General features: G+C 43.3%; 3 protein-coding genes and 1 long non-coding RNA gene across 10 annotated transcripts in view; 2 read left to right on the forward strand and 2 right to left on the reverse strand.

Annotated features, from left to right (window-relative positions):
• Positions 1-1,720, reverse strand: part of MTIF3 (mitochondrial translational initiation factor 3) — a 5,219-nt gene extending 3,499 nt beyond the window's left edge. The window contains exon 1 of one of the 3 annotated variants that reach the window (XM_053385938.1): positions 1,451-1,720. The gene's annotated coding sequence lies outside the window, so the exon portion shown is untranslated. Of the gene's footprint in view, positions 1-525; positions 1,090-1,215; positions 1,354-1,450 lie in introns of those variants that run through there. The other 2 variants (XM_053385940.1, XM_053385939.1) reach the window with 2 other exon arrangements.
• A 12,245-nt stretch (positions 1,721-13,965) lies between these two features.
• On the forward strand, positions 13,966-42,452 carry LOC128412697 (uncharacterized). Of its 2 annotated transcripts, none has more exons than XR_008330139.1 (3): positions 13,966-14,457; positions 39,007-39,111; positions 42,366-42,452. It is a non-coding gene; the product is annotated as an uncharacterized LOC128412697 (long non-coding RNA). The 2 variants fall into 2 exon arrangements; XR_008330140.1 differs by lacking the exon at positions 13,966-14,457 and adding an exon at positions 28,892-28,981.
• LNX2 (ligand of numb-protein X 2) lies at positions 39,787-113,595 on the reverse strand. Of its 3 annotated transcripts, none has more exons than XM_053385941.1 (10): positions 113,362-113,595; positions 60,851-61,344; positions 56,665-56,912; positions 53,275-53,474; positions 52,075-52,443; positions 49,312-49,455; positions 47,812-47,989; positions 43,907-44,138; positions 42,400-42,558; positions 39,787-41,818 (listed from the first exon to the last, which is right to left on the reverse strand). In XM_053385941.1, exons 2-10 carry the CDS (start codon positions 61,243-61,245, stop codon positions 41,683-41,685), a joined length of 2,061 nt encoding a protein of 686 aa, XP_053241916.1. In that variant the 5' UTR covers positions 61,246-61,344; positions 113,362-113,595; the 3' UTR covers positions 39,787-41,682. The 3 variants fall into 3 exon arrangements, with proteins under 3 accessions (XP_053241916.1, XP_053241919.1, XP_053241917.1); XM_053385944.1 differs by lacking the exon at positions 113,362-113,595 and adding an exon at positions 84,531-84,628; XM_053385942.1 differs by lacking the exon at positions 113,362-113,595 and adding an exon at positions 76,122-76,232.
• Positions 113,596-117,991: 4,396 nt separating this feature from the next.
• Positions 117,992-127,824, forward strand: POLR1D (RNA polymerase I and III subunit D). Of its 2 annotated transcripts, XM_053385945.1 has the most exons (4): positions 117,992-118,166; positions 122,582-122,683; positions 124,786-124,860; positions 126,344-127,824. In XM_053385945.1, the coding sequence occupies exons 1-4, from the start codon at positions 118,141-118,143 to the stop codon at positions 126,627-126,629; spliced, it is 489 nt and encodes a 162-aa protein (XP_053241920.1). In that variant the 5' UTR covers positions 117,992-118,140; the 3' UTR covers positions 126,630-127,824. The 2 variants fall into 2 exon arrangements, with proteins under 2 accessions (XP_053241920.1, XP_053241921.1); XM_053385946.1 differs by lacking the exon at positions 122,582-122,683 and having other exon boundaries at positions 117,996-118,166.
• Positions 127,825-144,179: the final 16,355 nt, after the last annotated feature.

Consider the following 144,179-nt stretch of genomic DNA (forward strand, 5'->3'; position numbering starts at 1 on the left):
ACAGCCTAGGGGTGCAATCCTATTCCTACTCACCTCAGAGTAAGCCTTATTGAACTCAGTGAGGTTTCCTTCTGAGCAGACATGCCTAGGATTGCTCTGTAATTAGGTTGCATAAACATACTTGCTTAAGATTTTGGACAAATAATGTGGAATTTTTGTTTGCAAAAGCATGAACGGCGGATTTCATACATGTGTATGTGTGCATATGTATGCATGCGTGTGTAAGAATCTTGCACCCCTCATGACAATGCCAGAGCATAATGTGTTGGGAGGAAATTTTGCTCTGTAGAGACTGCAAGGGCTACAAATGCACACAACCCTTTCAGAATATCTATGTATGAAACATTTGCCTCGCAAACAAGTGGGCCCAAACCAGAGGCCTACTGAAACAAATGGACCCCAGTTAAGTCATGCCCATTCATTTTAATGAGTCTTCTCTAAGAAGGCCCTACATTGGATACAAACCAGTATTTTTATCATTTTCATTTTCTTTGCAAATTTGCACATTTCCAACTATCCACACACCTGCATTTTGTCAGATATTTTCCACTGAAGGCAGGATGGTTGCGGTCATAAATCAAAGTTTTTCATGCTGCCTATGTGTGGTGCTTTATTGACCAATATTATGCGTGCTTGTTTCTATCAAATCTGCCATGGTATTGCTTGGCAATGGAGAGTGGGAAAGAAAGAAAACAGGAGATTTATAAAGTGGAAAAATCAACTGGAGAGGATGAAAAGATGCAATTTACAGTTCCTGCTCTGGAGTCATCCAGTGAAGCAAGCTGTTTAGGGAAACACAAGAAAGGACTTCATGAAACAGTGCATCATACAATTCTTATAAAAATGCATTGCAATGTGATGTTTGCTCTGTAACTTTGCTTTAGTGGAGTGGTGGCGAACTTGCTGTGGGCCTCAGAACGTGGCTGGACTGCAAGTCCCATGGTTGGAATCCAACAACATCCATTGGGACATTAAAGAAAGACTCATTCAAATGAGCATAATATATCGCAGCAACTGGTGAATGTCAACACTCCTGCTTTCTATCAGCGCATTAGGTCCTCTGCAAATCCTCATGTATCAGGTGCTTGAAAAAGTGTGCATTTCACCCTGTGTGCACGCCAGATATTTGGGGTGGAATCTCATAAAACTGACTGGCAACTTAATGGGGTACAGCAAAAGGCTTTATATGCAGTATACACATACAACCCGCTGTACCACGCAAGGCTGCTGGAACTTGGGAGACCTGCACGTCATCCCAGATGTGGTTTCGACTTCTGGCACTGCGCTCTCTCCGAAGCGCCCTGTTCTCGCGCGTCCCCATTTGGAGCGAGGGCTCTATCCGAAGCCGCGCCTCGAGGCTCAGCCCTTCTCCGGAGCAGCAAGCGAGGGGTGATCGTTCACTCCGGCCGCGGGTTCAAAGGCCTCCTGCAGGGCGAGCCCCTCGGCTTACCTGTCAGTCCCCCGTGGGCCGTCGGCAGCTCCAGCGCCCAGGAACGGGGGACAGGAAGCCAAACAACCCGTCGGAGGGGAAGAGGAAGGGCTTGCGGAGGAAGCGGGGCGGGGAAAGGCCCAGCCGGTCTTCCGAGAGTGCCTGGCTGGCTGAGCAGGGGAAGGGAAGGGAAGGGAAGGATGAAGGGACTAGCCTCAGGCAGCAGGTGCCTCGATCCGGGCGCTGCGTCCTAGCGCGCGCCTGGGGCAGAGCGCGCCACTCGCGGGTGCTCCTTTTGCTCCCTGAAATAGCAGAGGAAATGCTACATTGGCGGCGAGGTTTCACAGCTAAGGACGGACAGGCGCTTTTCCAGTTTGCCTGGACTACAACTCCCATCACCCCAGATCATTGGCCCTGGTAGCTAGGGCTGATGGGAGTTGCAGTCCAGCAAAAGCACGTGGCAGGCCAAAGGTTCCCCCAATCCTGTTGTTATAGCATCGTGTGTACGCAGAGGGTGCCATCTAGCTATCTAACTGAACTACATCTGATCTTGGGAATCATGAGGTAGGTGCAGATGTTTTGCCCACAAGATGACTCATATAAACCTTTCTGTGCTGTGAACCGACCCGAGATCTATGGATGAAGGGCGGCACAGAAATTAAGTAAATTAATGACTAATGAATAAGGGTTTGCAGGGTTTGCATTCTTACATCATCAGTGACAGTACATTTATTGCTACGTTTGTTTCTCACCTTTCCTGCAAGGAGCTCAAAGTGGCATACATAGTTCTCTCTCCTTATTCTACACAACAACACGTTGTGTAGAATATTGTGTGCCCAAAGGTACACAATGAGCTTCACAGCTGAGGAGATTTTAACTCGTGTTAGTCCAGTTCCTAGTCCAGCATTCTAAGCGTTAAACCACACTAGCTCTCAAACAATTAAGTATATGTTTTAAGCAGGCACAGCCTGTTAGATTAGTGTAGATATCCGTGATGTACCGATTGATTTAATAAACATTCAGCTAACACTGGATTGATGAACACATGTTAGGTTTTAAACATCAGGTTACCAACCCTTTGCCCTTTAAACTTGGATTTGTCTGTTAGGTTTTTTCTTCTTCTAAAAAAAGCTTTTCCAAGCATCTTCAGGTTGAACTGGGAAAGGCTTCTGAGGTTCTGGAGAGACCCTGAGAGACTTCTAGGAGTTTTGGCAGTGTTGTGCACACACCCCAGTTACCGAATTATAAAAACCTTCTCTTGCTGCTTACTGCTTATGGGTAGGTCAAAATAACTGAAGAGTTACTTTGAAGTACACATCCAGAGTCTCTTCAAATTGGTGCATAAATCTACACCACAAATTAAAGGACAGTTCTCTTGTTATACCAACAAAAATTTTGCACATACACGCAGGAAGTCACAATGCCTACAGCTGTCTGTTTCAAGTTTTGCGCTTTTAAAAGTTAATGTGCAAATTAATCTGGACAATTGGGGCAAGGGGGGTGGGAGCTGAACAAATTAACTGTTTATTGTATCTGATCTGGTGGTTTATGCAAATAATGAAAACGTGTGCAGCAAGATGAATTAAAGCTGGGGGGGGGGCAGGGAATACATCTTTTTGGAACTGTTGAAAAACTATTCTGAAGAAGCACATTCCACCATAATGTTGCCCAAGATAGGCTTTTAAAGGAAGTTTCATTGAATGGTGATTCTAAAAACAAGCTTTGTGTGTTTTTTGGTAGCAAATGAATGAAAAATGAGAGAGAGAAAACACCACATCAAAAAAACAAAACATTGCCAATGTAACAAGTGTATTAAATGTCTAGTTAAACATGGCAACTGTATGGCGCGGGCCTTTCCGCTGTACATCTGAGACATTGTTCTGTAGCTTTTGCAAGCTGATGGGTTCAGCTGCAAAGATTCTGAAGGCTGCTTTGTTGCCAGCCTGGGACACATCCGTGACCTTATTAGAGTGGAAGTGAATGCTCTCCTTTTTTGCAACAGTAAATCTACTAATTTTACAGTCAGTTGAACAGCAATAGATTAATTTGTTTAAAGTCCGCATTCACAAAGGCAACGCGAACTTCACTGCCTTGAATACCCTAAACTACAGTGTGGATTTTCTTCTCTCTCTTTTTCTCGGAAGGGTAGACACTATTACAGCTTGCCCCTAGAATGGTCTGCGCAGTTCACTGTCACCTGCTTCTCAGCACAGGTGCTGACCTCTCCGTCTATTCTCTACCTCCTGACAGACTAACAACTAGACTGATCCTTTGTGTGGAGCAGCGAACGCTTTCCAAGCGACTGGACCAGTTTTCTTCAGCATTCCACAGGAAGCAGGAGAAAGGCAAGGTTAAGGGGGCATTCCGAGGGTCAGAACGGGTTAAATTTAGTTAACATCAGAGGTTATAGCTTTTAACAAGGAGTTTGAAGGAAACTTATTTGAAGATGCAATTTGTTTCTTCTTTGTCAATCATTTTCCTCCCCTGAATCTCTATTGATCGTGACAGCTTAACAAAGTTTTTATATGCTGGCTCCCCCCCAACTCCCCACCCGCCGACCAGCATCCTTTATGCAGGATAAAGGGGCTGGAATGCTCAGAAAGAGATGCAGGTGGAAAACGACTTTATAAAGCTTCCATGATTTTGAAATTGAGGGTTGAAAGTAGGTCCCCTGCTTGGCTAAGTCAAAATTAATTTGTAGATGTTAAGAAGACGGACACATTATTGGCAGAAGAGGGAGCTGCCGGCGGCAGGCTGTTCTATGGGCCGCATTTTAACAGCCTGGTCTTTGTGTAGGGGGGTCTCTCCACATGCATATCCCACTCTCCACGGAGAGGGAGCTCAGTGAAATCATCTATATTATGGTTACCAGATTTTTTTCAGTGAATCTGGGGAGACTTTTTTTTTTTGAAGCTGAGCAGCAATAGGGAGTTAGTAGTGGTGGGGATGGTGAGGCAAAAGACCCTGGGCCCAAGCACACATGCATATTGTATAAAGCCCTTCTTTCGCACCCTGTGAAACATAAATGCGCAGAGTTTTTAAAAAACTGGGCAACGGAGCGCCGCCTGTCCGTGACTCCCAAGCCTTCCCCGATCTCCTGCCCCCTTCGTTTTGACGGGTGGGGGAGGCTCAGGAGTCATGGGCGGGCGGGCGGCCGTTGCCCAGGAGGGGCGCAAGGAGCACAGTTTCTCTGCCAGGCAAGGTGCAAAGCCCTTCTTTTGCACCCTGTGAAACATAAATGCGCAGAGTTTTTTTTAAAAAAACTGGGCAACGCCTGAGACTCCTGAGACTCCCCCGATCTGTCAAAACAAAGAGGAGAATTTAATAAAAAATTGGGAAATGAATTTGTTTCATCGGATAAAAGCAAGAAGAGAGGGGTGGTTTTGTATATAAAAAGCAAATTAGAGGCACAGCAACTATTCAAAGACGAGGAAGGAAGGATCATAGCAGTACAAGTCAACTGGCTAGGCGAAAAATTAATAATTATTGGAGTTTACGCACCAAATGGATGCAAAGCAGATTTTTTCAAAGGATTGGAGGAAAAATTATTTGAATATTTGGATCAGAAAATAATAATAATGGGAGATCTCAACGGGGTGGTCTCAATGGAAATGGACAGACTTCGGGCCAAAGGTAAATCGAAAGAAGGGAAACTACCAAAAACCTTTTTTGATATGGCGGAAAACTGTAATTTGGTGGATATCTGGAGATTGAGACACCCGTTAGAAAAACAGTTTACTTTCTATTCAGAAGTTAATCAAGCAATGTCTCGAATTGATCAGATCTGGGTTTCTGGTGAGTTAACTACAAGAATATTAAAGATTGAGATTCAACCCAAAGTGCTATCAGACCATAATGCGGTGAAAGCCATCCTAAAAGGGAGTGAAGAAAAGTCCTTCAGGTGGAGGCTAAACGAAAACCTTCTAGATGACCAAAAAATTGTGGATAGGGCGAAGAAATGTTTGATGGACTATTTTGTAAACAATTCTAATAAAGGAACGAAAACGAGTGTGGTCTGGGACGCCAGCAAAGCCGTAATGAGAGGATTCTTCATTCAACAAAATTCAATTAAAAATAGAATGAGAGAAAAAGGGAAGAAGGAAATTTTAAAACAAATAATGGAAAACGAAAAGAAATTAACGACAAGGCCAGGTGATGAGAAAGTAAAACAGAGTATAAAAATGTTACAGACACAATTTGCAATGATAATTAATAAAGAAATGGAATGGAATATAAGAAGAATGAAGCAAAAGAATTTTGAATATGCAAACAAATCTGGAAAATGGCTTGCGTGGCAAATTAAAAAGAGGAAGGAACAAAGCATAATTAAGAAAATCAAAATAGAAGATCAAGAGATAGAGAACCCGAAGGGAATAAGGAAAGGCTTTGTGGATTTTTATAAAGACTTATATAAAAGAAAAGAGAAACTTAACATTAAAGCAATAGAAGAATATTTAAAGAAGAAAAGGGTGCAAAAAGTATCAGACAGTAATAAAATTAAATTGAATGAACCAATAGAATTGGAAGAGGTTTCAAGAGCAATAAAGGACTTAAAAAATGGGAAGGCGCCAGGGCCGGATGGATTCAGTGCAAGATACTATAAAGAAATGAAACACACTTTACTTGTACCACTGAAAGATGTAATGAACAAGATATTGGAAAAAGGAGAACTACCTGAAACTTGGAAGGAAGCATACATAACGTTAATTCCCAAACAAGACTCGGATTTAATGCAGGTTAAAAACTACAGGCCAATTTCGTTATTGAACAACGATTATAAAATGTTTGCAAACATTTTGGCAAATAGGATGAAAAAGGTTCTGAATGAAATGATACATAAGGATCAAGCGGGTTTCCTTCCCGGGAGACAAATGAAAGATAATATAAGAAATGTAATTAACATAATTGAATATTTGTCAAGCGGGAAGGATAAACAAGCGATGTTGATTTTTGTGGACGCTGAGAAGGCCTTTGATAACATTTATTGGGAATTTATGCTAAAGAATTTAGAATATATGGATGTGGGTCAATCTTTCTTAAGTGGTATAAAGGCAATATATTCAGAACAGAGAGCAAAATTAATTGTGAATAACGTTATAACAGAAGATATTGCCATAATGAAAGGTACAAGACAAGGGTGTCCGTTATCCCCGCTGTTATTCATCTCGGTCCTGGAGGTCTTCCTAAGAACTATAAGAAACAATGAAAATATAAAAGGAGTAACTGTGGGCGGCAATCAATATAAGGTAAAAGCCTTTGCCGATGACTTGGTTATAACTATTGAGGATCCTATACAGAGTGTTAAAGAAGTGATAGAAGAAATTGAATATTTTGGTCAGGTGTCAGGTTTTAAATTAAATAGGAAAAAAACCAAAATAATGGTTAAAAATTTGGATCAAGAAGTTATAGAAGAAATACAGCAGCAAACAGAAATGAATGTGGTAAAAAAAGTAAAGTATTTAGGAATCACGTTAACTCCTAGAAATATTGACTTGTTTCAAAATAATTATGTACCAGTTTGGAATAAGATTAAACGTGATTTAGACGTATGGGCAAGAATGAGATTATCGTTCTGGGGAAGAATTGCAACGATAAAAATGAGCGTGCTACCGAAAATGTTGTTTTTGTTTCAGACGATACCAATAATTAAAGGAGTGACTATATTTAAAGAATGGCAAAGAACAATGTCAAAATATATCTGGCAGGGCAAAAAGCCGAGAATTAAATTTAAGATATTAACAGATGCAAAAGAAAGAGGAGGCTTTGCCCTGCCAGACTTGAAGTTATACTATGAGGCTTCGTGTCTTTGCTGGTTGAAAGAATGGATAAAATTGGAGAATACGGAATTGTTGGATTTAGAGGGACATGACAACAGATTTGGGTGGCACGCTTATCTATGGTGTGATAAAAACAGAGTGCACAAAGGTTTTGAAAGTCATATTTTTAGAGGTACGTTAATTGAAGTATGGAATAGGTACAAAAACCTATTAGAGCCGAAAATACCAATGTGGTTATCCCCACTGGAGATAATGAGTACGAAAAAAGTCAATATGACAGGAGATTGGATTACATATGAAAATTTAATAATTAAAGAAGGTGACAAATGGAATCTGAAACCATATGAAGAGGTTAAAGAAAAGGTGTATGATTGGCTGCATTATTTTCAATTGAATGCAATGTTTAAAAAAGAGATGCGGGAGAAAGGTTATTCAGGAAAAAAATCAAGGTTTCAGCAAGAAATCTTGAATAGTGATGTAAAAGTATTGTCAAAAATGTATAAACTATTACTCGAATGGCATACAAAGGACGAGGAAGTTAAAACGGTAATGATTCAATGGGCTAAAGATTTTGGTTATAATATACAATTTGAGGACTGGATAAGGTTATGGAAAGAGGGAATGAAATTCACCGCATGTACTACGATAAAAGAAAATGTGATGAAAATGTTATATAGATGGTATATAACTCCAGTGAAACTAGGAAAGATGTTTAAAGTTAGTAATAAATGTTGGAAATGTCAAGAGAAAGAAGGAACATTTTATCACATGTGGTGGGAATGTAAGAAAGTGAAAAGCTTCTGGGAAATGATTTATAACGAGATGAAAAAAATGATGAGATATACGTTTGTAAAGAAACCAGAAGCACTGTTACTAGGCATACTAGGTAACGATGTTGAAAAGAAAGATGTGAAGCTATTTAGATATGCAGTTACAGCTGCTAGAATTTTGATGGCCCAAAAATGGAAACAGGAAGATATGCCAACGAGGGAGGAATGGAGAATGAAATTGATGGAATACGCAGAAATGGACAAATTAACATGTAAAATTCGAGACCAACGCGATCAGAGGTTCACCGAGGACTGGAACAAATTTACAGAGTATATCAAAACTGTATGTGATCAGGAAATAACGCTTGTTGGATTTCAGGAAGCTTTGTGAAGAGAATAGTAAGGAATGTTGTTTAAATGAAAAGATAAAATAAGGATTGTTAAAGTGCAACACAAATTTAAGGAATGTGAAAAGTTGTGAAAAATATGGAAATTGTCAGATAGGCTGAAGGAAGTCTATAAGATGTATAAGTTAAATTGGATGTTAAATTGTAATTGGATTGGTTATTGTAAATTTGAATAAAAATTAATTAAAAAAAAAAACAAAGGGGAGAAGGGGGCAGGAGATCTGTACCGCTGGACGTCCCCGGTTCCCCTTTGGCAGTGGGGGCGGCAGCGAGCAGCTCCTGAAGCTAGCCAGAGCCAACTGCACTACCAGGCTGGCTCCGGGCTGCTGAGGCTGCCGCTGCCACGTTTCCCAGGGACAGATTTGCAAATCGGGGGACATTCTGGGGACGGAATTTGCCCGGAGGCAGATTTGCAAATCCGGGGACTGTCCCCGGGAACCGGGGACGTCTGGTAACCCTAATCTATATGAGATTCCTGTTGGTGGTTTATTTTGTGGGGAGCTACTTAGCATAGAAGGGACGCAGGTGGCGCTGTGGGTTAAACCACAGAGCCTAGGGCTTGCCGATGAGAAGGTGGGCGGTTCAAATCCCTGGGACGGGGTGAGCTCCCGTTGCTCGGTCCCTGCTCCTGCCAACCTAGCAGTTCGAAAGCACGTCAAAGTGCAAGTAGATAAGTAGGTACCGCTCGGGCGGGAAGGTAAACGGCGTTTCCGTGTGCTGCTCTGGCTTGCCAGAAGCGGCTTAGTCATGCTGGCCACATGACCCGGAAGCTGTACTCCGGCTCCCTCAGCCAATAAAGCCAGATGAGCGCCGTAACCCCAGAGACGGTCATGACTGGACCTAATGGTCAGGGGTCCCTTTACCTTTACCTTACTTAGCATAGAAACAAAGCACATGTAGCTGAGAGGTTGTGGTGCTACAAAACATGCCACCCGAATATTCCTCGACTGGCTCCTTTTGTCTTTCCAAAATGTAAAAATTCTGGGTAGGCTTTTCTTGAAAGTACAGTTTAACACGTTGTTTTAAAAGGAGTTATTAAAGTAAAATCCTTTGATTTAGTTGCATTAGAGCCAGTGTTGTGTAGTGGTTAGAGGGCTGGACTAGGACCTGGGAAACAAGGGTTCAGGTCCCTACCCAACCATGAAGCTCACCAGGTGATTTTGGGCCTCTCACACACGCTCTCATTATAGCATGGTTTTCGTGAGGACAAAAGGAGGAGGAGGAAACCCTGGAGCTCCTTGGAGGAACGGTGGGATATAAATGTAATAGTAAATACCTAAAATAAAACATAAGAAAAAGCTTTTGCAGGTTAGAGTAACAATTCGTGGTGCTGACGTACCACCCCACTCCTCCTGCATTGGGCATCCCATTTTACCACCACCCCACTCCGCATCTTTATATGAAGAAATATTATTCAATCAAAGCCATGCCTAGAATGCCTTTCCCTTGCCACTTTAACAACAGCAGCCTCCACCTCAGACAGCCCGAGATGCGTAATTAGGGAGCGTGCCACGGAGGCCACAGTGCACCATGAGGTTTAACTCTTCCTTCCCTAGCTTGATCCCAATTAAAAGCATCCCCCCCCCCGCTGATGTTTGCCTAAGAACAGGAACCAGTGGGGAATTAGGACTGAATAAGAGCCTGCTGGCTCAAGCCAGTGACCCATCTAGTCCAGCATCCAAACCTGAGTGCAGCAGCATCCCATTCCTTACCTGTGGCTCCCTCCAGCTGGCATTCAGAGACACACTGCCTCCGACAATGGATGAAGAACATTGTAGCCATCGTGACTACTCACCATGGATAGCATTATCCCCTATAAATTTGTCTAATCCTCTTTTAAGCTCATCCAAATTGGTTGCCATCACTCCTTCCATTGTTTCCTCAGTGAATTCCATAGTTGAACTATACGCTGTGTGGAAAAGTTCAATTTTTGAACTTTGAAGGCGGTCCTGTTTAGAGAAGTTTTTAATGTTTGATGTTTTATCGTGTTTTTAATATTCTGTTGGGAGCCGCCCAGGGTGACTGAGAAAACCCAGCCAGATAGGTGGGGTATAAATAATAAACTATTATTATTAGTCATCTAAAACTCACAATACTGAGCTTCACTGGATGTCCACAAGTGTTAGGGTTTATGAGAGAGGGAGGGGAAAATGTCTGTGTCCACTTTCTCCACATATTACATAATTTTATACACCTCTACAAAGTCTCCTCTTGCTCACCCTTTTGCTGAACTGAAAAGTCCCAAATACTGCAACTTTTCCTCATGGGGAAGTTGCTGCATCCCATTTATCATTTTGGTATCCCCTTTCAGAACCTTTTCCAACCCCCCAATAACCTTTTTGAGACGAGGTGACCATAATCAAACCAAGTATTCCAAGTGTGGCTGCACCATAGGTGTGTATAATAGCATTCTGATATTGACATGTTTGTTTTCAACTCCTTTCCTCGTGATGCCTAGCGTGAAATTTGCCTTTCTCACATCACTCTGGGTCGTCATCTACTCTAAGGTTTTGTCTGTCACTGCCAGTTCAGACCCCATAAGCGCATATGTGAAATTAAGATTTTCTGCACCAATGTGTATCACAGGTTTACATTACATTTGCCATTTTACTGCCCATTCACTCAATTTGGAGAGGTCCTTTGGAGAGCTCTTCACTATCTCTTTTTGTTTTATTCACCCTGAACAATTTGGTATCATCAAACTTGACTACATTACTGCTCACTCTAAACCATTTAGGAACAATTTTAAAAGTGCATGTTCCAGTACTGAACCTTGGAGGATCAGTTAGAGCAGATCCTTGGAGCTACTTTCAACACCCCTGCATTGGGAGAACTTTCCATTTATTCCCACGAGTTACTGATCCATAAGGGGACCTCTCATCTTATTCCATGACTGAGAAGCTTACTCAGGAACCTTTAGTGAGGTACTTTGTCAAAAGCCTTTTGACAGCAAGTATACACTCTATAGGCAAATCACTTCTATCTACATGTTTGTTGACACTCTGAAAGAACTCTGACCGGTTAGGGAGAGAAGACTTACTCTTGCAGGGCATCTGTAAGGCATGCCTTAACTGGCGAAAGCCTAACAGCTCAGCCATTTTCACACTGCATGGGGCATCCAACAGGGTCAAAGTTGGTGCTGGGGAATGTGGTCTCCTCCTCCAGGCAAAGAGAACCGATGCACCCACCTGGAGCTAATTCTGCCTCTGTACATATCAACATGATGTTACGCCCTGGTGTAAACCTGTTGACTACAAAATACATGGGTTTGTGTCTCACATGCCCTCCAAGGGTTCAAGGTGATGTATAAGAGGGGGTAGTGATGTATGGAAGTGAGAGCTGGACCATAAAGAAGGCTGATCGCCGAAGAATTGATGCTTTTGAATTATGGTGTTGGAGGAGACTCTTGAGAGTCCCATGGACTGCAAGAAGATCAAACCTATCCATTCTGAAGGAAATCAGCCCTGAATGCTCACTGGAAGGACAGATCCTGAAGCTGAGGCTCCAGTACTTTGGCCACCTCATGAGAAGAGAAGACTCCCTGGGAAAGACCCTGATGTTGGGAAAGATGGAGGGCACAAGGAGAAGGGGACAACAGAGGGCGAGGTGTGCCTGGCGTGCTCTGGTCCATGGGGTCACGAAGAGTCGGACATGACTAAACAACAACAATTCCATTTTATCTTCACAACACCCCTATGAGGTAGGCTAGGCTGCGAGAGAGTTAACTGGCCCAGAGTCATCCAGTGAGCTTCATGGCTTGGTGTTGATTCAAGCCCAGATCTCCCTAGTCCATCCAACACTCTTATTACATTGGATCAGGATACACTTGGGTGTATTTGGCTCATTTATTTAGAAAGGGGAAGGGGGAATGCCTGTTACATTTTCTAACAAACTCCTCTCGCCCCCTCCCTCCTTGCTCTCACACATCTATTATGAGAAATGTCCAGGATCAGGTAATAGCTGCCTTAGGTACCAGATGATATTATGTTAATGAAGAGTGGGATAAATGCTGTGGCAAATTTGCATATAATGATCACGGCCATAGCCTTTCCTGAAGTGCATATCCCAGTGTGGCTGCCCCCAAACAACAGACCTTTTCCGTACCAGCCATAAAACTCGGGGAAGAGTCTGTTAGAGAGACAGAACGGCATTTTCTAATTTCTGTCCTACATTTAACGGTGCTACTGTTGCGGTTCCGAAGGCATCAAGTAATTACGAGCATGAGAGTGGTTACACAAATGAAATATGCGGTATAATGTGGCTGTGTCAGAAATGGGCAATGAGCGTGCCCAGTTATAATCAAGCTGTCGCATCTTGTCTATAGAGAAAGAAAGCAGGGGGAACACACAGAATTGGGCCTAGGTGTTGGGGCATCTCACACGGGACGCTTGTCTTTATGCCCCCTTCCTTTAAACATGTTACTCTGAAAGCTGTGCACATGACGCAGAGCTGAGACCTGGTCAGTAACGCAAAGAAACTTTAATCCCAGCCAGTGGGATTAAAACCCATCCAAACTGCACTTTTCATTGTAGAACTAACACATGAGGAGCAAATTGAGAACAGTGGTGGTAATAATAATAATAATAATAATAATAATAATAATAATAATAATAATAAATTTTATTTATACCCCGCCCTTCCCGGTTCAAAAACCAGGCTCAGGGCGGCTAACAAAAAATTTAAAACGCTTTAGAACACATTATAAATTATAAAAACACATAAAATACGGTATAAAAACATGAATAACAATAAAATGCAAGAATCAAAAATCAATCAGATAATCCCCAGGGCTAGCTGGCTGAATTGGTCCTACTTGGGCCAGCGAGGAGGCCAGGGGAGAATTAGCTGTGGGGTCTCAGAGCAGGTGATCTTCATAAAAGGGGATGGGGAGGGAAGAGAAGAGAAGGGAAATAAATGATCAGGCTGAATTCAAATTAAAGGCCAGGCGGAATAGCTCTGTCTTACAGTCCCGACGGAAGGAGGTTAAATCCTGAAGGGCCCTAGTCTCATGGGACAGAGCATTCCACAGGTCGGAGCCATCACTGAAAAGGCCCTGGCCCTGGTGGAGGAGAGTCTGACTTCCTTAGGGCCCGGGACCTCTAAACTATGGTTATGCATGGACCTTAAGGTCCTTTGTGGGGCCTACCAGGAGAGGCGGTCCTGTAAATATTCTCCCGTAGAGAACCAAATGCAGCCCTCTGAGCCTCTCTACCTGGTACTTGAGACTCTCTCCCTGTCCCACCCCTTCCCCACCCTCTCCCCAAGCCATACCTCTCACAAGCCCTGCTTTGCAGCCTGCTGTAGTGCTTTTTCCTGGCTGGAATGGGCCCTTGGCCCTTTTGCTTGCTTGGCTGGAGAATCGAGAAGTAAACATTTGACCACCTATTTTTGCTCCTGGCCCCACCTTCTGCTGGTTGGCAGCTCCCTGAAGGTGGCCCAGAAGGCAGTGTGGCCCTTGCCCCCCCATTCCGACCCAGAACATAGTCTTTCAAAGATATTTTCACTGGCGCGGTAGTAAACAGTGTCCCCAAATTTCAGGCACCTACAGTCTAGAGCGGGGTTTCCAAAATGAGGGTCTCCAGCTGTTTTTTGGACTACAACTAGCAAGACCAGCGGTCAGGGATGATGGTAATTGTAGTCTGAAAACAGCTGGAGACCCAAATTTGGGAAACACTGATCTAGAGGTCCCCCGCTACACAAAAAGCGCCCAAAATATTCCCTAAATGTCCAACAGACTCTCTATATATGGGGCATTTTTCACCCTAGCCAATGCAACATGCTGAGGTAAAAAAGTTTCCAGCTAAACTGATTGAGAAGAGCAGATTTAAAAGCCTGGGATAAAAAAAAAGTCCCAAGGAATATGAAGTGTTGTTAGTTTGCCTGCTGCCTTACTGCTTGTTCTGAGGTGAGATTTGAAGGAAGGCAGAGCAGTATCACCCAATAGGGAATCCAAGCATAAAGGGCTGCCAAGGAGAATAGGTGGAGTCATGAAAATGGACAAGAAATTTTGGGAGGATGAAGGCAGGGACTGACACAACCAGAGCCGGTACTGTTGTGCTGAAATCTTTTGAAAGGTAGGAGCCTGGGCACTGTGCTTCTGCAGCAGAGTTGGCACTTAGAAGAGAGAAGCATATACAGTTTTACGCAGTGCTATTTTTCTAGAAAAATAATTCACCATGACTGCCTCCCTTGTTCTCTTAAGAATGGCAATGGCGCCCACCTGAGAGGTGGTGGAACGTGAGTTCCAGCTGAAAAAAGCCCTGGTTTTTATGGGGGTATAGGAAAGAGGTAAGAAAGCCAGGTTCTGTCAGTGGACCTGGTGAGGACTAACTTCCATTTGGTCCCCCCCCCTTTCTGCAACCGTTTCTCATGGTTTCTCCACCGTTTCTCCACCGGGATATTCTGTAACTTTATCATTGAACTTTACGATACTCCAAAAGGGCTGTAGATTTGAAAAACCAACAGTAGCCTCTGGAGAGCTCCTCTGCTGCCTTGTAGGTTTACCTAGTCTCCTACTGAGGGCGGCCTTCTTTATTTCCCACAGTGCCCCAAAGAATACGACTACATTTTGGGGGCAGGGTAATGTGTTATATTAAAATCGAGGTTCTCTGACTCAACCACTATGATGGATGGCATGTGCTGATGTTGGGCCTGACAGTCTGAAAGTGTTTTATTTATATGTTTATTGCTCCATTCCATTCGTGAATCACTTCCTACGAGGCATCTTGAAGTGACAAACAACAAAACGATCAAAACTGGAAACGTATATTAAATAATTTCATATATAAAAGCAATTAAAGAATGTATGGGTTAGGGTATTTTTTTTGCATATGTTCATATAATGTCCCCCCTTTACACAGTTGTGTGTTTTGTTCTCCCCCCCTTTTTTGTATCATTTTACTTCTTTATATTTGAAAATTTTTCAATAAAATATATTTTAAAAGTTTAAAAAAAACAATTTCATACATAAAAGCAATTTCAAATCTGAGACAACTGCTGACTGGGGTAAAAACCTCCACTTAAAAGGCTTGTTGGGAAAGAAAGGCCTTCAACAGGTGCTGAAAAGATAATAGAAACCATGCCTGTCTGATTTGTAATGGGAGGCAGTTCCAAGGGGCAGGTTCTGCCACACTAAAAGCCCTATTCCTACATATATGGAAGAGACTTCCTGATGAGATTCTATCTTTAGGGGACCCCACTCCTGGCAAAGCACAGTGATCCATTGTTTATATATCGGGTGAGACAATCTTGAGTTGGTTTCCAAATATGTTTATTTTCCCCTCTTCCTTTTATTCCTTATCTATTAAACTGTAAGCCATTATTTTAAACTGTGAACTGCCTTGATCATATTTATATGAAAGCAGCCTCTAGTAAAAATAAAATAAAGGCACACATAATAGCTGGACCCAAAGGTCTACTTTAGACTTGCCGGAGGGCTCGGGAGCACACCCAATCAGATTTTTGAACTTTTCATGTTATTGAAGCAGCACACTGCTCTTCAGCTTTTTGTCACTTGAAGCAATTAAGTCTACATGATGGCTATAACTGATATGTTATTCTTTTTCTATTAAAAAAGGAGAAAGAAATATCAGTTATAACCATCATGTAGACTTAATTGTTTAAGTGACAAAGTCAAGTTCTGCCCTCCCACACGGCTGAAGTTTTATTCTTTTTCTAACTTCAGCAATGTGGGAGAGTAGAGCTTGACTCAGTTTTACCAATGGATTTTGGGTTTTCTCCGTTGGTTGGGTTACAATTGATAGGAAAGAAATTGTAACATTTATATTGAGTTCAGCTTTCTGAAAGCCCCCCCCCCCATACACACACTTTCCCAATTCCACACGCTTATGCCTCTGGTGGCAGTAATTAGCTCAATGTGCTAATGAGGACCCTTGGAGGAAAGACTGACAGGACTAATTAGTGGGTGAATTTCACTTTAATAAATGTATGGGCAATTTTCTAAATGCAGATGGCCCAGTCCATCCTGGTGGGAGTTCTGCCCAGAGCCACTTCATATGGTAAGTGTCTGAGAGAAGTGGTTAATTGGTAAAATGCTACATGATACTGATTAGAAGAGAGCTAATGGCTGCCTTTGCTTCCCAATGTATTATTCATTGCCAGACAATGTGAAAACCTCGTATCCTTCAAGAGGTCCATCACAGCCAGGTATTTTCAGCAAATTGGATGGGGGTTATGAGAAGCACCTACCTGTGCAGTGACAAGAGCTCAAGTCATGGATTTCTTGCCCCAAAAGAGACTTCCGTGTTGGAAGCAGCATGGAACATGCATGTGTTCGTGTTCCTGTGGGCATACACATGTCCTGGGAAGCCATGGCCAGCCAAAGCTTCCAAAACACACCTTCTGAGCCACTATAGAGCCACTTTATGCTGAGTCAAAGCATTGGTTCGTGTTCCCATTGTAGCCTTTCCTGATGGGTTGCATCTCACCAGTATCTCAAGCAAAAGCTCTTCCCAGAGATTGTTCTAACTAGAGAATCTGGGGGTTGTATCTGTCACCTTCCACAGGCAAAACAGGCATTCAGTGCTAAAGCAATGAGCCCTTTCCCTTCGTAGGTAGGTAGGTAGGTAGGTAGGTAGGTAGGTAGATTTAAAAATATTAATTTTTTTCATTTTCACAATAACCTTCAAATTAAATACATTGGTTTGTAAGTTGACTTCCCAACCTCATTTCTACAGTGTTTTTACATTTTCTACTGCATTATATTTTTATCTGTTAAACAAAGTTTCTCTATTACAATTACTTTGTCATTTTTCGTCCGCGGCTGTTATCTCGAATCCTGCCCACGATTTCATTTGACTGTAATATTCTTTTAAATAGTCCACGAAAGGCCTCCATTCTTCTATTAAAAGTTTGTCATTTTGATCTCTTAATTTCGCTGTCAGCTTTGCCATTTCTGCCATAGTCCATGACTTTCAAAAGCCACTCCTTCTCCTTTGTTGGAACCTTCTCTTCTTTCCATTTCTGTGCAAGTACTATTCTAGATGCTGTTGTCACATACATAAATAGTTTGGGCATCTTCTTTGGCACACCTGTCCCTAGTACCTATAAGAAAGGCTTCTGGTCTTTGGGGAATAGACAACTTTTATTCTAGCTTTTGTCTTTCATGACTTGGAGTTTGTTACTTAGCCAATATGTATTGGTAACTGTACTGATTCTCTATGTGCCCATGTTATGGTTTTCATAGAATCATAGAACTGAAGAGATGGAAGGGACCACACCAACACCCTGCAATTGCAGGAATATTTTTTCATCTTTAAATTTTAATCTGTTGTATTATATAATTGTCTTGTTTTATATACTTTATAAAATAACAAATCTTTTAATAAAAGTACATAGGCAGGGACACACAAGAGCATGCTCTGTTATAAATCTCAATCTGGATTTCAAGCCAGGATTTCTGGGAGCTGAATAATTTTTGAGTTTAGCAGCTTCTAAATATCAAATAACTTTTACTGTCGCTCCCATCAGTTTCAATGGACAGGCATTTCAGGAGAGTGCAGTTGGTTGACAGATTCAGACCAAGTTTGGGTGGCTGAATTAGTGTTAGGAAACATGTACTGCGTATTGTGCAAGGATTTATGACACCTATTTACACCCTCCTTGTTAACCCCTTACAGAGGGTCAGTCTTCAGCATCTGGTTGGTCACTGTGAGAACAAGGATGCAGGACTAGATGGTCCATTGGCAGGAGCAACCAGTGGGGCTGAACAGGTGGGGCTCCTACCTTCCAGAGGTGCTGGGCTCCTGCTGCTTCCTGAGAGGGGGCTCTCACTCTTCTCCATCTGGTCCTCTTTTTAATAAACAGAAACAAATACCCAGCAGAAACCACATCGTAAAATTATTGAAGTAAGGGTATTGTTGCCCTGTTTCAGCATTTCTTTGCTTTTTAGACAGCACAAGAGCTGTGCTTATACACCACAGAAAAGCATGCAGGCATTCGCCAGATTAATGAATAAATTAAAACCGTTGCCAACCTGTGGGGCTAAATTCAGGCCTGGTGTAAGAGGCTGCGGCCCCTGTGTCATAGGACTCACTTAGGCACCCAGAGCTCAGCTCGGACCACAGTCTCTTTATTTTATAATAAATTACCACATGGATCATCAAATTTGATATTCTCTCATAAAGGTTTAATTAAGAAAAAAAGCCAAATCCCCTGACACAGAAAGCCTATGACTAATAGTACTAATAAAATGCTCTGAAATGTTTGATAGAGCTTTCACATACTAATTGGCTTTCATTAACTTTAACACTGGCTGAACTGATCAGAGGAGCTCTGGCTGGGCTCACATACTCCAGTAACTGCTGCTGCAGATTATTATAGTAAGTAAAAAAGGGAAAGGCAGATGTCCCATTTTTCATATTTGGGTCTGTAAGCGGGTTTTTCTCCAACTCTAGTTGGCCAGTGAGCCCTGGATATTTTGTTTTCCACACTAATGTGTGTGTTTAGCTCACTTGCTAAATCAGGTAGGGGAAATTCTTGGCTCTCCAGATGTTGCTGAACTACAACTTCCACCATTCCTGGCCAGTGGAAATTGTAGTTCAGCAACATCTGGAGGGTCAAAAATTCCCCATACCTGATCTAAATAAGGAATTTCCAAATTCTTAAGTCTGGGAAGGGGCAAAGGGAATACACCAATCTTTTGGAATTTTGAGGAACTGCTGTGGGCACCAGTCACAGAATGATTGTTGTGACGGACAAGACATAAAACAAAATTTCTGCCATGGAGGATTACACAAAATGGCATTCCTTCTCTTAGCTGGGGCTAGCCAGAAGCTCGCAGAGCAGGGCACGACGACAATGGCCATCCATTGTTGGTTACTTATGGCATCTGGCGGTCAGAGGAACATAGAAAGCAGCGCTTATACAGTGGTACCTCGGGTTAAGTACTTAATTCGTTCCGGAGGTCCATTCTTAACCTGAAACTGTTCTTAACCTGAAGCACCATTTTAGCTAATGGGGCCTCCCGCTGCTGCCGCGCCGCTGGAGCACGATTTCTGTTCTCATCCTGAAGCAAAGTTCTTAACCTGAAGCACTATTTCTGGGTTAGCGGAGTCTAACCTGAAACGTATGTAACCCGAGGTACCACTGTACTCAGAAGTACACTGCTTCTGACCACACGCACAAACAAACATGCATTTTCTTTCTCCTCTTATACATGTATTTATCTGTCTATCTATCTGTCTATCTATCTATCTATATATATATACACAAAGGCACGGCAAGGCAAGAAATTTGTGAATAGACCTGTGCATCTTATGATTGGGCCTGACACAAAGAGGGAGAATATGCAGGCAGGTTCTAGCGCCCCAGAGCCCTGCCAGGACTATCACTGCTGGTGTTGCTACGTGGCAGCCCAGCAGTGGCACTCAGCAGGTCTCTTTTGACAGCAGCAGTAGTGTATCTTGACAGATTTACCCAGCAGTTTTCACACATACTTGTCTTAATCTTGGGATAAAGTCATCCTAGTGGTGCAGGATTAAAACTGCTAGCACGTTTGCAAAGCTAAGCAGGGCCTAGTCTGGTTTCAAATTGGATGGGGGACCTCATGTTAAGATTCCGGCATTACATTCTCATGTTCTCTGGGCTCACATTGCAGACTAAGCCTCAATTGTGTGCAACTGGCATAAACTTAGTGGAAAGCTAAATGGCCAAAAGACATACTGCAGTGTGAAAGGGATGTTAGAAATCAGAATAGAAGGGTTACAGTTCTAATGCAACAAACCTCATGTGTGAATACATCCTGAGTTTCTTTTATGGAGACCAGCTGTGTTAATCACTCCTTAGTTAATATGATCAGATTTAGGCTCTTGTGTGATGGGCCCAATCTCCGGAGGGGAATGCTTTTGCAATCTTGGCTTGATGATTTCATTGCATTGCCCTAGCTACGTCCCGCACACATGACTTGCACCATCAGTTTCCACTAGGCAGGCCTCCAGCGGCCTCGTTGCTTTTACTGCAAAGCACGCCATACTAAAGCCATTGTAAAATCATATAGTCAATACTGGAGTGGAGTGCCTACCAGGCTCTTGCGGACAGCAGCTTGCCAACAGCACTGGTATCTTAATTAGGCTGGCCCCTCTCCTGGCTTATTTGTGCCAGGGCTGGGGCTGGCATAATTAGCATGCTGGCACCAGTGAGCCCAGAGCTTTATGCTGGCATATGGACCCAGAGCTGAGGTGAGCACCAGTGCCAGGCAAGCAGTTTGCCTGCCAGCTAGAAAGCCACAGGGAATAGGAACCAAGAGGGGGAAACAGGTTCCAGTGGTGGAAAATCCATTACAGCAGATTGCACAGGGTCTTCCAAAATGGGCTTGCTCTTGAGGCAGTGACTGCAGCTTTGATTCAGAGATGCTCTAGGTTGTACTAGCCACTGTGTTCCAGACTAGTCTTCTGACCTGGTGCCCTCTAGGTGTTTGGGGCCAAAATTTTGGCTAAGGCTGATGGGAGTTATAGTGCAACACATCTGGAAGGTGCTAGGTTGACAATAGCAAATTTAGTCGGTAATGTGAATTATCCTGCTTCCAAATGTGGTAATGCAGTGCTTTTGCATTTGGGTTTCCTGATGCTTATTCTGCTAAATGGGGCCATGGACCTCTCTGCCCCTACATTCCACCCTGACAACCCCACAATCCTGGGCGAGAGGGAAGCTGGAGAAGGTGGAAAAAGACACTCCAGCTCTATCTAACAGGCACCAAAGCCAATTCTCATCCTGAGGAATTTAAAATTGCTTTGATGCCCCATTTGCATTGGAGATAGGACATTGAAAATATGCCAAACACCTGTAGAGATTCTGCACGTATAATCCTTGCAAAAGCCCAACGTGCATTCAGAGAAACAAAAGGGATATGTGGGAGATTGCAGTAAAATTCAACAATGCATATTCTTCCTAGTTAATAAGTTTAGGGGCTAATGACCATAGAGCTAATAGGCCTTAGAAATGTAATTGGTAGAGAGGGCTCTGTGTGATGTCATTTCCTCTCCTCTCTTGAGCAGGACTCAAAGACACATTTCCTGTTCCTTCCCCCTCTCTCTTCCTTCGACCAGCAATGAGTGCAGCTACACCTTCCACTTGTCTGGCTCAGGCACATGTCTGAGACTGGTTTTACTAGAAATACATGTATTTTACCTGCATTGTTTTTCCTGCTGCTGTAGCTAAGAACCAATGCAAGACTGTGAGTAAGCAAATCGTATTTTAAACTTCCCAGTCTGTTGTCTGAATCTTCGTTAAACAGGGTAAGAAAAAGGTCAGTCAGCTTGCTTCGTTTTCAGAATTTGGCCAGTGGTAAAAGTCATTTAGAGGCTGGTGTCAGCAACAATGTCTCTTGAGTCTTCAGAAACTGTCGACAAGCACCATTAAGACCCCAGTGTAAACATCAGCATTTCCATATATAATAAGATCCCCTTGATCAAGGCAACAATTTCATTTTAAAGTTCACCCTGCCTCTGGTTTTTCTGTCCAGTTCATGTCTAATCCTACTATACCAGCTACTAAGACGTTTTGAAAGCATTCTGAGTGAATGGGTGGCAACGTAAAATTAAACAAGTACAGAAGCCGAAAGAAAGTGAAGCTGTATCCCTGACAGAGAGGCAGCAGGAATAGATCACTTTCTAACAGAGCTAAGGCAAAAACTTCAAGATTGTGAATTTGAAGCTGTAGGAAACGTCATGTTAAGAAACGAGGATGCCCTGTTCTTAAGTTTAAAATCTAAAACAGCTTATCTTGTATTCCTTTCTTTGAATTTGTGCCATCTAGGTTTTTTAAACCTTTGTGTAAAGGCAATACTAGAACTTTCACAGCTGAGTCCTCTACTCTTATTACTGTGTTTGGCTTTCTTTAAGTTGGGCTGTGTCTAAAACTTACCATTTAGGTTTTCAAACCTTTTTTGTAAACTTAGTATTGGAAACTGTACCTTTGAGTCCTTAATCCTTTATTACTGCGCTTTGCTTCACCTAGGTTGAGCTAGGATTATAATACTTAAGAATTTTTGGGAGTTTTAACCCCCTTTTTTGAATTTTGGTCATTTAAGGTTTATGATTTTTCTATTTCCTTCTGAGGAAACTGAATAGTTCAGTGAAACAAGGTTTGTAGCCGGCATCCCGTTAAGGCTTTGTACAATTCTAGGATTTTCTAATTTTTTCCTTAAACTTTTTGATTTTTATTATTTAGTTTATTTCTATAAGATAATATTTCTAGTCAATTACTTCTCGTTTCAGGGATTTTCACGGTATTTCATTTGTTTTGTGTAAAGTCCCCCAAAAGATAGCAGCACAGCACAGAATAAACAGGGTGTGGACACATTCGCAAGTCTAGAGCAAGCCCAGCCTGAGATGCCATGTGCCACAAGGGCTCATTTCGCCTAGATGTGCACAGCAGAGAGAAAAAAAGCAACTCCAAAATTGGAGAAGGAAGGTACACTGTGGTATGCTACTATTGATGTTGTGGGGGTGCTTGAAGCTAGATAATGGATCTGAGGTGATGCCAGACAATTTTTGCAGTGAACCTGCAAGGTGTGCACGAAGAGATTGCACTAGTGGCTTTGGAAAGCATCAGAATTAACTAAAGGGTGCAATGATAGCACAGCTGGGCTGAACAAAGCAGGTCTTAGGACGGGTGAATCTGTGTGTTGTGTTGAGTTCCCTTTGGCTCAAGAACTTCTCTGTTAAAGGGCAGTGACCACAACTTCCCTGACTATTATGACAGTCTTCGCTTGCAGAGCACATGCGACACCGTGTGAACCTCGGCTTTCGATGCTGGATATCTTTGAAATACCTTGTGACCTAAGAAGAACCCGAAAGCTATTGTACTGGTATCTTAAGATAGGCTTGCTTTGGCAAAGATATTTGCTGCAGTGCCCTGTGTTTCTCTCTGTGTGTGATCAATTAGATTGTTGAATAAAGCACCTCATGTGTGTGTTGCTTTAGGTGAAGCATTTGATTTGCACTTTGTTCCTCGTTCTACTTTGTATTCTCTTAAACTTGGACAATCTTGGCCAGTGTGGTACTGTTATTGTTGCCTGGAGAATGTCTACTCCCCACTCTCTTTAGGACTTAAAAGGATAGGAACTGCCTCCTAATTGCCCAATTAGTCCTAATGCCACGTAGTGTTGACTATTTAGTTACCACGTATTGTGTACAGAACTAATTGTGGTGAAAGCCAAATGAATAGGAAGGAAACAAACAAGCTACTAGAAAATAATTACATGGAGTGTTTCTTTTTAGTACCTCTAGAGCAGATTTCATTATAGTCAACAGCTTCTAAAGCTGCTCGAAATAGCAGTATTTGTCATTTTCATAGAAACTTGATAATGACATTAATTTATCTTAATGGTCTGTTCTATTGTTATAAATAGTAAAATTAGCTCAAATTGTCTTGCTTTTGCTGGTTTTGGATAGCTCCAAAGGGCCCCACAACAGCAGATGAGTAGGTAATTTGGTGTGCTTGACAGACTTCCAATAATTTGTTATGTGGAACATGAGTAATGTTAGTGCCATTAATGTTCATTTTCCTCTAAATTCATTACTGCCCTTTTCCCTTTTATCTTTTTTAATGTCTGGGCCATTTTTCTATATTTCAAGTGGCTGCACCAAGCCTATTCATATTCCGCTGTAGTAGCTATTAACATTCTGAACATAGCGAACATCAGGTAGAAAAACAACTCTTTATGAAATGATGAGTTTGGTGGCTATTTATGACCCAAAGCAGGTAAAACAAGGTGGTATTAAACAATGGTCATAATGAAGTCAAATCTAATTGCAAAGAAATTTAAATGTTGTCATGTTTCTTGCAAAGATTAAGAAAACAAAATGCTTAATGAAATGTCTAGGAAAGTGCAAATGCTTTAATATATAATAATCACTGCAACAACAAGAAGGGGAGGGGGGGGGAACCCACCAGCACAACCTATTTCCCCGAGTATCATCTGTGTTTAAAGTTCACAAGATATTTTCATCCAAAGTGATAGCTGAATACACAGGATGTTCTACTGCATTTAATTCTTATTAGCCCTGGGAAATGGTCCTTTTGATTGAGGTTTGTTGACATGATTATCATCTAAACAAATGAGAGAGCATTTATAAGGGTAAAAATGAGTATTTGTAAATTTGTTTACTTTTCGATTGTGGTTGCCTTCAATTCCTGCCTCTTTTACTTCCCATGACTCTGTGCCTGGGTTTTGTACTGCTATTGAGATGAGGTATAATATTTTGCTTTACGAAGTCTCACTAAGATAAATACAGCATGAGCAAGTTGCAGTATACAGTGGTGCCTCGCAAGACGAAATTAATTCATTCCGCGAGTCTTTTCATCTTGAGCGGTTTTTCGTCTTGCGAAGCACGGTCCGCTGCAACTGCACCTCTTCAAGTGGCTTTAAGAAAAAAGGAAACAAACTCGCAAGACGTTTTCGTCTTGCGAAGCAAGCCCATAGGGAAAATCGTCTTGCGAAGCAACACAAAAAATGAAAAACTCTTTCGTCTTGCGAGTTTTTCGTCTTCCGAGGCATTCGTCTTGCGAGGTACCACTGTACACCAGTGTACACTGGTGTATCTGAAGAAGTGTGCAAGCACACAAAAGCTTATAACCAGAACAAACTTAGTTGGTCTCTAAGGTGCTACTGCACAATTTATTTATTTATTTTATTTATTTCGACTGATTTATTTTGATTTATTTTATTTATTTCAGACCAACACGGCTACCTATCTGAGTGTACACCAAATTTAGTTGTCAGTCTCAATACAATGTGATATAATAAGAGAATGCCTCTGGACATGTGGAAAGTTTATTTTTACTCCCTGAAAGATTACACACATTTGCCTATTACACACATTTGTGATAAAGGATCAAGGCTTCTAGGAAACGGAGTGTTATTTCTAAGCATGCTGAGATTAACTTTCACTGAGAAAAATGAAGTGTTCACATTTACAAAGGAATTTTGGATTAGCTTGAAACCCTCCTTGTCTCTTTGTGGACCATTTTTCAGTGGTATTTTGGGGGTGGTGATATTTGGGAGAGCTAAACCAGCTTGTAGCAGTGGAAACAGAATTCTGTGGGTTAATGAGGGCTGCCAGGGGCTGCCTTCAGAACTGTCATTGGATTAGTGCTTCATAATGATATATACCATACTTTTCCGTGTATAAGACGAGGTTTTTTTTACTGTAAAATGATGTTTAAAAACTGGGGGCGTCTTATATGGTAAATAGGAGTGTGATTGGCTGTCGCTGCGACAATTTAGCTTGCAATTTCCTGCTGCTATTATTTATTGGACTGGCGCTTGTAGCAGATGCGAGCGGTTTTTAGCGAGCGGTGCGAGTGGTTGTAACCGTCGGGTTAGTGATTGACTGCATTCCTCCCCAAAAATCATGAACAACCTCTGGCAATCCTCCCCCAAAAAAGCTCAACAACTTTGGGCCATTTTCTTAAATTTGTGTTCCCGCAAATAGGAGGCGTTTTATACATGGGGGTGTGTTATACACAGAAAATATGGTAATAATCTTAGAAAGGGAGCTGTGGGAACATTGCTGGGTCAAATGCTGCGGCTGCCACTTCAGAACAGGCAGCAGTAAGACAACAGCAAAAGGAGGGACACTCCCCCTCCTCCATTGCAACTCTAGATTTTGTTGAGAAGTTCGCCCACCTTGGCCCTGACTCAGAGAAAGGTAGTTGCATTTTACGTCCTATTAAACTGAATGGGACAGGTTCGTGGCAACTAAGTTGATTTTCAATGGGACGTAAGGCCCTTTAACATATCATACAAATCATCCATCACCAGGGAGCTGCAGCCAATCTTATTTCATTCATTTGAGATAGATTAATGATTTGCCCTTCATTGGTGCAGATGCTAGGGCAGCGTACAGAACACAAAAATAAAAACAACCCCTCCAAATCATAAAATAAGCAACAAGACTTACAAAATACACAAAATCATTTTAGGTATATACCTAAAAAAATAAAAAATAAAAAGGTAGTCAAGGCCCTCAAGCATGACTAATTTCTTCAGGTCGGGAGTCTTGAATGATACATTCCATATGTGCTGTTAACAAACTCAATTTCTCAAACGTTATGCATTCAGTTTCTGTTTCCAAGTATAAGGAAAGTTTCTTTTACAGTGGTACCTCAGTTTGTGAACTTAATCTGTTCCGGAAGTCCGTTCTTAAACCGAAACCGTTCTTAAACTGAGGCGCGCTTTCCCTAATGAGGCCTCCAACCACCAGTGCCCTTCCACCATTCGGATTCCGTTCTTAGACCGAGGTAAAGTTCTCAAACCGGGACACTACTTCCGGTTTGCAGAGTTCGTAAATCAAATTGTTCGTAAACAGGATGGTTCTTAAACCGAGGTACCACTGTATAAGATTAATGCCATGAGAAAAACAGTGACTTGATGTTCTTTTTCAACGAGGTAACAGCTATTAGTTTTCTTCTGTAGACCCACGCATAGTAGCAAAGTAAGCTGATCACATTTGGTTAATTAAATATTTTCACACATGCATGGAGATAGAAATGGAAAGTTATTACTGTAGTTTGAGGGTTTGTTTTTAAAATGGTGTCACAATATGCTAGCTTTCAGTCTTTGTTTCTCAACAGCACCTTCCTTCCTTGCATGGGGGGGGGGGGAGGAAAAAAACACAGCAAGCATTCATTTCTAAGATCATGCTATTTTGTGGCTTTGTGTAAGGAGCACCATAATCAATATCCTAATCAAAATATACTCGGGCATGGATTGTTCTTTGTATTTTATTTTTTTAATATGGAAGATAATGTTTTTGTAATGCAGGGTATCAGTGATAACAGTTCATAAATATTTATCCTAATAACGTAAATGCATCCACCTGCCTTCATTTATAAAATAATAGCCTTTGAGAGTAAGGCACAAACCTTATTCCATTTAACTGACTTTCCCTGCAGTCCATTAGACTCGGCTGTGTATTCTGCTAAGGAAGCTGCAGCGTGTCAGCAGCCCATAATGGTTCATGGAAGATAAATGGAATTAGGCAATTGAATAATTACAGGGGCACTTTCTATAGCGCTATAAGTAAAGGTCTGTCAGCATTTCCATTAGGAAACCCAGTCCCCCAGCTTCAGCAGCATACATCTGTAAAGTTTGACTGGGGACAAAATTCAACAAACAGAAACTCATTGTGGGGGGGAGATATATTTCCATGTTTGCTTCAAAACCTGGTGACTAACTTCTAAAAAGTGCTCAAGTGGTGCCTCAGCACACACAGAGCCTCTACTTGCATACCATAGTGAGCAGAGTTGTTTGCAATTTATATGCCGTAAATCAGCACATTAAAGCTGCAATCCTTTGGGACCTAACTCCAAGTAAACATAAATAGGATTGCAATCCTAAACACTCTTAAAACACCCCCCCACTAGAAAAAGAATCCTACAAAATCTACAGCCATTCTGTTTTGTTCTTTTTGAAAATCAGTACTGATAGAAGTTGTGTGGGCTTTTTTATTAAAAAAAGAAGAATAGTATTATTATAACGTTATGCATTGCCTTATGCCAAAAGGTTATCAGGGCTACTTAAACAAATAAATATTAAAACAATGCAACAATAACAACCAAAAGTGACCATACTCAGCATCCCACCCCCGAGTACACATTTCCCACCATAAAATCATCATAAGCAATTATCAGAATTCTTATTCTTTTTGGCAGGTGGGTGCTTTAAAGGTATAGTGGTATGTACCCATACCCTTAAGTCTGTCTAGGATTGCAATTTTTCAATTGCAATTGTTTATGTTTACTTGGAGGTAAGTCCCATAGGATTGCAGCTTTAATGTGCCACTTGTTCACATATAAATGCAAACAGCTCATTATGGTGTTCAAGTGAAGGCTGTGTGTGTGTGTGTGTGTGTTTGTGTTGAGGGGGTATTTGAGCACTTTAAAGAAGTTAGTCACCAGGCTTTGAAGCCAACGTGGAAATATATTCGCCCTTAACTTTTATGGCCAGTACAGGTTGCATGCATCATATTCAGTCATAGCTGGCACAAACTTATGTGCATCCCCTATGGGAGAAGTGGAGACACTACGGGGGGTATCTTCTGTGACCAAGAGAACGGACATTGTATATATGACACTATGTTAAGAAACATGCTAAAAGGCAGAAATCTTAGGTGCAAGATCCTAAATTCCATTAGGCGCACTCTTATTAGACCGTCTCTTTGAACCTCAGCATGCATGAAGGGAGACATTCCCAAGTATGCAAGGCAAGGAAGATTAGACTCAAGCAGGTAATGATTGTCAAACCATTAATAACATCTTAAATTCTGGACATATCTGGGATAGATTTTGTAGAATCCCAAATAAGAGTTTGTACCGTATGAATTATTATCCCATTTGAAGCACAGAATATATCTCAAATGGCTTTAAAACCATATTGTAGTGAAATATGCAGTTTATTCCATTAACTACTCACTGAGTCAATTGGAGAAGTGCTGTTATTAATTTCAATGGAAAGCTAAAATGCAGTTCATTTTCTGTAATTGCAGGCCCATGGCCTAAAGAGACCGTAAAAGCTTTTAATCCAAGGCATTTTTAGAAGGGCATGATCAGAATTACATTTAGCATCATCATAAGGTATGTAATTATGAAAGCCTCTGTGAAATACAAATGAAAAGAGCTGCGCTTGGTATGATCTAAATCTCCAGTGTTGCAAACCAGACAGGTATCTGATGCTGAGCCCCATCTAAACACAGTTTGAAAAAGGTGGTTAGACAAACAAATATTTGCATCTCAATCCTAAATGCATTTCTTTGGAAGTACCAGGATAATTGATCACATTTGTAAGCCTCTGCCTTCATCTGAGCAGCTCAAATAAGCAAAGGGGGTTATTATATTATTATACATTTATGGATTGCATTTCACATGAGTCACAAGGTGATTTACAAACATACAATCCAATTATCCACAGTTAGCCTATTTTATTTTCACAGCAACCTTTCGGGATGGGCTAGACTGCAAGATAGCGACTTACCCAGGGAGCACTGAACCCAGGTTTCTTTAGTCCAAGGGAAGCCATGTGGTGCCCTCAAGATGTTGTTGGGAGTTGGAGTCTGACAGTCTCTGGAGAGCGACACATTGTCTATGCCTACCTTATTCCAACAAATCACATCACACTGACCTACAGCTCTCCCCTTCTTCCTGTGGTTATCCCACTATTCATTCTCTTGCCCTCTCCCTCTGGGACAGACCACAGACTAGGAGGAGAGGGCAAGATGAAGGTTGTTGCTCTTTCTCCATGCTCTTGACACTGCTCGAATACTTTGAATGGGCAGGTAAAACAGGCAGAACTTTGGGGTTTGGGCATTGGCATGTGGTGCTTAATCTGGGAATGGCACTTGCTTTTAAGGCAAGTGGAGATTTACTCTAATCCTAAACCCTATGACTCCATTTTGGGGTAGGTCCAATGCAACCCTCCCCCAAATGTTTTGGGCTACAACTCCCATCATCTCCGAGCAGTGGCCATGCTGGCTGCAGCTGATGGTGCTTTCAGGCTTTTGGTGAGCCCCATTTTTCACTAATACACATTCTAAGAATCTAAGAATCTCGTATTGAACAGTGACAGTCCTGCATCTCAGCCGATTTGTCCAGGAACTTACATAAGTTATAAAGCAAAATGTTTATTGGTGACACACAGAATCAGAATATGCATGATACCGCAGTGGGGAAAAGCTCAGGAAAATCTGCACATTTACTACAGCAATGGGGAGTAGCTCAGCAGAAACAAAGCATACAATTTCTTTGGTTTGAAGAAGAAGAGTTTGGATTTGATATCCCGCTTTATCACTACCCAAAGGAGTCTCAAAGCGGCTAACATTCTCCTTTCCCTTCCTCCCCCACAACAAACACTCTGCGAGGTGAGTGGGGCTGAGAGACTTCACAGAGGTGTGACTAGCCCAAGGTCACCCAGCAGCTGCATGTGGAGGAGTGGAGACGCGAACCCAGTTCACCAGATTACGAGTCCACCACTCTTAACCACTACACCACACTGGCTCCCAGTGAGAGAGTTAACTAAATAATTCTAGCCATGATTAAACTAATACATGCATTGCAGACACACAAGAAGGAACAAGCACACATGATATGAGAAGAGGCAGAAGAAGGGCACAAAAATGGGCAAAACGGATGCCGGACAAAGTGGACCTTTGGTTGGATCCAAAAGGGCTCGTCTAATATTTACTTATATTGAGGATGAATGCTCTGTTTCTTCCTGGCTACATTTTACAATAATGCACTCTCTCTCTGCATTCCTTTTGGTGGAGAGAGATTGCACCCAGGCAAGTGTAGCCTCCAAGTTTTCCTTCGTTGCTTTTGTACCAAGGCATTGAAGTGCTTTATTTTTAGCTAAAACTGCCTATGGTTGCTTAGGGAACCCGTTACTCAGTGTACCTTATTTTCACAGAATCCCGCAGCTTGAGCAGCTGATACATGGGTGTTCTTATGCCACTGTATTTTCTAGTGGAAATAAATTAGAATCTAGACTGGATGTTCTCCCGGGAGAAGCAATATTGAATTTTATACTTGAAGTGGGCGTGTGGCAGCTGCTGCTGTATGAGTTGGTGGTTGGAGTGGCAGAGAGGCTAAGGCCAAAGTCCTAAGCAGGGTTATTTGGGAATAAATCCTACTGCAATGAATTGCGTTGCCTTCTGATGCAGTCCTTAGTTACAGAGATCATCAGGTTACTATTAGTTGTTTAGGGGAAAAGCTAGGTCTAATACAGCCTCCTCTGCGTAATAGGGGTTAATGGCATGGTTTTGAGGATGGATTTGGGAAAGGACCAAACCACCTGGATAGCTCAGTTGGTTAGACCATGCAGCTGATAATGCCAAGATTGCAAGTTCGATCTCCATATGGGACAGCTGCATTGCAGGGGGTTGGACTAGATGATCCTCAGGGTCTCTTCCAACTATTCTGCACACGTCCCCAGTGCTGTGGTCCTGATCCACATCACACAGCTGATGCAGTTGTTTTTAAGGTCACAAGATGAGACCGGGAGATAGGATTGCTGATCCCTTGCACCAGATATTGTTTGGCCCTTTGACATGCAGTTGGGTTAAAAACAAGAGCAAGAAATCTGCGAGAACAGAGAGTGCTGTCGCCATGTGAGTTCAGGGAAGAGTACTTATAGATCTCTGAGGATCAGTCTTCATGAGCGGAGCTCTCTAATTTAGGAGCATATCTTGCTCACAGGAGCCAGGCTGCAGAATAGTGCCGTTCAGCATTCTCATCATGATTTCCCATACATCGAGTTTACTTCTTAACTGGTCAAGACAAAACCAGGGAGTGCACTGCAAGAACCAATTCTTTGCCTCATTGGGTTTTTCTGTGGCTAAATGGACCAATTTGTACAATAAAAGTGCTCTAGATGGAAATGGTGGATAATGATAGCAGGAAACATACGAGATTGCACAGGGCATGATGAGCACTTTAAAACAACTGAGACTCACCTAACCGTTTTGTGGCCTGATTCACCAGGTAACGTAACAACATGGTCTTTTCCCAGAACAGAGACAATGCAAAAGCCCAAACCAGGCACCAATAAAAAGGTAGAATGGGGAACAAGTATCATGAAGCAAAGAATACAGGTCAGTCCTTAAGAACTTTTCAAGCAGGCATGTAATTTGGAGTAGTGAAATAATAAACACTACTGCTTAATTTCTGGGCTAGATGCCAGGCCTGGGCCGGACGCCAAACTTATCGGCTGGAAAAGAATCTAAAGCAAAGAGCTTGTGAAGACAAAAAATGGACAATTAGAAATGATTGGACATCTTACATTTAAACAGTAGAAGGAAAAAAAGAAAGGATCAATACCCAGGACAGCAAAATATTTGGAAATCTTGGAGTAAATAATTGAATATAATTAATTGCTCTTACTTCTGGTCTCCAGGCCTGAAGCCTGATCGTGTCTTGGAGACTAGATTTAATTGAAGCAAAAGAACTTGAAAGAGAAAAACAACAATAAATACTACAAAGATAACAGAAGCGGGTAAAATCCAAGCCGAGACATTTTCATTAAACTATAAGGAAATTATTGTGACTTTAAGGCACAGTAAATAGCAACTCGGTGAAGCATTTGAGTTGGCTAGATGCCAATAGACAATTTCCATGAGGCAAAGCAATCCAAAATAAATTGGGGGAAGGGATATCGAAGTGTCCAGTGATTAACCAGAGCCCAATCAACAGAAGCAATTATGGCAAGAACACAAGAGAAACAAAGTGGAGATAGAAGTACGAAAAACAGGAAAAATCGAACTCAGAGGGGGAGCAAGAAGGAGTTGGGGGCGAAATCTAAAGTAAAAAGGCATCAAGAACAAGTAGATATCTTGGATAAAATAAAAGAAATGATGCAGAAAGGCAACGAGATTCTCAGAAACCAGATAGTGACAGACATTACCACTCAAATAGACAAAGCAGTTTCAGAGATCAAAGTAAGATAAAGTAGATAAAGTAGAAGCAAAGATGGACCAAATCCAAGAAAGAGTGCAAAACACTGATGAAAAGATAAAGCAACATAATGTGAAAATTGAGCAATGGGAGCTGAGAATGATGAGAGTATTTCAGGAGTTTTACCAAGAGTTATATCCAGCAGGTAATAATTCTATGGGGAAGATGAAAGAATATATTGAGAGACACTGGAATATAAAGCTAGAAAGGAAGGATAAAGAGTTTATGGAACAACCAATTTCAGAAAAAGATATAGAAGAAGTTATAGGGAAACTTAAAAAAACGGGGGAAGCCCCAGGAGCAGATGGATTGGGAACAGAATATTATAAGGTATTTTAAAAAATATTGATTCCTAAATTAAAAGTATTATATAATTCAGTAATAGAGGTTGAGAGGATCCCACCATCATGGAACAATCAATGATTATCTTAATTCCAAAACCAAGTAAAGATTTGAAGGACCCAGGATCGTATAGACCGATTTCCCTAATAAATCAAGATGCTAAAATATTGACCGCAATAATGGCAAAAAGGATGAATAATTTCATGTGTAAATATATAAATAAAAACCAATGTGGCTTTGTATCAGGAAGACAGATGTCTAGTTTAATAGCAAGAGTGTTGAATAAAATAGATATAATAAGAAAAAATAAATTGAAAGCTGGTATAGTGGCATTGGATATCTTTAAGGCTTTTGACAGTGTAGAATGGCCGGTGTTAAAAATAATTACAGAAAGTTTAGGATTTGGAGAACCATCTAAAGGATTACTAGATCAATTATACTTGGGAACAAGGCATATGTCGTAGTGAACAATGGTATAACAGAATAAATAACACTAGCTCGAGATACAATACAAGGATGTTCCTTTCCCCAATTTTATTTGTATTGGTCATGGAAACTCTGGTCAATGTATTTAGAGAAGATGGAAATATAAAAGGAATAAGCAATAAAGGAAAAGAGAAAATAAGCTTATTTGCAGATGACGTCTTGCAAACAATCAACAATCTGTTGGAAAATATGCAGGTAATAGAACCACATTTGAATTTTTTTAGAGAAATAGCAGGGTTGCGAATTAATTGGTCCAAATCAGAGATTATGAGATTTAATTACGATGAAGATGAAAAACGAAAACTTTTGAAAATATATATATATAAAATTAAGAAATGTAATAAAGTACTTGGGAATAAATATAACAAGAAACTTAGAAAATTTAGAACAAGAGAATTTTAACAAATTAAAAAGGGAAAACTGGAGGAATATAATAAAATTAAGCTTTCATGGTTTGGAAGAATAGTGATAATTAAAATGAAAATTTTGTCTAGAATATATTTTTTATTTAGAATGTTACCAATTAAGATATCGGAGACAGAGATAAAGGGTTGGCAAAGTATGATTAATAAATTTTGTAATGGGGATCAGAAACCCAGAATTAATAAAAGAAGATGGTTTTAATCCCAGAAAATAGGTGGACTGGGTCTCCACAACATAAAGTTATATAGCAAATAAGTTAAAATATATTATAGATGGATTAACACAACAAGGAGAGTTAGCATGGTTAAACAGTGGTACACAGAAAATGAAGGAGAAATTAGCAAATATATTTTCTGTCAAGCAGAACAGGCAATGGTGGCAGAATATTGAAAATCCCTTATTAAGAAACATCATTGAGATATGGGCAAAATATAAAGGAAAATTGATACCAGTAAATTCCCCACTAACCCTGGTGGTGATGATAGAAGATTTCCCTTAAATTTTAAAAAGGACATTGAAAAAGGGGTGAAAGAGAAGAAAATACTTAAAATAAAGAAATAGGTGGAGAAAATGAGAAGCAAAGAATAAGCGAAGCTCTAACAGGAAGTAAAATAACTTGGTTTAACTGTATGCAACTGGAGCAATGGACAAAGAAGTGGTTAAGGGAAAACAAGAAATGCAAAGAATATACAAAATTTGAAAAAAAATGATTATAAAAAGGGGAGATAAAGAAGAAAATATAGTTATAAAAGGGGGGAACCAGTGAAATTTATAAAATATTAATAGAAATGGAGGACCAACAAGATCAATTAAAAGAGGTGTGGGAAAAGGAGACAACAGGGGAGATAAATAGTCAAAGCTGGGGGGAAATATGGGAGAAACACACTTCAAAAATGTTGTCTATTAGGATAAAAGAAAATTACTGCAAGTTAGTACAGAGATAGTACTTAACACCAGTAAGATTAAATCAAATAAACAAGGGATGCCAGGAAACCAGGACTTGTGTTCATGTGGTGAAAGTGTAAATATGTACAAACTTTTTGGCAAAGGGTGTTTAAGGAGATAACAGAAATCACAGGGTTAAAGTCGACTGAAAGTCCAGAGGTAGCATTGTTATCCATTTATGATGGGGTGAAAGGTTCACAGCCTATGGAAATTTATTGACAACTGCACAAGTTGTTATAGCTAGGAAATGGAAGGGGCAAGGTGAATATAAAATGGAAGAATGGTATAAAGAGGTGTGGGATATAGATATTAATGATAAATGAACATGTGCTATTAAGGTAAGACGGAATATGCAGGAGAAATGATTTTGAGGAGCTGTGGAAGGTATTTGTAGAATTTGTACTGTTGAAACGGAAAGGGGGTCAAACTATCGCAAACTAGGTGTTGTCATTTTGGGAGGTTGGATAGTTATAATGGAATGGTCTTGGGGGTGGGGTGCACATTTTTATTTCTATTTATTTATTAATATAAATAATTAAATAAATATAAATAAATATAATATTTTTGTTAAGGGAGAATGGGTTTTTAAAAAATCTCCAATCCTTCAGTTTATATATGACACTGTTAAATCTCATCATTTAAGACGGAAGGCACAGCAGAACAAACCCAATCATATAGACTACGACACTATAAAGGAAGGAAATTTGTCTATGTATCAACAGGGCAAGGGAGGGAGAACCCATACCAAACTAGTTCTCATTACCAAAGATCATGAACAATAGCAGTAGCTCCCCTGAACGGGAAGTCTAGCTGCATTGCTTGCAATTACTAGATCAAGCATTCAGAGGAAGGAACACTTTGGTTTTGTCTGTATAAGAGGACGTTTTACTGGGGTAACCCAGTCAAATGGGCGGAAGAAGAGGAGGAAATAATAATGAATTCAGTGTGATGCCCCCGTTTCACATAGAATGTATCAGGTAGAGCAGGAATGCTTCCCCACGTGTTAGGCATTATCGTAGCCTGCAGTGAAATGTAATACACTTTTATTTGCAAAGTGTTGCATTAAACCTCAAAGGTTACTTCACCACACCCACAAGCTTTTGGGAAGATGATGGGATGACACTCATTCACCTTAGTTAATGGCTATGGATTTTTTGGAATATGACTGAAAGTCACTACACCAGTGGCTCCAAAAATAGAAGAAAGGCTCAAGATCGGAATTGCTGTATTTGGATTATATATGAGACTATGCGCAGGACCTAGAAATAATTATCTCTGGACGATCAGAACACGGGAAGTCACCAAATTGTTTAATTTGGAATGTGTAATTGGCTTTATAAATTGTATTATGATTTGGTATGATTTGACATTGTAATTATGTGACCCATATTGGAGTGTTATTAATGATAAATTAAATATATATATATATTAAAAAAAGAGGGCTTTACCCTGTTCTCAAACCTTGGTGCCTCCATACCTGCCCATAATAGCAGTGCGACGGTGATGTCTTGTCATTCCATGATGTACCCTCTCACTTGCCTGCTGCCAAGCCAGATATTTACTGTGGATAAGGGATCCTGAGGTGTACCATGCATTTAAGGTGCCCCCAAATCACTTACATAGAAAGCTGTGTTATACTGAGATCAGGCTATTGGTTTTTGTAGCTCTGCAAAGGACTAGCCTCAGTTCTCCAGGGTGTTAGGCAGGGGTATTCTCAGTCTTACCTGGAGCTTTGGGGGAGTGAGCTTCGAACTTTTCCCAGGCAAAGCCGATGCTCTGCCGCTGTGCTACAGCCCTACACAGGATGTAGAGGACCATTAAACTGAAATTGGATGGATCCACAAGAAGCTTTGCTAATGTTGACCTTGCAACAAGAGCACGCACCCCTCTGTGCACCATCATGGCAAACTGCTTTTGAAATTGAGGGGAAATTCAGAAGCAGCTTCCGATCAAGTAGAGTGGGGAAATGTTTTCCACCCAAGAGTAGCATTCCTTTCTACTCAATCTTCTGGGGACCACATGCCAGTGGCGGGCAGGGCCAGAGGCAAAGGTAAGCCTGAGAATGAATGCAAATTTTACCTTTGCACAGCAAAGTTTCCGTGCACACCTGCCCTTCTCCATCCATCCAGGCAGGCAAACAAACGAGAGGCATCGTCAGAGTTCAAGGACATATTCCAGCAGGCTAAAAACACTCAAGGACGGTGCAAAGCAGAGCCAGTAATGGGTGTGGCTGGGAAGGGTGTGTTACATGAGAGCCTGATAAGGTAAAGGTAAAAGATCCCTGGACGGTTAAGTCCAGTCAAAGGCGACTATGGGGTTGCAGTGCTCATTTTGCTTTCAGGCCAAGGGAGCCACCATTTATCCACAGATAGCTTTCCGGGTCATGTGGCCAGGAATGACTAAACTGCTTCTGGTGCAAGGGACACCGTGACGGAAACCAGAGCGCATGGAAACGCCGTTTACCCTCCCGCAGCAGTGGTACCTATTTATCTACTTGCACTGGTGTGCCTTCAAACTGCCAGTTTGGCAGGAGCTGGAACAGAGCAACGGGAGCTCACTCTGTCACAGGGATTCGAACTGCCAACCTTCTGATTGGCAAGTCCTAGGCTCTGTGGTTTAACCCACAGCACCACCCGTGTCCCCATGAGAGCCTGATAATGAGTCTTGAAGGGCCACATTTCCCCCATCCTGTCAGAAAGTGTGGGAATTGACTGTTCAGAGAAAGCATTCCAGAGAGTGAGTGCCAATACCTTTTGCAAGCCAAAGTAACTGTGGATCCTGCCCTATGGAGGAGGTCTAACTTTGTATGCATCTGGGCTAAATACATTCACAAATGCGTAATCTTAACACAGTAATATACTGCATGAATCTACAGTATGAAAGCGAAATAATTTCCTATTATACAGAGAAGTGGGCTTTTCTTTTTTTAAAAAAAATCAAAGGTCTGTAGCTTTATTATGAACAAAGGTACTTTCGGGGGGTGGGGGTGGAAATGACATGCTGTAATATCCTGCATTACATAGCTTCTAAATTGGGGGAGGAGGGGGGAGAAAAAAAGTGTGGGGGGGGAATCTCATGCCTCACAATGGATAGATGTAATGGGATTGAAATACATTCTCCGATCATTAATACAAGCTTCATATAATACAGAGATAATTGATGAAATCGGCTGACCATTTTTGGACCTTGGTTGCATTTTTAAAGCAGGCAAAACCCCTGGCCCAAGCAAAAAATCTAGATCCAGTCAGGAGCAAATATAGGAATGCCTTAAAAAAGGGTGTCCTTTGTGTCCAAGTGGCACAGACTGACTGAAACATGCGAGAAGTTAGCAGTTTGGTTTAGAAATGTAAACGTGAGTCAACTCTAGGTAGAAATTAAGGTAGCTGTCATCGGCTCAATGACAGGCGATTCGCCGATAAAATTATTCCGCAAAAAGACAACAGATTGTTTTCCAGCAGTTCACGTGAAGGCATTTGGGTTTTTGTCAGCAGATGACAGAGCAAGGGGTTGGGGGATGCAGTTCCTTCTCTCAGCTTCGGGGGGGAAGGAAGCAAGATAGAAAAAAATCTCTCCTTTGGACTTCCTGAAATTGTAGTAACGTAGAACACTTAGCAACCGCTTCCCCCTTTGCTTAAATCATGTCTCTGGTTTTGTATACAATCCACTCAAGAGAGCTAAAGACAGCTGCAGTATAAACTGTAAAAATGGTTTTTAGAAAAAAGCGTTTCATCAAAATTATTACATAGCAAAACATTCACTTTGGAACAGTAATTATTAGTAGACACTAACAGATCAAAGGTCACCTCCTCCCTTTTTTAAAATAATTGCCAGCATTCTTAGTAATCACATCAACGTTAAGCTTTCATTGTAGGGTACAAACCTTTTCATATACTAAATAGTTTGCTAAGAAATAATATAATTATTGCACTTCATTATTATTATTTTCTTTTTTAAAAATCCAGGCTTTTGTCCTACTGCATGAGAACGGATGACCTGCAAATAAAACTATGGGATGAAAATGGCTTCTTACAAAAAGACACACTTTTAGAAGATTATGGAAGAATATGGTAGGTGAATATGAAAATGTTTGTAAGTGTCTGCCCCTTTGTTTTATGTTTAGCTTGTATTACGAATTACAAAAAGATACCGGTTGCTGCATCTTGTTGTCAAATCTTGTTCTGCAGAAAAGGGAACTAGAGGATCATTTGTTTGAGATATATCTCATAGAGAACTGGCCAATTTTGCCAGGAAGCCACTTGCCTACCCCAATAACAACTGTACGTCCAATACAGTGGGGAGGTGGGAGGTTGCAAGATACCCTCTACCACTCACATCATGAATGGGGTGACCTGGTGCAGACACTGATCTTAACCCAGAACAGCCACGTTTACAGTGGTTGCACCAGCACTTAGCTGCAATCTAAAGCTGAATATTGGAAACCACCCAATGTTATCACAACCAGGCCTGTGTCAATTCTGAGCATCCTGCAACAGCGTTGTGCAGGAATGAGAAGGGGCATTGTGTATTAGCATCATAGGAATCTCACCTTTCATTTAAAGAGGAAAAAGAAGCAAGTTACTAAGCCTTGTGACTGAAGATATTAATTTGAATTGGTGTTGAGTGAAGCCTGGAAGTCTGGGGCGAACGTCTAGCGGCTTTGAGCTGGAGCTTTGTTCTGCTGCATGGCATATCTCACCATATGATTAGCAAGGCAGAATAAATTATGCAAAGCACAGACATAAACTTGCAAGTTTTCATAATTTATTCAGATTACAGGATTTTGGTTTATCACAGCGGGTTCACAACCTTGTCCGTAGCACAGCGCAGACGATGCATGGAGAATGTGTGCACGGTTACGCATTTGATGCAGAAACAACTCGGGACACAGTGCAGATCTCACTGACTGGTGGCGCACTGATGCGTTCATGACTTAAATCAAATAGCAGCTGCAGCCTTGGGGCCGATACTAACTGGATGGCAAACTCCGGCTGCCATGCTTGACAGTGAAACATGGGCCTGCTGGTCGCATGGAACTGGGGACAGGTTCATACACTACAACGGTGATGTGGAGTTTCCTGGCGCAAATGATTTTGTGGGACAACACGCACCTCATGGTCTGCCCCTGCTCCCCATCTTGGACTTCCATGCCAGCGCTGCATCTCATGGTGGTGACAGGTGACATGGTGCTGTGCTAGCGGAAGGCAGTGCAATGAGTCCCGCTAGCGCAACAGGATTTTCCTCCTCCCAGAATCTACCTGGGACGGTCAGGAGAATGACCGGGAGAGCACGCAGAGGGAAGAAAAGGGAGATTGTTCTGTCTGGCAAGCAGAAACGCTTGCGCTGACAGAATGATCTGCTCGGTGCAACTTTGAATACCACCCTAAATTTCCTGATGGGGCTTTTCCAGCCTTATGGGGAGATGCAAGGCTTTGAACCTGGGTTTGTTTGCATGAAAGGCATCTGCTCTGCCACCGAGCTATGGCCCCTCCCCCTGTACAGTTGCCTGCAGCTTGTTTGCTAGAGCCGTGATTAGCTGTGGCCAGCATGACACCAACCTCCCAACAGCTGAGTTGCCTACTGGGATGGGGAAGGGCTGAGCCAGTGTAACCAATGCGGTGCTTCCACCAGTGTGGTTGCACAGTCCCAAGCTTGCCTCCACCTTGTCTAGGTAAGCAGCAGCGGCACCACGGCCAGCAGGGCAGCTCCATGCCCCCTACCCACTGTGCCAGCTGCTGCTTGCCATAACACAAGGAATTGCCCCCTTCTGATAGAGACATAGGGACTGCAAGACATAGGATTCAACTTGTACGACTGTTCTCTGGTTGAATGCTCAAGAGCACACGTTAACCACAGGAAAGGGTCTTCTTAAAAGCTTCTTTCCCAAGTGATGGTGTCCACAACATGGGGAAGCAAAATCGGATATATTTTATAGGAGTTGGGGGCTATCGTTGAGAGTCCTGTGTGACAATGCTTGCACATTTCACCCTGCCTAGTTCAAGCCCTCAGATCCAGCTTGCAGATTTGATCCTGCCAGGATCCTGCTTGTATACTTGGGTCAACACTTAGCAGCAGCAGGGTCAGCGAAGCTGGCCTTGGACATGCAATATAAACACTAGGGTCGCTGGGGAAAGCTGTCCTCTGCAAGCAACCCCTCCATGGTCCTAAAGCAGGCATAGGCAAACTCGGCCCTCCAGCTGTTTTGGGACTACAACTCCCATCATCCCTGACCACTGGTCCTGTTAGCTAGGGCTGATGGGAGTTGTAGTCCCAAAACATCTGGAGGGCCGAGTTTGCGTATGCCTCCCCTTAAGTGTGTTGTGCACGTGGATGCTTGGATGGGACAACTTGTGGAAAAACAAAGCAAAGCAAAAACACAACAAAAATGGCAGAAATGGTGCTTTTGAGATGGAAAGAGACACACAGTGAGGTTGAGTCTTCCTTTCCCATCCCTAGCTCCCCCGCAAGGTATGAATGTAGCAGTTTTTGGCCCAGCTTATTACCAGCTGCATAAGTAGTAGAAAAAGGGGGGGGGGGGAGAAAACACAGCTTGAAGATTTTGAACCAGCCATCTAGAAAAATTAAGCTGCTTGAATCAAAGTGGTGTTTGTTTTCCTTTTGTTTTCCTTTTTCTTGCAAGTCTATACAAGACTTCCTGGCCAGCAGATAACTGTCAATGTTACTTTGTTCCTCTGTTCCTTCAGCATAGGAACCAGTGCTGAGTGGCTCATGCCCACGGTTGAAAGTCCATTGACCGCAACAATCATATCACCGCATCTAAAAGACAGAGATAGAAGCTAGTGAGGGCTAGTAACATGACAAAGTTGCGGTAGCCTAACCCTGGGATCATTCACAACCCTGGGATGTACTACTGAACAGGCACACACAGGAATGCGCTGTGACGGATTAATTCTATGGCTTAAATCTCCATACATTTGCCTAAGAGAAAACAACTGCTCTAAAGAACGATTGGGTGCTGTGTGCTAGTACACAGCTTCTGCACGCTATGGTTTATTAAGACAAGGTTCCTGGCTTACCTTCACTCACAAGGTTGTTATTTCCAGCTAGTTTACTTGAAATCAACCCTAAATGCCCTAACCTTGGTGGATAAGCTTTTTCATTTTTTAAAAAGCTATCAATTTTGAAAGGTGACTATGTTGTGTACAAAAAAAAAAGAATGGACATGCAAATAAGCTCAGTATGACCACATTATAAATTTACAGGGGAATACGTTTAGAGCACACAATTTAAACATACTACAGAATGTCACAAAGAATTTGCAGAATCACATACAAGCGCTAGCTATTGTCCTTCCTTGTTTCAGATACACATAAAAAGAAAGAACCAGAACAGCTTACTTGAGTCTTCCGTCGAAATACGCTGGTGTTCCCAGGACAATTGTTTTTATGAAGAAAGGCTGATTTGTGTGATTTTCCTCATAGCCGCCGACAATGCTAAAGCCCCAGCTTGCTAAATTGCTCCTCCGTAGCACCACATCATGGCAACTATGCAGGCAGCTGTGAAAATAATAATATTATAAAATTTCTATACCACCCTTCATGTGAGGATCACAGGGCAATTTACAATATGAAAATGCAAAAGCACATAACATAGTAACAAACAACAATTATACCCCCCTCCACGCACAGTTTAAAAGGTCATTAATTGTTTAATTAGCAAAAGGCCTGGGTGAAGAGGAATTGTTTTGCCTGGTGTCTAAAGATATTTAACAAAGGCGCCACCTGGGGAGAGCTTCCCACAAGCAGGGAGCCACTGCAGAAAAGGCCCGTTCTCAACTTGCTGCCCTCCAGGCTTCCCGTGCAGGAGGCACACACAGAAGGGCTTCAACATCATCCCAGGGTCTGGGTCAGTTCATACAGAGAGAGGCAGTTCTTGAGGTGTTGGGGTCCTGAGCTGTTTGAGGCTTTATAGGTCAAAAACCAGCACTTTGAATTAGGCCTGGAAACGAATTGGCAGCCAATGCAGTCAAGCCAGGATTGGCATTATATACTCAAAACTGTCCTACCCCAGTGACCAACCTGGCCACTGAATTCTGCACCAGTGGAAGTTTCTGAACTATCTTCAGAGACAGCCCCATCTATAATGTGTTGCAGTAATCTACCCTAGTAATCTATTCTAATCTACACATAACAGGTAGAATTCAACATCACACTTTGATTAATGTTCCATTTGCACAATCATTGCTGCTTGCCCGACAGAACAATCCTCCCCCCTCCTTTCCTGTGCTGTTCTGGGGGCTCTTCCAAATCCCTACAGCCAATTTCAGGGGGCATGAGAAGAGAGTAGAGGGGGAAAGCCCCATTGCACAAGCAACGGGTTTCCATTGATGGGGCATGTTAGGTGAATCCCTCTCATAGGGTGGTAGTCAGCTTAGTTTTATTCAGAGTACACCCACAGAAATTAATGAACCCGAGTAAGTTAGGTCCATTAATTTCAACAGGTCTGCTCCAAATATAATTTTTGAATATTGCCCATAAATTAGAATATGCATAAAATGTTATGCTAATCAACGTTCTCTCTGCTGCTCACTTTGGGGATGCATTTCCCCGTTAGGGTGAGGACACTGCAGTTGGATGCTGTGGGCCTCCCTTTCCAACAGTCACAGAGAGGTCTGCTTCTCTTGTGCAGTGCTACTCTGCATTCTGCAATATGGCACACTAGATGCAAAGCCAGACCAAGACATAGAAGAGATCTGTACTCGCAAATGGGTAGTACACTGATTTTTTAACTAAGAAATATTAATCAGGTGGCCTAAAGGCTACTCCAGAGGCCTGGCCAAACAAGAATGCCAGAAATGCAGAAGACCACAAGTCAAAGTAAGGTTGTCTGATTGTCCAGCAGTACCTGGGAAGCCCCAGCCACATAACCCATGATGGGGACCAACTTGCATCATATTCGTTCTCACTGATGGTGCTGGGCTGCTCATCATTGGCCTGGGGCTGTTCTTCAGCGATCTGGACCTCCAAAGCTTTGAGGGCAACGACGGAAGAGGCAGCACTGGCTTTCAGCATGGCCACTGCCTCACTGTGGCTTAGGTTGGTCAGATCAATGCCGTTAATATTCATCAGCACATCGCCTGGTGGAAAAAAGAAAACAGAAGCCATTAGTTGGTCCAGAAACCTGTGGCTTTCCTGTAAAAATGCATAGCTTGTTGTTTTCTGCTCCTCACTCGCTCCTGGACCCTACAGGCACATGCACCTGTGATGGTACGCAAGGTGGTTCAAACCCAGGTTGGAAGAGAAGCATCTGGCATAGTGACGTCCACTTCTGGACTGCAAAGTCAGCAGTCTTTGGGAAAACGACGTATCTCGGGGGCATGTTTGCAGGCCAGAATGTTGCACACCAGGCACCAGATGGTTTGATGGGGGAGACCTCCCTCCTTTCCTGCCTCCCACTTGCAGCCATTGCTGAAGCATCAATAGCAGCCAGGTAAGCGAGGTGGAAGGGATGCAGTGCAAGATTGAAGGGGGAAGAGAGGGGGTCCAGAGGCTCTCAAAGGCCTAATTTGGTTGGCTTGGAAATAAGCAGAGTTATCTGCATTTTGGGAAGGGGAAACATCTTGGCTTGTTTCTAATCCAATCCTAGTGTGGCTAGTATGTCCTGTGCGATGCAAGTCCAACCTTCTAGGCTGCTTGTCAGCTGCCAATAGATTTTTACAACAGTGACACAAGATGCACAGCGTTTATGGTTCTGTTACGGTGTTGCCGGCTCTGTGATGCACAGAGGATGCATCTCTTAAGTCATGAACAACTTCTTGCTCTTTACCCATGGCTAACAGATCCAGAAAAAGGAGTGAAAATTATGCACGTTGTGCGATACATTCAAGCCCTTCAAAGTGTGCTTTCAGGGTGGGGTGGGAGAAGCCCCAAAGTTCTTCCTTCTGCCCTCCCCCATATAAACAGTAATAAATGTGTGTCTCTGCTTTAGAGACATGCAGAACTCATTTGAAGGAGCGTCTCCACCCCCATCATTCTACTCGGACACTGAGGTCCAGCGCCGAGGGCCTTCTAGCGGTTCCCTCGCTGCGAGAAGCCAAGTTACAGGGAACCAGGCAGAGGGCCTTCTCAGTAGTGGTGCCCGCCCTGTGGAACGTCCTCCCATCAGATGTCAAAGAGAAAAACAACTACCAGACTTTTAGAAGACATCTGAAGGCAGCCCTGTTCAGGGAAGCTTTTAATGTTTGATATATTACGATATTTTAATATTTTGTTGGAAGCCGCCCAGAGTGGCTGGGGAAGCCCAGCCAAATGGGCGGGGTATAAATAAATTATTATTATTATTATTATTATTATTATTATTATTATGAAAGGGGGGGAATAAAAAGGGCTAGATGAGGAAAGCGCTTCCCAAAAATCATTTATACACCTCAAGCACTAAAACTGATGCTCAGAAAGGATGATGGGGCTAGCCTACAATCCCATTCATCCCTGGCAGGAAGGAATATTCTTCAGATACTGGAACACATATTCAATGTGATATCTAGCTTGGACTCTTCTATTGTTTTGTTTTTTTAATGAATATTTATTAGCATTTTCTATAATAAAACAAAAACAAAAGTAAACAAAAACATAACAAACATACAAAAATACAAAACTTAAAAACAATTAAAAACACATAAAATTTCAATTGCTTATTTTCTTTTAACTTCTTTCTCAGACCTCCTCACACCTTCCCTTCTTGTATTCCAATTCAAATTATTAGCTCAGCAAATCCTTATTACTTATTTCTCAACTTTAACTTAATAATTTAATTTAACATATTATTATTTTGCTTTTTCTCTTTCATCCATTTCCTCAATTTATTTTTGCTAACCTTATTTTCAATTAATTTAGTTCATTTTAAAAAACCAATTTTGCCTTATCCAAACTTAAACATCAATACTTATACATCAATACTCATTCTTAAAACATTTTTTCTAAAGTCGACCAAAATTCCCTTCCACGAATTTCCCAATTTTCATACAAATAACAAAACAAAATAAAAACAGAACAAATTATTATTATGTACCCTTTGGATTCCCAAACTCCACCCCCCCCTTTCCCGGTTTCAGTCCCCAACAAATGTCCATCAGTCTTAATCTACTATCAGCCTGGAGATCTCACATCCGAGGCTCTTAGTTCTCTCTCAATTCCTCTCTGCCGGTTTTTTTGATAGTCCTTAATATTGAACACCAAATCTCGGAGAAGCTCCGGCCCAACGGGATCCATGTTTCTTCCAGCCAGACCTCCATACTTAAAAGTGGAGCCCGAATCTTGTTTCTTACTCCTTTCAAGTCCAAATGTCCCCAAAGCTCCAACTTCCACCTTAAGCAAATTTGTAATCCTTAGGTCTTCAGATCTCCACATAAGGAGATCTCTCCATTTTTCAATCTCCAATTCAGGCCAGATTTTCCACATCAAGTTTTTATTTTCCTTTGTTACCATCATGTCAGGCCTCAAGCTCTCCTTTGTCATCTGCAAAATTACAGCTCCTCCTTCCTTTTCTTCAGGGACAACATATATCTCCTCCAAATTCTCAAAGCTCTCAAGTTTCTCTTTTTGTCCAGTTGAATAGACTTCCTGATTCCAATCCTTATCAAATTCAATGATGTTGTTTACTGTTAAGTCCAGAGTTGTAATATTTGTAGCCAAAACATCAATTTGGCCTTGTAACTTTCCCAAGAGAACAAATGCTCTGTCCAATTCAGCCTGAATTTTCCCTCCTCCAGCCATTCTTGTAATGGTTCCTTGATATTCCTTCCAGTTCAAATCCAAAAATCAAGTTAGTTTGTATCAGCTCTTCCTTGTTTTCAACAAATTGTAACAAAATTGTAACAAATATAACCAGCAGAAGCAACAGAAACAAAGTTCTCTTTTTCCGTCTTGACAGCTAATTTGACAGCTGTCAAACTCTTCAGTACCTCATCAACAGGCTCTCTCGCGGAGCACTCCCGGGTCCGGGGGGGTGGCACTTCAGCTCCCAAAATTAGCTCTTTATCCTCCAGTAAGATTTCTTATACTGCCAAACCGTGAAATTAAAGTCTTTTACCAAAAAAGGAAAAAAAGGGTTCTCTCGACCTTAGTTAGCAGGTCCTTGCTTTAAATTATTTACAAGGAGGGGAGGCGGACTTCCTGTTTACGCCTTCCCCGATCATGCCTAATTCATAGAAATTTTCTTTACAATTCCAATTTCCGTACTACTCACGGGTTGTTACTTTAAAGTCCAATTGCTCACAAGAAGAAGTCAGCGCTCTCCGACAACAGCAATGCGGCTTCACTCCGCAGGAGAAGCAGTTGACTCTCAGCACCGCGCCGCTCACCCCGTCCCCGTTCCGAAGCCTTTAAAAAGGCTCCTTCGCAGCTCGGGGGGGCGCAAATGGTGCCCGCCGAGTCACCACGCTCACAGGCTTCACCGCCTGTGATTTTTGAGGGTCCCCGCGTCGCCGCAGCGGCAAGACCCGATCCTGTGGAGCCGATTCCCTCCGGAGCTCAGAGGGAATCCGCCATTAGTCGATCGCGCTAACCCGGAAGTCGCTATTGTAACTTGCCTATACAATGGACGTTATTTGTAATGATTACAGGAACAGTTGTTACCCCATAAGATCTTTGCACAGAAACTGTGAACTTCCCAATGAAAGCAATGGGAGGTTTGCAAGAGAAATGGCACCCCCATTCATTTCAATGGGGGTTGTGGAAGAGCGAGAGAGCTTTGCAATTTGGCTAATTGGGAACAGTGCAACACGCTGCCTGAGGAGCCCATTCTAGTCCCACCTCTTTTGATCCTGCCGTCTCTTGCCAAGCAGCCTTGAGGTTGCACACTCGTGACGAATATTGGCAACTCCCCACTCTTGCTTCCTCGGCCTCCCGCTACTGTCATGCCAAGGGACTCGTGGGGCTCTTTCTTCACCGTGATATGCTTCTCTTGGCAAGTAACGCATTGGGAAAGGTCCTGCAAAAAGGCAAATACCGTCCGTTAGGCAGGTTGAATCTGAAATCCATATTTAGCCTTTTATAAAGATGTGATATCTCTTCCACCCACCCTACTCCAGCAAAAAAAGAAGGGCTGAGATCTGGAGCACCTCCACAAACTTCCTGGGAAATGCAAAATGTTGCTGTACCCTGTCGTCTGCCTCTGATACCATGCTGGGTTGCACAATAGCCAAGCATCACTCCACCCTTCGGGGGGCTGCTTAGGACAGTTATCTTCTGGAAGAGTGCAAGTGTCCAACAGCAAAGACTCACAACTTGCAGCAGCTGTTGAAATAATACGCTCAGGTGTTGCTCACTGTACTCCGCTTTGATTTGCAATGCATACCAATTTTTTTTTCATAGAACAAAGGATCACAGGAAATAGAAAAAACATAAGAAGGGAGGCAAGAGCCACTTGCTGGATCATCTATTCCAGCATCCTGGTCATACAGTAGCCAACAGGATGTCTGCAGGTGTCAGGGACTGGGCAGAGGAGGAATGGTGGAGACCGCCTCCCCAGCCTGACCCTTCCAGAGAAGAGGAAGACCGTTCAGAATTACAAGGGGGGTTTGAGGGAGGTCACAGCTCAGAGGAAGAGGAGGGGGAAAGTTGGGAATAACAGGAGAGGAGGAGCAGGCAGAGCCAGAGCAGCAGCTGGCTGACACGTTGTCACTAGAAAGCATTCCAGACCCTCCATCTCCCAGAAATCGGCGAGCCTTCAAAGCAGGAGAGCAAAGATGACCCCTAAGTGCCAACCGTAAGGGTGTGTGTGTGCTGTTGAGGAATGAGGAAGTGGAAGAAAAGCGGGGTGGAGATTTTCTTGGGATGCCATTATTCTAAGAGGCTGCATTCTCAAGCCTCTCTCTGTAAATACTGAATAAAACGCAGATGGTAAGGACTTTTCCTTGTCTTACCTGTTCCTAGCAACCTGGCGTGGAGGTTGGTTCCTCTGCCACCTGACAGCAAGTGGGATATGAGCACAACAGCACTCACCCCAGCAACTGGAATTCCAAGGCAGTATATAAATTTAACAAATAAACAAAATACTGCCTCTGACACTGATATTGATAGGTGCCATTCAACCACTCATAGGAAGAGCCACTGGAGCAGACATTACTATCGTTATTTATTAAATTTGTACAGTATACCGCCTTATACCCATAGATCTCAGGGCATTTCAGTTTTTTCCACCCTCCCACCAGAATTCATGACCCCCCCCATAAAACTGCTTGTCACAACTTTGCTAGTAACGACTAGGCACTACTTTCAGTGGTCAGCCAGCCCCACCGCCCTCCAGCTTACCTTATGTGGGCTGGGCCTGTTACTGTGATACAGCGAATGAGACTGGTGTTGGCTGATGGGGTGAAGCCCTCCATCTCTGAGAATGCTCACGATCTGTGACTTGGCAGGCCTGGAAATGGCTAGGCTCACCCTCTCGCCGCTGGCCTGTGGGGAACAAAACAAAGGAACAGGAAGGGCAGTTGGGAAGAAATCAGCACTATTACCAGCACCACAGCCAGACAGCCCTAAAATAAAATGGGCAATGCATGACGCAGGGCAATAGTGGGGGAGATTTCTGCTTTTTCTCACAAACCAACTAGCCACCAACTGCAAAAAGTATAGAATGGAAGAATTCTGCGCCCAGGAATCTCTTCTGAGTACCAGAACTGAACTAGGCCCTATGCACACAACCCTTTTGGAGGGCCCCATTTGTTCACCTAAATAAATGTGACTATGTCCGAAAATATGACAGAGCTAAATGCATAAAAGTGAACTAGTTAATAACATTTTTTAAAAAATTAGAATTTTAAACTAGGAACTTCTGGTGGGCTGTTTTGTTTCATTTAAAAAAGAGGCAAAGACAAAAGATCTTGCCAACTGGCTGGCTGAGGTGGCAAATATGCAGGTAACGTTCTGCCCAATCAAAGTATGATGATGCAACCTAAGAGGTTTAAACTCAGTTCATGCCTATAAATCTGTCATTGCACTCAACAGCCATTTTGCACAGAAACCCATTCCTGAACAATTTTCAGTATTTTGGAACGGTGATTTATTACAGTTGCAGGTCTGTGATGCTATGCTCCAGGATGCCATAGCAGTTTCCCTAAAAGCAGGAAAACAATGCTGTTTCTCTAGTACGCCACAAGATGTCCTGTTAAAGGTTGCTTTCCTGTGGAAACAGAGATGGTGCGTGTGTGAGAGACACAGTGATCGAGGAGATGAGCTGGGACGGATGAATATGGATTGCCTAGTAGTTTGCTTGAAGTAATATCTTTTTCTTTTTTTTTGAAAGGTTGGTATCTCCTTTGAAACAAGTATTTTTTTAAATTCCCCTTTTAACTACTTGCTCCCCTCTTCTCCTTCCTGATCCCAGTCTCTTCCCATGTACCCATTCACAAAGCAAGAGGGTGTCTCAAATGCCAGTGCAGTAACACAGGGGTCCCCAGAGTCTCCTCCCATTTTGCATTTTAGGTGGGGATTCCCATTTACAGGGCTCAATCGTTCCAGTTCAAGCTCTGTGGATGCAGAATATCATCAAAAGGCTCCAGCCTAGCTGGGGATCGTACGACTCCCTGAGCTGTAAATGTTGATCAAAAGAACTGGACAGGGTACCTCAGTATATGTTGGTTTTAAAAGAGACCTAAAAACCTGCTTTGCACCAAGTCAGATCATTAGTTCAGCTGGACTGGCAGTATCTAATCTCACTTCCAGCAGCTCTCCAACGTCCCTAGCAGAAGTCTTGCCAGTTGAGAACATTTCCTGTTATTAAGATATGACACCCAGTCAAAGCACTAGTTCATGTAGTATTAAAAGCTGATTTCTATACACAGCCTAAGAGTGTGTGAGCAAACCCATGCTTTCCTCCCTTTAGTGAAACAAAAGCAACTCCTTGTGTTAGGGAAACCAACCATATCATTTTAATATGGAAAACAGCCTTCATTGCACAAGTTAAGTCCAAGGAGACTCCATGCTAACAAGTTGGTTTAGCACAGTCATGTCCAACTTCCAGCAGGCTGCGATCTGATACTGAGTATCAAAAAACTGGCAATGATCTACTACACTCTCCCATTGTCATTCTTCAACTTAAACATATTATAATTGGCTGGGGACACCCAGCCAGATGGGTGGGGTATAAATACCGGCAATAAATTATTATGATGATAAAAATAATAACAAATTATTACCCCCACAGCAGCCCCCTCCTAGGGCCCTTGGCACACGCGGGAAGACAACACGCCCCAAAATCTCCAGTTCCCCCTTTACCAGATGAAGAGCTGGCGGGGAAAGTTCGGCATCCATGCAGAACTACGGGAACTTCTTTTTACGAACTGGCGGGAGGGGAGAGAAGGAGGAGGGGCATCATTGTCTCTCTCTTGCCCTTCCCGCAGCTCCCTCTGCAGCGCTGCAGCCCGTGTAGAGCCCATGCGCCTCATCTTCACCTCCCTGCCCCACGACTGCGGGTTGTAGGGGGCGGAGGCAGATGCCTTGCACCTTTCCAAGGCCGAACAGCTGGCTGGGCATCAGGCAAAGCCAGTGGCTTGAGCGGGGTGTGGGAGGTGGCTGTGAGGCAGAGGCAGCACTAGCAGCAGCCAGAGCACTTGCTGCAGCAGTGGTGAGCAAGCCTAGCTAAGCAGAACCTCAAATGGCCATGCCGCCTGAGGAGTTGCTCCGGCCACAGCCGAGCGCACATTGAGGGTGCCCGGCAGCATGGGAGAGGGCGGCAGGTGGAGACGACAAGGCCTTGGTCGTGATCAACCAGAATCCATTGACGCGTTGGACATGTCTGGTTTAGCAGTATAATCAGATATGACATTTTTCCAATCCAGGGATCGAAAACCTGTGGACTTCCAGATGTTGTTGGACTCCAACTCCCATCAGTCCCAGCCAGCATGGCCAACAGTCAGGAATGATGAGAGTTGGAGTCCAACATGCCACAGGTTCCTCATTCTGGCTTATACTCTTATCTCGCTAGGTTTCACTTAAAATTTGCAACATCAGCATCCTTGGTAACTAGCAGAGCGTTGTGACTGCTTTCTCACCCTACAAGATTCAGCTGAAACTTACCTGGATAATCTGAGCAGCCAGTTCTGGGGTGCCATGCTTCAGGTCGTGCCCATTGATAGCCAACACTTTGTCGTTGCTACAGAGCCGGCCGTCCTGAGCAGCCAAGCCGCCTTCCAAAAGGTCAAGGATGAAAACCCCAGGCTCATCCGTTCTGCGCACCAGCTTGATGCCGAGTTGCTCGTTGGAGTCGCGCTTGTGCAGGGTCACGTGGAAACTATCCTCTCGCTGTGGGGGGCTGTCACTGTGGTTGTGAGTTCGGCTCCCAAAGCGTCTCTCTCGGAGCACGGTCAGGTGCAGCGCCGTGCAAGGCTGGGAAAGGATGGCCCTGGCATGGTTGTGGGACACGTTGCTGATATCAAAGTTATTGACCTGAAAGAAAAGAAATAGGGCCATGCCAGTGGGACATGCAACAAAATGTTGGAGTGTGGAGTGCACCGTTCAGCGTACCAGCCAACTATTCCTACTTGCCAAGATCTAGTTTGAAAATATCTCCTCCCCAAAACAAAACACACACACACACACAAGTTCTTACTTGAAAGGGTTTGGATGCTCCCAAGTTACAATTTTCACATACCCTGATTTGAGCCTAACCTCTTTCTTACAGTTTTTAAGATCAATGAGGGTGTGTGTGTGGAATTTATAGAAATGATCAACAGTAATACACAGGGCTTTTTTTCAGCCGAAACTCAGTTCTGGCACCTCTCAGGTGGGCACCATTGCCATTATAAGAGAACAAGGGAGGCAGTCATGGGGCATTCTGGCACTTCTTTTTCTAGAAAAATAGCACTGGTAATACATACTGCTGTGCTGGTTAAATTACGTCTTATCAAAAAATAACCTCTTGGGGCATGGAAAGCTAAAGGAAACATAAGCACATCGTTTTACAAAAGGACAACAAGACTGACTGCCACATTTAGAAAGATGCACCAGAATGGAAAAGAGTTATAGGATGAGAAACCCCCAAGAGCCGCATAAATCACCAGTATCAATGCTGAAAGGGCAAACTCACATTGACTGAATAATGTTTCCCAACCAGAGACTGCCATGCTAACATTTGTCCAGAATAGAGAATTCCAATTGACTGCCAGGAAATGATAACACTCTCTCTCTTTCTCTCTCTCTTCCCCACCCACCATTTGATATAGAACAGCACAGTCCGGACACACGCAAGTTGAGAAGAATATATAATTAGATACGTACTTGCAGTATTTGATCTCCAGCAAGGAGTCTTCCATCTCTGGCAATGATCCCATCTCGATAAACCTCTTGAATAACAATGTTGATCAAAGGTGTTTCATTGCCACCCACTATGCTAATTCCCAGCTCGATATAAGGATTGGACCGATGGATTTCTATGGTGGTGATCTCACCTTCCGGCAAACTCGGCGGCTGATGGGTTGCTGCCCGATTGGAAAAGAGAACAATATGGATGCCTCAATACATTTTTGTCCCTCAACAGAGTAAACTCCTGGGCAACAAACAACAGGATACCTGACATATCGTAATGCAGATCAGCTGAAACCAAACTTGCACAACTTACACATGGCAAGCTAAGCCCTGCCCACTAGATTCAGGTACAGGATTGTGACCTGCCACATTCTCATCAGCCCGCCTACTTTTGAAATCGCAGGCAGACAACAAAACCAGGAGCTTTACTGCACTACGATGGGCCTCTAGACATGGGTGTGATCAGCACAGCACAGGAGTGGAGAGCTTCAAGCCGGGGGCAAATGTGGCCCTCAGGATTTTAGTAAGATGCGTGAAAATGCCCTGGAGGCTGGCTGTTCAGCTGCAGTAACTGGTGCCATCCTAAGTGCGGAAGGATGAATTCAGAAAGGCCCTGAGGCACAAATACAGGAAGCCAACTTCAACGAACATGGGATGCTCATGAGTGGCTGACCAGATTGCACGCCACTCTAGGAAGGGGAAGTGGAAGAACTCCTTTCCTCTCTGATAAGACTTCGCTTCCTCTCTAAAACCCCAGACTGAAACATTACCATAGGGTAACTGCAGGTGAATGCTGGTATTATTCAGTTTCCTTTTTTCTTTGGTAGAAAAACATCCGATAGCTGAGAGTTGATAATGGGGAATCTAATTTTAACAAGATGTTTGATGATATCTGCAGAAAACACAGTGCTTCAGAGGAAGCACATTAAGAGGGGAGGAATTACAAACTATCTTTCCCATAACTGCATTAAAAGAGAGATTTCATATTTTCACACTAGGGTTTCATTATTCAGAAGCAGCAACCACCAGTACCCTTCAATGGATGATGAAGAGCCTTTTTGGTTGTATTTTTAATGCATTTTTTTACCTCTGTGGCGCTAATTGTTTTTCTCTTACGCTGCTTTCTGGTTGGTTTTATATTGATTTTATGCTGGTTTTGTGCTGGTTTCTAATAGCTTTACGTTGACTGTATAGACATTGTTTTAATACAGATAGGTATTGTTTTTAATATGTATATCTATACATTATTTGATTCATAACTTTTCTAAACCACATTGAGGAATCTGGGGATGGGCAGTAGAAAAAGGCCATGAATAAATACATTTTTAAAAACTAAATGAAAATCTTCCTAATGTCAGCTGCATCGCTAGCTCAAATGGCTTTAAACCAGGGGTGGGAAACCTGTGGCCCTCCATATGTTGCTGTACTACAACTCCCATTGTCCTGACCATTGTGCAATACTGGGTGTAGATGATAGAAGTTAGAGACCAACAACACCTGGGACGCCATAGGTTCCCAAACCCTGACTTAAAGAAAGGATTAGGAAAAGTCATGGGAGCCAAGTCAATGAATGGCTACTAGCCGTGATAATGAAATAATTTATCCATGTTCAGGGGCACTCTTCTTCTGAATACCACTACATGCTGGGGTAGACAGACAGTGAGAGAAGTCTAACGCTCTGCTTCTACAACTCCCGAAGGCAGCTGATTGTTGGACCAGCGTTTCCCAATCTCAACCCCTCCAGGCGGTTTGGACAACCTTCCCTGGCCACTCCCCATGCTGGCTGGGACAGATGTGAGCCAGAGTAAAGCAACATCTGGAGGGTACCAGGCTGGGAAAGGCTGGACAAGATGGACCTTGGTGGAAGCGGTAAAAGAAGTTCCTACAACCAGTTGGGCTGAACTGGCAGTGACTTGGGCAAGAGGAAAGGATGCAATCTAGTGAAATAAACTGCAGGATGAAAGCCCAAGGTGAGGTGCTCAATCTAGGAGACAAAGTGCAAAGTAAGCGCTATGGTTACCCTTGGGTTATGTAAGCAAGCCTGGGTGAATCCGATGGCTAAGTACCAACTTGTGTAGGTGCCAGAGGGCATTTCTCCAAGTTGCCACTGTGGTCACCGTGATAGATAGAGGGCAAATCGCATGGATACTTCAAAGGAAAGTGCAGGGAGGCTGAATGGAGATCCATGGTTTTGCATGGGCATCAATCTGCATCCTTGGATAATGTTTTATCCTCTAATAATGCCCTACACTTCTGCATCTGTCTGTCTGTCCTGGCTGGGCAGGCCTGCTCTAGAAAATGCTTACTGGAATACTCAGTGCACTGACAGGAAAGGCCATACAGTGCGCTGAGCTATGCACCGCTTTGCGGAGCATTTCCATCAACCTGGATCAATTTTAGAAGGCTCCATTGAGGTTGGGGGGGGCACCCAAATGGTGGCAGCTATGGTGGTACACTTCTGAATGCCAGTTGCCTGAAACTGCAGGAGGGTCCTGCTTGCAGGGTTCCCCACGGCATCTGGTTGGCTACTCTAAGAACAGGATGCTGAGCCAGAGGAGCCTTTGGTCTGCTCTTATGATACCCCAAATCACCTGGCTGTCTGAGGTGCCCACTTCACTCTGCTTCCAAAATAGCACTACAGTGTGGTACCTCGGGTTAAGAACTTAATTCGTTCTGGAGGTCTGTTCTTAACCTGAAACTGTTCTTAACTTGAGGCACCACTTTAGCTAATGGGGCCTCTCGCTGCTGCCGCTGCACGATTTCTGTTCTCATCCTGAAGCAAAGTTCTTAACCCAAGGTACTATTTCTGGGTTAGTGGAGTCTGTAACCTGAAGCATCTGTAACCAGAAGCGTCTGTAACCTGAGGTACCACTGTACAGTTATTCACATGTGCATAAACAGTACACTAGGATGAATTTCAAACATCATGTCACTCTTAAGTCTTAGGAGATGTTGGTTCAAATCCCAGCATATTCCGGAAGGACCTTTGGCTTGGCAATCAATCTCTCTCTCTTAATTTTCTTTCCTGAACAGTATTTGAACCCTTCTAAGGCAAAATTCTGAGCTCAGTGAGCTGATTATGATTAGATTTATCAATTCATTTTTTTGTTGATTACTTAAAAAGGTGACCTGATTAACCAGGTAGATTTTTTTTAAGCCCAGTTAATTAAAGTATTTCTCAAACCATGGTTTGCAGCCCTAACTACTTCTGAGTGAGAATGAAAGAGAAAAGGTTTAAAAAATAACAAGCAAGTGGAAAACGTTGACCATGAAAATGATTGCATGCAAGAATAAATCTGGCTTGGGGGCTTCCTACGTTTCAAGGCAGAACAAACAGGATGTCAAAAGAGAAACAGAACATACTGTCAGCTCCTGTGTTCTCCTCAAAGGCAGGGTTGTCAAGGCCAGACTCATCTGTCCACACAGGGACAGTTGCTGATGTAATGTTCTGCTCTGCTGGTGCTGTTCCTGTCCCAGAATGCTCTGTGTCAGGAGACTGAGAACCTGGGCGATCTATCATGCTGTTCTCATTCTCGCTCTCCGCGTCTGCCTGCAATTTGCTGTTTTTTCTTCTCTCCAAGGCAGCTCTTCGGTGGGAAGCCCCAGGACACCTAAGGACAAAACACAACAATGTCTTCACATAGATATAAGGAGGCTCACAAAATGTCTGGACAAAAAAAGCAAAGCTTTTGGTTGACTAATCTGGAGTCTTGCTTGCGATCCAGCTGAGTAGCAATCCATGTCACACACACTCTCCAAACAGACATCTCTGCTAAATAGTTACAGCAGCCTCTGCTGACATGGTGCTCGCCCAATATTTTGGACTACAAATCCCATCAGCAACTGCCAGCAGAGCTGATGGAAGTTGTAGTCCAAAACATATGGAGGGCACCAGGTTGGCAGGGGCTGAGTTATAGTGTTATTTTGGAGAAGGGCAGTTATTAGCTAGTCTTTTGATAAAGAACCTTTTCCATCTCATGACTTCAGATATAGGTGTTGTCCAAAGATTGGGATTCCCTACCTGAATGTTAAATCTTCCTCATATTTTTTAGATGAAAGGTATGGAAAGAGTAACATGAAAGCCCTTCTTTGTCAGACAAGGAACAACAACAAAAGGAGAGCAACTTTTTTGGCTGGGACTGAGTGACTCCTGCTGGGTGATAATTGACTTGTACCTCCTACCGACTGATACATGTGCTTTTGAAACCCTAACTCTTCCACTCTTCCTCATTGGTACAGCCCAAACTGAACTATCCTTGTAATCCAGTCCAGGGTTAGCTTAAACTTTTAGAGGAATCATGTGGGCCCTTAATACTTGGGCACGAGGGGCAGGGAGCTGGGGAATGAGCTGAGTATGATGTCTGCTCCATCCCCTTTGTATGCATCAAACTCTGACTCCAAAGATCAAATATAAGTTGGAGCAGACTTATCTCAAATCAACTTATGGTGGGTGCTCAGCAAGTTCCCCCACCTCTTTTTCGGGGGGGGGGGAGCCCTGACAAGTAATATGCACAAGTCAAAAGAGGTGGCCATGTGGACAGTAACTCACAGCGACAAGTAATAGAAAATTGTTTTGTTGTTTTTGTATTCCCCACCCCCAAATATCCTGCATTCCTCAGCCACTGATCTGTTCGGTCCTCTTTTGTTTCTACCACTTGTGCTCCTCTGCTGTCATTGGTTGACCTGTTATGATGTCACAGACTGCCAAATCCCAAGGGAGAACTGGAATGCCTTAGAACAGGTATTCTGAAGTCAATGAACAACTTTTGCTTAAAGCAACTGCATCGGCATTAAAACATGCACAAGGCAGAGATTGCGATGTGTCCACCACAAAAAATAATTTGAAGGGATTCCAGTACTAAACAAACTGCGCAAGGGTCGAATCTTTCTCTCTCTCTAACTACGGAAAATTATCAGACATGTTGATGGAAGTCTAAAAGAAAAAAGATGTGTGATGAATTCTTAATGTTTAATTGTGTTATAAATTTGTTTTTATTGGAAAATTAATAAAAATTATATACAAAAATAAAGAATCTTTCTCTCTCACACACACACGAATGATATAGCTAGGTATGGGAAATAAGGGTCTGGATCCCAGCTAAATGGAACTTAGTTAATATTGAAATCACTTGGTCTAAAGCCATGACTAACTGATTTCCAAGCATGGCCTAAATTCAACTTAGCTTGAATCCAACCCACTGGACCTTAAATTCTGCAAACAGCACTGATTGTGCCAGGGCACCTTTGGCCCTCCAGACGTTATTGAACTAACTGGGGCTGATGGGAGTTTTAGCTCAGCAACATCTGGAGAGCCAAAGGTCCCCCACTCCTGGTCTACACAAATCCCAGAGATCTCTGTTAGGTACCAAGTGTCCAGCAGAGCCCCAGCCCAGGGTGTGTGTGTGGTCTGATGTGACCGGATGCATCCGGACAGCGCCATGTGTCTCCACCTCACCCCCTGAAAATGATTCAGCAAAGTTGCCACCCTTGTTGAACACTGCACTATATGCTGAGTTGCTATGCCTATCTTCGACATCTGTATGGTTTTGCTGAACACTTGGCAAGAATCAAATGAAAGCTCGGCTGAGTCCCGTAGAACAATCTTGGTCCTCTGTTCAGTAATTGACTTTTTGGCAAAGTGCATTCCAAAGGACTATTAAACATTTAAGAAGGTTTTGAAATGTCACATGCTAGGGAATTAAAAGTCCACCCAAGACTTGCGCTGGCTCATTTCAGAGGAGCTCAAAGTGCTCTGAGGGGGCCTGTGGCTCTCAAGAGAACTTGCTGAACCTGAAAATCTGATAAATCAATGGGATGCTAATGAGGCAATAGGGTAATATTGGGGGCGGGGTTAGTGACCAGGAAATAATTACATTTGTACCCCATTCTTCTAATCTCCTTGTTCAGCAAGCTCAGAGATTCGCCACACACTCCAGAGCTGCCTCAGGGTTACATTGACATTTCATTCATCTTTTATGCTTAAATGAAGCAGATTATTTTGTCAATAGAAACTACCGGGTTTGAGCCAGAATGACTGCAAGGCCAAGGCCAGTCGAGTCTGTTCTAGTTCCCGGTGGTTCAGAATAATAGCGAGTGCTGGCCTTGGCCCTTGAAGGTAAGGATGCAAGCCTGAACACATACACATTCACTGGGGTGAATTTGGGCAATCGACAGATCTCAGGTTTCCCATCTCAGTTTCCCATCTGCAAACAGGAACGACAGGTTGCAGCTACACTTCTTGAAGCCCCCTCTCAATTCAGTAGGCATTAGTCACACAGGTTAAAGTGTGTATAGGATTGCAGCTTAAAACATTTTACATGTTGAAAATGGCATGGTAGTGATGGCATTTGGGAAGGGACATGGCTCACAGACACGCTTTGCATGCATAAAGTCCCAGGCTCAATCTCTGGCATCTCCAGGTAGGGCTAAGCAGGACTCTCCTGCCTAAAACCCTGGAGAGTGTAAATCCTGAGCTAGATGGAACAATGCTCTTACTTGGTATAAGGCAGCTTCCTAGGTTTCTAATGATAACATGGAAGACATTCATTTTCTCCTGGGTGGACTGCAGAGACAGCATAGGCCTTGTTCACAGATTGCGGTGACCCAAGTTGCAGGCTTATTGTGATTTATTGGGAAAAAGCAAAATGGTGGGTGCTTGCTTCTTCTTTGTCCCTCCCCTAGCTCGAGTGGGAGAAAAAGCTTGGACGCCCACAATTATGCTTGACTTCCCATGACACCTGAACCCGGAATCATGGTTTAGTTCTCCCTAACAAGTCAGGCTAGCTAGCCAGCCCTAAACCATGTTTTGCTTTTGGTATATGACTACCAGCTTGTTGGGGAGACACAAACCACAATCTTGGATTTGGACATTGTGGGAGACCAAACTTAACTGTTGCTTCCTGTTTCCCTCCCCCCTCTTCCTTGTGCCCAGGGAGGAGTGAAGTAGAACATTGGGCAGAAAGCATTAGTATGCAGCTTGTTCCCGATAGCTCATGATGCACCATGAGCCTAGGCTTATCAGGGGCCAACATGGTTCATAAATTCACCCAGAGGATGTAGTTGACTTCTCCCTACAGCAGGTGAGCCTCTGGAAAAAGACCTGATCTTGATGGTAGTATAGTTGGCACCAGGCTTGCTTTTGAGAGGTCTGTCCAGGTTTTTCAGTGCCTTACTCAAGTGAAGGAAAGTCTGAGAGGATTAACCCTGAACACCCTTGCTTTAGGATGTTATTGCCAGTACCGTAGTTTAAAATTGTTTTATTGATTGTATCATGACCTGGGATTGCTGTGCAATAAGAAGTGAGGTGTGTTTAAAAAACAACAACAACACCACAAATTAATAAATGAACAACACCCCTGAAAAGGAAAAGTATTTCAGTCCAAAACACATACATACGAAATCCAGAGAAAGAAAAGCATACTTCAACTCACATTGACATCCATGGCATATAAGCATGTTAGTCTTGACAGCTCAATCCCACACTTTTCAAATGCGACTGAAAGATGCAGAACTTCTAAGTTATCACTGGTGGGTGGCCTTTTCTACTTACCTGTTTTTGAGGTGTGCTTCCAGGTCACACCGCTGCATCACTTCCTCGCACGCTGAAGAAAAGGGGCACAACACCAAGAGTTTGTCAAGCAGTTTGTGGACGAGGATACTGGATTTTTTGCACAACTTAAAATGGAGCCGTTTGCGGTCCAGAGGGCAGAAATCCTTCTCCTGCAGGAAGTTCCGTAGGCACTTATAGCAGAATGTGTGGCCGCAAGGGGTGTCTAATGGCTGTAGCAAGGGCTGAAGGCAAATATGGCAGACCAAGTCATCGTCTACATCGTTCTGATAATTGTACAAGTGGTTCTCCCTTGTCCAATGCTGTTGGCCACATTCAAAGCACAGAGGGTTCAAGTTCTGCTCCACTGAGACCATCTCCTCATTTGTGGTGCCCATTATAAAGCACTCCGGTTTGGCCTCCTCGTCAATGGAGAACTTGCTTGTAGAGGTTTTATTTGTTCATGATTTTTTTCTGTTTAGCAAAGAGTCATTTTTCTGAAAAAGTAAAAACGATAATAATCATTATTGAGATTCACTGAAAGAGTGAGCAAGAAGACCTCATGCAAGAGAAACTGTGTTCAGCACTGCTGTGTGTACTAAACTTGAGCTCAACCTCTGGCTGAGTCTGGAGGGAGAAATTTCATGAAGGGAACAGCTTTCCTATTTTTGCATTTTGGGGGCAGGGTGCAAATTCCATGCCTGGGTATAGGCAACATACAGATCTTCGACTAGTTCCTCCCACTGGTAGCTGATATTCTAGCACTACAAAATGATATTGCCACCAGCCTTTGGGGGCGACCAAAATGGTGGCCATCAGGAGGGAAAAGAGCACAGGCAGATTTTGTCCCCAACCCACCACTGAAATCCTCCACCACTTTTGTACCCTGAAAATGGGGACATGAAATTGGTGTGTGTGTGTACCACAAACCTAAAAACTGAATTAAAATTAGGTGTCCGTGTAACCCAGTTTCTGTGCCGATAAAAGCTGACTGCAACAACCTGTTTAACGTTATGCAAAATGAGCAGTTTTAACATAAAGACCATAAGAAGAGCCTGCTGGGTCCACCTTCCTGTTCTCACAGTGGCCAACAAGATGCCTGAGGGAAGCCCGCAAGCAGGACTCTCCTTCCTCGCATTTTCCAGCTACTGGTATTCAGGAACATTACTGCCTCAATCGTGGAAGCAAAGCAGAGCCATCATAGATCAACAGCCCTCTCCTCCGATCCTCTTTTAAAGCCATCAAAGTTGGTGGCTATCACTGCCTCCTGCGGGAGAAGTATTTCCTTTTATTTGGACTGATCATTCGGCTTCATTGGATGCCAACGAGTTCTTGTGTTATGAGAGAGGGAGAAAATCTTTTCTCTGTCCACCTTCTGCATGCTATGCATGATTTCCATGGTTAGTCTTATTCTGGATAATATCGTGAAATTGTTTACTATTTACATCATTTGTTCTGGTGTGTTAGGGAGGCAACAGGGGCCTATCTACACGTTCCATGAAAACAGCCCCCTTTGCGTGTGATTCAGAACAGAGCAGCAGCAGTGTGCGCACATTTCCGTACTTCCAGTAACTCAACTTTCCAAAGCTGCTTTTCCTTACAAGAGGCTGCCAGGATTTTCTTTCACGTATTTGCACGTAAGCTGTAGTTCAGTTCTAGACTATGTTGGATACTGAAACCCACTCCCAACAGCTGGAAATGTTCTCTTCTGGCTCCTGGCATTGCCTGCACACTTTTAAACATTCCTTGACAGCTGTTAAGAGCTAGAAGTTTGCTGTAAAAAGAATCATAGCTGAATTTGTCACACAGAGGCACCACATTCTGTACTTTTCCAACTCTCCAATGGTGTCACAGAACACTCGTTCCAAAACATTATACGGAAATGGGAAGGCCTAGCGCTTGGCCCTTTATTTTCCCACAACGAAAACATTTTCCAGTGCTATGCACCAGCTATTATGTGCTTTTCTGGCTACAAGCGAGGCTACGTGGGGCAGCAGGAGCACTTAAGCTCAAAACACAAACAATTCATTTCATTGACTTAGCACAAAACAAATGCTCCTATTGTGTATTAGAGGTTAGAAGACCCCATTCATCAAACCTGCCTTTTAAAACAGGAGGAAACACGAACATACGTGCAGAGACATTTGGCTCCATTTCCACCACTACCACCCGGCCCTGTTACGCATTTTATAGTCAGCAATATCAAAAGCCAAACGCATATGTGGAAAGTTTGTCCATCTCAGTGATTAGCAATTAAAACTCTGTGCGCTCTATTATCTACACACACACACACAAACACACACGGTTTTGATGACTGCTGCTTTTGAGTAATGTCTGTGTTTTCATATTTTTGGGGTTTGCAATGTGTTTTGTTATTTTGTCATAACTGCAGTGGCGTAGCATGGGTTGTCAGCACCCGGGGTAAGGCAAGTAATTTGCACCCCCTAACCCGTGGATTTGCGCCCCCTAACCCTAACCCCCAGATGTTGCGCCCGGTGCGGCCGGCCCCCCCTGCACCCCCCACGCTACACCACTGCGTAACTGCAGCGTAACTGCAAGAGAAACATCTTAATTTAAAACAAAACTCAAGAGGAACATCAGTTTTCATCTATCTTTTTTATATATACATTTTTATTAGTTTTACATCAAAGTTGCACACCATAAACATATCATTTTCAAACCTTAAAAAAGTGGTTCTTTCGAACCTTGAGACCTCCCTCCCTCCCTCCCTGGGTTCCAATTCTAAACATTTTCCTGCATCTTTTACTGTAATCTATCATATAATCATGGTATCCAAAATCCATATTACTTTACAAGTGTCATTGTATTCCGGCCAATGATTTCAACTGTTTACAGTGGTCTCTCAAATATGTTAGAAAATTATTCCAGTCTTTTAAGAATACTTGGTCTTCCTCATTTCTGATCTTTCCCAGCTGTCATCTATCTGTGCAATGTGCTATGTACCAATGCAGACATAATACTGGTCATATGACATCCCCCAAAGAATCCTGGGAAATGGGGTTTATTCCTCAGAGCGCATTAATAATACACACACACTTCCCAGCCTTCTCTAGGGGAAATCAGGAACTTAAAATGTATGGTGTTTATATAGCCCAATCTTCTGTTTATTTTCCTGGTTTGTTAACTAACACTAAGCTACAATTCTCAGGCTAAGCGCTAGCTTCCCAGGAAGCGCTAGCTTAATACAAACCAGGATTTTTGTTTCAAACCTGTGGTAAAGAAGGCTCTCCAGTATCCACAATGAGCCATATCAGGAGATCAGGCTAGGAAACCAGAGCTCTCCCTCTGCAGACTTTATCTTACCTTGAAACAAAATCCACACCTACCCCGTAACTGTGGTTAGACAGTTCATTGGTATCTACTGTATGTGAAACCTCAGGCCTGGGGGTCAGATGTGGCTCTCTTTCTGGCCTTTGGGAGTCTCCCAGACCATGTCCACTCCGCAAGCCACACCCTTCACTGGCCCTCCTCTGAGTCCTTCTTGGGTGCTTTTGCTTGCCGCAATGCCTCCTTGAACAAGCACTATGATACCACTATGAAGACTCATGGCTTCCCCCAAAGCATTCTGGGAGCTAGAGTTGGTTCAAAGAGTGTTGAGAGTTGTTAGTCCACAAACACCCATTCCCCTCACAGAGGTACCATTCCCAGAATTCCCTGTGAAGAGGGACTTACAAAGTGCTGCCAGCCAACACTGAGCTAGAGGAACCAATGGCTACTCAGTCCCAGGCAGCTTCCTATGTGACTTCAAACTGTACTTTCAGATTCTTGCTTAAAGAGAAACCCTGGTTGGTCTTAGCTACGATTACGGCTGATGCCGGCAAAACTGCTTAAGAGGGGAATGTGAGGAGGAGAGTGAAGTTTGCGTGGCTTCCAATGCGCTAGCTGTGGTTAGCAAAAAGCCTGCTCCGAGCGCATTAATAATACACACACACTTGATTTGTGGAACAAAGAGCAAGTCACGTCGACAGGCTACTGTTATAAATAGGTTTCATAATTAATAGCTGACAGCCAATACCCTGGCTTTTCTAATGAAATAAAACACGCGATACGATGAGATGGAGAGAAAGTCACACTGGTGGGAGATAATTAAAATGTCAGTCCCAGCCAAGTAGCTTTGCGTTTGCATGTTAATGAGGTCGCCTCCCTGGCATGTGTTAACTAGCCGTGGTCTTAAACAGGAAGGCTAGCAACAGGGAAAGCAACACAGGTTGGTGGCTGGGGGGTCTGGGGTGGTTAGAGGTCGTTGCTGTGGGGGACTGCAGTATTATTAGCCCCCTACTGCAGAGGGGGAAAGGGAGACCTGAAACGGAAAGAACCATAGTTTGCCTTAGGCAACCTAGTGATTTTGGGGCCGAGTTCAGCTGGGGATTCCCCATTTCCACTGGTTATCCTGGATATCATACTGCTTTGGGAATACAGTGGTACCTCTGGTTACAAACTTAATTCGTTCTGAAGGTTCGTTCTTAACCTGAGGTACCACTTTAGCTAATGGGGCCTCCTGCTGCCACCCGCCACAGGCACGCAATTTCTGTTCTCATCCTGAGGTAAAGTTCTTAACCCGAGGTACTACTTCCGGGTTAGTGGAGTCTGTAACCTGAAGTGTTTGTAACCCGAGGTACCACTGTAGAGGCTTCTCATTGGCATGTTTTCTTGTAGGTAACCTTTTGCGTTTGGAAACTGTTCCATAGTAGCAATTCCTTCCTCCAGATGACTTAGTCATAAGCAAAATAGTCGCATCGATTCTACATTTATTCATGATTGTGTGTAAGCCTTTTATTTATGCACAAAATCAAAAAATATTTTAAAAAACAACAACCAGAACAAGGCATCATATACACCACCCACTGCTCTGCGCAAAAACATGCATCATCACACTTATCCCAAAGATTGGTTATAAAAGGATTGCCTTGTATGGCTGCCATCAGCAAAATCTTTCTATCCAAAGCAGTTCCATTGAAATCAATGGAAAGTTAAGTGGTTTGGAGATTGTTCCTATCAGGTAGTATAATTCCAGAGGGGCGGGGTGACAAAACACATAGTGCATCCTAAAAATGTTTATTTCCCAGCAAATATGCAAAGCTATGCAATCTATAAGGCTCTTGAACATTCCAGATTGAAGCAGCTGAGGCATATTCTTGTATTATACGTGTCAGCAAAATATTGCATTATACAAATATTGTATCTTGTATTTTACGTTTCAGTCGTAGCTGAACAGCACAGCAAACCCATCATGAAGACAACTGCAAATCCATTTTTAATAGGAATACTGTCGAAATGACAAATGCTCCTGGCATTAGTTGACAACAGATGTATTTGCCCCAGTCGCGCGAAGGAGATCTGTGAGTGCAATTAATGCAAATATGGATAAGCACAATGATACTCAATCCCAAAATCAATTTATCTGTTGATGTGGACTGAAATGTGCATTCCCCCACCTGGGGAACTAATGGTGTGCTATGCACAGCCTAAACTAGCCCAGATATGCTACAATACATTCTGGCTCCAGCCCTGTGTGACTTTGACACTTTAAGTCCTGTAATGACACCTTGTTTCACCACCCTTCTTCTCAGTTACCTTGAAAGGAAGATCACTGTTATCAGCACAGTGCATACTCTGTGCTAAAAATATTCATACAGTGTCTCAGCAATCCAGATTCTGCACCACAAAAAGGAATTCCCAAATAATGATGCAACTCAAGCAAATCTGCCTATTTTTGTTTTGCATTAGCTTATTATTCCATTTGGCACCATTTGTGCCTGGTTGCACAGTAGAGGCCATAGCTCCCTGCAAGCAGAAGGTCCCAAGTTCAATCCCTGGCATCTCCAGGTAGGGCTGGGAGAGAACCTTTGCCTGGAATCCTGGAAAGCCCCTGCCGAGTGATGCTGAGCTAGATGGAGCAATGATCTGACTCGGTATAAGGCAGATTCCTAGGTTCTTATCAAAGATTCCCAGACAATTGTGCCAAAGGACCATTCTCAAAAGCTTTGTTGCCTTCTGCAAACAGTCATGGGGCAGGTAGGGCAGCTTTAGTTGTGAGTTTGCTATCCTTTGCATGGACTCTCTCCCGCATTCTCCCTTGGCAGGTTTCATGAAGTATCCCAGGCATAGGCAAACTCAGCCCTCCAGATGTTTTGGGACTACAACTCCCATCATCCCTGACCGCTGGTCCTGTTAGCTAGGGATGATGGGAGTTGTAGTCCCCGAACATCTGGAGGGCTGAGTTTGCCTATGCCTGAACTACCCTCTCAGGCAAGCCATATTTTCCATTGGCTGCAAACTAAATTGCTTTGGAATAAAAGGAGATGCTATCAAGATACAGGACTGGCAGCAGCAGAGACGGATGACAAATGGGGGCAGATTCAGAGTGCCAATATCTGAACTGGCATGCACAACTCTAATGTGTGCAATGAATTCCTCTTGCGGCTACTGTGAGAATCACTTTGTTCCTTTCTTTCTCATTCCTCATGTGGCTGATGGAAACTTTTCCTTATGAGTACCAACAGTGTGGGTTTCCAAGCAAGAGAAAGAACGGGAACTCTGACCATAAAATTCAGTGTATTACATAGTGATCATGATTCTGCCTTATAACATCAGAGCCTTGAAATGTCATTTCCTTTTCGGCCACCATTTGGTTAAGGCAGGAAATCACATGTGCATTAGATGTTTTGAAAATATTTGGAGGAAACTGATTTGATGTGGTAGACTGTCAGGATGTTTCCGTAACTGAGGATATCTGCTAAACACCTGAACAATTGGTGGAAAAGACAGGGGTGAGGTAGCGTCTAAATGTTTTTCCAGCTATGTTTTTAACTTTCTTAACTGGTTTGTTTATTTTCCTCTCTGACCTGGCTGTTCCAATTTAAGCCCATTATGCTTTATGATTTAAAAATGCAGAATTCCTTTAGTTTGGCTGTACTAAGAATTTAGACACACACGTACACCCTGCAATCTTAATCATGTAAATAATATTGGGCCCAACATTGTCTGCTCCCAATAATTGCATGCCATGTTAATTTTTTTTTCAAGCAATACCCAAGTAGAAAACAGATACTTTATTGGCACATTTTTGTGTTTTACTTTGAAAGATTTTAGACAGCAGATTTGCTAGTTCCACTTAGGGGTCTCTGCAACCCCTCAGAAGTCAAAAGCTGCTCATGTACTGTACTTTTTGCATAGGGTTAAAGAATGCATGCTAGATATTCTAATGACTATTTCCTGGTTGAGCCTTACAGATCCTTCTGAGTACCTTGCTTGAGGCGAGTGGTGGGCAGGTGGTAAAATATCTGAATGTTGTCATGCCTCTTAGACTTGCTATGAAAGTCAGTTCTTAGCTTGTCAATGGACTGACAAAAATAATGTGCTTGTTCTACAATTTGATTTTTCCTTTCTTTTCGCACACATGACAAGTGGATGGAGGAGGGGAGGAAAGAGCCATGCAAATCTGGGCATGCACCCAAAATAAAGCATGTAATTTTATTTTATGCAAAATTTACTCCCACTCTAAGCGTAAGACATTCTGCCTGCAAAATGAGAACATTTCTTAGCACAGAACCCCAATTTCTCAAACGTAATAGATGTGCTGCTCTCATCATTAGCCCAGCAAGGAGAGGAAAACATCCCTCACTGATGATGGAGGCAGGTACCAATATAATGGAGCCATGTAAACCGTAGTTGGAGAGAGGATGGTTTTTATCTTCACAATGTTGATTGAATGGCAAAGGAACAAAGATCCAAAGTAAACTTGAGCAGGGAAGAGGAAGTAAATGGGATTTATAGTCAAACTAGGAGAGTCTGTCATCACCTACACCAGGGATGGGAAACCAGAGGTGCTCCAGATGTTATTGGACTCCCAACTTCCACCAGCCCCAGTTAGCACAGCCAACAGTCATGGATGATTAGGTGAGTTGTAGCTCGGCAACATCCTGAGAGCCATAGCTTATGAACCATAGCGCTAAATTGCTACCCATCAAGGTTTTTGGAGAGAAGATTGGTCATATCACAGTGCTATCCCAAGTGATAAGGCTCATCCCTCCTGAATTTGGAGTACAAGGCTCCTGCAAGTCATGATGAGGCATTGCTATGTACAGCTGAAATGATTACCAGGTGCTCCCCGGGGGAAAATAGTGCATTGTACATACAGTGGTACCTCGGGTTACATACGCTTCAGGTTACAGGCGCTTCAGGTTACACACTCCGCTAACCCATAAATAGTGCTTCAGGTTAAGAACTTTGCTTCAGGATAAGAACAGAAATCGTGCTCCGGCGGCGCGGCAGCAGCAGGAGGCCCCATTAGCTAAAGTGGTGCTTCAGGTTAAGCACAGTTTCAGGTTAAGAACGGACCTCCGGAACAAATTAAGTACTTAACCCGAGGTACCACTATATACCCTGTGTGCAACAGTTCAGTTATCACCTGCCAAATACGATTCAGGTAATTGGGTGCCTTCCATCAGTCATTTGGGCCTATTTCATGAAACATACTGGGTGACCTTGTGCTAGTCACTGTCTTCTTGAACTAGCCTACCTCACAGGGTTGTTGTGAAGGCAAAAAAGGGATGAAAAGCATGCCATGTGTGCTGCCCTGTGCTTATATGAGAATGAATGAATGTGTACATAAAACAGAACACAGATAAATATGACTGCAGTCCTGTTTAGGGGAGCTTTTAATGTCTGATGTTTTATTGCTTTTTTAAAATGATTATTATTATCTTTAATTCTATTGGGAGCTGCCCAGAGTGGCTGGAAAAACCCAGCCAGATGGGTGGGGTACAAATAATAATAACTGTTATTATTATTGCAGATGAGGGCTAAAATGATTTTTTTGTATAGAGGAGCATCCCGATTCCCTGAATATAGAAAACTTGCAGGTAGAAAGAGGCTAGAACCCTTCTGTATGACAACTAGTTTGCAACATATAGGGAATCTGTTTACAAGGAAGAAGAATCAATCAATTGTGGTGTATAAGTTTACAATCTTATCTGCTGCTCATGATAACTAGACCTTGATGATAAGCCTGGATTTTCATGAGCCACTTTATGCAGAAAGGCTCAAAGAGATACACGGTGCAAGATTATTAAAAACAGCACAAACAAAAAAGTGATCAGACCATAAAACAAATCCATGCCTTCCTCAACAGAGACAACCAGATAAGCCCCAAAATACCATCAACTGCTGTATAAATTTAACAGTGAAATGCTTGAGAGAAGAGAAACCCCCTAGCACCAGAAAGATGTTGTTTTTGGTGCCAGGAGAGCCTCTCTGGGGAGAGCAGTCCATAAACCAGGGGCTGCTGCTAAAAAGGCCCCTTCTCTTTTTGCTATTCCCCCCCCCAAGCCTCCCATGATGTAATATCTAGCACCCACCACAAACACTGTACCTTGGGCACGGTAGATTATTATTATAACAGTAATAATACTAGTAAAAGAATTGCAAGCAAGATGATAGCAAGTGTCAAGGGAAAGAGAGAAAGAGCTATAAAATCTGCCTTTCAAAACACATAATTCACTCAGAAATGAGCCACTTGGAATTTCAGAATGACAACCGAATAGCGTGGCTGATGCTACTGCTTCTTCTTTTAAATTTTGCACAACGTGCTCCCGATCACGATGCCGCTTGTAACTGCGATTTGTCAGTGAGCATCACTGTGCAGCCTTAAGAAGGTGGCTTCTAACAAATTACATCTTGTAGTTTATCCTTTTAAGAAATAGTATGACAAGGAACATCTCTCCCGGAGGGCACAATTGACGATGCGGCTTCTGTTGTGTTAAGATTTGCTAATTGGGCGCAGAGCTTGGTGCGGCTGCACCAACAGAACAATCCCGTGATGAAAACCAATGCATGATTCACACCAGCCTACGCCTGGTTCTCACATGCATTTACTCCGGACTTGATTTCTTCTCTGCACTCCATGTCTCCTTGGATCACCTCACAGGCAGTCACAGCTGTTTTTGGACTACAATTCCCATCATCTCTGACCTGGTCTTGCTAGATAGGGATGATGGGACTTGTAGTCCAAAAACAGCCGGAGACCCGAGTTTGAGAAACTCTGCTCTAACCCACGGATTGCTGAACTGGCCCCCAAAAGTGCTTATGTGCCCCCACTTCTATTGCAGCCCATTGTGTTGGGGAGTCATAGCTGAGGAGGTAAGGACTCCCTGGGAAGAGGGACTGAGGAGACATGAACCACTCTGCGGATTGTACCTCTGTGGTGGGAATAGGGGTTCCTGAACCAACTACAGTTCCCAGGATGCTTTGGGGGAAGCCGTGGCTGCTGGAAGTGGCATGATACAACTTTAAATGTATACGGTCTGACAGTTTCATGCCAGTAAAGTGGCTTTGTCTGCCACCGAAGGCACAAAAACAGGTTAAAAGGACGGAAATGAATGACTAGTTCCAAATCAGTTATGAAAGGAATTTAAAATAATTGAAACAAATGGAGTAATTAAACAGGATAGGGAATCATTTCCGCTTTAGAGCAACTGACTGCGCTGGCTTCAGACTTCCTTTGCCTTGCTTTCCATTTGCCTTAGCGTCCACTCCACAGGAACCTGTTCTGACAGTGATCTATACGTCACCTGACTAACATCAAACAAACAAAAAAAGCACAAAAACCCTATAAGCAGAGTTCGGATTTAAGCCTAATTACGCCGCAGCTCCGAAGCAGATGCTCGGCCCATCTCAGCGCTCAGCAGAATTACAGCATCTTATATGGGGGCTTAGCCAGCTGCCTTAACTAGGCACTGATATAGCAGGATAATTAGAGACAACATAAACGGCTCCATATCTGATCTTGTCATATTTTTCACGACAAGCATCTGGCGCTGTAAAGCAAAAACAAAGCTCCGCGTCAATTTCTGATGACTTCACCCTCCATCAAACATGGCTTGCCTCAACGGGGATCTGTTCCATGATTGAAGATGCACTGATGGCGGGGGGGGGGCAGGAATGACAAACGATGCAAAACTGTAAGGAATATTCTTTTGATTCCACCCCACCCACCATTTTTATTTAAGTGTGCTAATTATATGACAGTAATAATCAGGGCCCACTTTTATCCAGCCACTATTTTCCATTGACATTGGGGTGTAAGGGGTGTTAGGGTAAGGGCAGTACCTGTGGTGGGGGACACGTCGAGCTCCTTCTGGGGTAGTCTGTCCTCCTTTGATCCCCACCCTGCACTTAGCTCTCACACGTGGCTCCTAGAAGCGGTCAGCATGTGACAGCAGCCACACCCTGGGAAATGGCTTCAACTGGCCAGCTAAGCCAGGTGAGGGTAGGCAATGGGTCTCAAACCCTCAGTGAGTTAGGAACTTCCCTGCATGTGAGACTCTGGCAGATTGAGACCAATAGTGGGTCCAGCAGTCAAGAAGGTGGTTTCTTCACGTGCTGCAGAAGGAAGTGAGGGGCAAATGCAGCTTGTCAGTCTCGGAAGGTAGCCCATCTAGAAGAAGGAAAACTCTGATCCTTAATCTTCACTGCCTTGTGGGATATCTTTGGGAGAAGAAAAGGCTAAGGAGTAAATCCTACACAAATCCAGAATGGAGTCCCTAAGAAGGTGCCTTGTACACCTCCATCCGGCAGAGGGAGCCAACTTGAATAAAATACAGTGGTACCTCGGGTTACATACGCTTCAGGTTACAGACTTCGCTAACCCAGAAATAATACCTTGGGTTAAGAACTTTGCTTCAGGATGAGAACAGAAATCGTGCTCCGGTGGCGCGGCAGCAGCAGGAGGCCCCATTAGCTAAAGTGGTGCTTCAGGTTAAGAACAGTTTCAGGTTAAGAACGGACACCTGGAACGAATTAAGTACTTAACCCGAGGTACCACTGTATGGGGGGGCAGGGAAGCCCCACCCTGCATAATGGATCACAAGACACAGAACACACACACACCAATTGAATGGCAATGCCCATCAACTTGGGGGGCCAGCAGCCTCTATTGTGGGGGTGAAGGGACTTCAGGCCCTTAGGAGTTGGCTCCTATAGCTTCTGGAAACTCCTGCAGCCAAGCTGGTGCCAAACGTATAGCTTTGCTTTGCTTTAGACCATGTCAGTGAGGCCGAGGGGGAGCAGGTCTTGTCATCTGGGCATCCCAGGACTTCCCTACACTCTGCCCAGGCTTGCACCCCAGGGGGGTCACTTTGGTGTTGGAGTTGGAGTCCAACAACATCTGGAGGGGCTTGCCCCCAATGTCCACAAAAACACTTGAAAACATCCGCCCACAGCCATCCCCATGTTGCTCGGTATTGTTACACAAAGCATTTGGAGGCCGGCTCAGCATTATGCTAAGCTTTCCTAGTTCTAACTGGGTATAAATGACTAATATATTACATTGCCACAAGAAAGATGCTGACAGCAGGAAGCTGAAAATGCTGCTAGACGGGCAGAAGCAAAGGCTAAGATTAGAGGTGCCAAGTTTACGAAAGACAGAAGGGAAGTTGGGATAATTTGTGGCAGACCTTTTCCCCTTGCCTCCAGATGAATCACATCTCCTCACCTTATGGAATATTGCAGTCTGAACGCTGAGCAAAAGTGTGGTGCCCTCACAGGAAGAGGTCTAGTTTGATTGAAAAGTTTCGGGTGCAAAGACATCACATTTGCCCAGCACTGAAATGGCAATATTTGGTACCTTGGGAAAGGGATCCCATTTCCCCCCCCCCCTCAGCTTCTGCATACATAGCACTCAAGACACCACCCAGCAGCCATTAGACCTCTGGTTGATGGACAAGGCTGGCATCATTGAGCATCTGTTGAGGCCTAGACCCCAATAGGGGTCCCATGTGATGCTACTCATCCTTCCTACTGTTGTTGCCTGTTCACCTGCCCTCTCAAGGCTGCATTGGCGAGAAAGGAGAGGAGCGATAACTTCTATACATCTCATCTTCCTCCTCTCAGAGAGGCACAGATTGGGCCCAGGGGGAAGAAGTGAACATATCAGCAGTGGCAAAAGTGGAATAGGAACTGGTGGCCCATCTGGTCCAGCTTCCTGTTCTCACAGTGCAGGACCTGAGGGCAACAATACAGTGGTACCTCAGGTTACATACGCTTCAGGTTACATATGCTTCAGGTTACAGACTCCGCTAACTCAGAAATAGTGCTTCAGGTTAAGAACTTTGCTTCAGGATGAGAACAGAAATTGGGCTCCGGCGGCGCGGCAGCAGCAGGAGGCCCCATAGCTAAAGTGGTGCTTCAGGTTAAGAACAGTTTCAAGTTAAGTACGGACCTCCGGAACGAATTAAGTACTTAACCCGAGGTACCACTGTACTCTGCGGTTTCTAGCAACTGGTATTCAGAAGCAATACTGCCTCCTATTCCCCCGTGAATTTGTCTAATCCTCTTTCAAAGCCATCTAGGCCGGCGGCGACCACTGCCTCCTGAGGGAGTGAGTTCCATAGTTTCTTGTTCTACTTGTGAGCTTCCCACAGGCATCTGGTTGGGCACTGAGAGAACAGGACGCTGGCCTGATCCAGCAGAGCTCTTTTTATGTTCTTCACCTCAGCCTCAGTCTCCCTGCCACCCATCCCTTCTCCCCCCAACAGCTCCGCTTCAGCATGCACTTGTGAATGCCCCTCCCCCCCAAGATTTATGTGCGCTTGCGAATGCAAAAAGGGCTCTTGCCTGTTGGTGGCAGAGAGGGAGGGGGAAGCACATTCAGAAAGCACAACTTCAACCTTACGAACGCAGAATATTAGGGCACATTTAACAGAGGCCTTGGAACCTGCATTTCATATTTGTGGCGCTTGGCGTTTCCATAGTAACAAGAAGCTTCAGGCTTTAATTACAGCAGCGACTTTAAAAAGAGTGCTAACTCCTTTCTCTCTCCCTCTCTCTTTCTGTTTCTCTCAAGGACACCTCTTGTATGTTGTCTTACGAAAAGCTAATATTAGGTTCTAGAATAAATTATACAGAGAGCTCTGCGTACTCTGCAGAGAAGGACGGGAATCAAAACTGCCCCCACCTCTTCCGCCCCAGTAAGCTAAATTCTGCAAGCTACGTAAGTCGCCGAGTTCCAAGAAATGTGCATTTAATACTTAATTTTGTTTGTGGCCATTGTGAGGTAGGGCAAGGATATTTGTGGGACAATGAAGCCCTGCCCCCACCCCCACCTTCACCACTGGCAATCCTACCCAGCCTCCTTGATGTCTTTGCGATATCACAGAAAGCATCAGCCCCATGTCCTTTCAAGCATATACAGCAGCAAATAAGGATTTAAAGCCGTTTGGGTAAAATAAAATAAAACTAAGCTGCTCAGGCTGCTGAGTGCTGATAAGGAAATGCCCCTTAACTTCCCTTGTTTTAGACTTGCAAGCACTAAAAACAAAACACGACTGAGCCTTCAAGAACTTGCAAAAGGAAAAGCTGCAAAAGCAAGGATCAGGTCATCCTCCCCCATTCCCATCAACTCCTGTGCCCAATGCCATCCCTTCCCTGGCAGCGCGGCAGGGATAGCAAGGTCTCCCCTCTCGGACTCCCCTCTGGTGCCTGGATCCCTACAGCAGCAGCATTCCAGTCTCAAGGAGCCATGGGAAATGCTGTTTCCCAGGGCTCCCGAGGCCCCAATATGTAACTGCCCCACCATTAAGTAAGCTTGGGAGGAAGAAAAGAGGACAGCGATATCAGGAGGCAGATTTTGTTGGCATCAGTAGAAGCGATGGTCAAACTTTGGTACACAGCAAACCAAGCCCTGTTCCAAATTTGGAAGGGTCTGGGATTGCCTTGTATTGGGGGTGAAGCATCTCAAACTGCAGGAGTTTGCATTTTGAATACCCCAAAATTCACCCTCATCACCAGTGCTGAGTTCTGTGCCTGATGCTAAATCTGGTCTCTTGGGAACATCTCAGGATCATCTTCTAATAACTAATGTACTAAAAATTCTGGCAGTTTTTACAATCTGCAAAACCAGAGACTACGCTTGTGCATGCACTGTATAGACATTATTATAAGGAAGGGGAGGAAGGAGGGAGGAAGCTGCAATCCTATAGCCACTTACCTGGGACCGAGTCCCACTGAATTAGATGTCTACTTGTGGGTAGACATGCATAGGATTGCATTGAAAGTTACTGAAACATAGATGTAAAGGAAATATGCATGTTAATGCACCATAATCCACCGAAAAATATGTAACAGTGAACCGGGGGCGGGGATGAGGCTTTGTATCATTAACATAAAGACACCAAAAGAAATTCAGTAATCACAGTTCATTAATCACAACTGCATATTGATCAATCAAATTATAACAAAAAGGAAAAGTACATACCCTATTTCACACACGCTCACCAATTCCATCTAAGAAATTCTTGTACGACTTAGTTATGAAGTAATTTATACCATACAATCAAGTAACTCAAACAAGCTAGACAAGATCTCTTGACAAGAAAAGACCAAAACCTTTTTTTAGCCAGAATATATAGAAGGGTAGAGTTTTATGCTTGCAGCCATGCAATTAAGAAAGGGAATAATTAACCAGACCTCCCCCCCCCCCCACTGGTCAAGTGAGTTTGGGGAGGGAGGAGGGTGAAAAATCTGTTTGCACAGGAATTTCAATGTGGCCAACAACTCTTAATACTGTATATGGGATGCTCTTTCAGATTAGAAAGTCTAATGCATTCCGTCAAACCCTTTCCTTTTTGACAAGTGTGTGTGCTTCCAAAGATCAGAACAGAGAAAGCTGCAAGATTTTTAAAATGATTATTGAAATGACAATAGTCCTTTTGTACTGTTAACGCTGAACCTTTTAAAGCAGAAAAAAGTATTTTACCAAAGGTTGCAGTTCCATTTACTCGTACATTTACACAACTGCATCTTTTATTTAAGACATTTTTCTTTTTACATTGCCTTTCCAAAAGCTCAAGCTGGTTTACAATTCAAGCTTTTGCTTTGCAGCTAATCTGAAAAAAACGAGGAAGCAGAGAGTGTAATGAATGCCCTTTGATCTTGTGCATCATCAGAAAAGCACTTGTCTCTCAAAGGAGACTGGAAAATTTCTCAATCCAAAGTTCCATGTCCCTTTAAAAAAAAATGAATTAGTCACAGTAATCCAAATGAGAGCATTCCACTAGCAAAGCACATTAGGTACCAAGTTATTCCACGGCATATATAACTTGTTGGCAGGGTCACAGCAATGGGTGATAGTTCCAACTCCACCCACCCGCCCCAAGAGATCTTTCAGGACTCTCTGTCTCTTTGGTCCAGATGGAGCAAGACAGGACAGCTCCATTTCTAAAATCACCTATTCCCAGGATCCCCATGTCTGTACATTAATATGTTTCAAGGATAACAAACATGAAACTGGAGTCTCTTGCTGTAAGTCTTGATCCTGCCAACATTCTCAACCGATGCAACATCCTTATTCTCCAATTCAAGCACAGCAAAATGGCTGTAACAATAGATCACTGGAATGCTTTTGTAATTGGTTCTACAGATACAATTCATGTGAAAACTTTGCATCTGAAGTGGTCACCTATTTGCCAAGGAGGACCTGAACTTAAGGTGCTGGTATTCTAGCCAGGCTGGGACTGATGGGAATTATAGTCCAACACATCTGGAGAGCACCAGGCTGGGGAAGGGCTGCTCTAGAACGTTTACACTGGAAGACCCCAAATTCTGTATGAGAAGTATGAAAAGCAGCCCCAGAGGCACAGTTAGTTCACAAGCTCCTTTCTGGTAAGGTGAAAATGGAATAAGATTAAGGGTGGGTGGGTAGAATTGTCCGTGTGATCTAAAAGAAGCAGGTGTAATTTGTTTTGCATGCTTTTTTTCAGCAAAAAGCAAAGATCAGCCAGCATAGAAAGAACAGACAGTAAACTCTGCAAACAGCTCAAGCTCCTGACTGATGGCTGTGTACTGTTAAGCTACTCAGAATCTGGAGAACCCTCTCCACTAAGGATTGCCAGGAGTGAAATGTGCAACCTAAAGATCATGTAACTTGCAGCCCAAGTCAGCATGGTCCAATGGGCAGCTAATGAGCTAGATCCACCCCGTAGAACATTTTGATCTGGCCCCACTAAGGTACAAGTGATGGAGGCAGAGAAAGCAGACCTCTCCCAGTTCAAGTGCCACATTCTCACATACAAAGGAGGTGCTCTACCACTGAACTACAACCCTTTCCATCTGAGATAAGGGCTCCTCCAGCCATTTACTCCTTCAGATACATGCTTAAGACTTTATTTACCTGCTGAAAATTTCAATATATGCTTATCTGTGGGCTTGGGGGTCATCTGCACATCATCTTCTGGTATTGAACTGTTACTTTAACTGTGCTATTTCTGGTATCTCTTTAATACTTATTTATTTTGTCTTATGTGCACCAGTCTGATAATTTATCAGTCTTAGTGGTTTATAAATATTTGAAAAATACAAAATAAAACTCAGCTGTGCTTACTTATGAGTAGACATGTGCAGGCTTGCACTGTTAATCGTTACAAAACAGAACAGGAAATGGGGTAGGGACACAGAAAGTTAACAGTGAATTCTGGCACCCTGAAAAAATTAATTAAGACGTCTTACTGGAATAAAGATAATCTTAGGCCAAAAAAAAAGCCCCAAGCAATAGCAAACTGAGCAATACATTTATGCTAAGGAAAAAGGAATGGAGTGCAAAAGGAATACGCGAACGACGTCCACGTGACACTTCTGGGGAAGTGTTCTTTTAAATAGAAGCCACGTTTGGAAAGATTAACAACTCTTTATGCAGCTTGCTACACTATCAATATTAGAGAAAGGATTTTAAACACAGCCTGCAGACAGGCGTCTCAAAGGCAAATGGCCCTTAGATGATTATGTAAACTCTTGTCTATATCCAAGGGAGAAAAAGAACATACAAATTACGATAATGCTGTATTTGTTCAAGTCAATAGCCGGGCATAATACACCCCTCTATTTTAATCTTCATAATTCTATAGCCATGAAAAGCATTAGAGCCTTCTAAGAAAGCATTTGTCAGATCAAACCGGGGTGCCCCTCCATTTCCAAACCTATTTTCAAATGTATGTTATGCTTGTCTACTCTTAATAAACCATTCACAATTTCAGATCATTTCCCTTTTATGGACCTCCTCCGTGCAATCATAACTTTTTAATATCAGGAGCGTTGGAGAAAAGCATGGTAATCTGCAGTAATCATGTTTTTCATGAGACGCTTGCCCCCCATGTTGCAAACAAGTGACCCATTGCAGAGAAGGAGGAAAGGCTCTCGTTTCAGTGGCTATTGCTTGTAGAGATACACCTGTATTGTAGCTCAGCACATGCCCTGTATGCGGAAGGTCCTCTGTTCCCTCCAGGTAAGGCTGAGAAAGTGTCCTTTTGGAAACCCTACATAGCCGGTGCCAAGTCACTGTAGACCAGCCTTCTTCATTTGGCCAGTGCAGTGCAGAAACACTCACTGAAGAGGTTCCTGGTGAGACCAGAGGGACATCACTATGCCTGACAACAACCCCTAACTATAGGATTATTTTGCCCCATCTTTTTGTGCCTGCCAAACTGCCGTGCCATGCTTATGCCAATATTTTATTCTTTTGTGAATTGTGCTGTTTTAAATGTGCATTTTATATTTGACTTTTTTTAAAATGTTTTTTTAAAAACTGTTAACTTTGCTTGTGCTAAATATGTATTCTGTAGTTGACCTCCTTAGTAATGTTTTATTTTGAAATCTCTAAGATAATATTTTAGTTTCTGTTAATGATGTTGCTTTGTCTGTATACTCTACATTTGACTTTCTTCAGATTGTTTTATTGATGTTTTATTGACATTTTAATATACTGTAAACTGCTTTAAGATTTTTCTTAAAAATATAAAGCGGAATAAAAATGAAATAAATAATAATAATAATATAAGCTAGGCACCAAATGGCACCGAAAGCCTGGGTTGCAGTTGCCACAACAGAATGTCTATTTGCCAGGGGACTAGATGAACCTCGAGGTCCCTTCCAATGCTACAATTCTGTGATTATATGATCTCAACTACATTGCTTGACTGTAAGCTTGTCCTTACAACAATTTGCTTGTTCCAGTATGCAAGAAAGAGAAACACACATAGTGGAAACAGAAATGGTACTGTTGTACCTTGGTTGTCGAATGGAATCCGTTCTGGAAGCCCATTCGACTTCAGAAAACGTTTGACAACCAAGGCATGGCTTCCAATTGGCTGCAGGAGTTGCCTGCACGCAATCGGAAGCCGCAGAAGCCACGTCGGACGTTCGGGTTCCAAAGAACGTTCACAAACCAGAACAGTCACTTCTGGGTTTGCAGCGTTCAGGAGCCAAAACATTCTAGTCGCAAGGCATTCAGGATCCAAGGTACGTCTGTATTAACTATGGGCTAAGGCAGAGGTTTTTAAACTATGGGCTGTGAGTTCCATTTGGGTGGCCTGCAAGACAGTCAAATACATCTGTACTCAGCCCTATGCTTACTCTCCTTGATGTGATGATGGAGGACTAAGATGCTCAGCAAGGGATCTATGATTCGCGTAGCAGTGCAGAAGCACAAGACACACATCTTTTGCTGCGCATAAGTCAGCTGCTCATTGGAGATGTCAGTCACCAACCCAGTGCCCAAAAATCTCCACACACTTGTAACTGGAGCCAAGGCAATAGCAAAAGATGCCTGGCAGCCAGGGAATTTCAAACACTGCTCCAGAGGTTGTTGGACTAAAGCTCCCATCATCCTTGTCCACCAACCATGCTGCCTGAGGCTGATGGGAGTTGTAGTCCAACACATCTAGAAGGCAGCAGGTTGGAGACCATTAATCTCACCTGGTATAAGACACATTCATATACTCTTCAGCATAGCTGTTAAAATGTACAGGAGTCCTAGTTTCCTTTGCATGTGGCCCCCCCAATCAGCAAATATCACTTGCAGCTCACAGAAGCGCTCTTGGAAACAAAGTACTTCCATGCTTCAGTACACAGATTGCCAAAGTCTAGGAAAGGGTGAGTCAAGCAAGGAAAATGCCATAGTACACAGTTTACCAGAATAGATGGCCAACTCACATTCTTGGTTTAATTTTTAATCTTGCATGACATCATGATACCAGATGCTGACACAATTTGCTTTCTGTTGATTACTTGGAACGAAAGTTGTGTTCCCCTGAAACCTGTTCCAAGACCAAATGGGAGTTCTGAACACCACTTATATAACATAAAAAGAGCTTGCTGCATCATGCTGTCGGGCTATCCAAGTCTAGCACCCTGATTTCGTTGGCAATGTATCTCATTTCTTAAAAACATGAGAATCACCACAAAACAATCATAATCAGAAGTCAATCTGAAATTCATAATCTGGGGGGGGGACACCACTTTTGTCTACATTTGCAATAGAATAAGTTGGGGATGAGACAGGAGGACGGTTCCTATCAATTCAGACTTCAAAAGCAGAATGCCTTTTTGAATGCCTCCTAGATTTAATTCATACACACACCTCCCTAAAAGTGTAAAAGTAAAACAAAGGAAACAGAATGAGTGCTGGATATCTAGGGTGCTAGATATTTACTCACATGGTACAGCATTCAAAATGGGCACCATCTTACCTGCAAATACCTGGTATTTGATTCATTCATTCATTTATGCATATATCCCCCAACCCCTTCTTCCATCACAGAACCCAAGGCAGAGTACATGTGGTTCCCAGGGAGTTTGCCATCCCAGATCTAGCCAAGTGGTGGCCTCATATGCTCTCAGACCATCCCCTGAGACCATAGCTCATTCCACCTCCCCATTTTCTGCCAGGTATAGTCTGGCAGTGGCTGTGGCTGCAACCAAAGGTGGGTGGAGCCAGAATCACTGGTGGGTGAGACCACCCCTTTGTCTCTGTCTCTCTCTGGCACCTCTTCCTCTTTTATACTCTCTCAATTTTTCTTCTTCTCCAGTAGGCTGCTACAGCAGGGATAGATCACTCTTGCCTAGGGATGGGTAAATCTGTTAATTTTCCAGTCTTAAATGCAGTTCTCCACATTTCCACATCAGTTTGTATTTTTTATAAACAAAATCCTCATGAGAATCCATCAGTGTTTTAATGTGAATTTATCCTAATATATACGTTTTTTTTCTATGCAATTTTGCCTAATAGGAAAACTGCTTGGCAAAAATGTGTTGAATATAATGCATTTTTCTAGCTTGTTTTCACTAAAACATAAAAGCATATAGAGCACACTTTACCATAGGATATGCATTTTTCTATGCATCATTTAGCTTTATTATTCTTAAATTTTAGAACTGCATTGCAAAATTTGGAGAAGCGCGAATTTCAAAAGATGGCTGGGTTTCGCTTTGCATTTTGTTGCAGAAAGTGAGAATTCAGCAAGTCCAACTTTAAATGCAAACTGAATAGATTTCCTCCCCGATCCCTACTCTGGTCAGTGATCTGCCCTGATTGTTACATAGGACTCCCCATTTCCTTTCATATTATCATCTCCCCAACACACCCCTCCTTTATTTCTCTCTGTCTCACGTTCCCCCACCCATATGAAACTGCGCTAAGGGCCACATGAAACGAGGTTTAGGGCCGTAGAATGTCCACCCCGCTTTTAAAACATTTTCTCTTTTAAAATCTGACAGTGTGTTATTTTAAGTAAAAACTTTCCAAACGGAGCAGACACTAACATCACACACATATGCAAACGAAAAGCTTTCTGCAGGGGGTGATTTAACAATAAGACTATTTAGAGAGATGTCTGCATTCATTACAGTCAAGAACTTTAATAGGTAACTGTAGAATGATTACCGAGTATGTATCCTAGGAGACTAGATGGAGCTCTCATACCTAAAAGGCACAACACTTTCCCCTGTTTCCAATACAAAAAGTACAGGCTCTATAAATAATAGAGTAAGCTTGACAAATAAAGTTAATCTCTTACTTTGGGACCCATTAAATATGTATTTCTGCTTGTCTGGCATTGCAAATTATACACATTCTGATCCCTGCTACAGCTCTCTCATTTCCCCATCCTCCTTCCAAGCTAACTACAGAGAAGTTAGGACCCTCTGTTAGGGTTGAATTTAAAAGCAAAAGAGTAGAGGGTCAGTCTTAACAGCAGCATCGTGATGGCTGGGATTCTGGACTATTTAAAGTATAAGCCATGGGTAAGGAATCTCTAGCCCACAGGCCAAATTAGGGCCAGCACAGGTCTCAACGTTGCCTGCAAGGCCATTTCCACCAAGCCATGCCCCACCTGCCCCACACCTGAGTCACTGGGGAAGCTGGGAGAGAGGGAGCTTGCTGTTAGCAATCAGTGCTGACAGTGAGCCCTGCTGGTATCGGCTACACTAAGGTGTTCCCCAAGGGGGCTCACCATCAGCAAGTCCTGCTTCGTATGTTTGCAGAAATATTTTATTTGCAGAAATATTTGCAGAAAGGCCTTCAAAGGGCCTTTGCCATAACCACTGATCATCACAGGCAGGGCCATTCGCCTGTCAAAGAGCAAAGTTGGCTCACAGGAGGTGGGGGAATTAAGGCTCCAGCACACTGGTTAGGTCCAGTTCTGCACCCCTAAAAGAAGCCTTAACATTCAACAAAGATGTTCTGTGTTGAAACAGCAATTCTCTTAGGGCAAGGGTAGCCAATATGGGGTCTTCCATCTTGTTCTGAATCACAGAATCATAGCGCTGGAACAGACCCCAAGGGTCCTCTAGCCCAACTCCCTGCAGTGCAGGAATCTCAGCTAAAGCATCCATGACAAATGGCTATCCAACCTCTATTTAAAAACCTCCAAGGAAGGAGACTCCACCACCTCTTGAGGGAGAGCGTTCCATTGTAAAACACAGGGGTCAGCAAACTTTTTCAGCAGGGGGCCGGTCCACTGTCCCTCAGACCTTGTCGGGGGCCAGACTATATTTTTTGGGGGGGGGAATGAATGAATTCCTATGCCCCACAAATAACCCAGAGATGCATTCTAAATAAAAGCACACATTCTACTCATGTAAAAACACCAGGCAGGCCCCACAAATAACCCAGAGATGCATTTTAAATAAAGGCACACATTCTACTCATGTAAATACTTGCTGATTCCCGGACCATCCGTGGGCCGGATTGAGAAGGCGATTGGGCCGGATCCGGCCCCTGGGCCTTAGTTTGCCTACCCATGGTCAAACAGCTCTTACCGTCAGAAAGTTTCCCCTGATATTTAGCTGGAATCTCCTTTCTTGTAACTTGAAGCCATTGGTCCAACTACAAAACACCCCTGTATGCTTGCTATGGCTGAAGGCAGTTGCAGTATACAACAACTGGAGGGCTGTTATCCCTTTCTTAAGGTAATGGCTAGAATGGACTGCCAAACATAAAATGCAAAAGCCATATGAATACAAGCTACCTTTCAAACACAGTGCATTTTAACATAAAAGTGAACCTCATTTCAGGCTACCAGGTCTACCCTCTTCAGTTCCAAAGGCAGTTTGGAGGGGAGTGATCCCATGCATTCTTGCTTCTGGGGAGATTTCTCTAAAACAATTCCCCCCCCCAACGTGAATGCAGTCTCTAAAACACCATTCCCACTTCCGAGATCATGAGGAGGAACGCCTGAGTAGGATTCCTTGCAAATCCTCCACAGGAAGGTAGGCTGATAGCTCAGAACAGCTGCCACAGAAGCTGCTAATGTCAAAGCAACCTTAATATCGATTCCCCTTTCTCTCCTGTGCTCTCGCACTTTTGTATTGCAATTTAAGCAGGAGCAAGACATACCTGAGCAACGTGTAAAGCCATAGGGCGAGAGGCATTGTTCTTCCCAGTGGAGGAGGAGATCACATGATAACACAGAAGTTCGAGAGAGGAAAAGCTGCCAGCGTGCTAGTATAAGCAAAATACACCAGTGGAATAATTAAAAGAGCGCCAGCCACAGCAACCTATTGCAGGCTCTAAGCACAACGACCTATTGCAGGCTCTGCTTTAAACACTGCAAATTGGTTCTCGCACATAATGGCACATAAATGCAAGCTCAGCCTTGACAACCACGGCTCGGTACGTGCTGTAGTGGCACCTGTCATAGTTAAAAGGATCCACAGGGCGTTAGTATCCAAACTGCTTTCCCTGGAGGGCATATTAAATAAATCAAGACTTGAAAAACATGCTCCAGGCTAGGATTAGGCATACAAATGCTTCTCCAGGTGTAGCAAGGCAATGCCATCCTGCAATTCCAAATTTTAAGTACTTGTTGAGAGCATGTGCTTGCTGCATATAGTAGGGGGTGATTCCAAAACCACTATATGCACCAGTGGTTTTGAAACAAACATAGACCACTAAGCCAAAATAACCTGGTTGTCTAAAATGCAAGGATGTGCATAGAGTGGAAATAAATGGCACAATGCAATCAAGAGAACATGGACGGGATTCAAATTTCCCTTCCATGAGCATCTCCTGGCATGTGCTGTTAGAGCAGTCTTACAAACAAGTCCAGAAAAGTTAGTAGCCTGCAGGATTTATTTATTTTTTCCTTATTCTGTGCGCCTGACATTTATGTCATACATAAATCCTGAAGAGCTGGAGAGAGAGAAAGCAGTCAAATATTTTCCAACAGACAAAATCTTCATTGCATAATTGTCTGCTGGAAATTTTTATTCAATGTGGGGACCAGGTGAGCAGCTATTCATCAGCTTGGCTCCATCCACACTAATCATTCGTATTGATTTTATACTGCTTTGGTTTTTGCCAAAGCATCCTGGGTACTGCAGTTTGCTAAAGGTGTTGGGAATTATTAGGAGACTCCTGTCCCCCTCACAGAACTATAATTCCCACAGCTCCCCTAGTAGAGAGATTATTAAACCAGTTTAAGTTTGTGGCCTGGCTGTGCCCCCTCCCTGCCCCCCCCAAAAGACTGGAGAGATGTGCCACAAGTTGGAACAAACACACACTTCTCTGTAATCACCAACAATCAGCTGATCAATTGCCCCAAATCCAACATAACATATGGCCTGGAACAGTGATGGGGAACCTGCAGGCCTCCAAATGTGGTTGGACTCCAAATCCCACCAGCCCCAGTCAGTGTGCTCAGTGGTGAGGGATTATGGGAGCTGTAGTTCAACAACATCTGGTGGGCCACAAGGTCCCTTTCCTAGCCAAGGGGGGGGGTGTTTTAGGAGAGTACTGAGGGCAGGATAAAGAGGCCTGGCAAACCAAATTCTTCTTGAGGACTGTAGGCACACCAACTCAGCACATTCTGCTGTCTTTATTGTAGCAGAGAAGCAAAATTCTGAACACAAAAAACCCATATAAAATTCCTTTTTTCATCCTTCATCTTCAAACTTCTCTCAGATAAACAAGAAAGGGGCTGTCAATTGATATTCCTTCCAGCCCACACCAAGCTCTCAAAGTCAATTTGGCTGAATGTAAAACAGAACAACAGCTCTATTTATAAGCTGTCCACCTCCTGCAGTAACTTCAGGATGTAAAACATTCCCCATTATACCTGGTCCAGGGGCACACATCCAATTTGAATGGGAGGCAGCATCAGGGTTTTGCAATTTTCGCTGAAAATTGGCAACAAGACTGAAAGTGTTTCATACAGGCCTTCAGGACACAGATACCAACTGGGCCCCCAAGACTTGTCACTGTAATAATATTCTAAGCAAGGGCATCTGCTGCCGCCATGTAAATTGGAGTCTACAGCTCTCTGACCCCCACCTGTCCTCCTCTATCAGAAATCCTGCCTGATATAAACCACTTCAGATATGACAAGCTCTGAGCTGTAGTGCCATAGGAAAGGCTTTTTCTTAGAACAAAAGACTGCATTGATGGCAATTTCCAGACACAGGAGTGCATTCATTTATTTCTGTCACCACGTTTGTGCCCTGCCCCACCTCAGAGATGCTCATGGCGGCATACAACTGGGTTAACCTCCCTGTCCTCTGACAACAACCCTATAGAGTAGGTTGGTCTGATAGCATGACTGTCATAAAATGAGGTCTAGTTTACCCATGAAGCAGAATGAGGCCATAAAGTGGATTTAATTTGTTCAGCTGCAGGCAGGGGGTGCCGTTTTTTCAACGCACCCACATCTGAAAAAAGCAACAAACCTGCAAGCGAAAATGAAACAAAACCTAATGCATTAGGCAGACTGATTCTAGCCCAAATTACTCCCCAATGCACTCATATATTTTTTACTGTAGGAACAATTTTTAAAAGCACATGCACACACCATAGAAGAGCTGTCCAAAATGGCATTCTCAACTGGGACAGTCCATTCTACCTCTTCAGGACTAAGGATATAACTTACACACAACCTATGGAAGACTTCAATATCATGTCCATTGGTAGAGGGGAATCTGACTATTTAAAAAACCAATTCACTGGATCCAGATTAAGTCAACTGAAATGGAACTTAAGGTCAAAGGGTTATGTGGGGTGTTAGGGAAGGTGTAGTACCTCTGGTGGGGAACACGTCGTGCTCCCTCTGGGGTACTTTGTCCACCTTTGGTCCCCACTCTGCACTCAGCTCTCACCTATGGCTCCTAGAAGCTGTCAGCACGTGACAGCGGCCACACTCTGGGAAATGGCTTCAACTGGCGGGCTAAACCAGGTGAGGGTAACCAATGGGTCTCAAACCCTCAGTGAGTTAGGAACCTCTTCCGCCTGTGAAGACAGGCACCGGAAGATTGAGCAGGCAAGGCAAATAGTAGGTCCAATGGTCAAGGAGGTCATTTCTGCACATGTTGTAGAGGGAAATGAGGGGCAGATGGGACTCATCAACTTGGGGAGGTAGCCCATCTAAGAGAAGGAAAACCCTGATCATAAACCTCCACTGCCTTATGGGATATATTTGGGAGAAGAAAAGGCTAAGGAGTAAGCCCTACAAAAATCTGGAGTGGAAGCCTTAGATCGATGGCGTCTGGTACACCTTCTTCCAGCAACTTCTGCAGCCAAGCTGGTGCCAAATGTATATCTCTGCTTTCCTTTGGACCACATTAGCGAAGCCAACATAGGGGTCTAAGACCTCTGTACAACCTGCCCAGGCTTACTCCTGGAGGTCACTTCAGTGCTGCTAATGCAGAGGTTTGACTTCATCCCCCAAGGCGCACTCCATTGTCTCTCGAGACAGATAGATGGCAACAAAAAGCTCAATGGGACTTATGTCAGTCATGACTAGCCTGACCAATTGATTTTAATGGAAATTAAGTCCAAGCAGTTTAGGCTGCAGTCCTAACCGCTCTTACCTGGGAGAAAGTCCACTGAATTAATTAAGACTTACTTCTAAGTAGACATGGTTAGGATTGCGCTCTTAGTCTGGAGCCAACCCAATATAATGTTCCATAGTCACCTATAATAGTCACACAAATTTGAATGGAAATTAATGACAAATGCCAGTGTTTGTTGCAATTTCTGAATCAGTAGTCCACAACACCTGAGAGGTACCACATTGACTACCCTTGATGGAGTAGGCCATCAGACAGTGAGTGAACAACAAGAGAATTAGGAAAGGCAGATATGGATTATGTAGCCGAGTCTGATGCTGTGGAAATTTCTCCTTAAAATGGGTTTCCAAAGTCTTCAAAATGATTCAGGGCTTTCTCATTTTAGCAACCCAATGACTTGATTGCTCAAGATTTATTGACTGTACTTACTCTGTTTTATGGAGCACCGTTTTTTAATGCCATTTTAATGCTTCCCACCCTTCAAGTAAGCTTCAAAAGGAAATGGGATAAAAGGCATTTTAATCAATCAATCATAGTTTCACACATGAAACTGCTAAAGGTACATGAACATCACTACACACTGAAAAAGTGTATCAGTTTCATTTATTTATTTTTTATAAATGCAAAAGTGGCAAAAATTGTAACCTGCCCTAGGACAAGCTGGTGAAAGGTGGGTAAATAGTAATTATAATAATACCAGTAATAACAATAGCTTCTTTTACCAATGCTGTTCCAAAATTGCTTCAACCAAATTAACAATGAAATACTGTTTAGCGTTTCAATGTTTTCTGATTAGAAACCACCAAGGAACAATTGAAGCTCTCTCTTGTACTGTCAAGCAAGGTCCCTACAATTTCTAGTTGTGTAGAATTATTATAATGTCTCATCAAGAAGGAGCTTACCTAGCAACCTTAAGAAGAGCAAGAATGGCCCCTTTGTTTTAAAAATTGCACTGGATTTAATAAAACCTGGATGCATCATTAGGTTAATTTAAAACATTGCAAAATACATTGATGGATGCTACCTAAATCCAATGACTATGCTTAGCTCAGAGGAATGTAGCTATTAAGGCAGAGCTTAATAGGATTTTGCTATTTATTGGTCTCCAACTTGATTCCCCCCCCCCCCATCCAGAGAACTATAAAGTAGACTTAAGCATACAGAAGTACAGTGGCAAGTTGCATACTTAGATCTTTAAACCAAGGATTTTCAACATTTTTGTCAAAGAGTGAGAATTCCTAAAATCCCCAACGTAAAACACATTGGTGAGGGGGTGCATCTGTATCTGCTACATAATAATCACCTTAATAATAAGAGGCAATCTCAGAAGTATAAATGCCTGTGAGTAGGCCCACTCGTTTGATCTGTTTACCACAGTGCGTCACACAAGACAAGCTCCAAGTAACTACATACATTTTATTCTTAGTTCCTGTACAGTGGTACCTCCATTTACGAACTTAATCCATTTCGGTCCAGTATACCTGAAGGAGCGTCTCCACCCCCATCGTTCAACCCACACACTGAGGTCCAGCACCAAAGGCCTTCTGGCAGTTCCCTCACTGTGAGAAGTGAAGTTACAGGGAACCAGGGAGAGGGCCTTCGCGGTAGTGGCGCCCACCCTGTAGAACGCCATCAGATGTCAAGGAAATAAACAACTATATGACATTTAGAAGACATCTGAAGGCAGCCCTGTTTAGGGAAGTTTTTAATGACTGGTGCTTTAATGTATTTTTAACCTTCTGTTGGAAGCCGCCCAGAGTGACTGGGGAAACCCAGTCAGATGGGCAGGGTAGAAATATATTATTATTATTAGTAGTAGTATTAGTAGTAGTCCGTTCTTAAACTGAGGCGCGCTTTCCCTAATGAGGCCTCCCGCCGCTGGTGCCCTTCCACCGTTCGGATTCCATTCTTAGACCAAGGTAAAGTTTGCAAACCGGGACACGACTTCTGGTTTTGCAGAGTTCGTAAACCGAATTGTTCGTAAACAGGACTGTTCTTAAACCGAGGTACCACTGTATTATTTCAGCTACATCCCACCTTTCTTCCAAGAAGCTCAACTAGCAGACTCAGTTCTCCCTCTCCCCATTTTATCTTTACAACACCCTGTGAGATAGGTTAGGCTGAGAGGCAGGGACTGGCCCAAGGGCACCAGTGAACTTCATGGCTGAGTGGGGATTTGAACCCTGGCCTCCCAGGTTGTAGTCCAACACTCTAACCACCACACAACAGTTCATCTTAAATATTTTGTGCATTGTGGAAGAGAGCACACGAGCATAATGCTTGCCGCCAAGCACCACCACAACCTACACACTAGGTCCATGTCTGAACCAACCTATGATGTGTACAGTGGTACCTCGGGTTAAGTACTTAATTCGTTCCGGAGGTCCGTACTTAACCTGAAACTGTTCTTAACCTGAAGACCACTTTAGCCTATGGGGCCTCCTGCTGCTGCTGTGCCGCTGGAGCACGATTTCTGTTCTCATCCTGAAGCAAAGTTCTTAACCTGAAGCACTATTTCTGGGTTAGCGGAGTCTGTAACCTGAAGTGTATGTAACCTGAAGTGTATGTAACCTGAAGCGTATGTAACCCGAGGTACCACTGTACAAACATGCATCCAAAGTACAATTCTCCAGTAACTTCCCGTTATGCAGTATACATGTTACGCAGTATACATAACCGAACTTTGATTCGTTATCTGTATAACTAGGTTACTAGGAACAACCAATCAGAATTCCCTGGAAAGTGCATGTGTTATCAGCCACCGCTTTGTGGCACTCACAGACAACATCAACACTCAAGAAAGGAGATTCCGACCAAACATCAGAAAAAACTTTCTGACAACTCAACTTTCTAGAACTTCCTATGTGCGAAGCAGTCCTTAGAGGTTAAAAACACAACTGAAAACCAACTGCTTTTTAACTGTCTGCTAGTGGAAGAAATGCCAACCCAGTGTGCGGCAGCCGTGAAAAAGGCAAATTCCTTGCTAGGGATCATTAGGAAAGGAGTGGAAAGTAAAATCGCCAGCATCATAAAGCCACTATACAAATATATGGTACAACCATATTTGGACACGTCTGGTCACCTCACCTCAAAAAGGAGATTGTGGAGTTGGAAAAGATTCAGAAAAGATTTGCAGTAGGGAGTTTGTTACATGCACAAAGATGGAAAGACTTATCATTACCTACTGTGGAAGAACGGTTGTTGAAATTAATGGCTTTGGCTGAGCTGGCCAACTTGATGTGTCTAATTAGAGGAAAATCATTGTTGACGTTTATTAATGATTCAAAAGCCCTCATGGACTTTTTGCACAAAAGGGTAAATGAGCTTGTTTGGAGACTGAAAAAAGGTTGGTTGATAGAAAGTAGAAGAGTTGGATGTTATTATGGAGCAAGGCTTTTGCATAAGTCTATAAAGCTGAAAGAGAATCAATCAGAAGTCTTCCCTCTTTCCTTCCTTCCTTCCTTCCTTCCTTCCTTCCTTCCTTCCTTCCTTCCTTCCTTCGTTTTGTTTTGTTTCGTTTATGTGTAAAAATGTGCTTCTTTTTTATGTTAAATGTTGTACATGGCTTTTTTCAGCAAAGGTGTAATAATAAAAAAACTTTTTTTAAAAAAGTAAAAGATTCAGAAAAGGACAACCAAAATGATCAAGCGGATGGAGTGCCTCTCCTATGAAGAAAGGTTGCAAAATTGGGGAATTTTTAAGTTTAGACAAAAGGTGGGTAAAAGGTGACATGAAGTTCATAATATTATGCAAAGCATGGAAAAAGCGGATAAATAAGAGCTTTTCTCCCTCTCCCATAACTCTAGAACTCATGAACATCCAGTGAAGCTTAAACATTGGCAAATTCTGGACAGATTTTTAAAAAGTGGTTCTTCATGCAATACCTAGTTAAACTATGGAAGTCCCTCCCACTGGAGGCAGGGATGGCCTTAAAAGACGATTAAACAAATTCATGGAGGAGAGGGCTATTGATGGCTACAACCCAAGATGGCTCCGCTCTGGCCTCCACAGTTGGAGGCAGCAATGCTTCTGAGCAGCAGTTGCTGGAAACCACAGGAGGGAAGAAGATGCTCTTGGGCTCGAATTCTGCTTGCAGGTTTCCCTCAGCCACTGTGAGAACAGGATGCTCGACTAGATGGGCCACTGGCCGTATCCAGCAGGCTCTTCTTAGGTTCCAAAATAAGAAAGTGCTTGGTCGACATGGCTGTATGTGTTGCACTAATTCACTGACTGAAGTAAAGCATACGTCCAAAGTTGCCCTCTCTTGAAAGCGAGTCCCATTAGTTTTAATGAGACGGCCTTCCACAGAAGGGTTTTTATGTCAACATGCCAGGAACCCAGAGTTTGAGCTCCCTCAAATGCAATTAGACATGCAATCCTAAAAACGCCTACTTAGAAGTAATTTCTATTGAAAACGAACAGAACTTAATTCCAAGGAGATTTGCCCAGTATATGGCAATAAGACAAGGGCACAGATGGCCTGCCCAGCAAATATTTAGACTCCCCTTCAGCCCAATGGGAAAGGGAAGCACTGAAGGTCCCTAGGGAAGTAGGGAGCTTGCAAGAAAATGGGAATCTAACAGAAATATAATAAAAAATAGAAGAATGGAAAATTTGCCACTGGCTCTCAAACTGTACTGCTAGGGGGTAGATTCATCTTTTATTCAGTTAGTTTTTTATCTAGGTCCTAGGCAATCTTCCCGGGGCCACATGACGGGGTCAGAGGTAAAGATTGTGGGATATATCCAGCCTCATATAACCAACATGCTTAACTCTAATTAATGCATGAAGGGGTTAAGACCATAGAGTAAGCTGTCCTGCCAGGCTTAGCTACGTCACACTCCCTCACCTTGGGAGGAAGGGCTAACATACTCTTTTTTCTCCCACTTTCTACCATTATTCCACCATTTGAATCCTACCAGCTTGGCTCCAAGCTTAGACCATGTGGCTTTAGCCAGCCACCTTTGTGTTTCTATACAAACTATTTAGAAACACTTACCTTTCTGGAGCCAACCTAAGTTGTGCTACCTGTCTTTTCTTGCTGTTGTATGGTAAAGCACATGCATCTGTCCTTTGAAGAGTTTGTAAGTACAGTAAACTTACCAAACATGTGGTCTCTTTCTATGCTAAAGAAAGTAGAAAGTTTGGAAGCAACTTAGAAGGGGCTATTTTAAAGATCTAACAGCCTGTATTTTCATGTTTTACTTTGCTGCATGTTGTGTGATCTTAAATTTCTGCTGGGCACTCTCACCAAAGACTACTTGCCCCAAACCTGGATCTAGGTAGGCATCCAGGGAATTCTCCTTTTTATTTTTTACTCGTATTTTCCCCTTCTAACCATATTAAAAACCAAACGAAAGTAAGCAGAGCATTATATGTGAATTGTACCTTTGTACAGTAGGCTGGTTTCTTCACATTCACACATCCCTCTCTGTCCTCCATCCAGGCATGCAAGAAGCATTAAACTGTTGTAACACGCCCCCCCCCCCAAGGGCCTTATGGTGAAGGGTGGGTGGTAACAAGGGGGCAATATTGCTTGCCTTTTTACAGATCTGTTTTAAGGATTCCAGAGCCTGGAAACAGCTAGCAAGTTTGAAAGAGGGATTGCTGTTCATAATGTGTACATTCCTTCCACTTTTACCTCTGGTCAACAGAATATGCAGGGTTGTTTAATGGTTTAGGAAACCTGCAAAACTTGTTTGATCATGGGTAGCTGTGGGGGGGCAAACAAAGTGTGTGTACACAGCATGCGAAGCAACACATCTCTCTCAAAAGCTATTGCATGCCTGCAGTTGAGAGATCATGCAGGTGGAACCCTTGTGATGGGCTACATAAAAGGCTGTTACGAAATCCGAAACACAACAAATTTGGCATTGTAATCCTCCTGCGATACCATATTGCTGCTCTACTGGCTCCAGCTATTTCCCCCTCATTATTTCCTCACTTAAGCAAGCAGTCTGAGGAGTGTTGCCATCAACGGCAAAATCACACGGTCTCTCTCACCTCCAGCGTGTTTTGCTGCACAGCAGTCGATCCGTAACTACCCCATAACATGGTCTATTGTTGTTTAACATCCAGTTTTATTCTTCAATTACTCTGCTGGCTTGACTCTTAATTTATTACATTTTCTGGTACATTTGATTTTGGATATTATGACATCCTGGCTCATGCCATTAGAGAGGAAACATAAAGCGACGGCAATACCAGGGGATACAGGAGGACAGAATACCATTGTCAGCCTGGAAAATTAAGGCTATCGCTGCTTGCTTTGTTTCCTCTAGTGGCCCTTTCCCCATTGGCCCTACAATGTAAATAGCATTTTAAAAATAAATAAATAAATGGAGGCACCTTTCCTGATGCAAAGTCTGATAGTCTTCTAGTGTATAAGGATATTGGTGGTTGTTGGCCTTGAAAATAGGTAATCACACTAGTCTTCAATACCTAGTGACTCCTAAATATGTTTGGATACATTAAAATTTGATATTTTGCAATCTTTGAATCTCATGCAGCAATTCTAGGCTCACTAACCTGGGATCAGTAAAAAAAGGTAAAGGACTGCTGACAGTTAAGTCCAGTCACAAATGGCTATGGGGTTGAGGCACTCATCTCGCTCTACTGGCCGAGGGAGCTGACGTTTGTCTGCAGACAGTTTTCCCGAGTCATGTGGCCAGCATGACTAAGCCGCTTCTGGCGAAACCAGAGCAGTGCACAGAAACGCCGTTTACCTTCCCGCTGGAGCAGTACCTATTTATCTACTTGCACTTTGACGTGCTTTTGAACTGCTAGGTTGGCAGGAACTGGGACCGAGCAACGGGAGCTCACCCTGTTGTGGGGATTCGAACCGCCGACCTTCCGATCAGCAAGCCCAAGACTCAGTGGTTTACACCACAGCGCCACCCACATCTCACTAACATGGGCTCAAGTCCCACTGAAATAAGCATGTGAAATAAACGCATGGATAGCTAGTTAAGTCAACTGATGAGCTGCCTCTTGAATCTGGACTACTGATTCAGGCTCAAAAGAGTTGCTGGCAATTGTGAAATGGTTTATTAAAGAGGTGAGATTATAGGAAATCTATTGCAGGGAGATTCATGACCAGAATCGTGTTCACCACCTGCATTTAAAGCACATTGCTTCCCCTCCAAAGAATCCCAGGAACTGCAGTTTGTTAAGGGTGCTGGGAACTGTAGCTCTGGGAGGCATAAACTACAATGCTTAGAATGTACAGTGGTGCCCCACAAGACGAATGCCTCGCAAGATGGAAAACTTGCTAGACGAAAGAGTTTTCCGTTTTGGAGGTGCTTCGCAAAACAAATCTCCTATGGGCTTGCTTCGCAAGACGAAAATGTCTTGCGAGTTCCTGCGGGGTTTTTTTCCCTTTTCCCCCCTTTTTCTAAGCCGCTAAACCACTTATCCGCTAAGACGCTAAAAGCCGCTAATAGCGCTAATAGCGCTAATCCGCTAATCCGTCAATGGGCTTGCTTCGCAAGACGAAAAAACCGCTAGACGAAGAGACTCGCAGAACGGATTCTTTTCGTCTTGCGAGGCACCACTGTATTGTGTGGTGTTGTCCTGTTCAGTTAGGCCTTGGAACTTTAGTAGGGCCCTAAACACAGGCCTGCAGCAGGGTTTCTCCTGAGCCAAGGAAGAGATGGAAGTGGGGAGGAGACTGGGTTATACTGAAGGGAAAGTACACCATTAAGTCACTGTGCCTGCATAAAACTCTTTTAATGTCTCCCAATCATTCCCTAGGTACTGAAATTATAAGATGTAGTATATTGTACGAGCTAGCTTTTTTTATCCAGGCCTTTGACACCTGAGATACATGGTATTCTTCTGGTTGTAAATCAGGTTGTAAATCAGGCAGGTAACAATAAAGTAAAACAGTTTTCAAAAACTATAAAGCAAAAGAATAAAAGCAGCATTTAAACACTAAAGCACCAGAATAAAAAAGATTAGAAGTACATCGAAGGCCATAAAAGCTAATTTAACCAGAGTAGCTTCTCACAAGTCGAAACAATTCAATGAAAGGACAACCACTCGTGGCCCAAAAGTCTTCCTGAAAAGGAACCTTTAAAAACAGCCAGCAGAGGAAGGGAACTTTATATACTGTAGTTGTCTGTGGCTGTAGTATTAGCTGCAATCCTTTCCTAGGAATAGGGGGGTCCAGTTTGCATTTAAAAGCAAATGTACCTAGTCTTCACTCATGGACATACAATCAGTGCTTTCTTAATAAATAAAAATAGGTGCCGGTACTCACCATGAAGTTGTTACGGTAAGTGCCACACTTTTAAAAAACAAAATAAAGATGTGCCAGTACTGCGTACCCTTGAATACCCATGGGGAAAAAACACTGCATCCAATGCAGTTGAATGTTGGGAGATTCAGGCAGCACACATGGAACTCGCTAACACAGGAGGCAGTGGTAGAAGCCAACATGAATGGCTTTAAAAGAGGATTGGACAAATTCATGGAGGAGAGGGCTATTGGATGGCTACTAGCCACAATGGCTGTGCTCTGCCCTCCACAGCTGGATGCAACAATGCTTCTGAGTACCAGTTGCTGGAAACCACAGGTGAGTGCTCGTGTGCTTGAATCCTGCTTGCTGGTTTCCTACAGGCATCTGGTTGGCCACTGTGGAAACAAATTGATGCACTTGATGGTCTATGGGCCATCCACAGGCTGTTCAAACTGAAACAGCCATTTTCTGAAATTTGCAGTGCAGTTCTCTAGCTGAGTAACGTGCATAAAAATGCATATAAGGTAAAGTGTGCACACATAAAAATATACATATTAGTGAAAAGGACCTAACAAAAATTCATTATATTATGGAAAATTGGTTTGCAAAAAATGTGTCTAATAGGCAAAACTGCAGAGACCATTTTGTCTGTGAGTCCTGGAAGACCTGCTCCCTGCCTTGCCAACTTGTTTCCACCTGGTCTGGGAGGGTGGGGCCCTGACTGACTCCAGCTACGAAAGCTGCTGAATAGACCCTTGGGCTATTTAGGGGATTTTGTTGTTGTAATTGACATTACTTTTTGTATCTTTATTTTTAGATCTTATGATTTATGTGGAAATTGTTTCACTTTGGTTGTGTACTTTTTGATTTGTTTTATTGTTTATGACTTTTGTTATGTGTGCAATTATGTAAATCTTGTCATGTTGCAAGCTGCCTTGAGCGGCATACAAATAAAACGATGATGTGGAGGCTCGCATTAAGTTATTAAATAACTATTCTCTGTATGGAATTACACAAATAGCTTTTGTTCAAGGTGCACCCAGCCAATCTTTAAAGGAAACACGGTTATTTTCATTATGTTACAGAACAGATTTTTAGAGCGTGAATTCTGTACAATATTTTTTAAAAGCGGTAATTACCATGGTGATGTACTAGTATGCACATTTTAAGATATTACGCATAACTTGCAAAAGAACATGGCGCTGTACCAAGGAGAGTAGTGGGTTGGGGGAGAAAGATTCAGATGTTTTCAGAAGTCTCCATAAACAGACAAATATTTCTGAAAGCTTCTAAGCTACAAGATTCCACATTCCCTGTAATCGGCTTACTCCGAGCTGTTCTTAGAACATTTTTCTAGTATATTACCCAGATCTCTTTGATACTGAGCATGATCTAAAGTCCTGCGCACACAGATTTCTATAAAGAAAAGAAAGACTTCTGTACCAACTTCCCCCCCAAAAAAAAAATTGGTCACAGAGCAGTTTCTCAGAAAATAAACCTAATATTAAAAACAAAATACACAACAAACAAAAACAATGAAGCAACTCTCACAAATTACATAAAGAAACTCCATTTTTGAAAACCATAAAGACGACCTCATTAGCTACTAAAAGGTAGGCTTTTTTCCTGGCACCTGAAAAGGTATGAAGTTCAGGTGAGATGCACCGCAGTGAGGAAGTCATTCCACAGGTCACCACTAAAAAAAAAGTCACCACTAAAAAGGCTCTTCCACAGGCTCTTGCACTATGAACCCCATTTAATGCAAGAACAACTTGGAGAGCCTCCTGCGCTGATCTTAATACACAGGCAGGCTGCTAAGGGGAGAAGATGCTTTCCCAGGTTGCTCAGTGCTTTAAATGTCAACACAAGAACATTGAGTGGCAACCAGAGCAACTCTCTGAAAATAGGTGTTATATGCCACTGGTTCATTAAACAATCTATGGCCTTTTAAACTGTTGGGGGGTATTGTTATTGTTTGTTGCTATGTTATATATTTTTGTGTTTTCATATTTTAAACTGCCCCATGATCTTCAGAGGAATGGTGGTATTGAAATTATACCACTACTACTAGTAGTAGTAATAATAATTTCTAGCCATGAACAAAGTACCTCTAAACTCCTCCATTAAAAACTACAGAAACAGGCTACTTTTTCTGGAATGTTTCCCACCCCTCGCCTAGACCTTTTGAAATGCACATAAACAGTCTATGGCAAATCACTCATCCTGGTGTAGCTGCACCAACTCCACATGGTTTCTGAACTGCCTCCTTTGGCTTCTAAAACTGGAAAGCTATTGCATGTATTTGAAAACTCATTATCAGCGAGACCAATTCCACAACCGCTTCCAACGATAAATGAATTCTGGATTCACTTAAATCAATGGCATGATAGTCCTATTGATTTTAACAGAATTAGGAGTTCATCCCTGGCTCTTCAGTAAATCCAGAGCTTAAAAATCTGAACAATGTGGGGTGGTGAAGGGGGGGAGCTTAAAAAACCCCTCTATAATCTTAAAACTCATTTCATAAGCATTCTGCATGTATTTTGAACAAAAAGTTAATAATCTGCCCAGCTTCAACATTCCTTGTATAGTTGTACCATTTTGGTTCTGATTTATTACACACCCCCAAGGTCCCAGGGCAGGTTACAATAAGTTAAATTGCAATCACACAAACAGGGTGGGTCCTAAAATATAAACATCTCAATTTGTCAAAGATTAGAGCAAAGGGAGTCCATCTTCAGCGTAAGACAACAACTGTATAGTGAAGATACCAGGTGTACCTCTACATGCAAGTAGTTCCACAAGCAGTAAACGCAACCTAGAAACTACAGTGTTATCGGTACAGAAGGATGAAGCAGAACAGAACAGAGCCATGCATAGTAAGTAAATATATGATTGCTACCAGAACTTTGAAGCCCAATGATGTAATTGGCCAACAGGATATGGATGGGATATTGTGAATCTCAGTACAGTAAAGATGTTTTTAAAAAGATTATAACAAAGAGAGTCTAGCAGCACCTTTAAAATTAAGAAATTTCTAATGGAATGAACTTTCATCAACTAGGCTTGATCAGATGCATGAAGGAGAATTATCAGCTGCAGGGATAAGTATACATGGGTAGAATTGTAAGCGATGAGGTTGGAGGGAAATAAAATGCAAAGGATACAGATTAACAATTCAATTACAGCTAGAATGTATGCAAATTAATGTAAGTGACCCTTATTAGACTTCTTGTATCTCATCAAGTGGACTCTAGTTCACACAAGCCTATACCAGAATAAACTGGTTAGTCTTTAAGGTGCCACCAGATTCTTTGTTATTTTACATTGATTCACAAGACCTCACCTCTGAAAAGAAAATTATGCTACACCAGTTTTTTTAAGAAGACACACACCTTAGGAAAGCAGGAGAAACAAAAGCATACCACACACCAATACAAACCCAAAGAAGTCTGCCAGGAGTAAGTCTGCTGATTAACTGGATAAAAAGGCAAATTTTTAATTTGATCAATTCTATTTAAAAGATGATAAATAGCCATCTTTAACATGTTATTTTTTTGTTCCGCACTACAGCAACATACTAAAGCCAAAGTAGCCACAAACAAGGGACAAGTATGTTCTTAACTTTCATTCCAGCTGATTAAAATTGGGCCCCACCAAGTAATCAACCTCAAGTTTTGGTACTATTTATTTTAATGGTCACTGTTGAGCTCAACGGACCATTTAATTTGCTTCTACTCTCAGCCTGTTACACACCAAAATCGATAAAAAAGTGTTAATCTGCAACAGCGTGGTGTGGATCTGGCCAAACACATGAGTGAAGAAGTAGGATCCGAAATTGAAATCGCAGAAGTTTATTTTCTACATTAAATTTCGAATTCACAGAACCAGCCCCTCTCGCTTTGACAATACTTCCATCTGCGATTTCAATTTCGGATCCTACTGCTTCATTAATTTCATTAAAACAGTCTTTTCAATAATTATACCTTCTTGGTTGATAATCCCTTTCTGTCCCTCTAAAAGAAAACACACATGAATCTGAATCATATTAACATAAACTACTTTACTATCAGATTCATTCAGGTTTACAGAGTTGTTCCTGAAGGCAGGCTTAGGTTACATAACAGATAAACTATATACAGTGGTACCTCGGGTTAGGAACTTAATTCGTTCTTTTAATTTGGATTTATACCTGTAAGAAGTTTTGATTGTATGTTTGTTTTTCTTTTTTATATGTTTTGTTATTTGTCATTTTGTGTTTTATTTGTTATAAATTTGGAAAACCAATTAAAAAAAAATTGAAAAAAAGAGAACTTAATACATTCTGGAGTTCTGTTCTTAACCTGAAACTGTTCTTCACCTGAAGCACCACTTTAGCTAATGGGGCCTCTGCACGATTTCTGTTCTCATCCTGAAGCAAAATTCTTAACCCGAGGTAATATTTCTGGGTTAGCGGAGTCTGTAACCTGAAGCGTATGTAACCTGAGGTACCACTGTACTAGATCGTAGTGAGTCATGAGAAGACTGCATCCGAGCAGTTACCAGTTAACACTCCTTGCAGCAACTGACCAACAGACCAACTGACAAAACTGCTGCCAAAGAGAGGCAGCTAGTCCTTTCTCGGAATGTTGGACTTGACTGACAGCTTTATATCCCACAATGAGAACCCTACCTTAAGGAAATGTACTTCAAACAGCTGCCAGCTCTGGAGTGCAAACTTCTGGGAAGATCCCCTGCAATGGTCCCATTGAAACTAAGCAGAGCAGCAGAGGGCACTGTAGTATGCCCCTGAGACACTGCAGTGGTAAAATCCTGCTAATCACAATGCAGAGAATTTGAGGATTTTGCTCTCAAGCTGCAATCCCAATTACCTGGACGTCACTGACCTCAATGGGGCTTACCTCTGAGTAAACATGGACAGGATTCCACAGTCAGTGCATAAAAGTAGTGGCCTTTAGAAATTCTATGTTTTTAACTACACAAAAAAAGACATATTACTATACAGGAACAGTTAACAGCCACCTCCTAGGCAAAATAATTTAAAGGGCGATACTGTCCTGTAAGAGTTTTAGAAATTGTCAGTCTGGTATTGAAGTACAAGCATGATCTACATATTATTAAAACAACCATGTCAATAGCCCAAAGATGGAAAACTTGGAATGCCTCTCTTCACGCAATGTTATTGAGTGTAATAGTTCTTAGATCAGCATTATTCTCCCCTCAAAAGTACGCCGAGATGCATCAGACATCCTGACATTGATTTAAGTAGATTTGTACAGCTCTTGGGAGGTAATGGTTCAGTTTAATGCACTAGCAATTATGGCTATTAAAAAATGTACATTAGGCAGCAATCCTGAAAACAATTATCTGGAACCATGTCTCACTCCGATCAATGGAACTTACTTCCAAGTAAACAAGTTTGAGACAGGGTGAAGCAAAATGAAAATATGAGTGGGTACATGTGGATGTTATTGGGGGGGGTGTAACAGACAGTATGTGTAGGTGGCCCCAACCACTTTTGGCATTGGCTATGTCCAGTGATGGCCCACAGAAGGTTAATCATGAGGGAATGTGGCCCTTAGGCTGAAAAATGCCCCCTTCCTTGCCATAGTCACTGGCAACTCAGATTTATTTTCAAATCTCTTAGTAGGTGTAGATTCAATTCCCACAATTCCAAGGTCCCAGTTTGGCTCAAGGACTTTCAGTGCTGACATCTAATTTCTTTATAGTCCACTTTTCCTTCAAGGAGCTCCCAATGTGAGTTATGGTACATTCCCCCTCCCCATTAGTTCACCCTCACCACCACCCTGAGGTACCTGTAGGCTACAAGGCAGCGAAGGCTGCTCAGTGAGCTCAATGGCCGACTAGTACGGTATATGCCTGAATACCTGGAGGAGCATCTCCATCACCACTGTCCAGCCTGAACACTGAGGTCCAGCCCCAAGGGCCTTCTGGTGGTTCCCTCATTGCGAGAAATGAAGTTACAGGGCAAAAGGCCTTCTTGGATGTGGCACTCGCCATCCTGTCAGATGTCAAAGAGATAAAGTGTTATAAGACGCTCCGTAGGCATCCAAAGCCCTGTATCAGGAAGCTTTTAATGTTTGATGTTTTCTTATGTTTTCTTATATTCTGTTGGAAGCCACCCAGAGTGGCTAAGGCAACCCAGTCTGATGGGAGGGGTTCAAAATTATTGTTGTTGTTGTTGTTCTTGTTGTTGTTGTTATGCCTGACACTCCAACCCATAAGTGGGGAATCTTAGGCCTTGGCCCTCCAAGCTTATCTATCTGGCCCCTGAAAGCCTACCCCAGACATACTTCTCACTGGTCTGGTTTTATACACCAAATTTTTTTACCTGGATATTTTCCCAGTCCTTTTCTAACATTTTAGACTGCATGGGTTCTATTGAGCAGATTCTCTGCAGCAGCCTGTGGGTAAACATTTAACATATACTGAATAACAGCCGGTGCTGCTAATTGTAGATTATTATTCCTCCCTCCCTCCCTCCCTGAAAATAACTTTTCTCCAACACGTTTAACATTCAAAGTTTCATAAATCTCACTATTTTTAAAAAAACTGCACATTAAGAACACCAAGTTACTGTTTCCAACTTTAGCTTTAAGTCGCCTTAATAAGGATATAAAATTAATGTGTAGATGTGCTCAACTGTCACAATGAAATATAATCCTAGTTATAAAAGTAAATCTGCAGAACAGCCAGCTCTTCATGCGTAAAATTCGGCTTTATCATTAGTTAAGTGAGCACGAACCCCTGATGCAAGAGATGGGTAATAGGATCATCACTAAAGAAGGGAGGGAGCCTGATTCCCACCCCCACCCCCAAAAAAGGTTCCCTCCCACCAAATTAAAACTAGCTTTCTCCAGTGGGGGGGACGGACCATACTACTCCAACACCAGCCTAACAAGAGAAAATGTTCTATTGGCCAACATGTACCATATTGACCCAAATATGTCATCCCCCCCATTCTGATCGTGAAACGTTAAAGTGTGGCTTATATCCATGACTTTACGCCACCAGTGAAGCAACATGGCTCCCCTCCTCAGGAAGCAGTCCGCGAGCATAGGGCAATGATGTGCAGCCCACCCGCCGCTCCAAAGCCTCCCTCGAGCCGCCAGAGATAAGGGGGAAGAGGGAGAAGGCCGCTGGCAAAGCAACATGACCCCCCCCCCCAGAGAGCAGCCCAGGAGCGTGGGGCAATGGCACCCGTCCTGTCCCATCTGCAGCTCCCAAGCCTCCCCCAAGCAGCCGAATTTTAAAGGTGTGGCTTATTTGCGGGTGTGGCTTATATTCGGGCCAATAGGGTAGCTCAAGGGCTTGGATGAGGACGCCAGGTGTCTTCCCACTGATGCCAGTCTGTTTCTTAAATTCAGTCCATTCTGGAGAGGATTAGCATCTAACTAGGATGGACTGCCTTCTTTGGGTCCAATTGATGGAGCTTGGCTGCTTCACACCCAGCATTCCTTTTGGTGCAGGGTCTAGTAGTGACCGGTGTTGCTTGCCCCTCTGCTTACATGCAGAAGGACCCAGGTTCAATCCTTGGGGTCTCCAGGTAGGGTGGGGAAAGACCCTTCTGCCTGAGACCCTGGAAAGTCGCTGCCAATCCGTGTAGGCTTTTTCAACTTGGTGCCGTTTATTTATTGCACTCCTGTATCACACACTTCACCCTGTGTTCGAGATGGCTTAAGCAGCTCGCCACAATAAAAACAATCCAAGCAGTAAGAGCTATTTAAAAAGAAGAAGTTAAAAATTCATAAAAGCTTACACCAAAATAGCAGGCAGCTTAAAGATCATAATCTATAACAGATCCCAAAGGAAATATTAAAAAGATGTACTTTGCATCCCTTCCAGAAAATTCAAAAGGGGTGAACTGATGCCATCACCTTCAGGAGCTCATTCAAAAAGCTCAGGGCAGCTAATAGCTCCTGCTAATAGCTACCACCATTTCTACTTTGCTAATGCAAGGACTTGGAGCAGGAACTATCTAGACCTTAAAGGGAGTTGGACTTCTTGAGAGACATGCAGTCTCTACAGATTTACGCAGTACTTTTATCAAGGTATGAGGTACCTCATTTTTAAACAAAAAAATACTGCCTGTGGCTACCACACTACTGCTGAGTGAAAATCAGGTGGGCATCTACTCTGTATCACCAGCTGTACAAAAAAAGTGAAGAAAGGGGTGCTTTCTCCTGAATCTTTTTTTTACTGTAAACCATCAGAGGAAGCTCTAAACAATCTATATGTGAGCCAGATGACGCCCTTCCCATGTTACCTGGATTTCTATAATAAGATTTGATGCTTCATGAAATTAAGTTGATGATGTTGAACACTTCCTACAAAGGAGCAGAGGGAAAACTCTGGCCAGCAGGCCTCACTAGGTCCACCTGGCCATCTCCCCAACCTATGCCCAGCTGATGGACACCTGATGTCACATGTGATGTCAGGTTTGGGACAGGTAAAGATGCGGTTCCTTGACAAAGTGAGGCTTGCAAGCACCGCCAATCAGAGACCAGCAGTCCCTGAAAATCCCTGGGCCTGGAATGTTCTTGAAGGTCCAGGGATCCCAAGTTATCTTAGTGCACCTTTGCTGTACCCCACTTCCTCCCAAAAAAGCAAGCTGTACAATTGTGAAAAGTTATTTATGCACCATATTGCTTATTTGCAGAATTAAACCTTTACTGGAACAAATATTGCAAAAAGCAAAGTATTAAATGACAAAAAGGATCTAGAGGATTTGTTCACTCTTCAACAAAGCTAATGATCCAGGTGAAAATATTTTATGTTTCAATGGGAAATGCAAAGCAATAAAGCAGCCACACTACGTATATACACATGCTCCATCTTTGAAACATTTATACAATCCTAATTTGACAGAAAAGTGTAGTCGTTATACGGGGTCTTATGGAAATATTCACATTTTAAGTTAATTATATGAATGCTTGCAAGGTTGGATCCCAAATCAGCACACATTAAAACATTACTAGTTGCTTTCACATTATGACCTAACATTTACAGCTTGTAATTAATGACATTTGAAATTATTTAATTTTCAAATTTGCAAGGGGCTATAATTTATACACAACAAATACCAGTCATTTAATAAGGGAATCAAGAGGCATGAGCATCAATTATATCTTACTAAACTGCTAAAAATTGAATTCAGTGATACTTTTAAATATCCTAACCAAGAGTCGCCAGGCTGATTCAGAACTTTGCTTTCCGCACCAATTTTTTAAGTAGCCTCGCTCGCAGCAATTCCCAGGACTGGCATAGGAATCACTCCTAAAAGAAAACTGGCCCAAAAGTTGCTGCTGATTCAACTGCCAAAAACAGGCCGCTTGTTTTGCGAGATCTCCCCTAACGCTTTGCATGCATGCCCATATGCCCACTTTCAACATGCATGGGGACCACAAGGCTCCAATGCATTAACTTCAATGAATGTTCTGCCATATTAAAAGGCTGGATATAGGAGCCTTCTTGTCTGTGAGCCTAGAGCAACCTTTGGCAGGAGCAGGGACCGAGCAACGGGAGCTCACCCTGTTGCAGGGATTCGAACCACCGACCTTCTGATGGGCAAGTCCTAGGCTCTGTGGTTTAACCCACAGCGCCACCCGTGTCCCTTGTAATCTACTACTGAGCTGCTATCATTATCATTACTATCTACAGTGGCAATCAACTTGATTAATTGGCTTATAATAGAATTGCAGAGTTGGAAGGGACCAGGAGGGTCATCTAGCCCAACCCTCTGCAACGCTGGAATCTTTTGCCCAATGTGGGGCTCAAACCCACCACCCTGAAATGAAGAGTCCTGTCCTCTGGAGCGGCAAAGAACAAGCCTCAGAGGAGGAGGGCAAAGACCTGCAACAGAAATTTTCTGTCATGCTAATATTTCATGCACTTCTTTTCTATCGGAAGGGAATTTGTTTCCACAAAGTCAGAGCAGCATATGGCACAAGCATCTTTACTGGGCCAGCAGCTCAACCCCCATCTGATGTTAGTTTCCTAAGCCCTCTTGATCTCCTGTCTGATTGTATGCTTAGGAAGTGTAAAACATCAACAAGTCAGGAAGAGTCCAGAAGGGGAATTCACATTGGCCACATTGCTTGTTTAAAGGGATGGAATGAAGGTCTGGCCAGGAACAGTTTCCCTTCTGAACAAACGACAACAAAAGGTTAAGTGCACTTTATAATTTAGGAAATCATTTTCAGAAGCAGATTGTCAAACATACCTTCAGCTAATCCATAACAGATTTTTTTTTTACTGCGTACAAAAGAAAAACACTAAGCTCACAATATAATGTAATTAAAAAAGGAATTAAAGGAAGCTCAGAAGTACTTAATAGCGGATTTCTACAAAAGCAAACAATCAAATAGCACTGAGCATGCATTAGTAAATGGGAGAAGAGAAGGGGGGTGGATCAAAGAGGGCAGGCTCGTATCTGCCCATGCCACATCTGAAATAATTCATGTGCTGACTAGTTTTTATTTATTGATGCAATTTTAATCCCACCCTTTAGCACAAGTAATCTGAGGGCAGCTAACAAATCCAAAGGTCCTCTTCCACTGCTTGTATCCTCACAACTGCCCTACATGGTAGGCGGTTATGCTGTCAGCAGAGGACTTAAGACGTTCATGGCATCCCTCTGCCAAATGAGCAGATGCACAGCAGGTCTGGCTCACCATGTTTTGAGTGAAGATTACCATCTAAAGCAGTGTTTGCTAAACTTGGGCCTCCAGCTCTTTCTAGACTACAACTGCCATCATCCCTAGCTCGCAAGACCAGTGGTCAAGGATGATGGGAACTGTAGTTCAAAAACAACTGGAGACCCAAGTTTGGAAAAAGCTGGCCTAAAGAGAAGTGGGGGGCTTTAAGTCCATTAAGTCCAGAGTCTGAAACATAGCTACTGATGGCTACTAGCCATGATGGTTATGCACAGTCAGAGAAAGTAATGCTTCTGAATCTCAGCTCCTGGAGGAGAGAGTGCTCTGGCTACTGTGAGAACAGGATGCTTGACTAGATGGGCCATTGGCCGTACCCAGCAGGTTCTTTTCACATTCTTATGAGATGGGGAACCTACGGCCCAAAACATGCTGTTGGATTCCAACTCCTGTCAGCCCCAGGCAGCATGGACAAGGCTTGGCAATGATGGGAGTTGTAGTCCAACAGGCTTCTCATCCCTGGTCTAAAACTGCCCAGTTGCACTGGTTAGGCTGGGAGATGACAACTGCTTCCAGGTCACTCAGTGAACTTCATGACTGGGGGGGATTTGAACCTGGGTCTCCACACTGTTGTGGCCCAGCACTCTAACCACTATACCACACTGCCTACAAATTTTATTTTCAGTCAAATAGCAATACTAACATCTCCTTTAATCCCACATGATTTCCCCCCCTTTCTCAATAAAAGCAGGCTCATACAGTTATACGGTGGCTTGAAAAAGCAAAAAGTGCCCAAGAGAGATTGCAAAATCTTTCGTTAAGGCACACACTTCCAGACTTGAGTTTCCAAGTAACTAACTGTCTGTTCTGAGGTGCCCCAGAGAAGTTTAGACACAGCTGTGGTTTTCTTTGGCAGGGCTGCAACACACACAACTTGAATCCAGCTCCTGTAACAGGGGCTCATTTGCAGCTGTTCTTTCTTCCACCCACACTCAGCAATTCCATTCCTTTTCACGTTAGAGCCCTTTTATAGAACAGCATCAGGGGAACACAGCAGTGTTTCAATCTCCGAGGGGGGAAAAATACTTATGTACACAGTCTTCCATACATAAGCAACATCCACAAACCGACTATTTTGGCTTAATAACCATACTTAGCCTCTGATAATGACAGGTAAGTTTAAACAAGAGCAGTGTGCAATTTCAAAGGCAACGGGATAGTGAAATTCTGCACCATTAATCCCATAGGAGAGTTACAACCATTCCTTTGCTTAGGGGTATAATCAAACATTATGCAGCAAACAAGGGATTCTCAACCCTCTGTTTGCTGTGTAACACCAACACAGGGATGCACAAAGGGCTACTGGCAGGTAATAATCAGCTGATGGGAAGGGATGCTTAACCCTTCCCCACCCACAAAGTCTCCCCTGCAACTCTACAGCCTGGCCATTTGTTCCTTTAATTTGATTCAACTCGACTCCAATACTAGTGGATAAGTCCATCCATGGGGACAGGAAAGAATCCTAGCAGAATCGCAGGAGAAGGGTTAAGTACACTTGCCCCCTTCCACCAGCCATTTCTCCTCTGCAAGTAACCCTGCGCCCCATGTTATCCGTGAACCAGGAAACATGCATTTGGAAAACTATTTCAACAGGGAAGAATGCAAGAAGTTCAGCTTTTTTAAAAAGGTCACGACTGAGGCTTATACATTTGTGCTCAATTCAAAATGCTTGTATAAGGGGATAATAATTTTAAGAGGCAGGGAGAAAAAAACTCAGTCATCCACAAAAACCAGAGAGAAGCAGCCCCAGGACAAATGGAAGCGCGCGCGCACACACACACACACACACACACACACACAGAACTCATTTGTGCAAGTTGTAATCACTACTTTTTGCAGTATTGTTGCAATTACAACTTGCATAACTGACTTTAAACATCAATGAGACAAGTGCATGGATCCAGCAGCTACGGGATGCAAAAGTCCAAAATAAAAAGTTCCTCATTCAGAGGTAGCACACCCAATATCAAACAAGAGTCTGGTGTCATTATCCATCTCTCAGCTATCGCATTCCTACCCCTCCCCAGACACTAGCAGGGCTAGTAGCGCTAGAAAGAATGTGGAGCTAAACCAGGCATCCCCAACCTGAGGCCCTCCAGATGTTTTGGCCTACAACTCCTATGATACCTAGCTAACAGGAGCAGTGGTCAGAGATGATGGGAATTGTAGTCCAAAACATCTAGAAGGCCAACGGTTGGGGATGCCTGAGCTAAACAAACCATCCTTCTAATGGACGTAAGCACCTTTACCTTTACAAAAGTAAACTTTTAAGTTAGCGCAGGGTGAGAAGCACATGACCCTCCCAACCTTGCTGGATCACAACTATCACCAGGAAAATGAGAAACAATTAGTGGAGCTTCTGGGGGATCCTGTTTTATTTCATATTTTTTTCATCAATGCCCTTGTGGGAGGGAAGGTGCAGAGATAACAGAGAGAAAAGCTCCAAAGGTAGGCAGGGTGAAACAGACGACCTTAGGAACTGGAGCAATATAAAATGGAATTGAACTCAAGAATACAGAGCCATGCCTCTGGGGAACAACAACTAGGTTTTATATTTTACTAGTGACTCCTACGCAGAAAGAACACAGGGGCAAAAAGGTCCAGGGATTCTCATCAATCACAAGAGAGCAACACAGTGATGCTCTCAAGGCTAGACTTTGGGGTCCAGAACTCCAGTGAACTGAGGCAGTGGGGAGGGAGACAGTCAGGCAGAACAGTAAGGCTGACTTAGAAGAGTTTGAAGTAAAACAAATCCAGATTGCCATCTAAAGAAGGGGCACCATGTAAGACCCTTAGGCCCAGAGTCCAAAATGACCTAACTGCATCACTGGGGTCATGATCCAGCAGCAAAACAGGTAAATGCCAGACAGGACATTTCTAGGGCTCATCTGCATCAAGTACAAAAAAAAGTATTATGTCACCAAAAGACTAACGGATTTATTATGCCGTAAGATTTCATGGACAACAGTCCACTTAATCAGATGCATGAAAATGCACTTCCGACATCTGATGAAGTGGGTGTAGTCCACAAAAGCTTATGCCATAATAAATCTGTTAGTCTTCAAGGTGACACAGGGCTCTGTTGTTCTTCCTACAGCTGGCTAAGAGAGCTATCCCTCTGGAAACAGTATCATGAACACAGGAATGTTTAGGAACACAGGAAGTTGAATTACACCAAGCCAGGCAATTGGTCTGTCTAGCTCAGTATTGTCTACCCAGGCAGCATCTTTCCAGAGAGAGGCATTTCCCTTTGCCTGGTGAGACCATGAACCAAAATCTTGGGAGGTGTGTGTGCTCTATGGGCTTCCAGGCAGTTTTCCTTCCAGGCCCTGACAAGGTGAAGGCCTGTTTAGCTTCAGCAAGGTTGGTTGGTTGCTAGCTGCATCATTGTCTTTAAATCCATTCCCTAAGACTGAGGTGTAAGGAAGACGGAAGAGAAAGGGATTGAATCAAGTCATCTTGGCATCATTAATGCTGCTCATTTTTACTCTCTGCTAATGGCACACAGTAATCTGAATGAAGGATCTTGTCTTAAAGTTGTCTTGGTAAAATAACTTGTTTCCTTCTCATCCTTGCAAACCAATATAATATATTACTGCGGGTCCTAGCTCAGTGACAGAGCACATGGTTTTAATGTGGAAGGTCCCAGATTCAATGCTTGGCATGTCCAGGTAGGACTAGGAAAAGCTTCTAGCTGAAACTCTGGAGAGTGACTGGCAGTCAGTGTAGAAAATTTTGCACTAGGTGGGCCAGTGGTCTGACTCAGTGCAAAGCAGCTGCCTATATTTCTATGCACTGACATAAAAGCAAGTTCTCATGGCCACAGTCATGTTTATCCCAGTTTTATGTTGTTGTTGACATCCGTCTGTCTCGAGATACAATGGAGTGCTCCTCCAGGAGTGAAGTCAAACTGCTACATTTTCAGCACCCAAGTGATCTCCCTGGGGCGCAAGCCTGGGCCATGTGTATGAAGGTCCTGCGCTGCCCAGATGACAAGATCTGCCCCCTCTTGGCCTTGCTGATGTGGTTCAAAGGAAAACAGAGAAATACAGTTGGCACCAGCTTGGCTGCAGGAGTTGCTGGCAGGAGGTGTACAAGACGCCATCCAACCGCCTTAGGGACTCCACTCCGGATTTGTGCTGGGTTTACTCCTTAGCCTTTTCTTCTCCCAAAGTTATCCCGCAACACAGTTATCTCTACAACACATGCAGAAACTGCCTTCCTGACCATCGTCTTCGTCCACCAGAGACTGTATTTGCATGCAGGGGACCCCTCACAGTGGGTTTGAGACCCATCGGCTACCCTCACCTGGTTTAGCTGGCCAGTTGAAGCCATTTCCCAGGGTGTGGCTGCTGTCACATGCTGACCGCTTCTAGGAGCCACATGTGAGAACTGAGTGCAGGGTGGAAACCAAAGGTGGACAAACTACCCCAGGAGGAACACAACATGTCCCCCTTCAGAGGTACTACCTCTTCACTAACACCCCATACATTCTATGTTGTAGGCCATTCTTTTACATACTCCACCAAGTAGCCTACCCCAGGGTCCCCTATCCACCTGACCTAAGGCTCTTACATATATATGCAGGTCAGAGATCCCACACACCACCTATGTCTTAAAATTGCCCATTGCTTGAGGGCAGAGGCCAGTGACGTAGCGTGGCAAGTAATTTGCGCCCCCTAACCCGTGGATTTGCGCCCCCTAACCCGTGGATTTGCCCTAACCCCAGATGTTGCGCCCGGTGCGGCCGGCCCCCCCTGCATCCCCCACACTACGCCACTGGCAGAGGCTGGGCCTATAAAGACTGAACAAAGCAACAGGCTCCTGCTTACAACCTTTTGGATGGACACCCCAACTCATGTGTGGTTTCTAAACCCCTGCCTGAAAAAGAGTTCAAAAAGAGAGTTCTGTGTTGGTTTGTGACTCGTCGGCTTTTTTCATGGGCTTGTTGTCGCCCATGCTACACTATCTCTTGCCTTCTGCTACCAACAGACCGGTGACCCAATCATAGATCTCAGACTTCTCAGATTCTGTTCCCTGAGCTTTGTCAAGTCATGGAAGGGAGAGATTTGTAGATACTGTATCCAATTATCAAAATAAAGTCCAGGAGTTCAGCTAGAGGCTCAGTTCACGTCAGGAAACTGGCAGAGTAGCCTAGGAAGGAGAGAACTTCACATGTCTGCAAGAGGATACAAGATCCACCTTAATTGTGGGATATTATAGGAGCGAAAAGGCAGTACTTAACCTGGAAAACATGGAGGTCCTGTTAACAGAGCACCACATATCAGAATTACAAGCTGAAAACAGCTCATCAGGGCATCTGTCTCTTTCAACACCTCAAAGCTGGTCCAGAAGTAGGGTGGCCAGACGGAAAACAAGGACAGGACTCAGGCATGTTTAATAGTTGGGTAGAAGAGGGAAATTTCTTTCTTCTATACCATTATTAAAGGTGCAGGAGTCCCACCCTCTTCTCCATCTGAGCACCCTACTGAGGCAGGGACACATTTGTGCCATAACAACCAAGAGTGCCTTCAGGGAGAGACCCACCTCACAAACTTTTTGAGGACTGTCCCTTTAGAAGGCTGTTGGTTTATCAAAGGTGGTGTGATGATTTGTTACTGAGCAGTGTTAAGCAGGATGAAGAAGCTGGGGAAGACCCTCAAAATGCCACAGCTGACCATCTTTTCTCAGCCTAAGAAGCAATGCTAAATCTCACTTCCAACCTAAAACAAAAAAATAATAAATAGAAAAAATAACTTGGAGAAACAACTGATCACCCGGCCTTCCATTCTTATAGGTATATCGGGACTGATTCCCAATCCAACCACCCCTAGATCTAATAAGGGGCGGAAAAGACAGAACTTCATCTCCTTTAATAACAAGCAGCCACCATCCGCATCTCCTTTTCCACTGCCCTGGGGGACCCTGCTAAACTGTGTTAGCGTGCAGACAAAAACTGGGAGAGAAACGCCTGAAGGAGGGAGAGGGAAGGCGTCGGTGTCACAAGACCTGCGGGCAAAAAAAAAAAAAAAAAGCTATGAAAGGAGGTGCAAGCAGATCAAAGCTGAACCCAGGAAAGGTAAGGACACAGAGAGGCGCCCTGGGGACAGTGCAGCTGGTCACGGGGTAGAGGCATAGGGCAGCACCCACTGCAGAGAGCTAGAGCTCTGCCAGATCAACATTCACAAGGAAGGAACACTCTGGAACCGCAATGCCTCGGAGAGAGGTGAAAGGCGGCGGCGGGAGAGGAGGGGGAGGAGGTGGGATTTGGTCTGAAAGGAGCCCCAAACACGTTGTCACCGGAACGGTGCGGTGGACCAGGAGACCATCCCTAGCAAGAAGGTCGGGCTGCATGGGGAGGGGGCAGCGCTGGTCCCTCCAGCCAGAGGCTGTTGCTGCCCAGGGAAGTTACTCACCTCGGCGGGCAGGAGCTCCCGTCTCGTTGCACCGTCCCATCGCGCTCCGTAGGGCAGCAGGGTGTGCGGGGAGCCGCCACCGGGAGCGGGGCAGCTGCTGGCCCCGCTGCTGCAAGCGGCCGTGCCTCTGGCTCCTCCTTCTGGCTCCGCTGCTGCTGCCGCCGCCGCCGTGGAGCTCCTGGAAGCAGCCAAACTCCAGGCAGGACTTAGCAGGCGCGTCTCTCTTGGTTGCGCGTGGCCTCCGCCTCCTGCTCCTCGCGCTCCTCCTCCCCGGGGCTGGCGGCGCGTCTCAGCCACTCAGCGCCGCCCCTGAGCCGGGGGAGGAAGCGCCTGCCGCCTATGGGAGCGCGGCCGGGGCGGGAGCCGGCTGCGCAGGCCAGCGGAGTCCTGGCTTTCGCTGGGGTTGTCCCTGTCAGCCGCCTGATTCCAACGGAGCAGCGAAGGTAGAAGGAAGGAGGAGGAGGAGGAGGAGGAGGAAGAGGGTGGAAAGGGCAGGCGGGATGCTCAGTACTCCTTGCCCACCTTGGACTGTTTTCCATTCACGCTGCTCTGGTCTCCTTCAGTGTACAGGGTTTTAATAAAACAATACTTTGCAGGGTTGCTGTTGCCGTTGTTGTTTTTAAAATGTGACAATTATGTTGCATTTTAATAAGTCTGAAAACTGTCAAGTGGGCAGGCTGCCTTATAGGATCTGTTTTGGTATGCCTTAACCACAGCTGTTGTCATCGTAGATCTGGGGTAACAAGAGTCTGCTAGGGAAGGGTGGAAGTTGATAAATGGTAGCATTTAGATCATATTTGGGATGCGAAGAGAAAAATACAAGCTGCAGACCTGTGCCAGACAAGAAATTATTGGGTTAGCTTATGCAAGCCATCCTGGGCGGGCTAGCTAAGTGCAGAGCCATTGATAGGTGTTTTGACAAAACCAGCCAAGAATCTGATGACAAAACTGAACAGATATATTAGGGCATGATACCCAGCTTCATGGAAAAGGTTGATTCCATAATGTAAGGTTTTTGAAAGGTGTTATTTGTGTTTTAATGGTGTTGTTTTTGCTTTATTTTGTTTCTAGAGGGGTGGCCATGTTAATCTCTTGCTATGGAAACCAAGGGTCTTGTGGCACTGTAAAGGCTGACACATTGGCATAAGGTTTCACGGAGCAAAAGCTTGTGACATAATAAATGTGTTACTCTTTAAGATGCAAAAGTTGCTTTATTTTTACATTTTGTGTGGTACCTGCTTGTTGCAGCAAAATGCTCATAGGGCTAAAGAGGGGGCTTCTACACTCTCATTCAGTGCAGAAGTGTTCCCAAAAAGTGCTTGGGATTTTTGCACCCGGATGCTTAATGCTGAGGACAAAGAGGTAGAGGAAGGCCATTGTAAGAATATAAGAAGAGCCCTGGTGGGTCATATAATAAAGCTCCATCTAGGCCAGCATACTGTTTTTTGTAAGCACCAGTCAGGTGCCTTTAGGAAGTCCACTTAGACAACAGCCATTCCTCATCTGGATTTTGTTATCCTGCCTTATCACAATTGACAGAAATATCCTCAATGGATTGATCTATTTCTCTTTTAAAACTATCTCTAAGCCAGCACCCAGCACCACATCTTGTGGCAATGAGTTCTATTAAGAGAGTGGTGGTGTCTTCCTTATCATGCTGCTTGTGAGCATTCAGAGGCCTCTGGATGACTGTTGTTGAAAATAGATGGATTAAGTGAGGCAACTCTTAAAGCAATTAAATACAAAGCATGGCTTCCTACTACTGGGACACTTTGAAGTGGGTTCCCTAGCAGCATGTCCACCCTAAAGCTTATTCAAGTATCATGTGTTGCATGGACACCCTGCTCTATCTCTTCATACCATCTAAATTAGGTGAATCTCTGTAGGTGCAAGATTGGTGTCTGGAGGCAGTAATGAGCTGGATGAGGACCAATAAAATGATGCTAAATGGTACTGTGAATGGGTGATAGTCATGTTCAGAATCTGAGGAGAAAGCCTCTTCTATATAGGATCACACTCCCATCTGAGAAAGCATGTTCATAGTTGGAGGCACTCTTTGATTCTGAACTGCCTAGGGAACCTCGGTGGCAGTGAGTGCCGAGTTCTAGCTATGGCTTTTCACAGACTGGCATACCACTGTTCTTGTAACCTTATGTTTAGATTGGTGTGATGCTGTATTGTAAACAGGGAGTTTACATATGAAGACAGTCCAGCAGCTTCAGTTGGTGCAGAACATGGCTACCATTAGTAAGTGGTGCTTCTAAATGGGACCATATTACATCAGCTCTGGGCAAACTGTGCTAGTTTGTGCTACTAGTCCAAATGCTAACTTATATAGTTCTGAACTACTTGGGTCTTAGTTACTTGTCCCAATTAACTGCCAGCCCATGCTTTAAGATCTGCTGAAGAGACTCTTCCCATTATCCTCACAGCAAGCATTGCTCATTCGATGATCACTTGTGTCAGTTATGGCACCTCATCTGTGCAATTCCCTCCCAAGAAGTGTGGTTGGCTACCTCATTACTGAGTTTCAGACATGGCTTTTAAATAAGTCCTTTGGGACCAAGTTAGTTGTTTATGTATACTGTGATGGAATTAAGATCTCTACTGTGGTCACTGTTGCATTGATTTGATGTGGGGTTACTGGCTTCTGCATTTAAGTTTTGCATTTTTAATGGGTTACTATTTATTGTATGAACCAAATATCATTTTTATTAGCTTAATCAGCTATATATTTAAAGTGTGGTTTACAAATCAAATAAGCAACTTTATTAGCTGTGTTATTTAGTACCAGACTTACTAAATAAATTCTCTCCAACAGGTTTAATTTACCTCCAAAGGTTCACTCTTCCATCATCTCCCAAGACAGACGGATGCCAGCAACAACAAAAATAGTACCAATTATTTTAGACTGCAGTCCAAAACACATTTACCCACTGAAGATAATGTGGGCTACTTCTGAGTAAACCTGTGCAGGATTGTGTTGTTTATGTGTTTTGTAGTGGTTTTTTTTTTTTAAGGCTCTCAAAATGGAACCCTATAACTGGCTTTTTCACATTACAAATATACTACAGGGTGTGACTCAGTTACAAGGAAAATTCAGTTACAACCCATTCTCAGCCATGCTTACCCAAGAAGCAGACTACATTGATGTCAAAGGGACTTGCTTCCAAGAATATTTTCTTGGATTACATAAACCCAAGTGTTCTGAGCCACTTTCAAGCAAGAATGTGGAATTTCTGGTCCTCCAAAATGTGCTCCCATCATCTTCATTTGCCTTGCTGGCTGGGGCTGTTGGGAGTTAGATTCCAATAACATCTGGAGGCTCCTCATCACTGCCTTTAAAACACTGAACAGCTTTATTGTAGCGTAAGTTTTTACAGGAGAGGCAGGGAGCCTCATTTTCAGAGAACAAATATGGTTTCTCTCCAGGCCCCACACTCCTTGAGTACTTTGACCTGACCAGAATGTCTTTTAAGCTGTGATCATGCCTCTTGCTTGCCTTGAAGGGAGTTTGTAGAGGTGCATAGTACAGTGGTACCTCGGATTAAGAACTTAATTCGTTCTGGAGGTTCGTTCTTAACCTGAAACTGTTCTTAACCTGAGGTACCACTTTAGCTAATGGGGCCTCCTGCTGCTGCCACCATGCGATTTCTGTTCTCATCCTGAAGCAAAGTTCTTAACCCAAGGTACTATTTCTGGGTTAGCGGAGTCTGTAACCTGAAGCGTCTGTAACCCGAGGTACCACTGTATAGTTGTATGCATAAGCAGAAACCTCCAACTTTTGCGTGGCTGGAATGTATCCTACCGTGCAAACATAGGAGCTGCATCCATTGCTGTGCCTTGCTGTTGCATCTGGCTCCATCAACAATGGGAATGCAGCCCTCATTAAGGAATGTGGTGCTTGGGCTGAAAAAGGCCGCCACCCTGCACTACAGCCACAGATCTATCGCACTGCAATCCTATGCCTTGCCTGCTCCGGTCATTTCCCAGCGAGTTCAGTGGGACATAGGCTGCAAATACACCATACACTGAATAGCTCTCCCCCGTCCGCAGAATCCTCGGAACTGTGGTGTATTATGGGTGCCGGGAATTGTAGCTCCATGGGGGATAAACGAGGGTTTCCACAATTATTGGTGTGTGTGTGATGTGCTTTAAATACAGGGTGCGTACACCACCTTACTCTCAGTTCAGTGTGTATGGTTGCAACCTGCAAATCATGTACTAAAAGTTAAGTATAACCCACCCTTTATCCATACAGATGACAGGGTGGTGTTATAAAGGTGATTAATCATGCCGAAACAATACAGGGAGTGTGTGTGGAGGGGAACATACACCGTGAATCAACAAACCAACATCACCATCAAAGAAAGAAGCGCAAAGCTTTTGGGTTGTTGTTGTTTTTTTGGCTGGGATGAATCATGGAGCGTGCGTAGGACTGCGGCCCGAGCAGCACCCTAGGGCGCGAACGCCAATGCAAGGCAACCTTCGCGGGTGCCCGCCGTGTGGAGCGAGATCCGTAACGTGTGAACGGCCAACCTTTCCCCCCCTCCTGCCCGGGAAAGCAGGCAATGGGTAGCGGGGGAAGGGCGGCGCTTCCGCTTCGCCTTGAAGAGGAGCCTCCTCCCCCTTCCCGGGGGTCATCGCGAGCGGCTGCTTGGACTTGTCGCGAGCGCTCATCTCCGTTTCCGCCGCTGGGGCAGGAAGAGATGACGGGCGACGGAGGCGCTTGAGAGGCAGCCAGGCCGGACAACCGAGCGACCGACCCCACCGGCCGCCATGGCGGAGGATTCGGAGCTGGAGAGGTGAGGCTGGCAGGTGGGGAGAGGCGCCGGGGGGGTGGGCGGGAGAAGGCGGAGGGTTACTCCTCGAATAGGCGGAGGTGCGCAGTGGTGAGGCTCCAAGGTAGGCCTCAGGAAAAAGGGCTCCATCGTTGCGCTGCGCAGAAGCTGCTTTCGTGAGTCGGTGGGCGCCTGTCTAGAAGCGGAACCAGCGCCTTGACTTAAATCCAACGGGGAGAAGCGAGCGGTGTGGGGGGGGGGGACCTCGGCAGGCCGACTTTAAAAAATACCGTTTATTACGTAATAAACATGGTTTCCCCTCGCAGGCCGGCCTTGCAATCCTGTATACGTTGCCTCCTTGGAAGTACGCCCTGCTGAATTCAACGGTGCTTACTCCCTGGTTGGGCAGCGTGTCTAAAGCTGCAGCTTTTTTCGGCCCTTTATTTATATTTATGGCGGAGCGAGCTTCAAGACAGACTTTGGAATGTCGAGGTCTCGCATTTTATTGCCCTCCCTTCAATCTTCCGCACAGCAGTGACTTTTTTATTAATTATCGCTATGCATCTCGAGTACTTGAGTACACGCCTAATATTTGTTATTTTGTTCGTTTATTTCGTTTATATCCCACCCTCCCGGAGGAGCTCATGGGTGGCAAGTGCATGTGTAGTATAATAATAATAATAATAATAATAATAATAATAATAATAATAATAGCAAATACGATAAAAAATAAAAATACGTTTAAAACTGTTAAAAAAGCAACGGAACATCTGTAAAAACAGATGTAACCGAACCATATGTCTGGATAAAACTGCCAAAACGGAAGTGTTTTCAGCGGGTGTCTAAAAGTGTTGCCTGCCTAACATCAATAGGCAGAGTTTTCCAAAGTACATTATAAAAAGGTAAAGGGTAAAGGGATCCCCGACCGTTAGGTCCAGTCGTGGCCGACTCTGGGGTTGCAGCGCTCATTTCGCTTTATTGGCCGAGGGAGCCAGCGTACAGCTTCCGGGTCATGTGGCCAGCATGGCTAAGTCACTTCTGGCGAAGCAGAGCAGCGCACGGAAATGCCATTTACCTTCCCGCCGTAGCGGTACCTATTTATCTACTTGCACTTTGACGTGCTTTCGAACTGCTAGGTTGGCAGGAGCTGGGACAGAGCAACAAGACCGAGCAACGGGAGCTCACCCCGTCGCGGCCATTTGAACCGCCAACCTTCTGATCGGCAAGTCCTAGGCTCTGTGGTTTAACCCACAGCACCACCCGCGTCCCAAAAGTACTTTATAGGTACTGCCAAATGCAGAACATTCACTTCTTGGACTTCTAGAAGTGCAATTTCTGCAGTTGAAAGTGATCAAAGTCTGTGTGGGGCAGTGGCGGAGCTTGGGTCTCAAATTTCAGCAGCACCCTGTGCAACACCAAAATTTGGTGCCCCCTCCCCACATCTCATGCTCCATTCTAAAGCATAGTTGCAGCATCCCTGAGGCTCCGCACCCCATGCGACTGAACCAGTTGGGGTCTCCTAAATCCACCTCTGTATGGGGTAAGTAAATTGGTCCCAAGCCATTCAGGGCTTTGTATACTAATAATAACACCTTGAACTCAGCCCAGCAGCAAACTGGCAGCCAATGTACAGCTTTAAGCACAGATGTAATACACTGGCAGATTATTACTCCTGTCAGCAATTGTGCTGCTGCCTTTTGCACTAACTACAGCTTTCAAACGGACCACGGGGGAAGCCCCTTGTGGAGTGCATTGCAGTAGTCCAGTAATAATAATAATAATAATAAATTTTATTTATATCCCGCCCTCCCCAGCCGAAGCTGGGCTCAGGGCGGCTAACAACAATAAAACAATACAAAAGTACAACACAAACAACACTCTAAAATCATTCATTATAAATTAATTAAATTCAAGCCACTGGCCACCATTGGGCCAGAGCTCCGCGAAGATTGCCGAGGGAGGCAGTCAGGCTGTGCCCTGGCCAAAGGCCTGGCGGAACAGCTCTGTCTTGCAGGCCCTGCGGAAAGATGTCAAGTCCCGCAGGGCCCTAGTCTCTTGTGACAGAGTGTTCCACCAGGTCGGAGCCACAGCCGAAAAAGCCCTGGCTCTAGTTGAGGCCAGCCTAACTTCTCTGTGGCCTGGGACCTTCAAGATGTTTTTATTTGAAGACCGTAAGTTTCTCTGTGGGGCATACCAGGAGAGGCGGTCCCGTAGGTACGAGGGTCCTAGGCCGTATAGGGCTTTAAAGGTTAAAACCAGCACCTTAAACCTGATCCTGTACTCCACCGGGAGCCAGTGCAGTTGATATAGCACCGGATGAATGTGATCTCGCAGCGAAGACCCCGTAAGGAGTCTCGCTGCAGCATTCTGCACCCGCTGGAGTTTCTGGGTCAGTCTTAAGGGCAGCCCCACGTAGAGCGAGTTACAATAATCCAGTCTGGAGGTGACCGTCGCGTGGATCACAGTGGCTAGGTCAGGGCGAGAGAGGTAAGGAGCCAACTGCTTAGCTTGGCGGAGATGGAAAAATGCCGCCTTTGTTATAGCTGCAATCTGCGCCTCCATGGAAAGGGAGGTGTCGAAGATTACACCCAAACTCTTAACGGACGGTGCTGGCACTAACTGCGCCCCCGCAAGAGATGGGAGTTGCCCCCCCAATCCCATATCGTCCCGTCCCAGCCACAGGACCTCTGTCTTCGAAGGATTTAGCTTCAACCGGCTCCCACGTAACCATCCAGCCACAGCTTCCAGACATCTGGTCAGTGTGTCTGGGGCCGAGTCAGGATAGCCATCCATCAACAGATAGAGTTGGGTGTCATCGGCATACTGATGGCAACCCAGCCCAAAACTCCGGACAAGCTGGGCGAGGGGGCGCATAAAGATGTTGAAAAGCATTGGGGAGAGTATCGCACCCTGAGGTACTCCACACACCAAGGAGTGGCGCGATGACAATTCCCCCCCAAGCGCCACCCTCTGTCCCCGACCAGAGAGAAACGAGCGCAGCCATTGAAGGACTGTGCCCTGGATCCCCACGTCGGCAAGGCGGTGGTCCAGAAGTTCATGATCGACCATGTCAAAAGCTGCTGACAGATCTAGAAGAATCAGCAGCCCCGACCCGCCTCGATCCAGCTGTCTACGATGATCATCTGTTAGGGCAACCAGAGCTGTCTCGGTCCCATGACCAGCGCGGAAACCAGACTGGAATGGATCCAGAGCCGATGTTTCATCCAGAAACCCACCAAGCTGTTCAGCAACCGCTCTCTCAATCACCTTACCCAGGAACGGAAGATTCGAAACCGGGCGGTAATTGGATAGATCTAAAGGATCTAATGATGTTTTCTTTAAGAGCGGGCGCACCACTGCCTCCTTCAGTTCCCCTGGGAATGTCCCCGTGCCAAGGGACAAATTGATGATATCCCCCAGGAGGGCCCGCACCTCGTCTGGACACGCTCTAATCAGCCAAGACGGGCACGGGTCAAGAGGACAGGTGGTGGGCTTTCCAGCTCGGAGGAGTCTGTCCACATCGGCTGGGGATATCCAGTCAAAGTGGTCCAATACTGGACCCGAGGACAGTCGAGGGGCCTCCAGTTCCTTTATTGTATCCAAATTGGCAGGGAGGTCATGGCGGAGCAACAAGACCTTCTCCGCAAAAAAGCTCGCAAATGCCTCACAGCCGTGTGTCAAATTGTTATTTAAGTTTGGCTGTCCTTCAAGGGACGTTAAAGACCTGATTATACTAAATAATTGCGCCGGGCGAGAGCTAGCGGATGCAATGGAGGCCGAGAAGTAAGACTTCTTAGCAGCCTTCACCGCCATCTCGTAGGTTTTCATAAAAGCCCTATAAGATGTTCTTGAGGCTCCGTCACGGGCACCCCGCCATACTCGCTCTAGCCGTCTGAGGTCCCGCTTCATTTTCCGGAGCTCCTCGGTAAACCAGGGAGCCCGGTTTCTGCGGGGTCGCAGAGGGCGCTTCGGTGCGATCTCATCGATGGCTGCCAGGAGCTGGATATTCCAGCCCTCAACAAGCTCAGTCAATGAGTCGCCAGGGGGAGCAAGGTCCCGCAAGGCTTGGCGGAATCTATCAGGGTCCATCAGCCTCTGCGGGCGAGCCCAAATCGGCTCGGCACCTAAGCAGGGTGGGGGTGGAAAGTCAGTACTGTACTGAAGTTGACAATGCCCAAGCCACTGTGATGAAAAGTAAATTCCATTGAGTTCCATGGACCTTACCCCCAGGTAAATGGGTTAAGAATCACAGCATTAGCATAGCAGTATTTGGTAGTAGTTGTAGTGAAAGTATATAGAATAATTAATGTGGTAGTAGTAGTAATAATAATGTCAATATATTTAAATATTTAGGTATTTTTCCAGTACAATCTTACGCATCTTTACTTAGAAGAGTAAACTGCTCAATAGCTCTTACTGCAACATCTTGGTGTGCTTAGAATTGCAGGCTTTGTTACTTTGAGCAAATTGATGTTTCTAGATCAGTTAGTGTGGACTCTCATCCATGCACGACTGTTGAGGTACAGGAACTCTGGCATCAGGTAAAGCCTTGGCTATTCACCCAGACCTTTGCAGGAGTGTTAGGTCCAGTTATAACCCAAAAAGCATGCAATGTATTTGCCTTGTTTTAGGTTGGCATTTATTTATCTATCTTGAAACCGGCTCTTGCAGAGTGGCTAACATTCATAATAAAGCCGAATTAAACACAAACTTAAAATCACAATTAAAACCGCATATCAACAAAATATAATGGGTATAACAGTTAACAGCATGTTAGATCATGAAGAGGTAACACCATTTTCGTTTAGGTTCTGAAGGCATGCAGCAACAAATAAGTTTTGAACAATGTTCCTGAACAATGCCAGTGTAGGGGGCAACTGACTTCCTATAGGGAGTTCATCACTAGGGTGCTACTGCCAAGGAGGCCCTGCATGATATGGTAGCCTTGTGGACTGCGCTCAAAGGTACCACCAGCAAACCCTCCCCAGGCAGTCTTAAAACTTGGGTTGGCTGGTAGTAAGGAAGGTGATCCTTCAAGTACTTTGGTCCTCAGCCATTTAGTGCTTTGTACATTAGTACCAATGCCTTGAATTGGTTCTAGTAGCTCACTGGCAGCTAGTGCTGTTCTTTCAGGATTGATGCAATATGATCCCATCTCACTGTGCTCAACAACATCCAGGCAGTGGCATTCTGCATCAGCCACAGCTTTCAGACCATCTTCAAGGGAAGCCCCATTTATGCTGGCCATTTATGTATATTTTATTGTTACCCACTCTGGAATTCCTTTTTGAAAGACTTTAAAGGAAGCATGTGGGACCAATAGGTGGATCCTGCATGGAAACAGATAATGTGCTAGATGGGAGTCCTAAAGGATTTGGCATCCATTTCAGGACATCTTGAAGCAAAGCTAGTAGGCAAGCCAGCAGTTCAACAGAGGTTCTCATATTACTTGCCTCATGGCCTTAAAATACTAAGATGTGATTCAGAGTTCTTCTATGGGGCAGGGACAGGCCCATTCTAAGTGTAGCATCCTCCTGTATTCCTCATCTTTTCCTATTCACTTTGGTTAAGTGCCTGGGGAATAATCACAGCACTGCACTCACTTTATCACCTTGGACAGTTATCTTGGCAGTTGGGATTTGGAAAAGCCTCATGCAAGGCCTAGGAACAGGAGGCTTAAGAACTCCTGGGGAGGTACAGAAGCTAATGGCATAAGAAGTCCTAAAGCTGGATAAGGGGAAAAGGAGAAAGTAATTGGGGCTGAGAGGTAGAAGCCTTCAAAGAAGGATAGCAGGATGGAGGGATTTAAATCAAAGCAATTTAAAGTGGCAACGGTAAAGACCAATTTAAATCAAATTTCCTCTTCATAACAGCGTATGTTTGTTAAACAGTGGTGCAGAACTGACCATTTTAAACTGTCTTTGATATGTTGACTGAATACAGTGGTACCTCGGGTTAAGTATTTAATTCGTTCCGGAGGTCCGTACTTAACTTGAAACTGTTCTTAACCTGAAGCACCACTTTAGCTAATGGGGCCTCCTGCTGCTGCCGCACCGCCGGAGCACAATTTCTGTTCTCATCCTGAAGCAAAGTTCTTAACCTGAGGTATTATTTCTGGGTTAGTGGAGTCCTGTAACCTGAAGATTCTGTAACCCGAGGTACCATTGTAGACTTATTTACTTCCATCTATTTGTTGCACTGAACACTTTTTGCACGTTCCCTTTCTTTAAAGCATTCCCATTTAGGGAATAAATAGTTATAAATAAATAAATAAATAAATGGAGTGAGATTGCTTCCATCCCCCATTGGGTGCTGATTCTTTCCATCCCAGTTTCGGTCTTTCCTCTGGATAAACTGCTGTTTGAAAAGAAATGGTTGTATCTTGCAGGTCTGTATGGCGACTTGTGCAATTTAAGCTGTTAAAGAGAGAAATGGGTAATTGAATGAGGATAAACACCCTTTAAATGCTTACTTTACAGTTTCAGTTTGTTTTGATTCTAGAACAGTAGCTTTAATGAGCTTGCAGTGGGTCAGTAGTTTGCACTAGCTTTCTTTTTCCATCAACAACTGCAAAAAATAATCTGCCAATACTGAAAAAATTGATCAAATTTAATTATTATTTTTAATCTCCTTAAATGTTTAGGAAGGCAGTGGAAGAACTTCTAACTGAGGCCAAGCGTGGGAAAACCAGAGCAGAAACTATGGGAGCCATGGGCTGGTAAGTTATTGAAGCTAAACCAATCTTGGTGTTTTTCTAAAATACAATTTTTGGGGGGGAAACAGACACTGTGGCTGCAATCGTAAATATGTTTATTAGAGAGTAAGCCCCACTGGACACGGTGGGAAATATGTTATATTGAACATGCATAGACAGCATTGTTAATCTTCCGTAACTGAATTGGATGATAATCTTTTGCTCTTTTATGTTAAGTGCACATGCAATAAATTCCATTGAAATTAATGAGAATTAAGTCCACGTAATTCCTGTTAGAGCAAACGTTCATTTTTCTGAAAGCAAACATAGTCTGTTACAGTTAGTGACCATGGACCATGCTAGGCAACATTTTTGCACTTTCCTGGCAAAATACTCCTATGTTTCTGTGCTGTTGAAAGTAGTAGAACACCCCAGTGCATAAGCATTCCATTAGTTGCTTCAAGAGGTGTCCAACTCTGCCACCACTCTTCCCCCCCCTTTTTTTTTACCATTTTCCTTATCCTTTGAGATGCCTCAAGAAACCAGCAGAGCTTGTTTCCTCTCTACGGATTATCCCAAACCCAATGTGGAAGCAAGCTCTTCTAGAACCTCTTCCATCTCGTTCCCTTTCTCTAAGATAAATAACGGGCCTTGAGGCAGGGGAAGAGAAAGGTGGCTATGTCCAAAGGTTCAAGGTAAAGTTGTCAGAGATTCCTAACAGCAACAGTGTGATTTGATGAGCAGCATAAATTGGACTTCTAGCAACTGCTTAGAAATGTAGAATATGCAGGGTTTCTTAATTTTACCATATTGAAATAATTGTTTCAATGAACCCTACTGCTTTAAAGCCTGTTCTTTATCAAGGTCCCAAGTTCAAAGCATTCTTGAACTGCGTTTCTTATTAACTTGCTTTGATGGGCAGTGACTTTCTGAGGTCTCAAGCAAAAGTCCTTCCTAGCTCTGCTTTTTAGCTGGAGATGCCAGGAAATTAGCCCGAAACTATTTGCATGCAAATAATGTGTGCTACCACTGGCACACTTTTTTTTTTTTTTTTAAGAGTGGACTTTCTACCATCTCCAGAGCACTCAAGCAAAAGGAGTATTCATGTAGCCATTTACCAAAGAGGAGGAATGGCAAATGCCAACAAGGCACCACCAATACTCTCAACTCTTTAGCATTTTAAACTGTCTTGGGGCTGTGGAAGACAACAATAGAATACAATTTGTAGCTCATGTGATGTTTTTCTCAGGTGTGTGGCTGTGAAATCTGTGTCATAAAATATTACCATGTTATCTTAATATATATCTCCTCTGTATAGAATCTGGCTGTTGCTTTGAAGCCAGTGTTACAAGGCAAACGTCTTGATTGTTTCTTTCTGTACTCCAAGTTTACACTAGGTGGCATGCAAGGAAAGCCAAAAGCGTGCATAGTTGAGCTACTTGATTTGGATATTCGCAGCATCTGTGCCTCTTGTGTGAGATATTTATGTTGTTGCTTTCTAATACAGGATGAAGTGCCCTCTTGCCAGCACAAATAAAAGGTTTCTGATTAATACTATTAAGAACACATTGCACTCCCCGAAGGAGCAAGAGCAGGGACAAAACCACCAAGAAGACGATAAGGAATCTGAACCAAACCAGAGCAGGGAGGAAAGCAAGCCAAACAGACACAGATCCCACCCATACAAACCTAGCTTTCGGTCCAGAAGAAGGGTAAGCTCTTCTCCTCCTAGGCACCACCGGAACAGGAACCAGCACTCAAAGGACAAGCATGAACAGCGATCAGGCAAATGAGGAGGAACCCGTGCCATTCCAAGAATGAAATTAAACACTGAACTGTTTGGGTGGGTGGGTGAGAATGTTTAACTATTTTGTAATAGAGGGCATTGTTCAGTACAGATGTCCATGTTGGCAACAGCTTTTTAGAGACAAGCAAATCCCACTTCTCATGAACTTTCTTTGAGGAGTTCTTGTATTCTTTAAAGTTGTCAGTATCTTCCTTCTGTTTCTCCCCCTGCCCTCCAGTCTTCAACCAATTAAAGTTGTTACTTTGTATAGTTGTAACATGTTTAGTGCTTTGCACAAACCGTTTGGAAACAATTTATTTAGACAAATATACAAGGAAGTGTATTCGGTACATGGTAAGTTATTTTGCTTCCCAATTCCTTCAAGGAAGCTACTAAATCTTAGTTTGAAAAAGCAAAAAAACTAAACAAAAAGATACTCCAGGTACAGAAAATGTGATATGCTTCTTGGCCTGCACATAGATGAATTTGAATAAGTTTACTGTGCTTGTAACCTGAAAATGACTGATGTGGAACCTGGATATTACAGATAAGTAAATGCAGGTTAGGCAAAATGTATATTGGTAAACAAACTACCCAGACTGAGTGACTCTTTCCATGTGGGAACTCCAGTGCCCACATGGAACTCTGCATGAACAATAGATCCTCATTCACTTCAAACTTGGGGAGAAGGCATCAGACATGTTATCTGTTTGTGTGCACAGAATATTTCCCAATGCTGAAGTGAATGCTGGCACCCTTTTTTGACCTAGAGTTGTGTGTACCCTTGGAACCTGTGAAATCACAGCTGTGGGCTGGATCTGAAATTGGATTTCATTGTTTTGCATCCATTGGTGTAAATGATGATTTGTGAAGGATCAATAATGCAACTGCATTGGGACATCTCTTGAATGGCAATGGAATGAAAAGTCTTGAGGGATACATTTTTCATCACAAATCGCTGAATGCTTTTGCAAAACAATACAGACAATTGCCACCTAAAGTCTGACTGCAGTCTAGTTACAGTTGTATTGGTCAAGTTCTCAGTGTTCCCTTACCTGCAGATAATTGATCCTTGTCATTTCTCTATTGTATGGAAACATTAACATTTAAATCCTTAGGCAAAGTTGTTTGTATGGTTAAGCTGTTTTCAACCTTGGGTAGTTTTCCTGAGTTAACATTAAACTTGAACTGTGTTACTAAAATGCATTGTGTACATTTCCTTTATATGTTAACAGATTCATAAGTCTTTGGGAATTAATACACATTCTGTTGCCAAAGATAAACAAAACACATATTCGGTTTATTAAGCGTACTGCAAATGGTCATCCTAGAACTTGTTTCTTGGGGGGGGGGGAGAAAAAGAGGTCTTAAGCTTTGAAATGTTAACTTTAAAATAGTTGTTTTAGTACAGTCTCAGTCCTTAATGTACTCAAAAGCACTTAATAGCATAAAACAAGCCTGCTGGCTCAAGCCAATGACACCTCTAGTGTCATTCTGCTCTCACAGTGACCAGATGCTGATGGGAAGCCCCAAACAGGACTAGAGAACATAGCATTATTCCCACCTGTGAATCCCAGCAGCAGTACTAACCACTCTGGCTGGGAGTCTCTGATAGCCTTCCCTTCTATGAATTTGTCTAATCCTCTTGTAAACAGGCCCCAATTAACTGATTATGGCAACAAATAAACAAGAAGCTAGCAATCTTCTTAACCGAGTTAGTCAATGTTTTTATATTATATGGGCAGAAATAAATCATTCCTGTTACTAGTACCTTAAAATTATAATCAGTAATAAAGCTCTGTACAGATATTTAAAAACAAGGCAGTCCCTTGGCCACAGGGTTAGGATCTAATAAGACTCAACACAGAAGGAAAAATGAATGGGGAAGGAAGAGGGAAGCCAGCATGCTGACATGGGTATTTACTTGTTTTTAATCATTCTATCCTGCATTTCATCCACTAGAGCAGGCTAACCTGTGGCATTTTAGATGTGGATTACAGCTCCCGGCAGCCTCAACCATCTGGAATGGTGGGAGTTGTAGTCCAACAACAACTGGAAGGTTACATTGCAGGAGGTTGGACTATAGATTACCCTTGGGGTCCCTTCCAACTCTACAATTCTATGATTCTAGGTTGGCTACCCTTGCAGTAGGGGAACTAAAAAGTGTTAACCAAGAAGAAATAGAAAGTAAGGTGGTTGTTTTTAAAACAACAACAACACTATAGTACCGGTAATTGACTGCATTAGGAATGGTTTATTGGTCCAGCCTTCTCTCTTAAAGAGCCAGGTCTTCAGCAGGTGCCTGAAGACACATAGCAGCATATCATTATTACACAGCATCCACTTGACAGCCAATAATACCCTGTTCCTTTTTTCTCCTGCTGAATCTCGGTCAAGGAGACCCAAAGCAGGACCTTGGATATTGAACGGAGAGTATGGGAAGATGTTATGAAAGGAAAGCTCAGATTTATCTCAAAGGGGAGGCACAAAAAAATGAGAATAATTTTAATAGTGTTGGAGAGACAATAGGGTCTTGAGGGCGAAGCTTTCAGCACTAATGTTAAAATGAAAATATAAAAGAACAGGCAAGGAAAACCAACCACTTTTTCACAAGGTGAAGATCTGGAAATATGAAGGTAGGAATCAGCACTGCATTCGTTTTAGGTGTTAAGAACGTAAGATACCTCTGGATCAGGCCAATGGCCCCTCTAGTCCAACATCCTATTCTCACAGTGGCCAACCTGATGCCTGTGAGAAACCCGCGAGCAGGATCTGAGCATGTCTCCTGTGGTCTGCAGCAACTGGTATCTGGAAAGGCTGAATGCATGTATCCAGAGTTCCTTGTATTAAAATGAGAAAACCCTCCATATAGGTTTGTGCAGGCTTTGTGTATGTCTTTGTCTGCTAGTGCAGTTCCATATCCCATTAAAGCATAGGGAGAAACCGCTTGCAGGTGACAGAACTCCATGCATATATGGGGGTCCTGGGCCAGATCATTGGGTCAATCAAAGCTTTCCAGAAATACTTAATAGGTTACCCTAGGAATGAGACCCTCTGGCAATGACTTGAATATGCTGTTTGCTTGCTGTTCCAGTATAACAGACTACTCTGTAGTTTAAGGCCGGCTTAATCTATTTTAACTAGTTGCTTTTATCAAGCTAATTCTGAAGCATGTGGATTACCTGCTTTCGAACACAAGCTGTACTGTAGGAGAATGTGTTTGATTCAGCATGTTGCTTTGTGTTTTTCCCTGAGCTGATAGGAATTTCCAGGACCAGCTATTTGCAGGCCATTTCCCATCTACAAGACTAAATTCTGAAGTCCTATGGTGTTCGTAATAACTATTTAAAAAATATAATGAATATGCAAGCAGGATATGTACGTACACAAAACAAGTATAATTACTAATACATAAGATGAGCATGAGAGATCAGGCAAGCACCCAGACAAATAGAGCTAGACTTTAAAAGCAGAGCAGGAAAACCTTTAATAACACGAGGGCCATGTTCCCTTCTCAGTAAGTGGTAGGTGGGGCAAAAGTGAGCAGAGCAATGAATGTGAAATTAATTGGTATACCACCAAATACTACAATATAAAATGGCGGTATTCAATATATACAATACAATATATTTTATAAAACAATATACAACAGTGCATACAATAACACAAAGCACCATACCAGAAGGCTGCAGTTGATGCAAAACAGTAGCTAAGCTGCTTGTGGGGCCAAACTACCACCAGCATGTGAGACCTTAGTGATGAGATTTGCACTGGCTGCCAATCTTCTACCTAGGCAAGTTCAATATGTTGACACTGACATAATAAGGCCCTATACAGCTCAGAATCAGGTTACTTGAGAGACCACCTTATCCCTTATATATCCAGGAGGTCGCTGGTCTAATCCATGATTGATGCACGACAAAATGGGGTCAGGACGGTTCCACCAACACATATCAGTCACAGCAACTCGCTGATCATTGTGGTCCTCAGCAACTTCGGTGTGTTTGGAGATGCCAGCTAAGCAGTGTTCGAATTCACAAAAGTGAACACGCCGGACTAAATGGCTTTTGTATGAAGCAGAAACACAGCTGCACTGTAAATGGAAGGGGCTATTAAAGGTAAAGTATCTCCATCAAGTTGCCATTTGCAGGTTTCTCTCCACCACCACCCCCAACTTATAAATATATCTCATGTATTTATCTTCCTGGGATTTGTCTTTAAAAGGAAAAAAGCAGGACGGAGGTGTCGGTAGAATGGAGGTCATAGAAATATAGTTCCTTTTTATTTCCTGCCTGGGATGTCAAATAGAATCTTCAGGCAGGTGGTTGAATTCACAGACTCTTTAAAAGGGAATATATCGGTCCGAGGAAGACATTGCTTAAGGAAGGGGGGGGCGGGTAGCTGTCAGCGAAACCCTGACAACATCAGCTGCTTGCTAGCAGAAAGGCAAGCTAATCATGGCAACTTTTTCCCCCTTTTTCTTTTTTTTTTGCAGACATGCAGCTGTCCAAGCAATAAGGTAAATGAGACTTCGCCGCAGAACTCTAAATAGGAGAGCCTGAACTATAGAACCATCCTCCTCCGATTCCTTGGTAATGCACGGTTTGGGGCCTGACTGGGTGGTCTTAAGTCCATTGCCACAGTGGCTACGGAGGGTTGATACCAATCAAGGCCTCTGCAGCTGAGACCCTGGGTGACCTGCGCCAGCGGCTTCCACCCCCCGCACCCCCGCCGCCCCTTCCTCGCAGGCCCCCCAATTCGCTCATTTGTGTGCGGGATGCTTTTCCTGCTTTTATTTATGGGATTACATAAATGAGCCATTAAAAATGTAAATCTTCAGAACAGTTGAATCTGAAAGATTTAAGCAATCAAGGACAGGGCAGTACAGTAGAAGAAAGTGCCCCCACCCCCCAAACTAGCCGCCCTGTGCCAGAGTATTCTGACTACACGGACAATAGGAGGTTAAGGGAGAGAATAACAGAAGAAGGCAAGGGGGTTGGGGGGGAGGAAGGAAACAAACTATCTCGCCATTGTAACCCTCACTGGCACCAAGGGGAAGATTAGGGTTTGGTGGGTTTCCCTACCCCCACCCCCACCCCCGTTCTTTTCTTTTTAAAAGCATGTTAGGACAATAATGATGAGCTATTATAAGTGACAAAGGAAGACCATCCCACTCTCCTCCTCACAGTGCAGGTGTCAATACAATCAAGCTTAAACACAGAACTGAGTTTGGGTGGGGGGGAAATGAAGATTATTCCATTTCCCCCTGCAAACCATTTTTTAACTCTTTAATATGTATTGCAAGCTACCAGAACCCTCACAGATATGAAAAGAAGCACAGCTATTTTTCAAGCCAGCTATTTGACCCCACGCTTGCCGCCACTACCAATAGCGATGGCTGGAAACTTCATTTGCTGAGCTTTCTTCAGTGTTATTCCTGGACGGTGGTACAGACTTTCAAGCGCTTTGCTTAAGGTCAAAATTGTGGCCTAGGGCTTGCCGATCAGTAGGTCTGCGATTCAAATCCCCATGAAAGGGTGAGCTCCCATTGCTCGGTCTCAGCTCCTGCCAACCTAGCAGTTCGAAAGCACGTCAAACTGCAAGTAGATAAATAGGTACTGCTCCAGTGGGAAGGTAAACGGCGTTTCCGTGCGCAGCTCTGGTTTGCCAGAAGCGGCTTAGTCATGCTGGCCACATGACCCAGAAGTTGTACGCCGGCTCCCTCAGCCAATAAAGCGAGATGAGCGCCGCAACCCCAGAGTCGGCCACAACAGGACCTAATGGTCAGGGGGCCCTTTACCTTTAACAAGGAAGAAGGCTCGCTTGATCGCTTGTCAATATGATAAAAGGATAGCTGTGCTTGTCTGTCACCTGTGTTTGTCTGCCTGCCTCGCCCCGCCAGGTATCTCTAATGTGTAAAAGGCTACATTAAAAAATTGCATTGGTCCTTGCAATGGTCCCAGTTAGATGATGTTCTGCAGCAGTGCAACCGAACACCTTTATCTGCCCCAGATCTGCACATCAAAGTGCCTTTAACTGCCCCAGTTAACTGCAACAAAACACATATCTCCCGCTGTATCCTTCCAATAGTTTGACTTCACCCCCAAAAGCGCACTCATCTATTGTCTCCCAAATCATGGGTAGGCAAACTAAGGCCCGGGGGCCAGATCTGGCCCAATCGCCTTCTAAATCCGGCCCACGGACGGTCCGGGAATCAGTGTGTTTTTACATGAGTAGAATGTGTGCTTTTATTTAAAATGCATCTCCGGGCTATTTGTGGGGCATAGGAATTCGTTCATTTTTTATTTTTATTTTTAAATATAGTCCGGCCCCCCCCACAAGGTCTGAGGGACAGTGGACCGCCCCCCTGCTGAAAAGGTTTGCTGACCCCTGCCCAAGATAGATGGATGCCAGCAACAGATGATCATAATAATACTAACAACACCAGTAACACACTAGAACCAAAATAGCATAAAAAATAAACAAGGATTCCCTAAACTTTCAGTCTCATTGAATAAAATGTCCACTTCCTTCAATGCTCTCATATTTTCCATTTGTTCCAGTGGAACATGCATAAGCAAACTTCTTTCTGCTTTGTGACCAGGAGAGTCGCCATGTTTGGATGGAGTTCACAGTTCTGTGGTCAAATACAGTGACCTGTGAATGTCCCAAACTAGTCCAGTGTAGAGGGTTGGAGAAATGATTTCCAGTTCTTTGTTTGTGTGGACAGGAGGGTTATTTTAGAATAACAGCACTTAGACCCTCATCCAGTGGCCTCCTCATTAATGGAAGATACATTGCAAATGTTCTGGTCTGAAGATCCTCTCTCACAACAGTGGGCTGTATACACATGAGGGTGTTCTCACCAAAACAGGTGAAAGGCATCCCCCAAATGAGGACAATAGAGAGCACTGATTAGCATAACATTTGCATATTATAATTTATGGGTGATATGGAAACAAATACACTCAAAGTAGACCTATTGAAATTAATGGACCTAGCTTATTTGGGTTCAATAATTTCTCCGGGTCTACTCTGAATAAAACGGAGCTGACTCCCACCCTATGAGAGGGAGTCACCTAACATCCACCATCAATGGAAACCCTATGGCATGACTTCTGCTTGTGAAATGGGGTTTCCCCCTCACCCTCCCTCTCTCACAGAGTTCTCTCTAGCAACTTTACAGGAAAACTCAGTGAGCCTCAGCTCCTATCATGTGCCTATCTAGCACAGGGACAGTCTCAGATTTACAGAAGCCGTCCTGATTTATGATTTGATCCCAGATTGTCCTGCTTTTCCTTAGGACATCCCTATTTTCATCAGAGAAATGTTGGAGGGTATGGAGTTATTCAATGCACCAGCCATCTGAAGGCAATCCTGTATAGGGAAGTTTTTTTTAATGTTTGATGTTTTATTATGTTTTTATATATGTTGGAAGCTGCCCATGGTGGCTGGGGCAACCGATTCAGACAGACGGGGTATAAATAGTAAAATTATTATTATTATGGAATAAGATGTCCTTATTTTTATCAGAGAAATGTTAGAGAGTATGCCTTTCTTTCTTTCTTTCTTTCTTTCTTTCTTTCTTTCTTTCTCTGAACGTAAATTACTTGATTTCCCAAATAAAGCTATTTCCATCCCTAAAGTGTGTAGCTAACTATACACACAAAGCTAGATATCGTGCATGGTGCCTAAAGCAGGGCGGCGAGAGAAGACGGAGAAATAGCAGCAAACAACGCAAAATAATGACTATGAATTCAAAGTGAAAATGAATAGGGTCTGCCTCATTCATAAATGTCATATGAGGCTTTGGTTTAAAAGGCAAGCCTGTCATCCCGGGGACAGCAGCTGTTGTTATGCTGAACAAAATGGATACAAATGGGTATTATTTTAAACCGAAATGCTTTAATTTCAGATTTAACAAGCACACTAAGCTCGTGGTAACCTTGTGTCCTGCAAGCCATGATCTCCAGTAGATGGCTTGATTGCACAGGAAATCAAAATTCACTGGCTCTGGCCTAGAAAACCAAAAAAAGAGAAGAAGAAACTTCCAACAAAAACAAAACAAAAAAACACTCCCCCCCCCACAACACACTGGCAATGTTTGAGTTACTATGGCAATCGCAAAATAGGAAAGCCTTTTCTTCTTTTCCCATCTCTGCGTGCAGCCACAGACTGCTCCTGAATGGCTCACATCTGCAAAAAGTTTTAACACGGTCCTCAAATAAAGAAAAGCGTCCCCAAAATGGGCACTGACCCGTCTCGAAAAATGTTGCAAATTTTACACGCGGGGATCGGGGAGCTGTTGCCACTTTGCACAGGTTATGTCATAATGCGAACAAAAAGCTTATAAAAGCAGACGAGGGCTTTTGGCTGTCAAATATGGAGAGGGGATTGTGGGGTGAGGGGGAGGGGAGAGAAGTAGAAGTAAATGACAGCCTTTAATGCAGATGTAAGGAGAAAAGTCAGAGATGGGTGACAGAAAGTTGCCGGTCAATGAATGAAGTGGGGGGGGGGAGTGAATTTTCAAACACAAAAACTAGACAAAAGGTTAAAATACAATAAAAATCTAGCTATAGAGAATTACTGGGGGTAAAAGCCTCTAAGAGAAAAAAAAAGGGGGGTCATTCCCTAGACCTTAGCATTAGAACGTATGTGAAATCAACATGTGCTGCTTTGGAATAGGGCTTCCAAGACCGAAATAAAAGATCAACCTAATCTTTGACCTGGCAAAGTTATGGTTTTTCTTTTTTAAATCACATTTCTTGCCCACTTCACACAAGCCTTATTAGACTGCAGATCATGCAGCTGAAGTTTTCCCTCTCCCTCTAAAGCAAACAGGACTTTTCATTAGGACGGAGCATCTCTGAAGTTCTTCCATTTTTCCACCTTAAGCTTGAGACACGTTTATTTCAGCTGAAACGGATATTGACTACGTTGCAGAAAACTCTTGTGAGATCGCCAAAGTGCGGAAAGCTATCATTTGAGCATTAAATATGAATCTGCACCCGGGCTCCTCATCAAATTTTGTTTTGTCAAACACTGCCTAACATTGTGGTATCTAAGCAACTTGGCACCGGTGGAATTTTTCATTTTCTTTTTGGCCATTTTGTGAGAAAGGCAGAGGATCCCTAATTTAAATCTTGATTTCTATAAACCCTCCATAGTTTCCTAAGCATAATCAAAGGGGTTTGTAGTCTTGACAGTCACAGTCAACTGAGGAAGATTTTAATGTGTGGCGAGGCATTTAACTAGAGTGAACAGCCCACAGGAAAAAGTCCAAAGAACTCCATTAAAAGTGAGAGTGCATTATACATTCATCGACTCTTGTTCTTTTCTGGGGGGTGTTTTAGTATGAAGAGGAAGGGACAATGGAAGACAATGGCTCTACCTTATCAAAGTTCATTCATGCAGCCATTTCAAATACTTTTAACTGCTTGTCAATGGCACTTCCAAGACTCTGAGATTCTAAACATTCTGTCACATTTGTGTACTAACCACTTAAAGTTTTGCTAAAGCTTTTTGACCTAGACTGACTCTCCTTTATCTGGGTCAAAATGCAAGGCAAAGCTATTGTCCTAAATGGCCTTCATTAAATTCATTGATTTGACCTGTATTTTAAAGACCAAAAGGCAAATGGGATGGGAAGCTAAAGTGCCCATACAAAAACCTTCTTTAGGGTATTTTTCTGCCTCCTTGAACTATATAGCATTCAATGGGGAAAGGACATCTTCTGGCCATTGGAATTGTGAGATGTAGGGAGGAGGCTGTTTTTGTGCAGTTCCTTGTGACATTTAGGGGGGGAATGATAATTCTTTCCTCAGCCCTCTTCGGCATGAGTAACAAAAAACAGGTTATGGTTGAAGGTCGTCATTTTTCGTCTTTATCCCTACTGCCAACAAAGTGCTTCTTTGAGGCAAAGGTGGCCTCAAGAATAAGATTTGCCAGTTTATGCCAGACATTTATTCACCAATTACTGATGTCTTATCAAGGGTTTTATTCATCTAGGATGCGATTTATCACTGGAATAAAAAGTGAACTCAAATCTCAATACAAAATCAGACCCAGGCCCATCTTATTTTACTATTCACTGAGGGTCCATCTATACTATACAGTATAAATACCATTTTAAACAGTCATAGTTCCCCCCCAAAGAATCATGGGAACTTTATTTCGCTAAGTGTGCATTGCTGAGAGTTGTTAGGAGATTTCTATTCCAGACCCTCCAATGACTCAGCTACATTAGTAAAGAAAAAGCGTTCAATATGCGTTATAACACTGCGACACCAGATGGTGCTGTGGAGTCCTGTCTTTCGCCAACCTGATTTCCCACTATGTATAAGGTTTATGACGCGCTTCCCTGAAATGCTTTTTTGATGTGTCTAGATACAGCCCAAGTGTCCCTATTTTCCAGGGACAGTTCCAGATTTATGGAAGTCGTCCCAGTTTCTGATTTGATCCCAGAATGTCCCGCTTTTCCTCGGGATGTCCCTATTTTCAATGGAGAAATGTTGGAGGGTGTGATAGGACCAGGGCCTTGCAGAGCCAGGCAGAGGCCCAGGACAGGTAGATAATGTGCCCCTCCTTTTTTTTACGCCGGGGATAAGTGAAGTCTTATAAATAAGTAAGTATATAAATATGCTGACCAAGGCCCCCTTTGGAATTGGAGGCCTGGGCTAAGTGGCCCATACGCCGCTCCCCCCCCCCATCTGGGCCTGGATAGGACATCCTTATTTTCATCAGAGAAATGTTGGAGGGTATGGAGTTATGTGACCCCCTGAGCTAAGGAGATATAACCTTTAGAAGACATCTGAGGGCAGCCCTGTTTGGGGAAGTTTTTTTAATGTTTAATGTTTTATTTTGTTTTTATATATGCTGCCCAGAGTGACTGGAGCAATATTAACAACCACCACCACCACCACAACAAGGAGTCCCTATTTTCATCAGAGAAATGTTGAGGTTATGCTATTCCCATTACAGAGTTACAATTTCCTGAGAGGTTTAACAATCAATTTGCCATCCCAGTGAACTCTGAGAATTGTCGCTCTGTGCAGGGAGCAGGGGTTTCCTAGCAACTCTCAGCAGCGCACACTTAACAAACTACAGTTCCCAGAATGGCTGCTTAAATTGGTACGATACTGCTTTAAATGCCTTGTCCCACCCTCCAGCCCTAGGAGTCCTCATAAGGGAGCTGTACTTAGAGGAAGAACTGTGAGGGGAGAGACTTCCAGCCGTGCCTTTTCCATCTGCCTACTTCGCCCTCCAGTCTCTGCTTCTCAGTTTGTATTGTATTATTTTATGCACTGTGACTTGCCTTTATTTTAATGATTATAGTTTAGAAATTATTTATTGTAATTGTTAAGAGTGGATTTCTGTTTAACTTTTATATGCTGATATTTAATATTCTATACTGTTCTAATGGATTGTTGAATATTACTGTATTTTATATAAGTTGCTTATTTTAAAGTTATGTTTTATTATCACATTTTTTTATTGGATTAGATTGTTATAAGGTGTACATTCTTTGTTTCTTCAGCTTGTAAACCGCCTTGGGTATAGTAAAATAGAAAGGTGGTATACAAATTAAATATGAAATGAAAAATGAAACAGTGCAGATTGGGCAACAATTCATTTACTGCATCCTTAACCTGCCTTCCTTGAAGAAGCTCAGGGCAGTGTACATAAGTCTCCCTCCACCTTTTCTCTTCAGAACAATCCTATCAAAACAGGTGGTGCCATGAGAACCAGCACTGTTACAGGTGTGACACAATACTCATTCCACACTTGTCTATTGACATCAGGCATGTGCCTCTTTTGTGCTATTTTGGCACCTGCTTAAAACAGTTCTGTCTAGGCAACCCTGTTCAGACACATAGATGTTGACATGTTTTAATCTCTATTTAGTCTACTGTTAATTTAGATTATATTTTAAACATTTGTTAATTACTTGTTTTTAACTTGGTTTTTTATATATAATTTTAATATTCATTGTAAACTGCCAAGAGGTTTATTACAATCAAACAGCATATAAATTTTGTTAAATATAACAAATAGGTAATTTTAAATAGTGTCTGGCTCAAGGCCTCCCAGAGAGCTTTGTGACTGAGTGGCTATTTGGGTCTATGCCTTCCCACTCCTAGGCTGTACGTTATGCCCTTAAAGCACACTCAAAGATTATTCTTTCCCTCAAAGAATTCTGGGCTCACAGTTACAGTTCCCAGCAACTCTCAACAAACTACAGTGCCCAGAATTCTTTGAGGGAAAGAATGAGCTGCAGACAGTATGAAGCCCTGGATTGACCAGATCTGGGACCCTCGCAACAGAGCACTCACTTTGTGGGAAACTGTCTTATCCAGACTATTGGAATTTGTCCCTCTAAGCCAGTGTTTCCTACTCGAATTGGAAGCAGCTCTCTGAGGTCTCAGGCAGAAGCTTTTAACTTCTCCTGCTACTGGATCCTTTTTTAACGGGAGACGCCAGTTTGTTAAGGGTTGCTGGGAACTCTAACCCTGTGAGGGGTAAACCTCATTTCCAGAATTCCTTGAGGGAAAGAATGTGCTACAAATGTGCTTTAAATGTATAGTGTGTACACACAGCCCCAGCTTGAAGGGGAAGCTGTTATTGTCTTTCCTGGTCAGGGGGCTGTTTGGGGTCTACGTAATCACTCCAGAACGTAATCACTCCAGAAGCTGTGGAGTGGAATGGAAGAAATACTTTGGTCAAGTAACTCTGGCTCATGACTGAAGTAGGCCTGAATGTCTGCCTTGAGGGAGACATCAGGAGCAGCAAACATCCAGTGGCACTGAACAGAGTTCCACCCTTGTCATCATTTTAATTTACTCATAATGTAATGCCATTTCTACAGCATTGCATTCTGGGCAGGGCTGGCACACCCATGAGGTGGGGCGAAGCAGCCTTGTGGGCACCTCGCCCACCCCACTTTCTCTGCCACTGGTGGGGAAGTGATGCTAGCACCAATTATGTAAAATAGACCCACATCTAGTTCTGCAAGCTTTCTGCGGCAATCACTCAGTTTTAACATGTCAAACTACTGGCATGAACTGGGAGGAACGAAATAATGTTAAAAAAGAAATATTTTTGGATTGCAGCTTCAGGCAGCCCAAGAAGCTGGCTGCAGCTCTGCAAGATCTGCACCCCTGCAAAAGTGTTGGGTCCCTCCTGGTGCCACCCTTTTTACTGTGGAGCAGTCTAACTCTTGAGTAAACAGAATCCTAGAGTTGGGAAAGAAGGTAGGAAAAGACTTTTGGACAATCTGTCTCCTCTCCTAAAGGTGGAGTCACCCGTCGAGTAATCGCTGCACTCCACACACAAACAGAGAGCGGGCAAGAACATAAGAGCATAGGCCTCTTGTTGTGACGTGGGGTTTGTGATTTCAGCTCTCTTGACATAATATGCTGGAGACAGTTCTGTAGTCACACTTCTTTATTAAAGCAAACAAGACTGAGAACTGAGGAGGGGAGAGCTACATTTATAGGGACAGGGAACTAGCTAGAAAGGATACATTTTGGAGGGAACAATATCAGGCAATCACAGTCCTGCCTTTTGGAGGAAACCAATAAGACAGAGGATCCAAATACAGCAGCTTAAATGAACCAATAGTAGCTGTACCCTCTGGAACCAAAAGGCAGTTACTTTACCCTAATGCAAATACAGACAATAACAATACAAATATAAAATCCTTTGACTCAATACACAACACCTCTGTCCAACAAAGTGGTCCCAGCTATGCAAGGACTTGCGCAACAGACCTTCTGCTTCCACTCCTTCCCCTGCATCCTCCCCAGATCTGTTCTGGAGGGTCACCCAACCCTTCAAGAGCAGATTCACGGTGGTTGGGTGGGGAAAGAAGAGGGAGGGGAAATTTGGTTGTGCAAATGGCAGTCCTTGCATGAATGAGATGACTTCATTGAATATAGCCCATAACAACAGCCCTGCCAAAGGCCCATCTAGTCTAGCATCCTCTTTACACAGTGGCCACCCAGATGACTATGGAAAGCCTGCAAGCAGGATGTAAATGCAGCAGCACCCTCTCCGCTCATCTTCCCCACCACCTAGTACAGTGGAACCTCAGGTTAAGAACTTAATTTATTCTGGAGGTCTGTTCTTAACCTGAAACTATTCTTAACCTGGAGCACCACTTTAGCTAATGGGGCCTCCTGCTGCTGCCGCCGCCACACAATTTCTGTTCTCATCCTGAAGCAAAGTTCTTAACCTGAGGTACTATTTCTGGGTTAGTGGAGTCTGTAACCTGAAGTGTCTGTAACATAGCTGTCAACTTTCAGATTTGAAAATAAAAGATCAGCAGCCTCGAAAATAAGGGATCAGCAGCCTCACCTGTCCCCGGGACACTATACAGGATATCTAACAATCTAATGGTTAAGACAAGGAGAACAAAGATGATTAGTTTAAATTTACAGTAAAATAAGGGAAGATTTGCTGAACAATTGATTAGAATTTGGAATACAGAAACGGGAGGCATGAGGAAGTCAAAGAAGAAAGGTTTAAGAAATTAGGACATGAAATGGTACTTGTTTTTTGTTTTGTTTTTTGTCTATTGTTTGTTTATGTATGTTTTGTATGTATGAATATAAAAATTGCTTAATAAAAATATTATATATAAAAAAAAAAATCTAACAATCCAGGACAGCAGCGGGAAAGCAGTGGGAAAGGACGCTGGAATAAGGGAATTTCCCATTAAAAAAGGGAAGGTAGACAGCTATGGTGTGTAACCCGAGGTACCACTGTACTCAGAAGCATGCTACCTCCATCACCGGAGGTAGCTCATAGCCATCCATCATGGCAAGTAGTCTTATCCTCCACAAATTTGTCTAAAACATTTAGAAACAATCCAAGTTAGTGGCTGTCCCTCCATGGTGTGGTAGTGAAAACCATAGTTTAGCTATGGACTGTGAGAGCCGCAGCTCATTGGTAGCCCTTCGGCCTTTTGTGCCAGAATTTCTCAGGTTCAGTATCACTGAACTGGACTGGGCTGGGAAAAGCTGCTGCCTGAAATCCTGGGGAGCCAGGCAATCTACTTAATATTAAGGTACGTGAAACAATGGTCTGCCTTAGGGTCCCATGTCCTATGTTCCTTTTGTCCGGTCCTATTTCTGCTACCATTTGGCTTTGGCAGATAGAGGAAGAAAAATTTATCTGTGTCTACTTTATCTGCCCCTTATCTAATTTTGTACACCTCTATCATGTCCTCCTCTTGCTCACTATTCCTTCTCTCCCCTCCCCCCCAAACTAAAAAAAGTCCATATGTGGTCAGCTTTCCTCAAAGCGATGAACTGGAACAATTAAAATGCAGCTCCCTTTAATGATTGGATTGAAAATATGTACAAACTTGCTACACATGAACAAGTTGTGTACAAATGTAGACTTGCCATGGGCAAACTTAACAACATTTGGAATTCACTTTTATAAATATATTAGATTAAGGTCTGGTTAACTACAATAACAATTGTTCCTCTTTTTTACAATGTACACAATATGCTGTTGTTGTTATGTTTTGTTTATTACAGGGGTACTATTTCTTGTTTCTTTTTTGTGTCTTTTCTTACTCTGTGCACTTGTTATTTTGTACTTTTTATTATTCAATAAATAATATAATTTTCTTAAATTTTTTTTTAAGCTTTCCTCATAGTGGAGTTAATCATACACCACAGAAAAGAAACTATGAGATAAAAACAATCCCAGACAACTTGAGTTCGTAAGCCAAACTGCACACACATTACAGAGAAAAGAAATAATACGGAGTAATATAGCAACTATCATTGCAGTTTAGTACTAGCTGTACTTTAAAATTAATCTCTAAATAAGTATGTTTTGGGAACGGGCCTTTGGGGTGTGGCTGGCCAAGGGTTAGGGTCTATATGGGATGTCACAAACAGCTCCTGCACTTCAAAATTTACCGCTGAACCTCTTTCTACCACCTTATTGCTACTTCAGTCTGCTGTATGCATGAGCGAGGTCTGAGCCTCTGGCTAGGTCTGCGGACATGGCCGTGTTACATTCCTACCAAGCCTTTAATTAGCAAACGGTGGCAAAAGATGTGTTTTGAAAGTAAGCGAAGGTCTAAAAAGCCTTCAGTAAATTCGGGACGTTTCTTGGGACACATGAAACCATGGAAGTCTTGGTGTCTTCATACAAAGCAGGACAAAAGGTTTTGTAAACTGTGTGTGTCAATGGAAACAATTCTGTGCAAAGCCTTCTGGGCCCTGAATCCCTGGGATGAAACGATGACCCACACAGATATGTGTTTCATCCTCCCTACCAGCTCATCAGCAATGCATTGCTTGGCTATTACTTCAGCTAATGAAAAATAGCAGCTGCGGGGATATGGGAACAGGGGCTCCTTCAGCTCTGCGACAATTTAAAGAGAAAAATAAAAGAGGGCGGTGGAAACAATTTTAAAAACAACAACAACCGGGATCTGCACTTCCAAGACTTGTCAATCAGGTACCTCCCATGGATCTTTGGTTCACTTTTAGGAGAAAGAAGAAAACCTTTATTTTCATTCCCCCCACCATCCTGTTCAGAATATAAATTATAAGCTGGGACTGGAGCTGAGGAGGGGGGGAAGGAGATCTATTCAAAACCAGTTTATTCAACAAATTGATCCCCTTTTATATTTGTGAGTTAGCTGGAAAAAGACTTTCATTTACTACTAATCTGTTAATTATTCAGAGCTATTTGTTGAAAATGTCACCCAAAGCCTACTCATTGTGACTCTTGCTTTGGGTGTTCACCTCTTCGTGGGCCTGTGCTGCACCCCCACAATTGGTCTACCCCCTTTGTATGTCACATGCTCCCCTTTCTGATCTTTGGTTGGGCATCTCGTGTAACCACAAAGAACTTCCCAAGGTGGCCATGCAAAACAGGGGTGCCCAATCCCCATTTCAAACACAAGGGACAGTCCAAAGTGCTGACCCCGTGATGTTGTATGAGGCTGCTGTTTTATCACTACACAGAAGATTCCCACACTCCTTGTTTTGCAGCACAAAGCAAAAAAGCACTGCCCCAGTGAATGTGCCATGGATATAAGTGGGAAAGTAGATTGATTTTCATCCCAAAAGTCTCTACAGTGATGCTTAATGCATCATTCCGCTTAGTTTAAAATGAACTTTGTAAATTCTTCCTGCCTAAGCAGCATGTCTTTGCTCATTGTTAAATGCCTAGTAGTCTTTGCTCAGGAACTGAGCTATTGCCTATTGTCTTGATGAAAACGATGAAAATGAGTATTCACTCTAATAATGACTGGTATAATTAACTTCCCAGTTTTGGCCTGTTCTCTTCAGCTACCTGTTTCCTCTTAGCTAAACATTTTCTAATTGGTATTTGATTTATTTGTTCATCCGCATTTCACTTGCTCCTGAATAAAGAGAAGAGAAAATGAGTATTTTTGAAAGGAACTTGGTTTAGCTAGCATTGTTAATATTGCTTGCTAATAATAATAATAAAAGAATATATAGTGAAAATAGTATTGCTGCTTCAGAGTGTTTTATTTGGAATCTTAGTGGAAATCCATTGCTTA

Source organism: Podarcis raffonei, chromosome 4, assembly GCF_027172205.1.
Source record: "Podarcis raffonei isolate rPodRaf1 chromosome 4, rPodRaf1.pri, whole genome shotgun sequence".
NCBI lineage: Eukaryota > Metazoa > Chordata > Lepidosauria > Squamata > Lacertidae > Podarcis > Podarcis raffonei.

Coding starts and splice junctions, on each gene's coding strand:
- POLR1D (XM_053385945.1), top strand. CDS start 118,141: ATGGCGGAGGATTCGGAGCTGGAGAG. Junction 122,684..124,785: donor TACAGGAACTCTGGCATCAG/GTAAAGCCTTGG, acceptor TTAAATGTTTAG/GAAGGCAGTGGAAGAACTTC. Junction 124,861..126,343: donor ACTATGGGAGCCATGGGCTG/GTAAGTTATTGA, acceptor TTTCTAATACAG/GATGAAGTGCCCTCTTGCCA.
- LNX2 (XM_053385941.1), bottom strand. CDS start 61,245: ATGGGCACCACAAATGAGGAGATGGTCTCAGTGGAGCAGAACTTGAAC. Junction 52,444..53,274: donor CTGGAGATCAAATACTGCAA/GTACGTATCTAA, acceptor CTTTTCTTTCAG/GTCAATAACTTTGATATCAG. Junction 49,456..52,074: donor TGGCTGCTCAGATTATCCAG/GTAAGTTTCAGC, acceptor TGTTCCCCACAG/GCCAGCGGCGAGAGGGTGAG.